The 144,179-nt window shown below is 41.2% G+C and overlaps 3 protein-coding genes and 1 pseudogene across 7 annotated transcripts; 3 read left to right on the forward strand and 1 right to left on the reverse strand.

Moving 5' to 3' along the window:
• Positions 1-4,356: 4,356 nt before the first annotated feature.
• LPXN (leupaxin) lies at positions 4,357-44,369 on the reverse strand. 2 transcript variants are annotated; one of them, XM_042906926.1, is made up of 9 exons: positions 43,580-44,369; positions 35,138-35,295; positions 29,472-29,518; positions 22,548-22,647; positions 18,942-19,109; positions 17,848-18,021; positions 17,684-17,765; positions 5,108-5,256; positions 4,357-4,796 (listed from the first exon to the last, which is right to left on the reverse strand). In XM_042906926.1, the coding sequence occupies exons 1-9, from the start codon at positions 43,593-43,595 to the stop codon at positions 4,527-4,529; spliced, it is 1,164 nt and encodes a 387-aa protein (XP_042762860.1). In that variant the 5' UTR covers positions 43,596-44,369; the 3' UTR covers positions 4,357-4,526. The 2 variants fall into 2 exon arrangements, with proteins under 2 accessions (XP_042762860.1, XP_042762859.1); XM_042906925.1 differs by lacking the exon at positions 43,580-44,369 and adding an exon at positions 40,890-41,056.
• Positions 44,370-44,412: 43 nt separating this feature from the next.
• On the forward strand, positions 44,413-91,469 carry ZFP91 (ZFP91 zinc finger protein, atypical E3 ubiquitin ligase). 3 transcript variants are annotated; one of them, XM_042906924.1, is made up of 12 exons: positions 44,413-44,926; positions 50,539-50,567; positions 78,392-78,604; positions 78,834-78,870; positions 79,493-79,597; positions 80,122-80,256; positions 81,025-81,075; positions 81,499-81,577; positions 82,924-83,038; positions 86,096-86,195; positions 86,545-86,917; positions 89,045-91,469. In XM_042906924.1, exons 1-12 carry the CDS (start codon positions 44,574-44,576, stop codon positions 89,171-89,173), a joined length of 1,719 nt encoding a protein of 572 aa, XP_042762858.1. In that variant the 5' UTR covers positions 44,413-44,573; the 3' UTR covers positions 89,174-91,469. The 3 variants fall into 3 exon arrangements, with proteins under 3 accessions (XP_042762858.1, XP_042762856.1, XP_042762857.1); XM_042906922.1 differs by lacking the exon at positions 89,045-91,469 and having other exon boundaries at positions 86,545-87,155; XM_042906923.1 differs by lacking the exon at positions 89,045-91,469 and having other exon boundaries at positions 44,414-44,926; positions 79,496-79,597; positions 86,545-87,155.
• Positions 88,973-94,028, forward strand: CNTF (ciliary neurotrophic factor). Of its 2 annotated transcripts, none has more exons than XM_042906928.1 (3): positions 88,973-89,154; positions 92,090-92,257; positions 93,476-94,028. In XM_042906928.1, exons 2-3 carry the CDS (start codon positions 92,144-92,146, stop codon positions 93,962-93,964), a joined length of 603 nt encoding a protein of 200 aa, XP_042762862.1. In that variant the 5' UTR covers positions 88,973-89,154; positions 92,090-92,143; the 3' UTR covers positions 93,965-94,028. The 2 variants fall into 2 exon arrangements, with proteins under 2 accessions (XP_042762862.1, XP_042762863.1); XM_042906929.1 differs by having other exon boundaries at positions 92,095-92,257.
• Positions 94,029-119,156: 25,128 nt separating this feature from the next.
• Positions 119,157-130,924, forward strand: LOC122201349 (annotated as a pseudogene).
• Positions 130,925-144,179: the final 13,255 nt, after the last annotated feature.

Raw genomic sequence — 144,179 nt, forward strand, 5'->3', positions numbered from 1 at the left:
GGACATAACTTAGGTTTAATTAAGTTCATTTAAGTTGATATACTTTAAGTCAAGTTCAAAGGAAGTAAAGTCCTCTTTGATTTGTTGGTCTGCTCATGCTGAGCTATAGGAATTTTCCCATCAACACTTGTGACCTGAGATATCTTCTCAGTGGAAGAAGGGTAGTTATCCCAGGCAAGAATGTTACTCCTAGAATACAGTATTTGTTGAGATTTGGTGATATCCAAAATAGGAGGGAAGAAGGATCTCTCAGCAGGGTGTCAGAAAGTGTGTGCCATTGTCCAGAATCCATGATCTGTGAACCTAAATGCAGTTAGGACATAGCTTCCCACAGGAAATGAATTTAGGTACTGTGGGTTTACCATATCCAGGAAGGAGAAACGTCTTATATAAACTGTCTCATTTCTTACAGAATAAATTTGAGACATTGCCGCCTCCCAGCAGTTATAAATTTGCAATAAGGACAACTCAAGCCCCAGCTCTTCTCTGAGATGTCTTTCTTTCTCATCCAGTGGGGCCCAGTGGATTTCCATTTCTCCTTCGAGCTCTGGGTTCTCAGCGCTCACCTGATGCCCTGATGGCAGGTTCCATCTACCAACACTGCTCCCAAGTATGTAGGCGGTAGGTGGTCACTTTTTCAGCCCCATGTGTTAGTGGCTGCCACCACCGCCCTTAGTAAGGACCAGTTCATGTCCAAGACACTTGCCCCTAAAGAAAACTGGCACTCCTTCTCATCTTTATTTCAGCTGGAAGAGCTCCCTTGATGTTGTTTTTTTAAAAATTCTTTTTTACATTTATTTATTTTTGAGAAACAGAGTGAGACAAAGCATGAGCAGGGGAGGGGCAGAGAGAGAAAGAGACACAGAATCCAAAGCAGGCTCCAGGCTCTGAGCAAGCGGTCAACACAGAGCCCGATGCGGGACTTGAACCCACGAACTGTGAGATCATAACCTGAGCCGAAGCAGGACGCTCAACCGACTGAGCCACCCAGGCGCCCCTGGAAGAGCTCTCCTTTAAGATCACCAGACTGAGGCTGCTTTGATGCTTCTTAATGCTGTGTCTGTAGGGGCCCAGTGAAAACCAATACCTCTGCCCCCTGTTCCTCATGATCCCATCATTCTTGACTCTCCTCTCCTTTGGAATTCTGTTAAGTTCTCAGACATGTTGCTTTGGGCACTAGAAATACCTGCTTGCCTCCCTTCTGTATCACTTGAAACTCAGAAATGCTTTAATATTTTTGTTTTTGAATGTATAGTCCTACAAATTTGAGATTCATCACCCCCTTCTTACCAGTACCCAGACTTTTAAAGTATTCACATCTCTTCCACACCGCCCTTGTGTTTTTAGGAACTTAGTCCTGCCCTTAGCTCTAGGAATGGTCTGGTTTGGCTTAAGCCAAGCTGCATCATCTATTCTTCCAGTAAAAATTACTGAGTAATGACCAAAACTTCTCCAAGTTAGGATGAATCTCAGGACTTTCACTCGCAAAGTCGGATAAAAGTGCTCTCACTCCCTCTACTGGTCATGACAAAGGGAGCATGTGGCTGGAGGCCATCCTACACAGATTGAAGTAACTGCCGGAACTTGTATGGAAAAATCATTGTTGTGCTCCACTTTGGAGGACTTTATTACTTATTCCAAAGAATAATTGGCCAAACGAATTGAGAAATTTCTCTTTGAGAATAGAGTTCCCAGTCACTCATTCATATGTGTGTGTGTGTGTATATATGTTTGTGTGTGTGTATGTGTGTGTGTGTGTGTGTGTGTGTGTGTATGTATATATATGTATATATGTGTATATATATATACACATATATACATATATATACATATATATATATGGAGAGAGAGAGAGCTTACTGATGGAAAAGCTCTATTCCTCAGATTCTATTTTTTCAAAGCTAGCAGTTACTCAGAACCAAGAGTAAACAGATAGGGAATCAGTTTGAGTAATAGTATTTCTCTTGTGTGTGTGTGTTTTTTTTTAAGGAAAATTTCTTGTGAATGGTTTCCTTGATGCTAAAACACTGGACCTGAAGGCAGCATCTCTTCTTGGAGCAAATATGACCACTTATATTCACGATAAGGAGGAAAAAAAGTGTCCATTTCTCTTTTTTAAATATTTATTTATTTTTGAGAGAGAGACAGAGTGTGAGCAGGGGAGGGGCAGAAAGAGAGGCAGACAGAGAATCCAAAGCAGGCTCCAGGCTCTGAGCTGTGAGTGCAGAGCCCGACTTGGGGCTCAAATGCACAAACCACAAGACCATGACCTGAGCTGAAGTTGGACACCCAACCAACTGAGCCACCCACATGCCCCAAAAATGTCCATATCATAATTGCACCTGGCAAACACTGAATTTTCTCTGACGTTGTTAAATAGCAGATTCTACTGATATCTCAAAATAGCTAATCCTTAAAAAAAAAGTGTTAGCACCTGAACATTCTTTCTTAAAGGCTAAAACCTCAAGTGCATTTTGTCAAATTGCCAAGGCAACCATGAGCACTGTCATATTGACACCTGCATGTGACATCATAGGGTGCAGACATTGTAAAGAAGATGTTTAAAAGGAGAACGAATACTTTGTTTAGTCTGGTACTCAACCAAACAGGGCAGGAGGCCCCATGGCTCCCTGCATGACCTCCCACATAGCATGAATGTGTTGAAGTTCCTATTTTATTAACCGTTACCACTTCCTTTTAATTCTCAGAAACCCCCTGATGATCCATTTCCTCAAAGGAGACAGATGTGATCACGTTTAACAAGAATCATTCTCTAAGAAGTCGTTTCCCACATTGGTCTAAAGACCCTTAAATTGGTCCTATTTTTTTTTTAAATTTTAATGTTTATTTATTTTTTGAGAGACAGAGACAGAGCATGAGCAGGGAAGGGGCAGAGAGAGAGAGGGAGACACAGAATCTGAAGCAGGCTCCAGGCTCTGAACTGTCAGCACAGAGCCAGACATGGGGCTCAAACTCACAGACCGTGAGATCATGACCTGAGGCGAAGTCGGACACTTAACAGACTGAGCCACCCAGGGGCCCATAAATTGGTCCTATTTTTAAAAATACCTCTGATAAAGGAATTTTCCTCAGTAACTTAAACTCCGGGTTGTTGTTGTTGTTATCGTTGCTGTTTTTTCAAATAATTACACAATTATTTTAAGACCATGGTAAGAAAGACATAGTACAGATCTTATCAATATCTCCTTTGAGGAAGAACTCATTCTGAAGTTTACTTGAAATAGGACATGAGAAAGTCAGATTTCTTTAATAGCTAAAAGCTTTTTCACAAATTTACTTATGATAGTTTGCAGAGGAACAAATAACTAAATGGAGATTGTCTTTGGGGCTTGGATTTCCTAATCCAAACTGGAAAATATCTAAGATCCTTCACAGCAACTTCCTTGAGAAATAAAGCAGCCATCTTGTCTTTTTGAGAGAACTGTGAAGTTGAGGAAGATGTTTCATTAAAAACAAAAAAAGCTTTATTGAGATATAATTGATATAAAAAATGGACGTATTTAATACATACAATTTTATGAGTTTGTAGCAATGCATACATAGGCAAATAAGAATTTTCAAGTGTCTAGTGGAGATCTGTTTTTTCACTTTAGGTAAACAAAGGGAGGGAGAAGCAGGCTCCAGGCTCTGAGCTGTGAGCACAGAGACCAACTTGGGGCTCGAACCCACAAACCGCAAGAACAAAGTGACAAAAACAATTTTAAGGAGATTTGCCATCTTTTAAGACGATTCAATCACCTCAATGCAAAAACTAAGATGAAATGAATGTTAAGGGCCCAGATTAAGAGAAAACTTAGTGAACAGAAATCCCTCCTTTCAATTTCTTTTGATTAACACAAAGTGCCTATTGTATGGAAGTAAACAAGAGATATGATGTGAATTTAATTGCACATAGTACCTAGTATATAACCCAGGAAGCGGAAGTTTATCTCTAAACGTGACAGCAAGACATTAAAACCAAAAGCCGTTTTATTTATCAGTGATGTTGGTACTCAAAGTAGTCCAGTTAAAACCGACATCCTCTTGAAAAAGAGAAATATACTGAAGACAGATGCAGGGAACTTGGGAGGGGCCTCAGGACTGCTGACAGCAAGGATAATGCAGCGGTCAAAGGAAAGTGAGTCCCAGAGGGAAACCAGGGAGGTGTGAAAGGGCCCAGTTATGAGGGCCACGGGAGAGAAGACATGGGCAGGGTCGTCCCCGGGGTGAAAATGGGAGAAAACCAGGGGTGAAATAAATGTGTGCATGTGTAAGACGCATCTGCAGAGGCACTAACAGCAGGACCTAGATCTAGATCCAAGTACCCGATTTAAAAAAAAAAAAAAAAGACTAGAAATCTAAAACCTAAGACTGCAAGCCTAGCCATGTAACATCTAGAAGGTTCTTTCTAGATCTATTTACTTTCTCTCTATGCCCACTGAGAAGAGCGGTAATAACAGAGTACGCTTTGCTCTCCTGGTTTAAACTTTACAGGGGATCTGGGGGGACCGTGGGGTCAGCTGAGATTACAGTGGGAAGAGTTTGTGGAAGCAGGGTTGACAGTAGGTCTTGTCATCCTGCTCCCTGAAGACGCCTTTTGACAACTGTGTCAGGCAGAAAGCACAGACAAAGTGCTCAGGATGGAACTTGTGGCCCATGGCACTGATGCAGCGGCCGGTGATGGGCTGCCCGCACCCGCGGCACAGTGTTCCTCGGCGCTGGTGGTAATGCAGCTCACAGTAGGGACGTCCGTCCAGTTCAAAGAAGGATCCAGCAGAAAAACTGCTGAAGCAGTCCTGGGGTGGGGGTGGGGGGGGCGAAGAGAAAGAAAAGGGATGCAGGTGTCAAGAAACAGAACATCAGCAAAGTGAAACCGCAGCCTTAAAATTCCTGCCAGTTAACTGGTGGATGGAGGCGAGGATATTACCCGCTTGCAAAGCACGCGAGCAAACACGCCCACGGGGGGCGCTGTGTTTTGTGCCTCCTTGAGCTTCACATCAAACCCTCACCCCGAGCTGTGAACCCTCTTACCAGCTGGCGTCCTGGCCTCTCGGAGAGGAGGACTCCCGACTTTCCCTAAATCCGACAGGTGAGTGAGTATACAGACCCCACAAACAAAGCATTCCGGGTGCCAGACGGTGTCCATGGCTGAAAGGTAGTTTTCCAACACTGGGCGGTTGCAGCCACCACACTTGGGTGAGAACATGGCTAAGAAATCCTTCCGGCAGTACGGCTTCTTGTCCTTCTCGTGAAAGCCTGGAGGGGCAAAATCAAGGTGCAGGGTGATACCTTCCGCCAAGTGGGAGGCTGAGAAGAAGCCAATGATTTCGGCTTTCCTGAACCCAGTGTCCTCATATTCAAAGCGGGGCCAATAATAGATACTGACCTCAATGGCTCATTATAAGAATACAGGAGATAATGGGGGACGAGTGCGTTAGTGCTGTGCCTGGCTTATCCCTAGTAGTTAGTATTAGTTAGTCTATTCCTCCTCCGCGCCTTTACTACCCAGGACTTGGCATCGCCCATATCACCTTATGATTCAGCAATCAGCTCAGATACCACCTTATCATAGAGGCCTCTCATCAGCCCATATCCATCACTTCATTTTTTTTAATTTTAAAAATTTTTATTTTAAATGTTTATTCATTTTTTGAGAAAGAGACAGAGCATGAGTGGGGGAGGGACAGAGAGACAGGGAGACATAGAATCTGAAGCAGGTTCCAGGCTCTGAGCTGTCAGCACAGAGCCCAATGTGGGGCTCGAACCCACCAACTGGGAGATCATGACCTGAGCTGAAGGCAGAAGCTTAACTGACTGAGCCACCCAGGCACCCTCACTTCATCTTTTTTGAAAATCATCTTTCTAGTATTTAGCACGATCTGCAACTATCTTTGTGGTCTGTCCTCCATTGTTGGAGCATTAGCTCTGAAATGAGATATCCCTGGTCTTGTCCCATTAAGTCCCTCTAGTACCTAAAACAGCCCCTGAAGAAAAGTGCCTAATATTTAAAAAGAAGGTAATATGAAATAATAACTTCCAAATGGATGTAAGGTTCTAGATGTAATAATTCCAACCATATAAAGACTTAAGCAAAAATGAGTGGGTTCGTCTTTAAACCAGGAATGAGAAAACTGTGGTAAAAATGGCTCAAATATCAAAAGTAAGTTAAACATCAATAAATTTAGCTCCATTAAAAATAACATATCAATGACTTGTGCATGACCAAAAGTACCATAAGCAAAGCCAACACAGGATAAACTGAAGAAAATATCTGCCAAATATATCTCAAAAGAATAGGGGGAGGGTGGACGAAAGCAAATAAGTTAAACAACATTGTGAGGAAGCAGCCAGTCAAATCAAGAACATTTAATAAGACATAGGTTCCAGTTTCTTAAGAAACCAATGGTATTTAAAAAAGGAAGAGAAGATCATTACAGGATTTTTATTCTGAGAGATAAAACCATCAAGTGCAATGCATACACTTTCCTTGGACCCAACTGATTCAAATAAACAAAGTAAATGACGTGTTTTAGAGATCTAACATAAAAGATCTGTACGCTGAAAACTATAGAAACCTTATGAAAGAAATTGAATAAGGCACAAAGAAATGGAAAAACATACCATGCTCATGGATTGGAAGAACAAATATTGATAAAATGTCTATACTACCCAAGGCAATCTACACGTTCAATGCAATCCCTATCAAAATAACACCAGCATTCTTCACAGAGCTAGAACAAACTATTCTAAAATGTGTAGGTAACCAAAAAGACCCCAAATAGCCAAAGTAATGTTGAAAAAGAAAACCAAAGCTAGAGGCATCACAATTCTGGACCTTAAGCTGTATTACAAAGCTGTAATCTTCAAGACAGTAAGATACTGGTACTTTTAAAAAAGACTCATAGATTAATGGAACAGAAATGGACCCACAAATGTATGGCCAACTCATCTTTGACAAAGTAGGAAAGGGTATCCAACAGAAAAAAGACAGTCTCTTCAGCCAATGGTGCTGGGAAATCTGGAACAGCAACATGCAGAAGAATTAAACTGGACCACTTTCTTACATCATACACAAAAATAAACTCAAAATGGATGAAAGACCTAAATGTGAGAAAGGAAACCATCAAAATCCTAGGGGAGAAAATGGGCAGCAACCTCTTAGACCACAGTCACGGCAACTTCTTATGAGACAAGTAACTAGAGGCAAGAGAAAGAAAAGCAAAAATGAACTATTGGGATTTCAAGATAAAATCTTCTGCACAGCAAAGGAAACAATCAACAAAACTGAAAGGCAGCGGATGGAATGAGAGAAGATATTTGGAAATAACATGTTGGATAAAGGGTTAATATCCAGAATCTATAAAGAACTTACCAAACTCAACACCTGAAAAACACATAATCCAGTGAAGAAATGGGCAGAAGACATGAATAGACACTTTTCCAAAAAAGACATCAAATGGCTAACAAACACATGAAAAGATGCTCAACATTGCTCACCATCAGGGAAATACAAATCAAAACCATAATGGGCTATTACCTCACACCTGTCAGAATGGCTAAAATTAAAAACACAAGAACAACATATGTTGGCACGGATGTGGAGAAAGGGGAACCCTCTTGCATTATTGGTGGAAATGCAAACTGGTACAGCCACTCTGGAAAATAGTGTGGAGATTCCTCAAAATATTAAAAACAGAACTATCCTACGACCCAGCACTACTGGATATTTATCCAAAGGACAAAAAATGCTGATTCAAGAGGGCACATGCACCCCCATGTTTATAGCAGCGCTATCAACAACAGCTGGATTATGGAAAGAGCCCAAATGCCCATCAACTGAGGAATGGATAAAGATGTGTTATATATATGTATATGTGTGTGTGTGTGTGTGTGTGTGTGTGTGTGTGTGTGTGTGTATATATATATATATATATATATATATATATATATATATATCCACCCACAATGGAATACTACTCAGCGATCAAAAAGAATGAAATCTTGCCATCTGCAACAACATGGACAGAACTGGAGCGTATTATGCTAAGTGAAATCCGTCAGTCAGAGAAAGACAAATATATAATTTCTCTCATATGTGGAATTTAAGGAACAAAACAGATGATCATAGGGGAAGGGAAGGAAAAATAAGACAAAAACAGAGGGAGAGGCCAACCATAAGAAACTCTTAAATACAGAGAACAAACTGAGGGTTGCTGGAGGGGAGGTGGATGGTGGGGGAGGGGAATGGGCTGAATGGGTGATGGGCATTAAGGAGGGCACTTGTTAGGATGAGCACTGGGTGTTATATATAAGTGATGATTAATCACTAGGCTCTATTCCTGAAGCCAATTCTACACTGTATATTAACTAACTTGCATTTAAATAAATTAATTTAAAAAAAGAAACCTGAGAAATTTAGATATGGGTTTTAAATGATAATGAGGAATTAATAACTTCATCAAGTGTGAAAGTAGTTATGTTAAAAAAAAAAAAAAAAGTCCTTCTGTCCTTCTCAGATGCATGCTGAAGTATTTAATGGTGAGGTGACAAGATTTCTACAATTTGCTTTTAAATATTCCAGCAAGAAAATGGGGTAGATAGGCGGGTAGAGGGTAGAGGATTTTAGTTCAGTGAAACACGGACACTTGGTGAAGCCAGGCAGCAAGCAATTTCCATAACAAAAAAATTTAATCAATTTGTTGAAATGTAAGAGCTTTCTCTTTAATACTGGACATTTTCACTGTTGGGCTCGTGCTAGAAAACCCTGGGCTTGAGTCTTATACATCCTACGTCTGGATAAAGAAGGATGAGAAACCCAAAGTGATTAATTTTTTTAAACCCCTTAAAATAAGTCCTCCTCACAAAGAGACAAATAGCACAAGAAGAAATACTTTTAGTAGTAATATATTCAACATTAGTAAGCCATGAAATTCAGAAGAAAAAAGTAAAGTTCTAATTTTTTCTAATTAGTAGTTTAGTTTCTAATTTTAGCTAAGTAGTAAAAACTGTGTTAAGTAAGTCTACCCAATACTGGAAAATACATGGAGTGAGTCACATATTTATATATTCCTGGTGAGAAAGTTAAATGTTAGTATTCTTTTGGGTAAATATTTGGTAATGTGTATCAAGAATTTAAAAAAAAGATATAGATATCTTTCTCCTGGGAATTAATCCATACAAATATTCAAAAGAAGAAAATGTTATGTTTAAAGAAATTCATAGCAGCCTTACTAATACACAAGAGGTAATCTACTATTATGAACATAGTTGTTTACAATATTTGGTACTACAAATAAAGCTTCAATAAACATCTTTAAGCACATAATCTTTTATAATTTGTTTACATAAAGCCTGAATGGAATAATTGATATTATTAAAATTTATTATTATGAAAGTATGAAACCATGTGAGGAAACGCTTAAGTGAAAAAGAAGGAATTTTAGGTACACAACTTATGTATGCATAAATATTAACAAATGAAGAAAAATATTAGTTTTTATGCTGCATGAGGTTAACAAGGTAATCGGTTATAAGTGAAGATTTCTGCACTGTCTTTTTATGTCTTTACATTAAAAAAAGAAAAATACAACAAACTAATTCATCTTCAAGTACCTATTTAAGTAATATGTTCCCTCTGCTTGGAAAATCACCTCCCCAAGATTCCCAGAGGGTTTGGGCCTTCACTTAACTGAGGGGGGGACCTGCTTAAAAGAGCAGCTGACCCAAGTACCCTATCTCAAACAGCACCCTATCACTCTCTGTCCTAACGTGTAAAGTTATAAGTGACGTATAAGTAGAGTTAGTTAATTAGTTGGCTAGTTTGATTATTGTCTGTCTCTCTCGCTAGAGCACCTGCGCCGTGAGGGCAGGAACCGTGTTTTTTGTCACTGTATCCCTAGGACCTAGAACAGTGCCTGACACACACAGGGCAGTGGCTTAATAAATGTTTATTGAATGAGCAGACGTGTGAACGATATTACACTATTGACACCATCAGCTCCAGAATATGTGTCATTTAGAGCCTCTCCAGGACTAACTAGATTATGTATAAATAGGTGGACTTTTCTGAAAGGAGCTCTCCTTACCATTTATCAGGAGAGTCTGCCTAAAACGAAGGTGACTGTTGGCAACCCTGTTTATGCAGCACCTGCTTTGTCCTGGTTCCAACCGAAGGCTCTGCCTACGGTACTAATTGAAATTAAAGTCTTCGCAGCAACCCTCCCATCTTACAAGTGAGAAAAGGGAAGCTCAGAGAAATTACATACAACGAACGAGCCAGTAGAGGACCTAAGGTGCAAATCTAGGCCTAACTTCAAAGCCTAACTTCAGTGTCGCACCCCTAGCTGCACCCTAGTCTTGACCTCTGTGTGGGGACGGATAGTATCAGCTGAGCCCAAATATCATAACCCAATAGCTTTGTAAATATGAGGGTTCTACCTGTACTTCCGCCAAAAGAACAGGTGAGCAAAGTACGCAAGGGCATTGAAAAGTGGCCCACCCATGAAACACGGTTGCTAGGAACCCATTTTGATTACTAGCAGCCAGATCCAAAAAGGCAGTAGGAGGAGCCAGGGGTTGGGACCCAAATCATGCAACTTCAGTCTTCCTGTTATCTCTGGTCACTTTTTGATATCCCTTGCTTTGTTCAGCTATGCTATCTTTGAAGTACGGACAATTGAATGGACTTCTGAGGCCTACAGATCTAAAAATCTAAACTAATAATTTTATAAGCTTTTCTATGTTCTTCTAAGGCCCTGAGACAGAGAGGAGCTTACTCCCCCCCACCCCCCACTTTGTCAAAGAATGTCTAGGTCTGATCAAGGACAATAGCATGCAGGAAGGCCTACCATTTAAGGAAAACAAACCAGCACCCGCAATCCTTGCTTTTGTGTGGCATCGTATTTGTCAAACTTCAGCATGCATCCAACACCTGGAGAGCTTGTCAATATGCAGATTTGCTTGGCCCTACCCCCCCACCCCCCCGCCAAAGTTTCTGGTTCAGCAGATCTGGGGTGGGGGCCCAAGAATTTGCAGTGATGCTCCATAAAGCAAGCGACATAAAACTGAACTTGCCTGTAAATGGGTGTTACTTGAGAAAATCGTTAAGACATGCCAACTGACCTAGGAATGACCCTCATCTAGGCATTTGCAGGGTAGCTGGTCTCCAGAATGACACAGCAGGGAAGGAACTGCCTCTGGTGAGTCTCAGGAGAGGAATCAAAAGCAATCAGCCAAAGTTGCTGTGATGCCCCTGCATTTAGTGATCCAATAAACTGAGAAAGTTTCAGCAGTCACTTTCCTGGAGGCTCTCTCTGGGGCCAATTACCTCTGGAGGACGGATGAGAAACACTAACAATTAAAAGTGTCACAGAGAGAGAGAGAGGTGTCTATACTCTGGTGAGGCTCTTAACCACAGGGGAAATTAGGGAGCACCTGCATGGCCTGGATAATGAACAATTTAAAAAGAAAGACACAGGCACTGAGGACCTGGTCCCCACGGGAGGATGCTAAGGCCTGATAGCTTAGAAAGTTGAGCCTTAAAGAGGAACTTTCTGAACTGAAACAAAAATGCAGATGAATTTAATTTCCCGGAAGGCTCGGTGGTTAAGCTGTCATTACAGAAACTCTGTATGACTATGTGACTCGAGGTGAGGCGGATGCCACCTAATTAACGGACCAACCATATGGCAGGAGACCCATTTGCAGAAAGCAAAAGATAAAAACAAAAATATAAGCTAGGAGGAGCATCTGATTAATAAATGGCCTTCTTTTGTCAGGTGTATCAATAAATGTTTTAAGTGTGGTCTGGTGAGTATGTAAGGTCATAAATGGCCCAATCCACCTCGTCTGTTAAGAGGGGGCGGGAGTCAAGAACAGTGATTATTAGCTACCCTCATGGTGCTTTCTGGTCATCCTATGGATAGGATAATTTTCTCTTGGATCTAACTTCTGTCTCTTCTTGAAATATGCCTGTGTTCTATTGTTCTGCTCTCAGGCAACCTCCATATCATAATCTTAAGGTTTTTTTTTAATGTTTATATGTATTTTTGAGACAGAGGGAGATAGAGCATGAGCAGGGGAGGGGCAGAGAGAGAGAGAGAGAGGGAGACACAGAATCCAAAGCAGGCTCCAGGCTCCGAGCTGTCAGCACGGAGCCCAATGTGGGGTTCAAATCCACAAACTGTGGGATCATGACCTGAGCCAAAGTCAGATGCTCAACCGACTGAGCCACCCAGGCGTCCCATCCATATCATAATCATCCATGGGCAGCACTCACTTGCTAACTGTTCTACTCAACTAACTCTAACACCTCTATGGCTACCAGTACAATACAAATTTACCACGACACACTTTCATATGATTCAGATTAAATCTCAATAAAAAAAAAAAAATCCTGCTTAACTAAAGTGCAATCTGGAAACGAAATACCTAATGATTTGTGAAGAGCATTGAACAAGCTTCAGTGAACAAGCAAATTACTACAAAGCACTTTGCTAGTGCATTATGTCAGTGCTACTGTATCTGGGTCTATTGTCAGATAAAGTGAACCTTGTGAGTGCCAAGAAAGTGAAGATATCCAACAGCAGAAGAAGAATCGAGTCTACGTCAAACGGCAGTTGTGATGATGTAGAAAAATCATGGAACCTGCAGAAATGGGACCTGAGTTTCAATTCCATCTCTCTGACTCTAGCTGTATAACTTTAAGAAAATTACTTTCCCTCCCGGGGCTCAGTGTTTCCATTTATAATTAGATTACGTGTAGGATAAAAATATTCTTACAAGACTGCAGTGGGGTTAAATGATTCACAGTTAGGAATATACATAATAACATGCCTGACATTTACGTGAGTCTCTATGTCAGTGAAGGGCAGGATACATGGGACTATTTTCATCCTCTCTTGAAATACCACCAACATGATAAAGAATGATTTACATTAGAAACACCCATAAGGAATAAGAGAAAAGGAGAGGAGATGCCACAGAGGAGATATCAATACAATTTTGCAAAACTTTAAGTAGGTATAAGAGTGGCAACTAGCTTGGCAGGAAACAAGAAAATGAAGCCTGCGGTTCTGCAAAGGGGAGGTACCAAGGCAATGCAAGCTGGGGTTCCACAGCATCAGAGGGGCTCAGAAAGCGAATGTACAAGATAGTTTTCAAGTCTGGAAACAAGATTGGCTGGAAGTCTGAAGAGCTGTTAGATCAGATCCCCCACCCTGCCACAAATGTAGTGATTAATTCTGGAAATATCAAACCAGAGAGTGTCAAGCCCTAAAAGACCTAAAATAATAATATTCAGGGGTTTCCCAGCAAAATGCCTACAGCATCACAGATACTCATGTGATACCTGAGTATCACACAGCTCAGTCCACCAGTCAGCAAGTTCTGCTTGTACCACAGAGCTCCCAATTAACCTTTTAGTGTCTCATTCTTAAACAGGAAATGGACAACCAAAGATCAGCAGCATTTGACAAAGACCGGTGTAACAAGATGTAAGGCACAAGCGATGTAATAGATGTCAAATTTCTTTTTCTTTTTAACAGACAGAGCACAAGTGGGGGAGGGGCAGAGAGAGAGAGACAAACACACAGACAGACAGAATCTGAAGCAGGCTCCAGGCTCTGAGCCTTCAGTACAGAGCCCGACCCTGGCTCGAACCCACAAACTGTGAGATTACGACCTGACCCAAAGTCGGATGCTTAACTGACTGAGCCACCCAGGCGCCCCAGTAATAGATGTCAGATTTCAAAGTGACATTTAGGACATCCCTCAAAGTAGAGAGCCACGGGCTGTTTACACAATTCTTGAACTCCTCACTCACACTGAGGATCTAAAACAGGTCAAGAGAAAGGAAAACTGAGAGAGGGACTTCTTTGGAAAAAAACTGTATGGGTGCTTCATCGCCACCACCACCAAGAGGGATGAGGTATGCTTCCAGGTAACCTCAAGTCAAGAGAGAGACTTCAATAGGGCCACTCAGAGAGCTGGGTATGTGTCCCCAGCCATCAATGGGATACAGTTGACAGTATTTAACTCACCCCTGGGAAATGTCCACAAGTGAATCTGGCTGAATACAGAGACACAGCTGATAACTAACTGCAAACCCACTGACTGTAAGAAAAACATGCCCGTCCCCCATGGTCTGTATACGAAAGTGTGAGTGACAGAGACACGTGCAACCACTGTGATCACTTCTAAGAGATCACCAGGAGGGAACAATGAAAACCCTACAAAAATAATCTGTGCGGAATGAGTCCTTCAAGAAATGTACCAAGCAGAAAACAGCTAGCTAAGATAAGCAAAGGGTAATCAAGAGTTTGAAATTGAACCTGTACTGAATCCACAAGAGCATCCAAGGGAAAAAAAAAAAAAGAAAAAAAAAAGAAAGTTAGTTAAACATATGCCAGATCCAGAGAGCATGATGCAAATTTATGGCAGTACTAGGAAAGTTAGTACTTTCCTCCAGGCTTATCTTCCTCCTCCACTGTTTAAACCATGGAGGGGTCAGATATCAGCAACAGGGGTGAGGGGGTGGATGCTAAAGGTAGGAAAGGACAGAGGAAGGGCTAGAACCCCCTTCCCTGGTCTCCCACAGCTTAAAGAGCCAACCAGGGACAGTAGTGGTCACTTAAAGTTGGATGCTTTAGCTATTACACAGATGGAATTACCCGAGGACTTAGTTGTATGTTTTACGGGGTTTTTTTTTTCTAATTTTTTAAAAGTTTGTTTATTTTTGAGAGAGAGAGAGAGAGAGAGCATGCAAGTGGGAAAGGAGCAGAGAGGGGGACAGAGGATCCCAAAGCAGCTCTGTGCTAACAGCAGAGAGCCCGACATGGGGCTCAAACCTAAGAACCATGAAATTATGACCTGAGCCAAAGTCCCACACTTGACTGACCGAGCCACCCAGGCACCCCAGGTGTTTTGTGTTTTAAACTGATTTTCTATTTATAACTGTTTATTAAGGGAGTGCCTGGGTGGCTTAGTAGGTTAAGCCTCCAATTCTTGCTTTGGGCTCACAGTTCAGGAGTTTGAGCCCCACATTGGGCTCCACTCTAACAGTGCAGAGCCTGCTTAGGATTCTCTCCCTCCCCTGTTTATGCACACATGTGCTCTCTAAATAAATAAATAAATAAATAAATAAATAAATAAATAAATAAATGTGATTTTTCTGATGTTTACCTATTTTTGAAAGAGAGAGAGAATGGCTGGGGAAGGGGCAGAGAGAGAGGGAGACAGAGGATCCAAAGCAAGCTTTGCGCTGACAACAGAGAGCCGGATGTGGGGCTCAAACTCACGAACTGTGAGACCATGACCTGAGCCGAAGTTGGATGCTTAACCGACTGAGCCACCAAGGTGCCCCAATAAATAAACTTAAAAAAAAAATAACTGTTCATTAAGAGTCACTGGAAATGACATGGGACTGCCCAAATTTTTATTTAGGAGACAGTTGAATTGTTTTCCTACTGAGTTAATCCTAAAAAGACAGGAAAAAAAAAACACAAACAAAAGAAAGAAGCCTTCTGATTCCATGTGTGAGTCATACTAGTTCAAAACAAACATAAAAAGAAGAAGTCAGGGGAAAAAAATCAAGATAATTCAGAAGAAAGGAGAAAAAGAAAACTTGCAAAGAGAGAAAAACAGATCACACAGTGAGTATCAGGAATAAGAACAGAAGCTTAATAAAGACATCTCAACCATGGAAGCTGGAAGACAGGGAAGCCGTGTGTTGAGAATTCGAGGGGGAAATCCTTTCACCTAGAATTCTATGTCCAGGCAACTCAAGGTAGACCACAGAATAACAGTATTTTCAGATATTCAAGGTCTCAAGACTTTTACTTCTTACTCCTCTTTTCCTAGGAGCTGTTCCACCAACGTAAAGGCAGTAAAAGACCGGGGATCCAGGAAACAGAGGATCCAACAAAAAAGGTAGTAAAGGAGTAAAAGAAATTCCCAGGATAATGACCCAGAATAAGTGCTTCACAGCAGGCCTGAGGAGGAAGCATTTCAGGCTGCGGTGGGAGGGCAGACGTCCCCAAAGCAAAATGAGTGGAACTGACTGACTACCAGATGTGGCTGACCATTTTGAGAATGATTCCACAACTCTGGCAGATAAATTAGAGCTAGGTACAATGAAAATTGAGCCAGTGAAAAAGAAATCTAAATATTAACTTCAGGGAGAAAATTAATTTATATGAAAAGGATACCGTGATAGTAAAACTAATTTTTACTGTGTCTCCAAGTGCTGGGCACTGTTCTAAACACAAAACTGCCATTGCACCTCAAAGTCCTCATAATTACCCTGTGAGGTAATTAGTACTGGGCCCATGATGAAGAAAACGAGATACAGAGTGTTAAATGACTTGAATGATATCATATAGCTAATAAATACCGCAGCCCAGATTCGAACTTGGGCAGTCTGACACTAAAATCTGTGCTCTGCTCCATGGCACCTGGGTGGCTCAGTGGGTTAAGCAGCTGACTTCAGCTCAGGGCATGATCTCAGTTTGTGAGTTCGAGCCCCACGACGAGCTCCACACCGACAGCTCAGAGCCTGGAGCCTTTTTCGGATTCTGTGTCTCCTCTCTCCGCCCCTCCTCTGTGCCCACGAGCACTCTCTCTCTCTCAAAAATAAACATTATAATATAAAAACAACAGTTTTAAAATCTGTGCTCTGCTCTAACCACAGTTTGCTACAAGGCTTAACAATGAACAATATTTCCATGGTTGTCAATGTGTGCACACTGAATACTGGTCTGACCTGTAATTATGACCTGATTTTACATTGAGAGAATGGGGGGGGGGGGGGGGGAGAGTGTGTTGAGGGTAAGTGGGATAGTAAATTCTCATCCTCCCCTGTAGAAACTTAATATGTAATGGTTAAAATTAAGGAAAAAAAAAATCAATGTATGGTAATATAAGTATATTCCTTAAAATACACAAGTACATAACAGAAGAAAAAAGCTGAAAACATTTGGAGAGGATAACTGGATCTGGGGGTGGAGAAAGGAAAAGCAAGGGATTGATCTTTTTCAGTATTACCCTTAATGTAATATTTGAGCTTTTTTTTTTTTTTTTCGAGGGGGGTGTGGGGCGCAGGTGAGCAAGGGGCAGAGAAAATCCCAGGATGGGCAGAGGCAGGGGGTGGAGAGAGAGCTAGAGAGAAAGAGAGAGAGAGAAGCGGGGCTCACCCAAAGGGGCGCTCGAGCTCACCTGATGTGTGGGACTGGAACTCACCAACCATGAGACCATGACCTAAGCTGAAGTCAGATACTTAACTAAGCCACGCAGGCGCTCCGATATTTGAGGTTTTGCATTAGTATTTCTTTGATTTAAAAAACCGATTTAGTGGCGCCTGGGTGGCTCAGTCTGTTAAGCGCCCCACTTCAGCTCCTGTCAGGATCTCAGGCTGAGTTCGAGCCCGCCTGGGGCTCTGTGCTGACAGCTCGGAACCTGGAGCCTGCTTCCGATTCAGTGTCTCTCTCTCTCTCTGCCCCTCCCGCGCTCACACTCTGTGTCTCTCTCCAAAATAAACAAACATTAAAAAAAAATTTTTAAACCAATTCGAACAAAATTTTTAAATGCTGGGGAAAGGCGGGGAAGGACGGCATAGAGTACTGAAACGGGCGCTTGCTGCCAGCGGCCGGAACCACGACGACCACAACCGACCAAGGAAGAGCGATACCTTCCGCCCCGAACACCTCTCCGCAGTGCGAGCAGAAGAAGTGCTCCGGATGCCAGGTCTGGTTCATTGCCGTCAGCACTTTCTGGAAAAGGAACACACAGAGACGTCAGAGGGCTGCAGTTCTATCACCCACGAGCCCCGGCAGGAGAAGGAGGATGACTCACGTCCAGGATGGGAGCAGCGCAGTAAGCACAGCGCGGGGAGAAAAGGTGGTGGTAGTCCTTGGGGCAGTAGGCCAAGCCACTGCGCTCGAAGAAGGGGCTGCAGCCAATCTCCTCTTTGCAGTGAGCGCAGACGAAGTGCTCCGGGTGCCACGCTTGCCCCAGAGCGTGGATCGCCTGGGGAGGAAATGAAGTTGGGCCACCGTGAGACTGCAGCCGGGTGACCTAGGGCCTACAGGTTGCACAGCTCTGAACAGCACTTGGCGCACGGTACTTCGTGTAAACGGCGCCCCCCTGGGGTTACGCAACACGGAGGCCTAGACCCAGGTCCCACCTACGGGGTCTGTTGCCCCTGCATTATGGAGAGCCAGAGGGGTGTCCAGTTTCCTGACCAATCTTGCTGATAAAAGTCTGTTAGCTGTTGGTTGCCGCTACACAGCTCCGGAGGGTGGGGGAAGCAAAATCGAGCACAGCAGTGACAGACAGGGATGACTACGGTGGCCTGGAAGGGATCCCTGGAAGCGGAAAAGGCCAGATGAGGGTTTTTGTTCCTCTGATCTGAACACCTCATCTCACGCCCCACACCAAAGCCCTTTGCTGTGGGTTTTGGTGAAGGATGACACAGCAGGAGGCTGCGGCCACGATTTGGAGCTGAGTCAGCAGAAATCATCATCAATCAACTTGAGCGGGAAGTTGGCACAGAGGGAGCAGGGGGAGACTCCCTCCCAGGACAGGCAGGACAGAAAAGTGGTTCAGAGTCACACGCGGCAGTGAGGCTCTCCTGGGCTTCAAATCTTACCTCGTCCTCTTTCTAGACCTTGGACATACATGCCAGTTAACATCCCAGAGCCCTTGTTTCCCTCATCTTTCCAAAGGAACAATAATAGAGTGTCCCTTGAAGGGCTGATGTGACCGGTAAATGAGGAAATACTTGCAAAGTGCTTAACTCAGTGTCTGGAGCACTGTAAGGGATGGGTAGTTATTAACTATTACTAAAATGTCATAGAATAGAAGGCCATAGAGCAATCTTTGGTGAGGCAGACACAGACATACACACAGACAGATGGCTGTAGGACCAACTTCTTGGCCCATCCCACCTTGCCAGCAATCGGCTTCTGACAGGAAGCACAATGGCCCTTGGGCACTGTGGCAATTCCAAGGTCCTGCAGGTCCTGCTCCAACCCCCCCAGCATTGAGTCCAGGGAGGCTTTCTGATCCTGCTTGTTTGCTAAGTGCTTCTTGCTGGCATCTGCTTTCGCTGCAACCTGGCACCCGGGAGAGAACCACGAAAACAATCAGTGTCATGTACATTTCCCTTCCTTGGCATCTTCTTCATGACCTGTAAGCTCACCTCTACTGACAGATCCTTTCTTCTGTACCTAACCTCCCTCCAAGGCACTGGAAGGGTCAACATTGTAACACCAATAAAAATGCTTTCATCTCCCTTTTATCCTAAACTCCTCAGGCCAGATGAAATAGGAGTAATCATCCTTCATTTGTAAATCTTTTCTGACCGTGGGAAATCAAGTGTACGAAGATGACACTTTTCCTCACTCCTACAATGACCATAGGTCAACAATTAATCATATCTTCTTTTTACCCATTTATTCTGCAATGTTTTTTGAGCACCTAGTTTGTGCTGGTCACAGCCCCAGGCTCTTGGCATAGAGCAATGTCCAAGGTGACCTAGATTCTGCCCACGTGGAGTTTATATTCTCTAGGTGATAGACGATAAACAATGAAATAAGTATATGATGTAACATCAGGTAGGGATAAGACATAAGTTCTACACCGACACAGAAGTAACAGAGGGTGGGACGGTGAGAGAGAATTGATTTAGATGAAGGTGATCAGAGAAGACTGTCTAAGGAAGGTGACATTTGCACAGATATTTCATGATGTACGGAAGGGCCCAGAAATATTGCTATTCATGGGAAACGCATTCCAAAAGGAAGGAAGGCCCAGAGGAGGAGAAAAGTTAGGGGAAAAGTCGGAAGGTCAGGGGAGCTGGAGTAGAGGGAGTAAGAGTAAGTGTGGCAGCAGAAGACGATGGACAGAGAGGCAAAGATCACGTTGGGCCCTCATGGTAAACTCAGGTTTTATCCCAAGGGTTATGGAGCCTCTGCAGGAGTTCAAGCATGAGAGTGAAAGAATCTGATCTACAGGATCCCCATGGTAGCTGAGTGAGGGATTAAGTGTAGACAAGCAAGAGTGGAAAGGCACCAGCTAGGAAGGAGATTATTGTTAACAGTTCAAACCAGAAAGAATGACTTGGTCCCGTGTTAGGGGAGAAGGTGGTGAGAAGCTGTCATATGAGACTTGCTGATGGATTGGATTTATTTAAGCAAAACCCCAAGGTAGTTATTATAATCCATTCAAAGGAAAAGCCTCAAATTACAAAAAAGATGCCCAGCTCGTCCTTCATCACTCCGTGTCCTGATTCTGTCTCTCTCTACTCCTTTCCGACCGAGCTACTACTACCATCTACCTAATACTTCCTGATCAGGAAACAGGTGCTCTCCCTACGGCCTCCATGGCATCAGATTTGCATGCACTAGACAGACCTTCAAAGCCTCCCATCCGCTGCCCTCACTTTACCTTTCCAATCTCATCTTTCATTAGTCACTAAAAGCCTCCATTGTCTAAGGCCAGCCAGGCTCCCTGCAGTCTCCTGAATATATACGATCTGTTACTGTCTGCCTTCGTATCCTATTTTTACTGCCAGAAATAACTTCACATTATCTCACTAATCCAAAATGCTCATTTCCCTTCAAGAAACTTATCATCTGACAGATTTCCTCCCTCCTCTATTATAGAATGTTACTTAATGTTGAAGAGATTAGTGTTCAAAAGGTTAACATCTAGAAGGCCCAAAAGGGCCATCCCTATTAAGTAGGTAAAAAAAACCACAATTGTATATGTATATACATATCCATGCATATATATCTATCCACACCCACGTCTACTTGCTTATATATTCCAGAACACTTCCGAATGAGTATGTAAGAAACAAGCAGAACTGGATGGCTGGGGACATGGCTGAGAGGGAAATAGCTCACTGCAAACTTTTCCACCTTTGATTTTTGTACAACATGAATGTATGGCCCATTCAAGAAATGAGCAGATATCTTTTATTTTTTTTATTTTTTTAATATTAAATTTATTGTCAAATTGGTTTCCATACAACACCCAGTTGAGCAGATATTTTTTAAACGTAAATAAACCATGACACATGCTAAATCAATTAGAAAACACAACATAATTAAAACTCCTAGTGTAGATTTTTTTTTTTTTTTTGTCCTAGTACTTACAGCAGTACAATGCACTGAGGAATGTACCCAGTTTTGAATGTACCCAGGCATGGAAGAAAATTTGTTTCTGATGTTCATTCATCTGTTCCTGTAATGTGTCAGGAACTGTGTGGGCATTGGGAGTCCAAAGGTGAGCCACAAAGATAAGGTTCCTGACCTCCCCAGTCACACACCTTTTTATATACTGCCTTGTCTTAGTCACTTCATGTGGGCATATCAAAGCTTCCAACCAATTTAGAGTGGCTGGATTCTCTACCTTAAGAATTCTAGATGAGGAGTGTCTGGATGGCTCAGTTGGTTAAGCGTCCAACTCCTTGATTTTGGCTCAGGTCATGATCTCTCGGTTCAGGAGTTCGAGGTCCATGTTGGGCTCTGTGCTGACAGCATGGAGCCTTCTTGGGATTCTGTCTCCTCTCTCTCTGCCCCTCCCTCCCGCTCATGCTCGCTCACTCTCTCTCTCTTTCAAAAATAAATAAGAATAAAAAGAAAGAAAGAATTCTAGATATTTCCTTTAATAAATTCTTAATTTTTTTTTAATGTTTATTTACTTTCGAGAAAGAGAGACAGAGTATGAACAGGGGAGGGGCAGAGAGAGAGAGGGAGACAGAATCCGAAGCAGGCTCTGGGCTCTGAGCTGTCAGCACAGAGCCCGACTGCAGGCCTCAGACTCACAAACTGCAAGATCATGACCTGAGCTGAAGTCTGACACTTAACCAACTGAGCCACCCGGGTGCCCCTTCCCTTAGTAAATTCTTAAAGTCCACTTCTCTGATTTCCATCCCCTGCCAGGCCACATGAGCTCACCACTCACTCTCTACAGGCCAGAAGGAGGTGGCAGATTTTATCAGAGTATGGGGCTCAGGACTCCTCCTCCTCCCTACTTTCAAAGCCACACTCTGATCTCCGTGGCTCTGCCGCAGCTTGCCCTCCGCGGTCCCACTCAGGCGGGTCTCTGAAGGTCCTGTCACATTCCATCCAGCCTCAGATGCCTGCGCCCTCATAGGCTCATGCCCAACTGGAAGGGCCTCCTCTCTCATCTGTGTCCAAACTGTTTCCATTCTTCAGAGTCCATCCCACACCCCATCCCCACCTCTGATAAAATCTCCTTGACCTCTCTACCTTCCTAACGTTTGTTGTGTATATTTTGATAACCCATCTGTGTTTTATTCTATAAATGTTGCACAGGCTTATGCTTCCCTTTACCAAGCACATTGCACACTCCTTGAGATCAGAGCCCGTATCATATTATCTTTTGTGCCCAGATAACACATCCCACAAAGTTAAATTCACGGTTGAATTAAATTTAGTCTGGGAAAATGAATGACAGCTGAGAGTTCCGAAGGGGGATGCAGAGCTGAGGTCCACAGAGATGCACCCAGGAACTATGCTCACCTGGGTCTGCATGTCACACAGATGGGCCATAAGCTCATCCAGCTGGGCAGCTGCTGAGGTTTTAGGAGGCAGCTGGGCTTTGTTTGGCTCTTGGACCTCACTGTAGGGAGAGAAAAAAAAAAAAAAAAACAAACAAATCCTAACACATCAACACTCAGATAAATGTTAAGCCACACATAAAATACCAGAAAATGCAATTTTAATTACTAACCCCTTCAGTGTGAGTAAAACTAGAGAGAGTATTTAAAAAGTAGGTAGTGGGCTAAAAATCTCAACACGGTCTCCCTGCATTTTTGTCTCCGTGTCCTCCTCTGGTCATCTCAAAAGCTGACCATTGTTCTCAAGTCCATGAAGAGATGCTCCGGACATGTAGCTGGCAGGACGTTTTCCCCCAACAGTCAGGTGCAAAGCAGCTTCTAAAAATGGCTTGAAGATAATGGCCCAATATATATTTTTTATTATCATAGCATTCTTTTTTAAATTATAAATTATTACACCTTCTCTCACTTACTGTCAGGCGAAAGACAAACACTAAATAAGAATAAAGAGCAAGCATCAGCAAACTAAGGTCCAAGGGCCAAATTTGGCCATGACTGTTCATTTGCACACTGTTGACTGCTGCTTTCTTACACAGTTGGATAGTTCCAACAGAGACCCTGTGGTCCACAAAGCCTAAAATATTTACTGTCTGCCTTTTACAGAAAAAAGATCACTGATCGAGTTTAGACAATGTACATAATATTGGTTTCACATCCATATAATTGGGAGTAAATTATTGATGAATACAATTTGGACCCACGAAACTGAATACAGTCTATTCAAATACTTGCCGAGTTGTTAGTAAAATTAACTGTGTACAAGAACACAGAATAAGGTTCAATAAATTCTAAGAAGTAAATAATACAGACCATATTCTTCTATTGCTTTAATAAAAGTACAGATTAATCATAAGAAATCTACCCACCTAAGAAAAAAATAAAACACTTCCAACAATTCTTGTGATGAAGAAAGAAAATAAACTGAATTTTCAACCTATCTAGAAATCGCAACGGAAGCACGTACACACACACACAAACACCCTTCAGAGTCAAAAGCGATATGTTATTAAAAGGAAAAAATATAGGGGCACCTGGGTGCCTCGGTTGGCTGAGCTTCCAACTTTTGATTTCCGTTCAGGTCACGATCCCAGGGTTGTGGGATTGCGCCCCATGTGTGCTCTGTGCTGAGTGTGAAGCCTGCTTGGGATTCTATCTCCCTCTCTCTGCCCCTCTCCCTCAATCCTGCACTCTCTCTCTCTACAATAAAATTTAAAATAATTAAAAGTAAAAAATAAAAGTAAAAATTAAAAAGTGCCTGGGTGGCTCAGTAGGTTGGGCGTCCGACTTCAGCTCAGGTCATGATCTCACGGTTCGTGGGTTCGAGCTCGGCTGTTGGGCTCTGTGCTGACAGCTCGGAGCCTGGAGCCCGCTTCAGATTCTGCGTCTCTCTCTCTCTCTCTCTCTTTTGTGCTCTGTCTCTTTCTGTCTCTCAAAAATAAATAAATGTAAAAAAAAAAATTTTTAAGAAATAAAAAGATATAATGGACTGAAGTGTGATATTGAAAAATAAGAAAGACTAGAAACCAATAAACAAAACACCCAACTCAAGAATCTCAAAAAAAAGAAAAAAAAAAAAAAAAAAAAGAAACCCACCAAAACTAAAATAACTAAACAGAAGGAGTAAAAGCATGAATTACTGAAAAAGAAAACAAACAAAAACTGGGTTTTTTGGAGCACTGTGTAAATTTCCAAGTTCACAGAAAAATATGGAAAATCACCAAATAAGGTCTATAAATATCACAGAAACGCAATACTAGAACCAGACGAAGAGAGAACAGTGTGCGTGTAATGTGTGTATGTGGGATGGGGTGGTGGGGGCAGCTTAATAAAGACAGCAGAAATATGTTTTAAAAACATCCTGGCTAGATAGTGTTATGCCAGTCTTTTAAGCATGGTTCAACATTAGAAAAAGGATTAATGTAATTCATTATACTAAAAAATAGAAAAAGCTTTACAAACATATTGATAGGTGCTGAACTACACAATCCACCACCATTCCTGTTGTTGAAGATGGAGGAAAAGAAGTTTTATAACCTGATAAAATATAAGAAATCTACAGTGAACCTCATATTTAATGGTCAAATACTAAACACATTTCTAATTAAGAGGAGGACAAGGATCCTACTATCACTGCTGGTCTGCAATATTATTCCAGATTGCATTACTAAATGCATTCAAAAGTAAAAATAAGAGACTTATATATTGGAAAGAAAAAGGCAAAGCCTTCTCATTCCTATTTTATTTTTTATTAAAAAAAAATTTTTTTAATGTTTATTTATTTTTGAGAGAGAAAGAGAGAGAAAGAACACGAGCAGGGGAGGGACAGAGAGAGACTCAGAATCCGAAGCAGGCTCCAGGCTCTAAGCTGTCAGCACAGAGCCTTACGTGGGGCTCAAACCCATGAATAGTGAGATCATGACCTGAGCTGAAGTTGGATGCTTAACCAACTGGGCCACCCAGGCACCCGTTTATTTTCTTTTTTAAATAGATGATATAATCACTTACCTGGAAAATGTAAGATAAATGATTGGACAACTATTAGAATGTATCGAAAATATCAGGATGGTTACTAGGTACAGGAATACAGTGAAATAATTAGTCTCTTTCCTATAGACATCAGTAGCCAATTTGAGAGTCCGTTGGGGAAAAAGCACATGTTCACAACACCACCAAAAAAACATATAAAATATTAAAGAATAACTCAGGGGCGCCTGGGTGGCTCAGTCGGTTAAGTGTCCGACTTCAGCTCAGGTCACGATCTCGCGGTCCGTGAGTTCGAGCCCCGCGTCAGGCTCTGGGCTGACGGCTCAGAGCCTGGAGCCTGCTTCCGATTCTGTGTCTCCCTCTCTCTCTGACCCTCCCCCGTTCATGCTCTGTCTCTCTCTGTCTCAAAAATAAATAAACTTAAAAAAAAAAAGAATAACTCTAACAAGAACCGTGCAAGGCTTCTGTGAAGAAAAATCAGTGGCAGACATATTAGACATGCCTAAGTAATGATGCATAATATGATGTCAGTTTCTCCCATTAAACTATAAGTTCAATGTAATTCCTAAAGAAATCTTAAGAGAATTATTCAAGTTCATTAATAAGCTGACGCTGAGATTCATGGGCCAGAACACTCAAGATCATTTTGTAAAAAGAGGTGAGGAGGGAAGATGTCTCGATAGATGTGCTGTCCTATAAAGTGACAATCAAATGTGTGTGATGTTGGAAAAGAAACAGCTCAGCCAACAAATCAGAGGACTGGAGCAGACACAGCCCAGAAACAGACTCCTGAACCATGAGAACTTTGCATATGGTAAATGTGGCATTTCAGATCCTCATAAACAAAGTAGTAGACACAAAATGCACGACAGCCTACTTGAAACAATAAATTTAGATCTTTAACAAACTTTGCACGTGAGTAAGTTTTAAATGAATTAAAGACATAAATACATTTAAACATAAAAGGAGTAAAAGAAAATGGAAGATTTTTTTTATAATTTGGGGTAATGAAGGCTTTCCTAAGAAAGGCATGAAACTTAAAGTGAAAGCAAAAAAAAAAAAAAAACCAAAACATCAACAGAGCTAATTTCAAAAAAAATTCAACATACATAAATACTTAAAACATAAATAGTATTCAAATATTAAAGTCTGCAAATCAGTAAGACAAGCTAATAGAAAAATGAGCTAAAGATTTTTTAAAAAAGCAAGTTTCAGAAAAGGAAATTTGACTGTTTATTACTGTATAAAAATATGCTGATCTAGATCTTTATCATGCAAATTCAACAGTGAGATTCCAGTTTTTATCCCTTAGCCAAAAATTTGAAAGACTAATAATGTGATTGATAACATTCCTCTCTTAAGGAAAAAAAGACTGTCTTTTGGGCACAACATGTCCCACTACTGACCTACTTCCGTTTGAGTATTTAACAATAAGAAAAATGGAGGAGGAAGTGGATGTCTCCCCCTCTGAAGAGAAAAGATTTTGTCTTTTAGGTACAACAGGGCCTCCTGCCAGAAATAATTTTTGTTTTGTTTTGTTTTTTGTTTTTTTAATTGAGGAACAAAAATGTTCAAGTAGACAAGTGCTTGATTCAATCCTTAGAGGCTTCCAAGGAAGCACAGAGAGGCTCAGCCTCAGGACACTTTGGGGTCATGACCCCTTCGTCATTGCTGCCATAGGCGTGTGTCTTGTGTGCAAAAGGCAGCCAGGCTGTCCGCACATTCTCGGCCCTGTTTCCCAGTGTAGAAGAAATGTAGTTTCTTATGTGGGTCTGTATAATCCTAAAAACCTGTCCACCTCACAGTCGGCGCACACTGGTGCTTATCCAAAACACTTCTTACTGCTTTTTAGCAAGACTTCTGGTGCCGTATGGAAAGAGAAACCCTTGGTGTGATACCTTAAGAGTAACCGGATCAACAACATAATGTTCTAAATAAGAATGGAAAGGTCAGAAGAGTCGGTGATTCCATCACTACAGGAAGTGTTCCTAAAAAGAGAGGAAGCTCCAAATGAGAGCTCCTTTGATGGGTCCCCTCACTTCCTGAAGGTGGTAAAAGTGCTTTGCTGTGTCATGGGCAACAGTTTAATTCGTGAGTTAGAGGTTTTAATAATATACAAATACAAGAGGTGTGGTGTTTGTTTTAAAATGTTTGTTTGTTTGAAGAGAGAGAGAGAGCAGGGGAAGGGGCAGAAAGAGAGAGGGGATCCCAAGCAGGCTCTGTGCTGTCAAAAGAATACAGATTCCTCACGTGAGGGGCTTCGTTCGCTGGAATCTTCCCCTATTCATTCCTCTGCGATGTTTTTATGATTGGTGTTTCTCCTTCTTCTTACCAAAATTATTTTTGTTCGTGTATACGTTTCTAAATTATCCTTCACATTGCTTTGATATATAACTACAGTAGAAATATTACTACATGGCTACACATGCCACTAGTATTGAATACAGTCTCAAGGTTGAAAGCAGTGTTTGGTTCATTTAAGCAAGCCAGAGGAAACGGTGGAAGCAGCATGCAGGCATCTAGTTTCTGAGTCTCACGCTCTGTCCACACCAGCGAGCCTTATCAGCTCTGAGTTATACCAGCCTTAGGGATGTGTTCCAGGCTATTGCTTATTTACTAGGCCACCTGGATTTCATATCAGTCTCCCATACAGATCGACACAGCAAGCGTCATTCGGTACTGGGGAAAGTGTATCAGTCAAGGCCCACTCGGGAAAATACAAGCACTCTGGGAGTAAGCCAAAGGAATTTAATCCAGAAATTTGATTACACAGGTGATGGGATAACTAAAGAGGCAAACAGATACTGAGGTAATGCAAAAGATTAGCCACAGCAGAAAGCCATTAAGCGAGGGGGTGGGGAGTTACTAAGAGCCAGAGGCCAAGGTACAAGCTGGAATGGAACCACAGTAGGCCTGTCTTGCTCCAGCTGAAGCCAGAAAGGACATGTAGCTGCTGACCCCAACACTGTGGAGAGAGATTAGGGGAGGAAATACCCTGAATTTCCCTGCCTTTCACCCTCCAGCGAAAGCCAACTGATCCTGGAGCCTGGAAAACCCAGCCTACAGGGGTCAGCGCCCCCGGAATACAGACCGGAGCAAGACAAGAGAAAGAAATAGGTCTGAGGGGAAAACGATGTGAGTCTTCTCCATTGGCATGCGATCAATTGATCGCAATGCCAGATACATAGGAAACTGGCTGTTGGTTGTGCTGGTTTTTCTGTTCTATGTTCCTGTCTTCATTAATATTTCTATCGAAGTCTTGGTTTCCTAGATTTTAAAAAGCAAACATTTACTGAAAGCCTATGTGTGCCAGGCACGGTTTCATTGTTGTTTTGCTTCTTTGGATTTTTTTTTTTTTTTTTTTTTTTTTTTTTACAAGAAGGAGGGATAGGGTGGTCTAGGCGGCAACCCACCAGGCAGTCTCCTGGAACTGGAACGAATTGACAATTACATTAATATAAATTGGCCTTACTCCCATCCAAGTAGAAAGTGTTCTCAGGTGGGAAGTTACAAAAAGACTTCATAGTAACACAGGTCCTTCCCTTATTTGGCATCATGGGTGTGCACTATTGACCGGCTGCAATTCTAGAACCAAATAAGGTATGGTGTGGTACTCTACCAAGCATGAGCCTTTGCTATCTCGTTTCCCTTTTAATTTGTGAACTTCAATTTGTTTCCCAGAAAGCTGTCTGATTTTTCAAACTGTGAAGCACTACCTGAAGAGAGAATGAGAAAAACAGCCTTTTTCATTTTCTCAGACTGTTGATTCTGCTTTGGTCAGTTGAAACGGTTTAGTAAGTGGATCTGTTTCAAAATGTAATGTTTTTAAAAGGAAATCCACCCTCCCTCCACCCCCCGCCCGCCAGCTAAATAAATCTTGAACAACTATAGAAAGAAGAAGTACAGATTCATTAGAAGTATATATTCGTCAGTCTGCTGCGGAGACCCTCTTGTCTCACGTCGACCCTAATCTTAGCTCTGGTTTTGTTGGCGTCTTGCTGAAATTTCTTTAGGTGTTTCCTCTTCCGCGAACTGGAGCGTGATATTTGGAGTAGCCCAGCCGAAACGTGTGGTGACTCGAACGATTTACACCTTTCCAGGTGGTGAAGGAAATAGTGGCGCCCACCAGCCTGGACGGCCCGTCTAGAAGGCAGGCACCCTAAGAAACTGCCAAGTGAGCTTGGCAGAACTCCACCTCTGCTGAAACACTATGGAAAGGGGAGGAGGGAAGTCGCCGGAGTTCTAATAATGAACGCATGCAAAGCAACTTGTTGTCCAGACCCAGATTGATAACAATCATCTAATATCTTTAATATTTTAAAGTAGTGAATAAAAAACATACCTGTAGATATTGGGCTCCTGGATATGGGTCGTATACACGAGCTGTACCTAAGACATATAAGTGACAGAGAAGAAAGAGCAAACAATGAGTTTCTGCTGGGAGACTGTTGTCACTCCTCTATGCCCAGAATTAGAGGATGTTGTTAGCTTCTAAATAGGACTGATAAATAGCGTATCTCTGAGATTTTCTTTCCCAAGGCAGAGCAAAACCAGCCATCCCATAACAGAAGGCCAAATTCGAAGCAGCCAGCATGTGAACAAGTAACAGCGTCCCCCGCCCTGCCCTAAAAAGCACTGAAATAGAGAAGTTGATCGTACTCAGATAGGAACCATAAAACCGACAAAAAGAATCAGAGCGATTCCTTTACCTAGACAGGATGTTGTCTAGGGGAAGACTATATCATGGCTAACTCTGACATACAAAAAAATAAAATATGTGTGTCTCTGAAGGGTAGTTGACCGGCAACTCATTTATTTATTGAACAAATATTTATTGGGTGCCTGTCATGTGCCGGGGCCAGGGATGCAGCAATGAAAACAGAAAATGAAATGAACGAACAAAAATTGTCTCCTCTGCCTCTGACATTATGGTGGTGAGAGCAGATAATGAACAAATTAATAAGAAAATAGAATAAATTCAGTAGCGTGTAAAACTAGTCAGGGGGGAGGGCATGAGAAATGGGAGAAAGATGGCAATGGAAAATATATCTGTCGATCAGGGAAGGACTCACTGAGAAGGCGCCACTTGAGTAAGGACTCACAGAAGGTGAGAGAAGTAAGGAGATTGGGGGGAACCCTGGAGCATCCATGTAACAGGAAGGCGGCCAGGGCAGCACAGTGAGCTGGCAAGACAGGGACAGGGAGTAAAAGGGGCCAGATCAAGCAAGTAGGGTGACCATATAATGGTTCAAACTGGGATGTTCTTAAAAGCGAAAGAGGGGTAGGTACCAAAAATAATTAATACTATATAACTTTAAAAATATGTATTTCTCGACCAAAAATTGGGTTTTATTATATTGATGGACCTACAAAATAATTCTCTTTTTTGTTAATGTTTATTCTTGAGAGAGAGACAGAGATGGAGTGTGAGTGGGGGAGGGGCAGAGAGAGAGGGAGACGTAGAATCTGAAGCAGGCTCCGGGCTCCAAGCTGTCATCTCAGAGCCCGACGAGGGGCTTGAACTCACGAACTGTGAGGTCATGACCCGAGCCAAAGTCCGATGCTTAACCGACTAAGCCACCCAGACGCCCCTACAAAATAATTCTTTTGAAAACTTATTTTCGAAATAAAATTGTCTAGGGGTGCCTGGGTGGCTCAGTCAGTTAAGTGTCCAACTTTTGATTTTGGCTCAGCTCCTGATCTCATGGTTCATGAGTTCAAGCCCTGCGTCAGGCCCTGCGCTCACAGCAAGGAACCTGCTCAGTATTCTCTCTCTCCTTTTTCTCTGCCTCTCTCTCAAAATAAATAAACTTAAAAAAATAAAATTCTCTAGAATGTTTTTAGATGACATAGCTATAAGCATTAATTTTTTTATGTTTATTTATTTTGAGAGAGAGCACAAATGGGGGACGGGCAGAGAGAGAGGGAGAGAGAGAATCCCAAGCAGGCTCAGCCCTGTCAGCACAGAGCCTGATGTGGGGCTCAACCTCACACACCGTGAGATCATGACTTGAGCTGAAATCAAGAGTCAGTCACTCAACTGACTGAGCCACCCAGGCATCTCTAAACAGTAAGTTAAAAAAAAAAAAAAAAGCTTGTATATTGATTATTTGAACATTTTTAAACAGCACAGTAAATAATTTTTCTTGAGATAGATTCATATACCTTAATTGTTTACCTAACCATTGTTGTCTCTAACACTGTGATGTGGAAATTTTTCTGAAAGATGTCTTTTTAAAAAATATGATCTTATTAGGACACCCAGGTGACTCAATTAAGTGTCCAACTTTTGATTTTGGCTCAGGAGGTCATGATCTCAAGGTTTGTGAGTTCAAGCCCCACATTGGGCTCTGTGCTGACAGCATGGAGCCTGCTTCAGATTCTCTCTCCCTCTCTCTCTGCTCCTCCTCTGCTCTCTCTCTCTCAAAATAAACTAATAAAAATTTTTTTTAATAAAATATGATCTTATTATTTTCATATCTTTTAGTATTGCAAACTAGTTAAGGAGCTGCATTTTATATATATGCATTTTATATATAATATATAAATATATTTTGAAGTTATTGATACTTTTAACTGATGCTTCTCTGTAGACCATAATATTGAGAATTAATTGAGAAAATATTCCCACTCTGGATGTTGACGAGCCTACAAGTTCAGGGCAAATTCTGCTAAATGGAGGATATTCTCAAATGTTTCTCATATTAAAATGTATAAATATTTCTGCCCCAGTATTTTCACAGGTGCTGTATTTCTACCTCCATCCAGAGCACCTTTCTTCAATAATATTTTTACAAGACAGAGCTCCTAAGTCATCTCTTTGTGATTCTTTTCAACATTTTGCCAAATGTAGATACTGCAAAATCATAGGCCTTCACAATTTCATCCCATTCTGGTGGAGAATATAAATTTATCCAATTAAAATTAGAAACTCCATCAAAGACAAGATTTTTTCCAAAGCACAATTTTCAAATTAGGTAATTAAACCATTTGAGCTCTCATCTGTTAAGTTGTTCAATTCCTCCCCAGCTTTTGTAGAGAGAAATTTGAGCTCCTTCCTTTTTGCAAGCTTTGTTTTACATAATTGCAACTTGCTGAAAGCTTCAAAAGCTGAATTTTCATGCTACATTCACTGAATAATTCGATTAAATATTTCTGACTGATTTTCCACATAATGCAACCTATATTTAAGTTGCTTTACAAAATGTTATTTTCAGAGGCTCAGGCATTTCTAAAATCTGATTGATGACAGGCAATACAGAGAGAAAATGCATGCAGCCATGCTGAAATGTTGTTTCCGTATTCAACATCAGCTTCTGTCACAGAAGTTTTGTGGATGAGTTAGATACATATATACTCTGATGGTGGAAATATAGATCTGTAAATTTTGACATTTGCAGTTTCTATTTTGATTGGTAGAATCCTGGAGCTTGGATGCAGTCAGGAATTTTGTGCACATCACAACCAATTCAAGCACATTTCTGCTGCATAGGTTTTTTAATATGGAACTTTTTTTTTTAACGGCAATTCTGTTCTCCATCAAAATTTGTATTCATATGATCACACACGCACAATAACCCACTTTGTCTTCAATGTTGAACTTCCCAACTAAATTTACAATGGCATTAACAATGTCAGATGTTCTGCTTTTGAGGGAAGAATGAATTTCCAAATACTGAATTTTGATCCTTTCAATTAGAGGGGAAAAAAAATCAAACCATTTTGGAATTAACAAATTTTCTGAGGTCTCTGGTGGCACGGATATAAAATTGACATTATTTGACGGTTTGCAAAGGGAGTCAACTCAATCGTCACATTTACTTCAGTTAGAAGCACAAGAAACCTTGAAGCTGATACTAAACAAAACCAGTTTAGAAGCGACACTTGATGCAGATGTAAAGGTGTGCTTCACTGTGACATGTTAGACACGCCTCCTGCAGCTGCACATGCTAAACCATCAGGCACATTCTTTTTACATGAGCAACTTATGAAGTAGATGCTGATGTTTCTTCCCTATGGCTGTGTCTTCCTGTCTTCTAAGGGGCACTAACATCTCTACTTGCCACCGGGGGTGGACAGGAAATGTTGGCAAATATTTTGTGCAAATTACACATTCATCATCAATTCCTTGAGAAAATTAAACATGTAATTCTGGATTTGGTTTTGTTGTGAGCCAAATGCTGCTAAAAGCATCTGCTGCAAAAATAAAAGCATTGCCAAATAATAAAACAAATAGCTATAGCTGTACATACACAATTAAGGACAAAGCTGCTTTAATGAGAACATTTAGAATACACTACACTCAGCGGTGAGAATGCTTGGCCTCTACTTCCTGCACGTAATTTGTATGATATTAAGCCACAGTTTCCCATATTTTTTCTGACCCTGAGGAGGGTCCATGCTTCTCATGAGCATGAGTGGTGCTATACAGAGTGACCGGCTGGGGAAAAAGCTTCCAAAGTTCCCCTGCCATCACCTGCAACCAGAGGTGTTAGCTGTCCCTGACGGTGCCTAAGCTTTTAGCTTTAACGGCCCGCACCCTGCATGTTATCCCTGAAAAGGAGCTTGCCAGTTAGGATGTGTCTGAACAGGATCAGGGAAAGAGAGATGAGTTGTCATTAGCCATCTTTAGGATTCAGCCATAATACAGTTTGAATTCTGTTCACTGAATGTATTTCACACACTACTAGATGAGGTGTTAGAAGAAGCCAGAAGAACCAAATGGAGGTCTATGAACCCACGCTGGTTTAGTGTAAATACTAATAAGAAAACGCTAATAAGAAAACTTCCTAAAATATGTAAGCCTTAGGGTAAATGCCAAAGCCAATAATAGGATGTCAAGAAAACAAGCATAAACTCAGGGCTCGTCCAAGTGAACCGAGCGTATAGTCACCCCACTAAGGTCAGCGTAAAGATGCTGGCTTTTGCTTCAAATGGAGATAGAAATTCACTGTGGGGTTCCGAGTAAAGGAATGACATCATCTGATTTAAGTTTTACGGAATCACTCTGGCTGCTACTCTGAAAATAAAATGCTGGGGGCAAGGGTAGCAGACCAGTTAGGAGCCTATGCCTATGATTTTGCATTGAGGAAAAGAGACAGTAGCTCCCTAGGAGAGAAATAAATGTTCATCCTTAAAACTGTATGTATATAGCTGGAGGGAGGAACAATTAAAGGGGGAAGGAACCACAGGCTCAGATTTCATGTCTGTGCAACCTGTGATTTCATACCAAGTGTACAAGGACGAATCAGAATATCATAGTTCAAAACACCACATGTGAAAACTACTTAATTCCTCTTCTACACTAATTCTATTCTCATCAAGCAACCTCCTAAGTACAACATAGATTCATGTAGACTTACATATAGGAAGGAAATATATATATACCTATATATGTATATAGCAAATACTGGTATCTATTATTCTATTTGATGGTTAGACTCTCTCTAACCAGACAATGATAAATTGGATTTCTGGATTTTTTTAAAAATACCATCTGAGTTTAATTTGTTTCTGTTGGTCCCCTAGAGTGGACCATCTAGAGTGTCATCATCTCTAGGTATACTAATAATTGAATTTCCTAATACATTTAACAGAAAATAAGACGTGGAAAGTTGTGGCCCTAGAAGGTCACCCTGAAAAGACTTGTCTGAGCTCCCACCTGGCCTTGCCCAGGTGATCCCTGGTCTTCTGGAGTGTTAATTCCAGTCATACTGCAACATGCATCTCTGATGCCCAGACAGCAATATCAGAATTTTCCAAGTAAATTAGGGAAGACTCTGTTACCATGCCCTCACTAGAAAAAAATTTAGTTTTCAAAGATTTATTCTTCCATGATGATTTTCTCAATTCTCCTCCTTTCCAAAAACAACCACCATTAAGTTACCATTGAGGGATTTTTCTTGGATATATGATTCTCCTCTCACATCACTCTACGTAAGATACAATTAATTTTCAGAAATACACTCAAACACTTATATTCAAGGTACTCCAATAAATGAAAGTTACCAGCAAGGGACTTGTATCATTCTGAACAGAAGGGACACCTGAAGTCTCAGCAAGGTCAGTCTCCTTTCTGGAATGCTGATCCAGGGAAAGAGGAGCTGGGCTGGAGGATTCATCACTGTCCTGGAGAGTGGAGCGTTCCAGTTCCTCCAACAAGGCATCTATATTATAAGATACAAGAGAAGCATAATACAGAATATGGAAGTCTTCTGGGATAATTTTCCTCCTTAATTATCCCCACTGTGCCTCCATTCATCTTCTTCTTTTGGGTTAGGGCTATTTTCAAATATCTTCTCTTATTCCATATTTTACTTCAAGACTGTGGTCTATTCTACCAGAAGATGTTTAATGCCTCCACATACTGTGACCTATTTCCTAGGGTTGCATTCAATTTCACAGCATCACTCAAGAATTTGACTTCTTATAATGCAGCGTGTTAATACTTATCATTCATTTTGGGTGGATGGCCTACAAAGATCCCCAATAAGAAAAAAGTAAATCCCTATATATTTTTCCTATCAGAAAAATAGAAGTAATTATATTACATTTTTTCTAAATATACCAAGACAGTGGGGAACCTGGGTGATGCAGTTGGTTAAGTGTCCAACTCTTAGTCTTGGCTTAGGTCATGATCTCACAGTTGGTGAGTTCGAGCCCCACATAGGGCTCTGTGCTGATGGCGTGGAGCCTGCTTGGGATTCTGTCTCTCCTTCTCTCTGCTCCTCCCCCATTTATGCTCTCTCTCTCTCTCTCTCTCTCAAAAAATAAACTTAAAAAATAAATAAATATACCAAGACAGTAACACTTATTCTTAACTCTGATTATTTTTTTTCTTACATACCAAGCACATGATAAAACTGTCAAAACCAAGTAGAAGTATTCTGTCTTTTAGAGTATAGGGGGGAAAAAGGGATCATGGAGAAAACAGCTATTGCAAAATCAAGCAAGATGTTGCAATCCAAATACTTGAGACTTGTTTCCCTTGTAGTTTTCTTCAGAAAAACCAATGCACTTTACAAGTAGCACACTACCACTTTTCTGTTATGATGAAATTAACAATAATTAATAAAAATCAACACATTACAGGCACTATGCTCAGGAACTTATATATTTCATTTAGTCATCCTAATGCTTTAAGGCAGGTGATATTATCATCCTTACTTTGTAAATCAGCTACTACTGATGCAGCCTTGTCTGACTGATCCTGGACTATCTGATCCCAGACCCTGCACTAACTTCAAGTCAAAAATTCCAGTCCCCATCCTCACGTGGATTCTCGGGGCCATCCTGGCATGACTTCTCTGAAGTCACTTCCTCATCCCCATAATCAAGTCATTTTATTACAAGTTTTCTCAAATTGTGGGTTGAGATCCATTAGTGGATCTGTGGTGGATTTCTTACCACAGGTCATGTTTTCTTTAAGTTAGCAAAACAGTGGATTATATTATTTCTAAGGATCTGCCTAGGTCTGAAGTCCTCAGATGAGGAAAATGAACTTTACACAGGTCATTATAAAAACAGATTTTCATTTATTTTAGATATCAGGGGGGATGGGTATTTATTAACGGCATAAGAAAAGATTTAGTCATTTCTGCCCAAAAGTCCACCAACTGATGAACAGATAAAGAAGATGTGGTGTATGTATATACAATGTAATATTATTCAGCCATAAAAAAAGAATGAAATCTTGCCATTTTCAAAGATGTGGATGGAGCTAGAGAGTATCACGCTAAGTGAAATAAGTCAGAGAAAGACAAATACCATATGATTTCACTCATATGTGGAATTTAAGAAACAAAATAGATGATCGTGGCGGGGGGTGGGGGATGGGAGGGAAAGAGAGAGGAAAACCAAGAACCAGACTCTTAACTCTACAGAACAAACTGATGGTTATCAGAGAGGAGGTGGGTGGGGTATGAGTGAAATAGGTGAAGAGGAGTAAGGAGCGCACTTGTTGTGATGAGCCCCAGGTGATATATGTAAGTGTCGAATCACTATATGGGACGCCTGAAACTAATATTACACTGCATATTAACTAGCTGGAATTTTTTTAAAAATCTAGTAATTTCTTGCAAGTGAAATTTTCTACAGATCTTTCTTAGTCACCCATCTCATAAAAATATTGAAGTTTATGCATCATTTTAGAGATGAGCAAGCTGAGCTAAACTCTTCAAGGCAAACTACCCTTCAAAAACTAACAGCAGTGGAAAAAAAGAGATGAAGGGGAAACTGAGATTAAAAGAGATTTAAGAAACACAACTAATTTCAATGTGTGAACTTCAATGAAAAGAAAACAATGAGGAATATTGAACACTGAATATTCAATACTTTAAATAAGCACTGTTAACTTATATTAGATGTAAAAAGACATTTGATAATATTAAGTAATGTCTGTTAACATTTTACGTGTTTCATGATATTAAAGAACGATTATGAATTTTGTTCGTGATAATGCTATTATGGTTATTTGTATATGTATATATTTATTTTAGAGATTAATACTGAATTATTTACCAATGACATGAATGTAATATCCGATTATCACTTTAACATAATCCAAGAGTGGGGCACCTGGGTGGCTCAGTCGGACAAGCGTTGGACTTTGGCTCAGGTCATGATCTCACCGTTCACGTTGGGCACATGGGGCTTTGAGCTCACAGCTGACAGCAAGGATCCTGCTTCAGATTCTCTCCTCCCTTTCCCTCTGCCCCTCCCCACCACGTGCATGCTTTCTCTCTCTCTCTCTCTCTCTCTCTCTCTCTCTCTCTCTCTCTCTCTCTCAAAAATAAATAAACATTAGGGGCACCTGGGTAGCTCAGTTGGTTGGGCGTCTGACTTCAGCTCAGGTCATGATCTCACAGCTTGTGAGTTCAAGCCCTGTATCGGGCTCTGTGCTGACAGCCCAGAGCCTGGAGCCTACTTCAGATTCTGTGTCTTCCTCTCTCTCTCTGCCCCTCCCCCACTCACACTCTGTCTCTCTCTCTCCTTCAAAAATAAACATTAAAAAAATAAAATAAAATAAAATAATCCAGGAGTGAAAGGAATGGATGGGTGTATTAATGAAATAAGATTGGCCAAGAGCTGATGATTGTTTATGCTGGTTGATAGGTATACTAGATTTCATTAAACTATTTTCTTTACTTGCGTATATTTTTAAATTCCTGATAATAAAAGATTTTTTTAAATGAACAAAAAAGAAAAGGAAAACTAAAGTAGAAAGAGAAAGTAAAACTTTTTTCTAATAACCTTACTAGCCAGAATGAATGCCAAACTGAGTTCCAAAGTTTTATTCGGTGCCCCTCCCTTAAGATGTAGCCCCCCCCTTTTCTTTTCTATTTTCTAAGCTTCACTCCAACCAGAAGTCATACATCTCCTTGGATTCAAAATAAAAAAGCATTTACAATAAAGATTAGGGGAGAGAGGAGACCCTCCATGAGGCACACACAATATCTCTAGGAGTAGGTTACACACCAAAGTTAGTGAAACTCTCCCCTCTGGGTCATGAGTTAACAGGCCTCCGTCTTCCCATTTCCTATGAATGCACATAATACCAACACCCGAGATTATCTTGCTTTCTGCCAGATTCCGTAATTTGAAGATGACTAACTTCAGTATGACAAATGCGGGGTTACAAGGGGTGGGGGGTGGTAGTACACTGGAAACTCCACAGTCCTTCTCTGTGGTGCTTCATCTGTGGAAATCCAATCATGTCAACATTAACATGAAACGAGTAAAGTGAGGTCTCTTGGGGGATCTCACTGGATTGTAAAGCTTTCATTCAGAGCCAGAGGCTGCTCCTGGTTCCCCATTAGCTGGCCTCCCTGAGTAATGAAGCTTCAGGTAAAAGCTGGTGGCTGCAAACTACCGACCTTGGAGGAGATACTGCAAAAAGAAAATATCTGCCTGCCTTTGCTGACCTGTCACCTGTTAGGAGGTTTGGTACTTTCCCCCTTTCTCCATTTCTGGACCAGGTTTCTCTACCATTTCATCCTGCTCAACTAGGGCAAAACTGTACAAATCTAATTTGTAATTTTTTAAGTATCTGGGTTGTTCTACTGGCTGGAACACACTTCTAAAACAGGAGAGGGGTGCCTGGGTGGCTCAGTTGTTTGAGTGTCTGATTCTTGATTTTGGCTCAGGTCATGATCTCACAGTTGGTTGAGTTTGAGCCCTGCATCAGGCTCTGTGCCGACAGCGTGGAGTCTGCTTGGGATTCTCTCTCCCTCACTCTCTGCCCTTCCCTGGCTCGTTCTCTCTCTCTCTCTCTCTCTCTCTCTCTCTCTCTCTCCCTCTGTCTCAATAAATAAACAAATAAACATTAAAAAAAAAACAATAGAAGAACACCTTGTAGATTAATCAGTTTTGGTGTTAGGGGTTCCTGAGAGCAATACTGAACAAATTTATTATTTTTCTTAGTTTTCTCATTGGAAATAAAAAGTGGATACTACCTATTTCAGAGAGTTGCTTCAGACACTAACATGATTAATATCTGTAAAAACGTCAGGTTTTAGCTTAACTCGCTGAATACTTATTAGTTCCCTTTTGGATTACCTGCGTGAAAGCCATTAGGTGTTGCTAAAATACGAAAGAAGGGCTAGATTCTAGTGAGCTGGACTTTGAACTTAGAAACGTGAACTTCCCCAATTCTCACACAGAATAAGAATGTGGATTCTAGTCCAAGTCCAAAACATGTTCTACCCCAAGGAGCAAAAGAGAGACTTCACCTTCAAAACAGTTTTGTGTCTATTAAATACCACCTTTCCCTCTTCATTGACATCTCTTTCCTCCTATAATTTGCCTTTCTTCCTTTCTCTGCTCCTCTCGCTCTCAAATTACACTCCCAATAACTAACACTCCCAATAATTAACAACAGCAACAAAAGACAATATGCGAGATACGTTTTGTTGTTGTTGTTGTTGTTGTTCACACTTTTGACATACCCCAGACATACAAAAACCCGTAACACTATGGAATTAATACAGCTTGGAAAGCGAGTAAAGGTTAGTGACTCAGTGTTAGGAAGGATGCCAGCAACGAAGTTCAGCCGAGGATAAAGAATGAATCCCAAGAATGACAAAGCTTCCATTACTCCAAAGATTTGAAGTCAGGGATCTCTCTGAGCCATGTGGCCAATTGTTTCACTGCTGGTTTTAATTGTTTGAAGTGGAAAGAGTATCATATTTGCAGTCCGTAGTAATCTGTTCCTTGAGAATTCCTCCAAATAAAGAGCTTAGCAACAGAATTGGTGGAGTTATTGTGCTAATTCTCCTTGGTTTAATACTAAACCATGGAACAAATGAAACCACCCTGGCCTTTCTCCAACCTTTACAAATGTCTCATTCTTGCTCTTCCATTTCTTCTCCTCACCAACACCATCTATCCCTCTCCCTTTTTTTTTTTCTTCCTAAATCATATCTCTGCAGGTGCCAACTGTGTGACCACCCTGTGACCTCCAATAGTCGCCAAGGGGCAAATACTCATAATAAACAATTCAGTCCAAAAGTATTTGTGCATGGTTTACTCCGCTAAGCACCAAACTCTGCCTGTTTGTGCCACTAAAAGAGTGCACCCGGAGTTCCCCAAAACAATCCTAGTTCCTCACGCTTCACTCTTGGTTGGGCTGAAGTCAAGAGAGAAGTGGAAACAAAATCTTCCAGCAGCACCCTCCCCCTGGCTAGAAGTACATCCCACCACACAGAGATGGTAGCCAAGTCTTCATTCCTTCAGTTTCCCCTCCAGGAAGGTCCTCACTCACCTAACTCTTCCATTGTCACGCACCCCAAGATGCGCTGGTCCCACAGGTTGTGAGGAACTGTTTTAGCATGTGCTGAAGAGGACTGCAAAGGAACTGAACGAAACAGCATGAAGCAGCCTCTATAACCCTTTTTGGTTCCTGTATTTGCATAGCACTTCCTCTCTTTTGATTTGGTGAGTTGTTTTTTTTTTCTTTTCTTTTTGAAAAGTTAGGGTTCTAAAAATGGGACATAGAAAGATGGGTAGTAGGATTTGAGTTCTGTTAGTGCATTGGACAGGGTGATAAAGATTCAAAATTAACTTTGAAAAAAACTGAACTCCTACTATGTGCCAGGATTCATCTTGAATTCATGGGAGTGGCAGATTTGCACTTGTTTCCTCCAGTGTGGCTAGAGCATCAGAAAACCTGCTGTGTGTGAGTGTATGTGAGTATGCGTATGCGTGTGTGTGCACATAAAGCTGGGGACCACAAAAGCAGTTTCCTTCATAAAATTTCCATCAGTTAACCAGCACCCAATTCGTTTTGCTGTCTTCATTCACTTAATTATCTGAAATTATGCTTCCCTGCTTTCCTGAATAGACTGTAAATCCATTAAAAGCAGGGCAGAGTAGTAGTCACATTTAGATTTTCAGGGCCTGGCTACGTCTGTGGTCCAAAACACAACCAACTATAGCAGTCATGAAGAATGAAAATGGGAAGACAAGACACAAGGCGTTAAGCTGCAGATGTCTCAGTGAAGCACAATTTCTGCTTAGCTATGTTGCTTTCTAGCAATTTCTCAGAAAAAGGACACTGAGATTAACTTTCATCTTTTACCACTCTGATTTTACTCACCTTGAATGAAATAAAACATTTACAAAAGGACTCCTATGAGAAGGCAGTGTGTGAAGAACTATAATTATGGCCCTGTGAAACAGATATTATTATCTCCACCTCTACCAGTAGTGAAATAAATTCAAGGAATGGTAACTTGAGGAAATTAAGAGAATTATAGGTAGCTTTACTATTTACTATAATCCAGAGAGAGAGAATCTAAAGCAGGCTTCTCACTGTCAGTGCAAAACCCGACGTAGGACTCAAACCCACCAACCCAGGAACTGTGAGATTGCAACCCATGAATTGTGAGATCGTGACCTGAGCTGAAGTCAGATGCTCAACCAACCGAGTCACCCAGGCGCCCCAATCCAGATTTAGTTTCAATGCCTGTGATCTTTCCTCTGCAATCCAGTGGTCTTTTTTTTTTTTTTTTTTTTTTTTGGTTGATCTAAAGGAATTATTGATTCTTTCATTCCCTCCTGACACAAAGAGTTTTTTTTTTTTTAATCAAAAGATTCCCACTCTGCATTACTTTGAGCAGCCATTGGATGTCAGTGCTGTTCCAAAAGTCCAGATGGGTTTGAAAAAATTCCCATCCACACTAATCTGTAGTTTTTACAACTGAAATGTCACTAGTCCTATGAAAGTGCAGAACACTCGATAGCAAATATGCCATTTGCCTCAGCTGAACTGGTAACTAAGCCAAGACACCGAGGAAAAATGCACTTCAGCACTTGGCTTGCAAATATTAGACTCCATCTGCAGTTTAACTTAATGATTTATGTGAAATTTAGAATTGGATCCCCAGATCTTGTTTCCAACTGCTTTCTCTGGGGGGTTTTAAACCTGGATGTTTTATTTTCTAGGGGTAAGAACCATTCTCTCACATCGCTTCCTGGGTACAGTTCATGAAAAGCAGTAAGGAAGGAATGCAGGAGTCACTGACTGCAACTTGGAAAACAAATGGAAACTCCCATTTGACGCATTAGGATAATATAGTTGCATACGCTAGTGAACAGACAGGTAATTTCTGACAAAGCTGCTGTTCTGACCGTGCTTCCTGTGCAGCAGAAACATTCAAAACCACAGAAGCCAAGTGGCTTTGAGGGAGGGAGCATGAAAGAGGCCTTGGGTTTCTCTGAGTAGGTCACAGAATCACGATAACAACCCTTCACCCTACCCCCTTCCCTGCAGCCCAGGGACCACAGCCAAGTTAGGCAGCTGACGCCAGCTCCTTGGCACCAGCATCTGGTAAAACAGCAACTCTAGAATCCTTTCCGCAAACTTTTATTAAAAAAAAAAAAATTTTTTTTAACTTTTATTTTTAACAGACACAGAGAGACAGAGTGCGAGTGGGGTAGAGACAGAGAGAGAGGAAGACACAGAATCCAAAGCAGGGTCCAGGCTCTGAGCTGTCAGCACAGAGCCCCACGTGGGGCTGGAACCCACCAGCTGTGAGATCATGACCTGAGCTGAAGTCCCAGGCTTAATGGACTGAGCCAACCAGGCGCCCCTCCACAGACTTTCATTAAGAACCAAATTAGTGGTGGGTTTGTGCTATGCGACAAGCACCCAACGGATCCAGATTCAGTGCCTGACCTCTAGGAGCTCACGGGTCACACATAAGATGACGAGGCGTATACTGCAAACATGAACGCTAGGAGGTGCAAAGTAACCAACCCAGGCCACTGTGAACGTGGCCACCCAAGAAATGTTTCGCCAACACCGATTCCAAAGTCGGGAAAACAGTCCTAAGCTATCCCAACCAGCAACTGCCCGACAACCCAGCTGGGATCTGTGCAAGTTTCACGGCCTAACCCGGAAATACTACCGCCTTGAAAGAACAAACGCCCACTGCAGAACGAGTAAACTACCTTTCCCATCGTGCATCACTCAAAACCTCCCAGCATTCTCTACGCCTCCGGGTGCCTGTCGTCTTTTCCTAAAGCTCAGGATATTCAGGACTTCATCTCCCAGGATGCCTTTTGACAAGTTGACCCTGCGCATGCGCCAAGAGGCGGGCCCTCCTTGCCCTCACGACCCCGCCTCTGTTCTACCGCCGCCATTTTTTCAGAGACTTTCATCCGGCAGCCGACGGCGTTTTTTTTCTTAAAGGAGAAGCGACAACTCAAAAAAATTTCCCCTTCTTTCCGCAAGACCTGGCGGCGCTGGGGACAGAAAGGCCACAGACAGGAAAGTGGGGTCGGGGTGGAGGCAGAAGAACGCCAAGGCTACTTCCGCGGCTTAAGGAAGAAGGATAGAAAGAGCCCTGTGGCATTAGCGGCTCCTTAGGGAGGCAGGTGCGCGCGCAGCCAGTCCAGGGTGCGCGCGAGGCGGGGAAAAAGGTGCGTTTTCCTCCCACCAATCTCCTCGCGGGACCTGCTCCTCCCACTGCCCCTAGCGCGCGTTGAGCTCGTGGGGCGGGGGAGGGGGGAGGAAGGTCACTTTAGGATTGTCGCGAGACGCAGCCGTTTAACGGTGAGAACGGGTGCGCGGGGAAGGAAACCTCGCGCGCTCCCTTAGAGCCGTTTCCTGATTGGTTGAAGGAAGGGGTGGGGGAGGGAACCTGGTACGTCGCTGCGTGAGAGGCCGCGAGGGGCAGGGCGAAGAAGCCGTCCCTCCTCTCCGATTGGTCCGCTGCACGTCTGTGGCGGGCGCGCGCGCCGCCAGCGGTAGCGGGCCTTGAGTGGCAGGGGGTGGGGGGGGCGCCCTCGGAGCCGGGCGGAGGGGAGGGGGGAAAGAGGAGCGCTGAGTGAGATTGAGCCGGACGCTCCGGGAGGCGAAGGGGGCGGGGGGAGCAGCGCCGCGGCCGCCGCCGCCTCCGCCTCCGCCGCCTGGGACGAGGGGGTGGGGGACGGACGAGCCCCGATGCCGGGGGAGACGGAAGAGCCGAGACCCCCGGAGCAGCAGGACCAGGAAGGGGGAGAGGCGGCGGCGGCCAAGGCGGCTCCGGAGGAGCCCCAACAACAGCCCCCTGAGGCGGCGGCGGCGGCGGCGGCGCCTGCAGGGACCACTAGCAGCCGCGTGCTGAGGGGAGGTCGGGACCGGGGCCGGGCCGCTGCGGCCGCCGCCGCCGCCGCTGTGTCTCGCCGGAGGAAGGCCGAGTATCCCCGCCGGCGGAGGAGCAGCCCCAGCGCCAGGCCTCCCGACGCCCCAGGGCAGCAGTCCCAGGCCGCGAAGCCCCCGTCTCCAGCTCAGGGCAAGAAGAGTCCGCGACTCCTGTGAGTAACGCAGTCTTTCAGGCGGTGGGAAAGACCCCCCTCTGTCCGCACGCAACCCTCTCGGCTCCCGTAGCACCCACTCCACGTGACATCCTGCCTGCTCTGCCCCCTGCCGGCTCGCGCGCCAGATGTCACACCGCCTCCCTGCTAGCTGTCCCGTCGCTCCTCTCTGGCCCTCCCCCGTGCCCTCCGTCCGCGGGGCCACTTCCCCTCTCCCCGAGGTCGTCCTTTGTGGGATACACCTTTCCTGCGCCTTGAGCGGCCCTCCTCTTCCCCGCCGCCGCAGGCTTCGCCCGCACTCTGGCATCTGCACTCCCTTTGTCAGCCTGTCCCTTCCCCTCGTAAGGCGGCTCTCCAGTATTACATCACATCCCCATTAGGAAATCAACAGCACGGTCTTGGCTCCTGAAGTGCGTGGCCCCCACCCCCCCTTCCCATTAATTAGCTCGAGAGCCAGTTGTATGAGCAGCTTTATGTAGTTTGTTCCACTCTGCTGAATTTTCACATCACGTTTCACTTGTTTTAGGAATCTGGTGCTTAGGGTGAAACGTGGCTCTGCCAATTTTAAGTGTAGTCTTTCACACAGCAGAATCAGATGGGTATCTTTTAGTGGTTTTCCTTTTATTTTATTTTATTTATTTATTTATCTATCTATTTTTAGTTTTCGCTTCTCTGCCTGTGCTTATGCTCCAACGTAGGAACTTCATCCTTGAAAGACAATTCTTCAAGGAATTCTGTTATCATCTAGTGATAATGGAGGGACCAGGAACATAAATATTTAAAGATGTTTCTATGTCGGAAATACTGATTACGTGTGTTTGTAAATTGTAGAAATTAATCATATTAGCCATTGAATTCGTCGCTGAAAATATCATTTTTATCTTTCGACTTTCAAGTGAAAAAAATGGGTAAAAGGGAAAATTGGAGTGGGGGAATTACAGTTTTAAGTGCCCCCTCCCAAAGATAGTGTGGCAAGATTTGGCTTATCCCAAATTTAAAACTTGAAAACACCTCTTCCAAAATTAAGACTTACGTCTGTGACTTGCATGCTTGTCTTAGAAGCCCCTCAGAAAGAGATAAAATTCAGAGGTGTTAGATGTACTTCAAATTTTTGAATGTTATTTAAGTTAACATAATCCAGAGAATTTGTTGTGTAAACTGCAATTCTGCGAACAAAGATCTGTGCATACAAATCATTTGGCTGCGATTGGGATTCTAATTCCTGTAGATTAATTCCAGTCACAAAAACTTTTAAGATTGTGTATTTAATCTCACCAGTTTGAAAAGAGCTATCATTACCCTAACTTGGATTAAGTTCCTTGGACAAATTTCTTCAACTGCATGTGCTTTAGTTTCATTGTTTATAGGAGCTAATGTTAATCCTTATGAGATGAATTAGAATTAAGTACAGCACGTGAAGCACTTAACACAAAGCCTAGTGCGTACTACATGCAGTCTTTGCTAAAAGTTAGTTTTGAGTGGTGGTAGCATACTAGAGACATAAGTGGTGCGTGGTGGTTTTATGGAAGCTCTGCAAAGTTGGGACTTTTTTTCCATTTCCTTCTTTTGCCACACCTGGGAAAGTTAATAACCTCATAATACATTTTTAAATGCCCTTCCATTCTCACCTACCCATCTGAGTAAAATATACCTAAACTTCCTTGCTCATTTCCCTCCCACTTTCCTACCAGTTTTACTTACAGAAATGATGTCTCAACCTGATGACACCTAGTGCAATAGTTTTTTTCCATTTCTTTGGTTTTTTTCCCCTAACTCTTGGCAAAAAAAAGTAGTTACGAGTCTTTTTACTTTAAAACAGTTGAACTTGGATGAAGATGGCTTAATTAAATCCCTTCAGTTTTTTTTCTCCATATGATTCCCTGGGGGGAGAAAGATAGAGCCTTAATTCTTAGTGTCCTTTCCTCTTGTCCAGTATTGTAAAAGATAGTAGTGTTCTTTTACCTTCTCTTAGCCTCAGAACTGTCTCTTAATTTAAAGTTACACAATTTTGATCAGATTGTTAAAATAAACTTTCCTAGTAATAATTTACTGCATGCCCTAGAAATCAAAGGAGTTCTAAAGCATTTCAGTTAACTAAACCATGATTGAGCAGTAACTGGGCCCGGTACCCTGTTGGGCGAGGCTTTATAAAGGTAAATGAGACATTGTCCTGGTCTTGAAGGACTTTGCAGTCTGAAGGGAAGATGCAGTGATTAGTGAAGGTTTGAGAAACATGTATGCATGGTTTACGGATTTTCAGAGTGCTAAGGTAACTTTAATCAGTTAAAATTATTTAACCCTTCAAGATATTTCAAAAGGTTTTTTTCTTTCTTTTTTTTTAATGTTTGTTTATTTTGAGAGAGAGGAGGGGTCAGGAGGGAGGGACAGAGTGAGGGAGAGAGATAATCTCCTGCAGGCTCAATGGTGTCAGTGCAGAGCCTGACACAGGGTTCAGTCTTGGGGCTCAGTCTCGCAAAGCATGGGATCATGACCTGAGCTTAAATCAAGAGTTGGATGCTTAACCACATTACCCACTGAGCCACCCAGGCACTTCTCGTGAGGTTTTGAGTATCAGTTTACTGAACCCTGGTCAAGTATTCTCTGACCTTCTTCTCTATTTTCCTAACAACATTTGGCAATTTTTTAAAAAGAAGGAAGAGATTTAATCTCTGTCTTAATTACTTGTTCTTTTCAGGTTCTTTTACATATTCCAACGTTTCCTCCTATAAATTCTCAGTAATAGCTGTTTCACCTACATTTGTTTCTCTTGATTGAAGAGACAGCAAAGTGTACAGTAGTTTAAAAGGTTAATAACTACAGGGATTTGGATTGTTTGAAACCTCTTTTTTTGTTAGAAGGCAAAGTAATGAAGTAGAAAACGATTGGACTAGATAGTTTCTGCTCCCAGCTTTCTACCACTCACTAAGTGACCTTGGGCAAGTTACTTAAGCTCTTTAAATTAGTGTCTTCATCAATAACTGACAATTTATGATTTGTGAAGTTAGCTTTATAATTAAGTGATAACTAGGTTACAGTTTTTAATATACATTTATGCTTGTAACAATGTTTTCGTTTACATTGAAACATTCAAAAGTTAATGAACAGGAAATCCTTATGGAAGGAAATGATTTTTCAGTGAATTTGCTCAAAAGAAAGGCATAAAGTTAAATGCTAGAAACATTTTAAAATAAAACTTTAAGGCTAATTATAAGAAAAGATAAACCAAATATGAAGAAAGGTTTTTATATCAGTACTATTGAAGAATTTGGTTCATTTGCTGTATTTTGGCCAATAAGCTTAAGAGTTCAGATTCTTATATTTTAATTGCAGATGTTTATATATATGCATGTCTAATTTTTATTTTATTAATAACATTTTTTAAATGTTTATTTTTGAGAGAGATAGACACAGTGTGAGCAAAGGATGGGGCAGAGAGAGAGAGGGAGACACAGAATCTGAAGCAGGCTCCAGACTCTGAGCTGTCAGCACAGAGCCTGATGTGGGGCTCAGACCCACAAACCGTGAGATCATGACCTGAGCCAAAGTTGGACGCTTAATCGACCGAGTCACCCAGGCACCCCTAATCCACGTCTCATTTTAAAGTATATGTACATTTCTCGGGGCGCCTGGGTGGTTCAGTTGGTTAAGTGTCTGACTTCTGCTCAGGTCATGATCTCATGGTTTGTGAGTTCTAGCCATGCATGGGGCTCACTGGTGTCAGTGCAGATCCCACTTCAGATCCTCTGTTCCCTTCTCTCTCTGCCTCTCCCCGCCACTCTCCCATGCGCGCTCTCTCTCTCTCTCTCTCTCTCTCTCTCTCAAAAATATTTTTTAAAAAAACTATATGTACATTTCTACCATTTTTTTTTTCTGAATTCATCAAGTTAAAACATCTGCTTTTTACTAATACGGAAACTAATTCTTAAACTAAGAGTAGGTTAGATTGCAAAAAAGTCTTCTTTTTGTTCTACCATGATCATAAGGCCTGTGTTTAGCCAATGCACTTCGTGTAAAACTTCAATAAGTACTTTTTTAAACTTCTAGGTATTGAGTAACCCTATTGGCTAAAATGGAGTATTCTTAGAGGGACTACTACTACAGGTTTCGGGGGAGGTTACAAATGAAGGAAACAAATATTGCTCTATTTTCTGGTACATGGCATTCCATTTTTGGTGTATTTTCTTGTTTAAAGTAAAATGGTAGTAAACCTTTGGGTGACACTTTCTTGCTATTTCCTTTTGTAAGGTGTCATGATAATGGGAATGAAAAGGCAGTAATATTCTGAATTGAAACAGCTTTTGAGACTCTTTGGAGAAAGCTCCAGTTGTAGAAGTTTAAAATTCTGAGCTTTCCTCTTATGGTGATCAATATGGTAATAGAAACATGTTAGCATTCCAAACGGTTTTTGGAAAGTTTATTGCGTAGTTTCAAAATTTAGCAATTAAATCTGTACTTCTCCTTTAGAGTTAGGATGATTAGCAGTTATCTTATGTTAATTATTAACTGGGATGTTGATAATATAATTTAAAATAAAATTATAATACCAAGCTTTAAAAAAAAAAGTGGGATGAGAAAATGATAGCTGTTCTTTCTAAGGAGAACAGATTTTGTATTATGCTATGGCTTCTGTATTTGGACATTCTTTTATTACATAAGATTTTCATTTATATCAGGGTTACTTTCAAAAAATAGAAAAAAACCAAACCAACTTTGTACTGCTTCAGAAATACTGTGTGACATCTTTACAATACAGATCCAAGACCTGAGGACTTTTGAATTTGGGTAATGACTCCAGGGGCAGGGGTTCATTTTACCACACTCAACAGTTATGAATGATAGAAATGTTAACAAATTTAAGACAAGATAGTAACATTTTTAAAAATCCATTTATAACACATAAAACTCTTTGCTGTTGCTATCTAATTTGTAAAGTACAAATTATATTTATTTCTAAGGTCCAGTCTTTTGCCTTTGTAGAAATAGATTTTGACTTGGGTATAACAAATGAATAATTTGGGGTTTTCTGTTAGGTTCATTAAATTTTTCTTGTGAAAATTGTCAAGTATACACAAAATAGAGAAAAAAGTGCAGTGAAATCTCCATAGTTGTCAAGATTTTGCTCATTACCTCTATCTCCCTTCTCCTCCCCGCTTTTTTTGACAGACATACCTTAGAGAAAATCTCAAACGTTTTATTTCACCCCTAGTTACTGCATTTAGTAAAATAAGGACATTTTCTTACATAACCACTTAATATAATAAAATCAGCACTATTTCCTTTGTATTAATCTTTTTATAGTTAGAAACTGTCTTGAAGAATACTGTAACTATGTGCTGTCAGATATGATAGCTGTTTAAATTTACATTAATCAAAATTAAAAATTCATTTCCTCAATTACATAAGCTCTTCCAAGCACTCAGTAGCCACATGTGACTATCATATTGGAAAGTGCAGATATATAATATTTTCATCATTGCAGAAAGTTCTATTGACCACACTACTCTAGGTGCTTTCTGTATCACTCTGGAGATGAACCTGAAAGAGATAAATATCTGTGTTTTAAGAATGCGTGCAAGATTGTTCTTTTAATAGTTGATTCTCATTTCTTTCAGATGCGTGGACAAAGTAACAACTGACAAAGGTAAGACTTGATCATTCTTATCTGTCATGTACATTACACTGCTTGTTTTATAATCTGATAGAAAATAGGATAAACTGCAGCCTAATGATTCAGATTGTTCTCATTTAAAAGTGATTTTTATTTAGTAAAAAATTATTGGTGTGATTAGAACCTATTTAGATGCTAGGTTTGGGCAAGTGGAACATTTTGGCATTATTTGGAAACCTAATCAGTGGGAAATCAGATTATCTCATTTTAGTTTATTGCAATTTGTTTTTAGCTATATGGTTTTTTAGTAAAGTAACAGAAATGATACACAATATACAGAGTAAAGTATAGACAAAATCTTGGTGCCTGTAGAGACTCAAATTATAAATGCAGTTTGAAGAATGTGAGAAGAAAAGTGTTCTAAGATTTCATTCAGCCTGATGAATCATTAAATGGGATCATTAGACTGTTTCTCTTTAAAAGAGTTTTACCAAACCAAATATAGGTATTAAATGTAGTCTTCTGCTTATCTGGATTATGAAAGAAAGCTAATGTCCACCTTTTTAAAAACAAAAAACAACTTTTTTTTAAAAAAGACTTTATTCTGGCTTTGCAGATTGGATTATTAAAATGGCCCCTAACATGCTGGGCCAGTTGCTCAGTCATTATATGTATATATTTTTTCTAGTTATTGCCTGCATTTCTTGATGCTAAATCAAATATGCAGCATCCGTTTTAAGACTGGAACAAGTGTACTTTTAAGTGCATTTCATTTATTGTGTCTGACAAATCTAACTGAGGCTTGGCCAATTATGTATGTACATGTGTTTATGTATGTATGTGTTTATATACGTACATATGTTCGTATATATTAAGATTTTTCTCTTCATAAAGAATGCTTTGAGAAAATGTAACATGTATAAGGCAAGTTTAAAACCTGGATTTTAATGCCATGTAGAAGAATGACAGTGTGATTAGGAACCAGTGACTTAAATTGGTGGCTGCTTTGTAAATAATTAGATACCAGTTACCAGGTTTTTTTTCCCTCTGAATTTTAGAACCTGAGGCTAGTATTTCATATCAGGCAGAAATATTTATTCTAGGCAAGTTTTTTTGTGTAGAAAACTTTGCATGACCAGTTTGCTGCTCTTACTTGGAAAATAGAGTCTGCCAAGAATGGAAGGTCTAACGTTCCTTATTCAGAGATCATTTTGAAATGTTACGTTGTGAAGAAAACGTAGACAGGTGGCAATCAAGTACCAGAGCAGTTTTTATTAAAACAAAAGGCAAAATCCTCAGCTTGCCTTTATTAGAGCTAAGGTTGTTTGATGTGTCTAAAGAGTATGTATAAAGAAATTATTTTGGGTTGCCTTGAGCAGAACTTGGAGGATGTGGTGGTAATTTTGAATCTCTGTTGGAGATAAATTAATTGCTCTTTGCATAGATGTCTTAAACCAGAAATTGGCTTGTTACATAGCTGTGCAGCTGTGGAGAGATTAAACTGCATTCTGGGTAGCTCAGTCTCCATCAGTTCACTCAATTCACTAGTTAAATGCTCCGAATCTCTAGTTAGAGCTCAGCACTTGAATTCAAGTCCTGCCTTTTATTGCAAATAATATCAGTACTTCAAAATCCAGTGAACATTCAGTAAAAGGTAACTGTAAAATTTTGAAGAAATAGATACTCTCCAGCTCTCATTTTCATCTCTTCATTGCGGCTGTTCAACTCTGAACAGTATATAGGAACGTAAGAAAACTGTATCTTACGTACATTTAAACAACTAGACCAGGGAATACAGAAGTGGAGGCTATCTATGGTGGTCACTTTTCCCTATGCTTTTAAATTCACCTCGATTCTTACCCTTTTTCTTGTCATTTAACTTCTCAGAAAGTTGTTCTGTTACTCTGGAATAGTTTTCATGTTCAGTTGGCTGCATTTTAACTGAAGTAACTCAACTCATTCCAAAGTTATTCAAAATTTTGAGCAGGTTTTTGATATTTTTCTAGAGGTACTACTAATTCTGTTCCTTAATATTGACAAGATGTTTTCAGGATTGTTTTTAACTCTTATTTACTCCAAACAGCATGAAACTATATCCTTTCCTTCAGTCAAAGATAAGAACCTTGGACATGTTTGAACAAATAATGTTGCATACACACAAAAAACAACTTGTTGTTTTAAAATTATGAAGTTGCAAAGTGCCATGTTGATTGTTTTACACTTGAAATAGTAAAGAAACATATTTGTATTGGTTCCTGTTCTTGTATTTATTTAACCCAGATAGGTATATGTAAAACAAATGGAAAATATATAAAAACAAATGGAGATTTGCAAAGATAGTGTTTATTAATTCATTGAACAAGTAGTTGTTGAGCATCGCATTATGTGTCCAGCAGCATTCTAGGTACTAGGTTGTGCTGGTAATCAAATCAGTGCAGTGAAACATTTGATTAAAATAATGTGGTTCAGAGTTTGATGAAGTTACGATGTCATGGGAAGACCCCTTTTGAGAAGGTGACTTTGTAACTGAGACCTGAGTGTGCATGTAGATAGCTGAAGAGCATTCCACACAGAAGAAGCAAAAAGGGAAAAACTTGAAACATGAAAGTTTAGTTTACCATTGCCAGCTTCCAAGAGTGTTAGAAATTTTGAGGGATGGAGCCTAGCAGGTTCCTTTTTAACTTTGCTCTCTGTTTTCATTCTGTTCTCTGTTTTCAACTAATGTTATTCTTATGGTAATAAGTATAGTGATAGTTTGCCACAATGCAATGTAGTTTATTAGTAATTCCAGTGTTACTTTATCCACTAATTTTAATTTCTTTACTTTCAAACCTCCAACTAAAACTGCCCAAGATGAAACCTTATTAAAAAAAAAAAAAAGGAGACTATAATATCTTAATGTTTACTAAAGTGAGTTTCAAGTGTTTCGTGGAATAATAAGTATTTACAGAGTCAAATGTGCTAGGTGTTTGAGTCATCAGTGTGTTAGTTTTTTTTTTTTATTGCAGGGCCTCTCAGATTTTGTTTGTTGAGTAGTGAGCAATAAAAATACCAAAATGTGCAGTAACTCCCTAACTTAATTGACTATAAGACCCCCCCCTACCCCCCCCCCCCCCCCCCCCCGCTTTTTTAAGGGATAGCTCGTAAAATTAGAATTTGTGGAAAACACTTCGGAGCACTGAGTGCTTAAAAATTTGATTGTATTAAACTCTGGGTTTCACCTTTTATTCAGAATTCTTTTACTATTTTCAGTTACTCTTCTTGTTACAGGGTAGTAACGTTTAGAAAACATTACCTAGACAGAGTCATCAAATAAGTTCATTATAGATCTGGGAATTAAATTGTTAAGAGCTTTGATTATTTGCCTTATCTAATTTATAATCAACATAATATCTGGAATTATTACTAAAATATTAGCTTGTTTTGTTATTTCTTTTCCTGGATCACATCCTCCATTTTTGTGTTCATTGATCTAATTTATATGTTATAGCTCTGTATTCCTTTCTTTTAAAAATTGGAATTTATTTTTAGCAATTTTTATAGTTTTAATTTCATCAGACTATTTCATTTTTCCTATGTTGGAATATCTTAGATTATTTCTTATCCTGTCATTTCCAGTACCCTTAAACAATATTTGTGTTATTCTTAACTATATAGAACAGGCTTCCCACCTGTTTTACCTACTCCCATTGAGAAAAATCTAACTTTAATTTTTCCATTTGAGTTTTTGTACAAAGGATGATGTGAGAAGTTACTTAGGACATTGTCTTCACAATTCTTATTTTGAGTCTCCTGGCTGATAACCTGGTGTCCCTAGTTAAAATCTTACTGGTTTTGAATAGGAAAGAGCTCTGAAAGGAGAATCACTAGGCAAAAAAAAAGGGGGGGGGGGCATATACTTAGTTTCAGTCTTAACTCTCAAATATATGATCACTTTTAACGGAAGCATTCTTCACAAATTCAATAATACTCTTCTAAAGTTGGCTTAAATATAAGTTTAAAAAAGAGCCTTGCTTTCCTTGATTTCTCTTCATACTGCTGACGCTGGTATATTTCAAAATGGACTTTACTAATTATTTATGAGAAACAAAGAGCTAATTATAGAAATATACAGAGTAGTCTGATCAGGTTTCAGAAACTCAAGTTTCTGACTGTTACGATAATGTTCATGTCTCAAATGGCTGACAGTACATAGCATTTTATCTGTCCTATTTTGTTCCTAGCTCTTTATCTTAAGGTAACCGGAGCTATATTATTTCTCTCAGTAGGAGAATGATCTACTCAGACATCCAGTTCCTCATTGGGAATGCCCCATATCCTTTAAACTATTTTTCTTGTTCAAATACCTAGACCTCCTGTGGTTCTTGCTCTCTGTTCTAGTTTTCTAGAAGTGCAGACATACCTCGTGTGGGGATTGTGACATGGGCTCAGAAAGCCCATGGGCTTATCAACTCATTTCAGTTGTGGGATGTTTTGTCAGATAAACGAGTCTTTCCCTTACATACAAAGAAATAACTTTGTAACAGTTTGTCCATTATGATTCAACTTACATAGAAACCATCTCTAACAACACTTATAAGTTAATTTTGTAATGTAGAGTAATTATTTTGTGTTGAGATCCAATTCCTGCCACAACCACTTGAGAGATGCAGCAGAATGCCCTGGTGGAAGCAAACTGAAGCATGAGTGGACAAGAACCTCTGACAAAAAGGAGTTAGCTATGATTTCATGCCTCCTGACCTTTTAAGTCCAAGAAGGATCAAGCTCCTCTGAATTAAAACTAGCCAGATTGATCTAACTACATCAAGGCAAAGCCCCCTTTAGCTTCAGTGCAAGTAATTCTCTTAGAGGTAACTGTGGTTCTGTCCTCTGCCTGCCTACCTCATTGCTGTTTTGATCCCAGTTAATCTCCCAACTTGTATCCTAGCTTCTTTGTAATTTTGCCTCTTTTGAGAATTTCTAAACCCTATTTTCTTTACTGTGACTCTTCCTAAACTCTTGTATCACTTATCTATTGCCATGTAACCTTCCAAAAGTTCAATAGTTTAAAATACAGAAACTTGTTTTTCAGTTGGGCTGTTCCCTCTTCTCTTTGGTCTTTCAGTCTAGACATTTTCGGGTCGTGGTGGCCTCAGAGCAGTTTGCAAAAAGATTGAAGGCAAAATCTGCAAGGCATCTTGATGCTGCCTCACATAATACAAGATCAACATACAAAAATCAGTTGTATTCCTGTATGTTAGTAACAAAAATGTTGAAATTATAAAATTATACCATTTACAGGAGCATCAAAAAATAGGTGTTAGGGATAAATGTTACAAGACATGAAAGACTTAAACATTGGAAAGTGCAAAACACTTGAATGAAATTAATGACTTAAATAAATGGAATGAATGATGTACCTTGTTCATGGGTTTGAAGGCTCAGTATTGTTAAGATGTCATTTCTCTCCATACTGATCTACAAATGAAATGTAATCCAAATTCCAATACAGGTTGTTTTGGAGAGTTTCAACCTTGTAAACCTCTTGAGAAGGTCTTGGTAACCTTTAGGAATTCACAGACTACTTAGGAAGCCTTTAGCTTACACTGATCAGGAATCCCACCATGTGTCTAAGAGTGGGATCGAGTCTTTCAGGAAAGAGGAGGCAAATAGATGCTTGGTGGGCATCCAACCATGGCTACTACACATGTATATTCTGTAATTTATTTAACCCTTACCTGATTGAAGGACACTTGATATTTCTGTTCTTTTTTCCTAGGATTACAGGTGATCTTTTTGAAAGTCGGTTAAGATATGCCATACATATGCACAAGCTCACTTACCATAAATGTATGGCTTTGTGAATATTCACAAGGCAAGCCCAGTCATGTGGTCATTACCCAGGTCAAGTAATAGAACCTGATCCCTACCCCTAAGTGTAACCACCATTCTGACTTTGAACAGCGCAAATTTGTTTTGCCATTTTTTGGATTCTGTGTAAGTGGAGTAATATAGCATGTACTCTTGTGTAGGGCTTCTTTGCTTTCCATTATGTAAGGTTTCTCTAGGTTGTGTGTGTTATAGATTGTTCATTTTCATTGTCATACAGTGTTCCCCCGTGAGAGTGTATCATGGTTTATTCATTTTACTGTTGATTGGCATTTGGGTAGCTTTTAGTTACTGGCCTTTATGTCTAGTGCTGTGATGCATATTTTATTAATAAGATTTTACTGAGACACAACTTATATATCATAAAATACACCTATTTCAAGTGTATAATTCTGTCTACATAGGTTTTCCTTTTCTGGGCACTTTATAAACAGACTTGTGTATAGAATATGTGTTTTTGCGTTTGGCTTCTTTCACTGCATAATTTTGAGGTTAATCCATATTATAGCATGTATCGATATTTTCATTCCTTTGTGTAGTACTTCTTTGTTTGGAAATATTCTATTTGATTTATCCATTTATCAGTTGATCCACTTTTTTGCTATCATGAGTAATGATACTCTGAATATTGATGGGCAAGTTTTTGAATGGATGAATGTTTTTATTTCTTTTAGGTCGATATCTAGGAGTAGAATTTTTAGATTGTAACTGATAAATGTATGTTTAAGGGCCTGGCAAAGAGTTTTCCATAGTGGCTATGACATTTATGTTCTCTAGTGATAGATGAGGATTTCTTTTGCTCCACAACCTCACCGGTGTTTGTTACTTTCATTCCACTCTTCTGTTAAGTCAGATGCTTTAGGATTGTGGGGCACATGGTAAGGGCAGTGAATTCCATGAGCCATAGGTCCATTGCTGCATTTCATTTGCTGAGAAGTGAGTTCCTTGTTCAGAAGAAATGCTGTGTGGAAAACCATGACTGGGATAAGACATTATGTAAGTCCACAAATGGTATTTTTCAAAGAAGCACTGTATGCAGGGAAGGCAAATCCTTAACCAGATGTCGATTCCACAAAGAACAAAACATTGCCACTTCCATGGTGTGGGTGGTCCATTATAATGAACCTGTCATTAAGTAGCTGGGTGATAACCCTGGGGAATGGTGCCATATCAGGGACTCAGTGTTGGTCTCTGCTGCTAGCAGTGGTACTCAGAAGTATCTATACCCATTTGGCCTTGGTGAGACTCTGGGTTTGGTTTCCAGCAATCTCAGCTCTGTAGCTGTAGGAGATCGGGATTTCTTTCAGCGCAGGCATAGAAACTTTCAGGTCATTTATATGGTACTTGAGCTAGGAATTTAAATCCCTAAGCACATCCCTATCTTTCCCAACTTCGTCTAGTGTCATTAGAAGCAACTAGCCAATTTTCTGCTCATTTAACTTGAAATATTCTAAGGTATTGACTACATAATAGCCAGAACCTTGTCTGTTATTAAAGAAATATTTGATCAGGAGTATCCATTGGTGATTTTTTGCCATAGACTTTCAGTGTTCTCTTTACTACCAAAAATAGAGTCATTAGGGCCTTTAAATCAATTAAAGAAACGATTCCAGAAACCACAGAACTAATTCAGAAAGCTCATCCTTAAGATTCTGTTCTTCTAGGAAGTTTATAGCAATATAGGCCTTCCTCAAGAAGCAAGAAAAATGTCAAACAACCTAACCTTACACCTAAAGGAGATAGAAAAATAAGAACAACAAAACCCAAACGCAGTAGTAGGAAGGAAATAATAAAGATTAGAGCAGAAATAAGCAAAATAGAAACTTAAAAAAAAAAAGAAGATCAATAAAACCAGGAGCTATTTCTTTGAGAAATCAACAAAATTGATAAACCTTTAGCCAGACTCATTAAAGAGAGAGAACTCAAGCAAAATCAGAAATGAAAGAGGAGAAATAAAAACCAACACCACGAAATACAAAGGATTATAAGAGAATATTATGAAAAGTTATATGTCAAAAAATTGGACAACCTGTAAGAAATAGATAAATTCCTAGAAACATATAACCCCCTAAAACTGAATCAGAAGAAATAGAAAATGTTTACGGACTGATGATGAGTAATGAAATTGAATCAGTAATCAAAAAACTCCCAACAAACAGAAGTCTAGGACCAAATGGCCTCACAAATGAATTCTACCAAACATTTAAAGAAGAGTTAATACCTATTCTTAAACTATTCCAAAAACTAAAAAAGGAGGGAAAGCTTCCAAATTCATTCTGTGAAGCCAGCATTACCTTGATACCAACACCAGATAAAGACATCACAAAAAAAGCACTACAGGCTGGTATATCTGGTGAACATGGATGCAAAAATCCTCAACAAAATGTTAGCAAACTAAATCCAGCAATACATTTGAAAAATCGTTCGTGATCAAGTGGAATTTTTTTCCTGGGACAGGAGGGTGGTTCAGGATTCACAAATCAATCAGCATGATAGGTCATATCAATAAGAGAAAGGATAAAAACCATATGATCATTTCAATAGATGCAGGAAAAGCATGTGACTAAGTACAGCATCTATTCATGAGGAGAACCGTCAACAAAGTAAGTTTAGAGGGAACGCACTTCAACAGAATAAAAGCCATACATGAAAAACGCACAGCTAACGTCATACTCAATTGTGAAAAACCAAGCACTTTTCCCCCCTAAGATCAGGAAAAAGATAAGGGTGCCTACTCTCACCACTTTTATTCAACATAGTCCTGGAAATCCTAGCCACAGCACTGAGACATGGAAAAGAAAAGGCATCTAAACTGGTAAGAAAGAATTGAAACTTTGACTGTTTGCCAGTGACGTAATACTATGTGCAGGAAACCCTAGGGGCACCTGGGTGGCTCAGTCGGTTAAGTGGCCAGCTTTGACTCAGGTCATGATCTCCTGGTTCATGATTTCGAGCCCTGCATTCAAGTTCGGGCTCCATGCTGACAGCTCAGAGCCTGGAGCCTGCTTCAGATTCTGTGCCTCCCTCCTTCTCTCTGCCACTTCCCCATTTGCACACTGTATCTCTCTCTCAAAAATAAAAAAATAAAAAAATAATTAAATAATAAAATGAATCTTTAAAAAATACATAAGAAAGAAAAACCTGATGGTTAACAGAGGGGAGGTGGATGCAGGGATGAGTAAAATAGGTGAAAAGATTAAGAGTATACTTACTGTGGTGAGCACTGAATAATGTATAGAATTGTTGAATCACTATATTGAAAAAACATTCTCTTCCTCTAGAACCCCTTTCCATACCAGAGTCTGTATTATGGCTCCTCGAGTGAAGCAGAACCAATAGAATATATATATATAGAGAGAGATTTATTTTAAGGAATTAGCTTAAATTCCTTAAGCTTAAGTGATTGTGGCTATCAAGTTCAAAATCCACAGGGCAAAACAGCAGACTAGAAATTCAGATAAGAGGTGGTGTTGTAATCTTGAAGCCAAACTCCATGAAATCAGTCTTTGCTCTGAGGCTTTCAACTGATTGGATGAGGCCCACCCACATTATGGAGGGTAGTTTACTCAGAATCTACTGATTTACATGTTAATCATATCTCAAAAGGACCTTCACAGCGACATTTAGGCTGTTTGACCAAACAACTAGGCACTATAGTGGGGGTGGGGAGAAGAGGGTTTCCCGCACAGCAACCAAGCAATTCTCAGATACCAGCAGGATATTCCAAGGATTCAACTCAATTCTGTTACTGTCTATAGGGAAATAGCATCAAATTCTGTAGGTAAGGGCTCAGTCCTACAAGACTATTCCCTCACACCTCCATTCACATGCCAGTAGTAGGTCCAGGTTGTTACCTGTTCTGAACTATAAATCACAAGTTCCCATGACCTCCTCCTTGTATTCAGTTAATTTGTTAGAGCAGCTCACAGAACTCAGAAACATTTTACTTACTAGATCACTGGTGTATTATAACTCAGAAACAGCTAGGTGAAAGTGATCTATAGGGCAAGATGTGAAGGAAGGGGTGAGAAGCTTCTGCAACCGAATCAACATGAGTTTATTCCTTGGTGAGTCACAGATAGAAACTACACCACATTAAGTTGTTGCGCAAAGGAAACTTTATTTGCAACAAATAAGGTGATCACAGGGAATAACTTCCAAAGCCGTGACTCTCCAAAATGCGTTCCTTTTATTTAGGGTTAGGATGAATATTTAGATAGAGAAGCCTTGTCATATGTAGAGACGGGTATAAGGTCACATATATGCCTTAAGGAAACATGTCTGTACATACATTGTATGTTACGTAAATGAGGCTTGGCTTCTCCTTGGGTGGAGATTTTAGTTTTATAATTAGGTAACAATAGTTGCTGGTCATTCTTGAGGTTACTCCATGGTCCATGTGCGCAGGTGCTAGTCTGTTACAAGAGGAAGTTACACTCAAATGGCTTGGGTGGTCTGGGCTGGTTGGAGGTCTATCAGGGCACTTACTATTGCTTGAGGGGTGGTTTCAGTTTCCATTTGAGTTAGGAGATAAGCTAGAAAGGAGAGCTTAAGGAAAAAATGCTAGACAGAGGTCAAAGAGTAGGAGCCAGTGGGCAGGTCTTAGGGTCTATCTGGTGACACTTCCCTTCCCTCCCCTCTCAGAGCATGCCATTCTCCCCAGATCCCCACGTGTTCACCAACCCAGAAGCTCTTTGGACCCTGCCTTGGGTTTTTATAGAGCCTTCATAATTCCTGCAATTGATTAAATCATCATCCATTGGTGTTCCATTCGGCTTCCAGAAGTGGGGAGGGAGACTAAAAGTTCAACCTTCTGGCAGCCAGCCCCCTTCCTTAGGTAGGATCCAAAAGTCACGTTATTAACATAACCAGAAACACTTTTAACACTTAGGAATTTTGAAGGGTTTAGGCAACTCTGAGTTAGGAGCTTGTGGATGAAGACCATACATATTTTTCTTATAGATCACAACATCACACTAACCTAGTTGATAAATGAAATTAACGCATAAATGATGTTAAATTAAGTTACAATGCATCTCTTCAATTTGTAGCAGATTTTATGTTCTTATTTCTTTAACTGTTGCTTTTGCTTTCTCTGTTTAATTTGTTCTTTTTTCCCTCTTCTTAACCCTTTCTACTTTTGTTTTATTTTCTCAGCTTAATACCTTTTCTTAAAGGTTTTAATTCTTGCTATCATAGTTTTGATTTTCCAAGAGCTTTTTTTTTCATGTATTACTATTCTTTAATGACATACTCGCTTCCTATCAATATACAGGTATGTTTCTGTGTATATGTATTTTTTTCTGTTCCCTGAATTGTCATTTCTTTCAATGTTTTTCCCATTTGTTTATTTAGCCTCTCAAGAGATTTTTGTCAAGTTTTTGGTGTTCCCTAACTTTATTTTGATTTTTAGAGTAAAGTCTGTGATCGGGAAGTCTGTGTGCACAGATTAGACTTCCTGTCCCCTGTAAAGAGATGATGTGGGCATAGTCTTTCTATGGGCCATTTCATTTTCATCAGAGAGAAGTTCTGTATCTCTGGTTATAGCGTTGGGTGGGAGGTCAGTGAGGAGGGTCCTCAACATTTATTGTTTTTGGTTCCACTTAATTACCACTGTTCTCTAATAATACTTCAACTCTGCCCTTACCTGAAACTGTTGATGCCAGGGCCTGTCTAGTTCACCTTTTCCTAAATAGTAAACCTATGCTCAGAGGGGTGGTTGATGGCAGCAAATGATAAAAGGGACCACGTGTTGAAACTAACTTTTAAAACCTTCCAGCTGCTCTCTTTTCAGTCTTACTCAGCATCCCCTCTTTCAGAGGCACCTTGTGACACTGATTCCTATTTCTTTCTGAAGTGGCTAAGTGTGTGTGTGTTAACTTATGATTTGTTTCCCAGCCTTCTAGTGTAAGTTTAAACTCTATTTGATGTGAAAGTCTTTATCACTATCCTGGTTCAGGTCTTCTAAAATTTTGTTGAAATGAAATCATAGGGCTGTTGTCTCCTTTTGTGTTCCTTTAACTTTGTGATTCTTAGTCATTTTTAGTTCTTCTCTGTCATTTTAGTGACATTTTAGAAGGGAGCAGACCAAAAAAATATATTCAATCTGCTGTTTAACTAGAAGTCCCCTGCACACTATTTAAAACTTAAAACTGTAGTTAATTCTAATATTCCTTTTATTCCGTCTCTATGTTAATTACATTCATCCCACTAAATCTGTTTCTGTTGTTTTGTTTCTTGCATCCTCAAATGTGAAGAGTGAAAGAGTGAACTCTTATGTTTATGTTGGAGACGATCTTAGGGATCATCTCTAATCCTTCATTTTATAGATGAGAAAATGGAGACTCATAGTTATGTCTTTTGCTTTAGAACACATTGCCCCGAATTGGTGTCTTAAAGAATAGTTTATTATCCCGTGTTGTTTTCCAGTTGGCCGGATGCTTCTGCTGTTCTCCTGGGCTAGTCGGGCAGCTGCGGTCAGAGAACAGCTGAAAGGGCCTGATGAGGCAAGATGGCCACACTGGCGTGTGAAGCAGTCAGTGCTGGCTGTGGGCCAGCAGCATGGTTTTCCTCCTCATGGTCTCTCATCCTCCACTGGGCAAGTTCTTAATAATATGGCAGCCTCTGGGCAGCTTTACAGAAGGGCAGACCTCACTTGCAAAAGTGCCTGTCAGACCTCTGCTTGTGTCAAATTTGCATCTTCTATATCATCACCAAAACTCTCTTTATATTCAGTTGTTTTGGACCTTTCTGTATCACTAAAAATCTTGCACTGTGCCATAAGACCAAGTGATTACAAAATTGCTTGGTGGACATAGTATTAAAAAAGAGATTCTGTGAGAAGGAGAATTATATGATGCCAGCATTTCCTTGAAAATGTTACTTGATAGCTCATGCATCCTTTCCTATAGGTGTAGGCAAAACCATGGTGTTTAACCACTGTATTTGTTTTCAAACAAATTATGACAAGTTGAGAGCAACACCCATTTATCATCTCTTAGTTTCTCTCTGTCAGGAGTCTGGACAGAGCTTAGCTATGTCCTCTACTCAGTGTCTCACAAGTCTTGAAATTAAAGAGGAGGTGACCAATAGGTAGTTGGTTATAAAAGTCTTAACTTTTAGATACTAATTGAACTCTGGGAATGGATGAGATTGTGTAGGTGTTTTCAGTGAGAAGAGAAGCAGGCCAGTAAACACCACCATTTCAAGTAAGGTATGGAGAGCCCAGATGAGACTGAGAAGGATGAAAAGTCCAAGAAGGAAAAAAAGTGGTGGAAGTGAAGAAAAGACAAAGAGTTTTAACTTTTAGAAGGGGGTAGGGGCGCCTGGGTAGCTCAGGCAGTTAAGGGTCTGCCTCTTTGACTTCGATCTCAGGGTCTTGAGATCAGGCCCTTCTTTCAGCTCTGCACTGAGCATGGAGCCTACTTGGGATTCTCTCGCTCTCCCTCTCTCTCTGCCCCTCCCCGACTTGTGTGGTCTCTCTCTCTCTCTCTCTCTCTCTCTCTCTCTGTCTCTCTGTCTCTCTGTCTCTCTGTCTCTCTCTCTCAAAATAAAAAGCATTAAAAAACTCATTTAGAAGAAGGTAGCTGGAAGGGTAGTGGCAAGTGCTACTGAAAGATTGCCCATGATTAAAAACAAAGTATCCATTAGCTTTAGCTTGAGGGGTCTGTGGATTAGCTATATTCCATTACAGTTTTCTTTGTAAGCCTTCTTTTAAAATCCTATTTTATTTTATACACTTAAAACCAATAATCCCGAGGCATATATGTTTTACCACATCCCCAGAGGAGTCCATGGCACACAAAGGTAAGAGCCCCTCTCAGCATTGTTGGCCTTGGCAAAAGCAATTTTAAAGGAACGGTAACATCACAACCAAAGTGATATTATATAGAGGTGTATATTACTTATTATACAAAGACGATGATGCATAGTGCGATGATAAAGTGCGTGCAGAGGACAGAAGTGAGTTCAGGGTTTCTTTAGTGTAAGAGCATCATGGCTGAAGAGCACAGTCTTCAAAATCAGACAACCTGAACTTGAACTCTGCTTTGTTGGGAATTTACCATGTGACTTTGGGGAGTTTTCTTAACTTTTCCATGTCTCCGTTTCCTTGTCTGGAAAATTAAGAAAGTATGTAAGAAGTACTTAATGGAGTATTTTGAGAATTCATTGTGAGATGATATACATGAACTACTTAGAACAGTGGCAGCCACATGATAATATTCCTTATTATTGGTCATTAATTAGATTGGCCCAAGTGCTAGATCCATTTTTAGGTGACTTTGTGTAGTGCTGCATTTTCATTGTGTATTGATTTGTAGTTTAATTATTAAAAGGCAACCCTTCTATTGTGCATGGACAGTGCCTCCCTGTTAAAGCACCACCATCGGCTCTCATTCACTATACTGAGTACATATTAAAACCCCGAGGGGGGGTGCCTGGGTGGCTCAGTCCGTTGAGCGCCTGACTTTGGCTCAGGTCATGATCTCGCAGTCCGTGAGTTCGCACTCCATATCGGGCTCGGTGCTGACAGCTCGGAGCCTGGAGCCTGCTTCTGATTCTGTGTCTTCCTCTCTCTCTGCCCCTCCCCCACTCATGCTCTGTCTCTCTCTCTCTCAAAAATGAATAAATGTTAAAAAAAAAAATTTTTTTTTAAACCCAAGGAAGGTGACTACTTACGATGGATACAGGCAAGAGTAGATTACAGAGAATGAATGTAGAATAAGGTGAGATGCTAGGATTAAGCTGTGGCATTTAAATCTAAAGGACAGTTGGAGGAGGAGGAGAAGCTACCAGGAAAGACTGGGGACAGGAAACTAGGAAAGTAGGAAAAAGACCAAGAAAGTGTGATACCATGAAAACCAACTGTCAGAAGATAAGATGGGAACTGAAAAATGTCAATTAGACTTAACTACATGGAAGACATTGGAAACCGTAACAATAGCAGTTTCAGTAGAATAACAGGGGCAGATGCCGAATAATCCATGATGCCTTTCTTCCTTAACCTCTACATCTTACCCTGCTCAAGGTCTGCTCATTTTGTGCCTCCCCCTACCCCATTCCCACTTCAACCTATCAACCTTTTTCCATTAGCATTTTTAATTAAAGTCCTTATTAAAATTAAATATACAATTGCATCCCAGCCGATCTCCTTAAATTGCAACTCTCAAACCACGTTTCTTTATGAATCCGTTGTGTGCCAGATTGGTCTCCATTCAGGTCATGTAGCCTTAACTCTGTAACCTTCAGAGATTCTCTATTACCTGTCTAACTACAGATTTCTTAGGCTTGGATCCAGAGCCTCTACAATGTAGATGAATTATACTTTCTCAGCTTTATTGCTCACAGTGTTCCTTAGGTGGAGCAAATTTCTCCCTGTAATATTTCTGTGCCCCCATAACTCTGAACTTTTCTGTTTCTGCAGCACTGTTGTGCTTTTTTCCTTTTCTTATCCTCAGCGTCAATGTTACACCCATACTTTAGTATAACTTTCTTTACATGCCCCAGATACTCTGCTGCACTACATTTTACCATCAAAATATGAAAGAGTACTTAGGAGAGAATGGATTGAAAGACTGAACAAAGCAAAATCGTTCTATGGTTAATTTTTTTAAATAGATTTTACCATATGAAACTACTTCTGGAACAGAGAAACCAGTGAATAAGCCAAATGTTGGGAATAGCTAAAAATAACATTTTCTAAAAGTTGAAAATGATCATTTTATGTGGACCTTGCTAAATCTGGATCATAGCACTGTAATCAACCATGGTAATGGCAATTCCCAGTTGTAGGTAAGTAGCCCAGACTCCTTCCTCTGAACTTTGGGCTCACTGATTTTTTTCACTTTGCGGACATTTCAAATTTAATTTATCCAAAATGGAACATATATTCTCCCTACTGTCTCCTCAAAACAGTAAAAGACACCTGATCTTTTTCTGTGAATACTTTCACCATCTATTCAGTTGTCCAGGTCATAAATCTAGAAACTAAATCCATGATACCTCTCTCTATCCCCGTCTATCCTTAGAGGCCTGTCTCCTCTAAGTGTTTTTGCAGATCTCCAATTCTTTCCATCTCCAATGCTATTACTCTTTTTCAAGCTATTATTTGTTGCCTAGTGTATTGCAGTAGACTTTTAGCTAGGTCTCCTGGAATTCACTCTTAGCCCAGCATAAGTCGTTCTCTAGCTTGCAACCAGAATGAACACAAAAACTACAAATCTCATCATGCCACATTCCAACTTAAAATCTTCCACTGCCTTTCTGTGGCTATTAGGATAAAATCCAAATCCTCCAAGGTCCTTTTTTTTATTACTATTATTTTTTATTTTACAGAGAGAGCATGTGAGTAGGGGAGAGGGGCAGAGGGAGAGAGAGAGAATCCCAAGCAGCCTCCACACTGAGCATGGACATCTCATGACATATCACTGAGCATCTCATGACATTTGCACGTGCTCCTCCTTCCCACTTCCCCTCTATCACGTAGCTAGCACTTACTCATCCTTTAGAGTCCAGGCAGATCTATTCAGACTTAAATGTTAAATTTTGAGCTATGGAGACTGTCCAGTTAATGAACACTAGTTTTCAGAGCTACAGTTTCAAGGAGAATGTATCCTTTCACTTTCTCAAACCTCTGTCTAAGCAAAGTTTCTTAATATTTTTAAGAGGCAGAACTAACTCACCTGATGACTGTACTTTGAAAATTAATAGCTTAGTTTGGGATTCTAGCATTTTTGACCTAATTTTTGTTTGTTTGTTTGTTTGTTTGTTTGTTTTTTTAAGAGATAGCACAAGCTAGGGAGAGGGCCAGGGGAAGAGAGAGGAGAATCTTAAGCAGGTTCCACTCTCAGCACAAAGCCTGACATGGGGCTCCATCCCACGACCTGGGGATCATGACCTAAGCAGAAATAAAGAGTCGGATGCTGAAGTGACTGAGCCATCCAGGCGCCCCCTAAAATTTTAAGATCTGTATAAATTTTATAAATGCTCATTAGTATTTTTTATCCTTTATTTTCTTTCTCTCAGTGCTGCATGGGCTGATAACTGCCCTGGAATAGGTAAAAAAATAAAACCATAGATGTAATAAGCAGTGAAGAACATGACTAGAACAAGAAAGTAAAATCTAATTTAAGGGGCATCTGGGTGGCTCAGTTGGTTGAGCATCCAACTCTTGATTTCAGCTCAGGTCATGATCTCATGGTTTGTGGGATCGAGCCCTCCATGGGGCTATGCGCTGACAGCACAGAGCCTGCTTGGGATTTTCTCTTTTTCTCTCTGCCCTTCCCCCACTCAAAATAAATAAACGTTTGGGTTTTTTGTTTGTTTGGTTGTTTGTTTGTTTTAAAGAAAAATCTAACTATTAACACATATATACACACAAACATTTGCATTGATTTAAATGAGTGAACCAGGGGTGCCTGGGTGACTCAGTCGGTTAAGTGTCTGACTTCAGTTCAGGTCATGATCTCATAGTTCTTGAATTCAAGCCCCACATTGGGCTCTGTGCTGACAGCTCAGAACCTGGTAGCCTGCTTCGGATTCTGAGTCTCCCTCTCTCTCTATCCCTCCCCCATTTGCGCTCGCTCGCTCTCAAAAATAAGTAAACATTAAAAGAAGAAATATACTAATCATTTAATTTCTTAATTGAAGCTTGAAAATCTTTCAGCTTTGTTCTGGTATTTAATCAAACAATTCCCTCTATTCCTCTATTTTGAAACAAATGCCATGTGCAGTTTTAGATTAAAAATTCACTTTCATGGAATAATTCAGTAGAAAGAGTATAGACTTTGGACTTAGATGTACCTGAGTTCAAATTCCAGCTCCACAGCTTAATTTTTGAGTCTGGGAAAATTAGTTACTTGCTTTCCCCATCTATAAAAACAAGAATAAAAATTACTTGGCAGAGTATAAGGTTAAATTTGAAAAAATTATACTGTCAGGTATGCTTGTCAAATATTTAACTTTGTTAGTTTTCCAGGAAAAAAAAAAAAAAGTAAATATTTAAAAAGAAATGAGAAGACCTTGATTGTGCTTTCTTCCCAGCTTACCAACCAACCATTCCCTGTTTCACCCCCCAATCAGTATTAGCTTTGTAATCTTGAACAAGTCAAGATTTAATTCTCTAAGCTTCAGTTAAAAAAATAGGGCAACCTGAAGGAGAACCAGATCATATTGGGATAGCCCTTCTGACTAGAAGTGTTTTATCATGATGAAGTGGCTATCATCTTTTGGAATTTGATGAGTTAGTTTACTTGAAAGAATTATCTGTTGCTATAGGATTGAGATAAATCACTGTTACATTTCATCTTTTGCTACTTAGAAGAATTAGAAGAAACATTCCTGCCAGTAGTATGATTTCGTCTCAGTTCATAGTATCAACCATTTTTCTTTTGTCCTTTCTTCCTCTTTCAAGAATGTGGTTGTATCTTAGGCTACTGTGGGTTTTTTTCCTTCTTTCTTATTATATGTCAAGAAGCCTCTTCAAAGTCAACTGCTATTGTAAGAAACAGCTAGAAATTATCTTTGAAGTACTACACAAAAGAAACTTGGTTCTTTTCTATCTGGTCATGATTGTTCATCCATATGTGTGGGTTATCCTTTGGTTGTCAGTTTCTACTCTGGAAACCTGACAATGCCTTTTGTTTAGGGGTTTTTTGAGGTTAAATTCACCCAAGAAAATTAACCATTTTAAAGCACACAGTTTAGTGACATTTAATACATTATAATGTTGTGCAACGTCATCTCTATCAAATTCCAGATATTTTCATCCCTACCAAACAAGACCCCATACCCATTAAAAATAGTCAATCCCCAGGGAGCCTGGGCGGCTCAGTGGGTTAAGCATCGCCTTCAGCTCAGGTCATGATTTCAGAGTTAGTGAGTTTGAGCCCCACATTGGGCTCTGTGCTGACAGCTCAGAGTCTGGAGCCTGCTTCGGATTCTTTGTTTCCCTCTCTCTCTGCCCCTCCTGTGCTCACACTCTGTCTCTCCCTTTCTCTCAAAAATAAATAAACGTTAAAAAATTTTTAAAAATAATAGTCATTCCCCAACACCCCTCTCCCTAGCCTCTTACAAAGATTAATCTGCTTTTACCTCACTACCTTAAAACATTAATCTGAATTTACCTATTCTGAATATTTCGTGTAAGTGGAATCATACAATATTCGACTTTCATGTCTCCTGTTGTACAGCATAATATTTTCATTGTTCATCCGTGTTGTAGCAGGTGTTAGTATGTGTTAGTATTCCAAGAGTAATATGTAATATTAATATGTAATATGTAATATACTTCCTTTTCTTTATCCATTCAGTCAGTGTTTGATGGTCATTTCAATTGCTTCCGCATTTTGGCTGTTTTGAATTGTACGGAAATGAACATTCATGTACAAGTATTTGTTTGGTTTTCAATTTGGGGGGACTGTACCTAGGAGTGGCATTGCTGGGTCATATGGTAGTTTTGTTTGTTTTTGAGGAACTGCCACCTGCTTTCCACAGTGGCTGCACCATTTTGCATTCCCCCCAACAATGTACAAGAGTTGCAGTCTCTCCACATCCCTCCAACATCTGTTTTTTCTGGGAGCTTTTTGTTGTTGTTTTGTTTTTAATTTTTTTTAATGTTTGTTTTTTGAGAGGGAGAGAGGGAGACACAGAATCCAAAGCAGGCTTCAGGCTCTGAGCTGTCAGTACAGAGCCCAGCATGGGGCTCGGACCCACAAACCGTGAGATCATGACTTGAGCTGAAGTCGGACGCTTACCTGACTGAGCCACCCAGGTGCCCCTGGGTTGTTTTCTTTTTAAGTTATTATTAAAGCTATCCTAGTGAATGTGAAGTGGTAATATAATATCACTGTGGTTTTTATTTGCATCTCATAAATGACCTATATTGAAGATCTGTGTGTGTGTGTGTGTGTGTGTGTGTGTGTGTGTGTGTGTTGCCATTTGTATATTTTCTTTGGAGAAATGTCTATTAAAGTCCTTTGCCCATTTTTTTAGTTGGTGGTTTGTCTTTTTGTTCAAGTGAAAGATCTTCCTATATTCTGAATACTAGGCTCTTATCAGAATTAATACCTGTACATACTTTTCTCCCATTCTATAGGTTTTCTTCTAAGATTTTTTAGTGTTAGCTCTTATATTTAGGTCTTTGATCCATTTTGAGTTAATTTTTATATATGGTATAAGGTAAGGGTTCAACTTCATTCTTTGCATGTGGATATCTAGTTGTCTCAGCTCTCTTTGTTGATGAGACTGCTCTTTCCCCATTACTGGTCTCAGCAAACTTGAAAATCAGTTGACCATAGATGTATGGGTTCATATTGAGACTCTCAAGTTAGTTTCATTGGTCATTCTGTCTGTCCTTTTGCCAGTGCCACACAGTGGCACTGATGGATTACTGCAGCTTTGTAATAAGTTATAAGACTGGGAGGAACAAAGTGAGTCCTGTAACTCTGTTCTTTTTCAAGATTGTTTTGGATAATCTAGATCCCCTACATTTTCATACGAATTTTAGGATCAAGTTGTCAGTTTCTACAAAAAAGGAAGCTGGGATTTTGATAGGGATTATATTTAATCCATAGATCAATTTGGGGACTATTAACATCTTAGCTATATTTATGTTCAAGTATTTTATTGTTTTTAATTGGATTGTAAGTGGAATTGTTTCCTTATTCCCCTTTTTGGATTACTCATTGCTGGTATATTTAAAACAAGTAATTGTTGTGTGTTGATGTGTATTCTACAACTTGGCTAAATTTGTTACCTGTAGTAGTTGTTTTGCAGAATCTATAGAATTTTCTTCAGAAATAAGGTCATTTCATCCACAAATAGAGATAGTTTTACTTCTTTCTTCGCAGTTTGGTGCCTTTTTCCCCCACCTTGGCTAACCACTCTGGCTAGAACTGTCCGTACAACTTAGAAAATAAATGGAGAAAGAGGGCATCCTTATCTTGTTCTGATCTTAGGGAGAGTTTTAGTCTTTTGCATTGAGTATGTTAGCTCTGGGGCTTTGATAAATGCCCTCTATCAGGTTGAAGTTTCATTCTGTTTCTAGTTTGCTGTGTGTTCTTACCATGAAAGTGCTGAATTTTGTCAAATGCTTTTCTACATCATTTGAGATGATTGTGTGGGGTTTTTTTCCCCTTCATTCTCTTTAATGTGGTATAGTACACTAATTGATTTTCATATATTGAACCACCCTCATAATCCTGGGATACATACCATTTGATCTTAGTGTTAACATGCTTCATAGTCTTAATGTGCTGCTGCTGACTTTGGTTTGCAAGGGATATTGGTCTATAATTTTCCTATGGTGTCTTTGTCTTTGGTGTCAGAGTAATGATGGCCTTACAGAATGAATTGAGAAGTGTTCCCTCCTCTTTTACTCTTTTGGAATAGTTTGAGAAGGATAGTGTTAATTCTTTAAATGATTAGTAGAATCCATCAGTGAAACCATCTGCTCCTGGCCTTTTTTTTTTTTTTTTCCATTGGGAAGTTTTTGATTACTAACTTTTTGTCTTCACTTGTGTGTTAAGATTTTCTGTTTCTTCTTGAGTGAGTTTTAGTATATGTGTATCTAGATGTTTGTTTATTTCATGTAGTTTATCTAATTTGTTTATATGTAGTTATTAATTGTGTTCTCATAATCCTTTTTATTTCTGTAAGGTCAGAAATAATGTCCACTTTAATTTCCAATTTTAGTAATATGAGTCTTTTTTTCTTAGTCTAACTAAAGGTTTGTCAATTTCTTTGATCTTTTCAAAGAACCAACTTCTAGTTCCATTGGTTTTTCTCTGTCGGTTTCTATTTTCTTATTTATCTCTGCTCTAATCTTTATTTCCTTCCTTCTGCTAGCTTTAGCTTCTTTTTTCCCCTTTTCCTTTAAGGTGTAGTTAGATTATTGATTAGACATGTGGGGTTTTTTTTCTATTTTAATGTAGACATTTATATCTAAATTTCCCTCCATGCACTGCTTTTGCTGCAGCCCGTAAGTTACACTATGTTGTGTTTTCATTTTCACTCTTTAAGTATTTTCTAATTTCCTTTGTGATTTCTTCTTTAACCTTTTTGTTGTTTGAAGAGTGTGTTGTTTCCACATATGTCTTAGTTTTCTAGTTTTTTTCCTGATACTGATTTCTAGTTTCATTCCATTGTGATCAGAAAACATTCTTTCTATGATGTCAGTCTTTTAAAATTTCTTGAGACTTGTTTTTGGACTAACATATGGTCTACCCTGGAAAATCTTCTGTGTGTACTTGAGAAGGCTGTATATTCTGTTTTTGTGTGAAGGATTTTTTATATGTCTGTTAGGTCTAATTATTTTTTTTATAGTGTTGCTTAAGTCCTCTGTTTCCTAATTGAACTTCTGACTACTCTATCCATTACTGAAAGTAAGGTATTGAAGTCTCTATCTTATTTTAGTACTGGCTAGTTCTCCCTTTAATTCTGTCATTTTTTACTTCATATGTTGGGTGTGTATAGGTTTATAATCATTATATCTTCTTGATTGACCCTTTTATTAATACACAGTGGGTATTCTTTGTCTCGTAACGGTTTTTGACTTGAAGTCTAGTTTGTCTCCTATTAGTAGAGCCACTTGCTATGGGTTGAATTGTTTCCTCCCAAAAGATGTTGAGTACCTGTGAATGTAATGTATTTGGAAATAGGATCTTTGCAGATAAATAGGTCTTTTGTGGTAATTTGTTATGGGAGCCCTAGAAAACAAATAACAGAGTTTGATACTGGAAGTGTGGGGTGTTGCTGTAGCAGAATATCTTAAAATGTAGACGTGGTTTTGGTTAATGGGTAGTAGCTGGGGAAATTCTGAGGCAGTTAATCAAAAAAGCAGCCTGTATTGCCTTAAAGAAGTTGGGAGAAATAGAGAAGTTAAAGGCAATCTGAGGAAGCCTTAGAAAAAAATGAACATATTAATGGGCAGTGGGAGAGAAGTGATCCTTGTTATAAAGTGGCAGATAATTTAGCTGAATTATGTTCTGTTGGGTAGAATGTAGAACTTCTAAGTGAGGAACTTGTATATTTAGCTGAGAAGATTTCCAAGCAAAGTGTGGAAAGTGCAGTCTGGTTTCTTCTTACTGCTCCATACTAAAAAGTGAGAGGAAAGAGATAAATTAAGGAATGAACTATTAAGCAAAAAGAAACCAGTACTTGGAATCTTTCTATGTTGTGTGCCTATTAACACAGGTTTTTAATTATTGTTTTATACACTTTTAAGTAGGGGGAAAATGAAGAGTTATAAACCAAAAATATAATAATACTGTTTTATATTTATTTATGTAATTACGGTGTTTTTATTTCCTCATATGGCTGTGAATTATTTCCTAGTGTCCTTTCATTTCAGCCTGGAAGACACCCTATGTAGCATTCTTGTAGGGCACGTCTATTAGCTACAAACTTCGCTTTTGTTTATATGAGAACATCTCCATTTTGAAAGGATAGTTTGCCACATATAGAATTCTTGCTTGACATTATCACTTTAAATATGGTATCTCTCTGCCTTCTGGTCTCCATGGTTTCTGGTGAGAAATAGGCTATTAATGTTATTGAGCATTTCTTATACCTGATGAGTCACTCCTCTTAACACTGTTTTGTTTTCGGGAGTCTCTCTTTGTCTTTTGGCTTTTGACAGTTTGATTGTAATGTGTCTTGGCGTGGATCTCTTGAGTTGTTGACCTTAAAAGTAAAACAGCCAAGGGGTGCCTGGGTGGCCCAGTTAGTTAAGCGTCTGACTCTTGGTGTTTGGCTCAGGTCATGATCTCACAGTTCATGAGTTCAAGCCCCGCATCAGGCTCCGTGCTGATAGTGCAGAGCCTGTCAGAGAGATTCTCTCTCTCCCCCTCTCTCTAAATAAATAAACTTAAAAAAAAAAAAAAAAAAACTATAACACCCAACTGTTTTACCAGGAAAATGGGTTTACTCAGGAATAGCAGAGGATTTACAATTCTGGACAAGCAAGCAATAATAAGTGATAGGCAAGTCCTTCAAACAAAGGAGAGGAACTTCTGGGCAGGGGTGGAGGTGGGGGCTGGGGGGCCAGAGTCCAATGGAGTAAACTGGGAGTTTGAAGTACAATAGCTTTTCATTGGCTGAGTTGTGACTGTCTCATTGGCTGGGCTGTTGCCAGGCAAGGAAAAATCTTCCTCCTGCTAGGTAGTAGACTAGGCTTCTTTCTGTTGGGAATGCTTGGTACATCTCTTTCTCTTGGGTCTGCAAAGGGTTGCAACAGAGTGGTATGGCTTGGGTCAGCCAGCTCCACTGTAAATGTTTCCTTTATTCAGTTCCACAGAATTTGTCCTACTTGGAGTTCATGGAATGTCTGTTTGTGTACATTCATGTTTTACTAATTTTGAGAAACTGATGGCTTTTATTTCTTCAAATATTCTTTCTGCTCCACTCTCTTCTCTCTTTCTAGGACTCTCGTGTGTATGCTTAAGTCAGTATGCTTAATGGTCCCATGGGTATCTTAGGAGGCTCTGTTTACTTTTCTTTCTGTTCTTTGAATTGGATACTCTTATTTGACCTTACAGTTTGCTGATTCATCTTTCCTCAGATCCGTTTAATGAAATCCCCTAGTGAGTTTTTCATTTCAGTTGTTACACTTTCAGCTACAGAATTTGATTTTTTTTTAGAATTACTACTTCTTTATCGGCATTCTTTATTTGTTGACATATTATTCTCCTGATTGTTGTTAGTTATTTGTCAATGGTTTAAACCCTTTAGCTTTTTGACCATATTTTTAAACACTGTATTCTTTGTCTTGTCATCTCTAAAGGCTGTTTCCTTTAGCTTATGTTCAATAAGTAATTTGATCAAGATTTCCTTAAATGTCTTGTATAACTCATCTGTTTTTGTTTTTTGTTTTTTGTTTTTAATTTAGTGTTCACGTGTTTGCTGTAATATGTTTGAGTATTTTCCAGAGTTTGTACAAAGTTGATTCTGGCAGTGTGTGTGTGTTTCTGATGAGGTACATTTTTGCTAACAGTACTCTGATAATGTTTCTTTTCTTTCTTAAAGACTAGAGTTTAGGGGGAATGGGGTGGTATTCCACAAACCAGGCTATTATGCTTTATTTATAAGAATAAGCAATTCTCTGGTGGATAAGAGGAATAGCATGAGAAGATGTGGCCATACAATCCTTCATACTGAAGAAAAAAAGCTTTACAGAAGTGGAATGGGTTTAAAGTCCAAGTTAGTGTCATTGGGTTGAGTAAATATATATATATTTATTTACTTTTTTTTTTTTTTTTTTTTTTTTTTTGAGAAAGAACAGGTGCATGAGCAAGTAGGGGAGGGTCAGAGAGAGAGGGAGAGAGAGAATCCCAAGCAGGCTTTACACTCAGCACAGAGCCCAACACAGCACTCAAACTGTGAGATCATGACCTGAGCCAACATCGAGAGTCAGACATTTAACCAAATGAGCCACCCAGGCACCCCTCCATTATTCTCATAATACTTTATGGAGGATGTTGAATTGTTTTCTTTGAAGAAATTGATGTATCTTAAAAGCACTCATGACCTAGATGGAGAAGTCTCGAGACATGATTTTTATATCTGGGTCTGCTTATCTAGCTTTGTGATTTTAAACAAGTTGTCTTTGACCTTCCAGTTACTTATGGATAAAACTCATTGGATTGTAGATAGTTGAAGATATTTTAAAATCTAACCCTTTTTTATTATTTCATATTTTGATACTTAAAATAGTTCAGATATGAGAAGAGTGAGAAAGGCAATAATGAGTGGGAAGGAAAACTGAAAGGAAATGCATTTCTGATATAAAAATTATGTCAGGTTTTTAGGAGTTCCCACTGCTATTCTCTACAATTCAAACTAATTTTACTCCATTTCCTCAATATATTCTCATAAAATTTTCAGAGTATGTTAAAGCTGAAATAGCCTCCAGTCACCACCTTGTTCCACAGTGGAGGAAATTATATTTTTCATATCTTAAAAAACATGTTAGATATAGTTTTGTGTCTTACATTTTGCTTAATTTCTATTTAACAGTATTTTTACCAATAATTCCATGTCATTCTTTACAGATACCTCTATATAATATCCCATCTTAGTAATAAACCATAGTTCATTTGAATATTCTCTTACTCAGTATGGGTCATCATCTTGAAGGGATGGGTCATTTCCATTCTTTAGCTGTTATAAATATGCTACAGTGAATGTCCGCTGCCAGTTTATTTTCCTAGGTAGATACTTAGAATTACTGGACATATTTTTGTACCTTCTCTGGAAGTGACCAGTATTTACCAATTTCTTGTATGTCCTTCCAGAAGTGCTATTATCATATATAAGATACATATCTTGCATGTATATTTATTTCTATATAAAAAACAAATGTATACCTATATAATACTTGGATATTACATGAATGTGGGGTTTTTTTGCATAATGAAGTGTCATGGCAGTATTTCCATGCAGTTGCCTACCGACTAGATGTATCATAATTCATATAACCAAGCCCCTCCTGCTGTTTTCTACTCTTTTACTACTAAAAACAGTGCTTTGATGACTATACACAAGTCATTTCATAAATGTGATTGCAATTCTGTAGGATAAATTCCTAGTTGAAATTAATGTGAAAGGATGTGCATTTATAATTTCAGTAGATCCTGCCAAAGTGTCCTTCATAGAGATTTGCCAGTGCACATGCTGTCATCTGTGTTACTGTCTCCTGCAGCCTTGCCAATACTCTGTTGTCAAACATTTGGATCATTGCCAGTATGACGGGAACAATGGTACCACACTAATTGTTTTCATTTGAGTTTCTCCTGAGAGGATTGACCTGTTTGTGTGAAAGCCACATGTTTTTGCTGGCTTTTTTCTGTTGGGCTGTTAGACTTTGCTTTTAGTGGAATTTGCCATGCAGAAAATTTTTATGTTTACATAGTCCTAGGTATAACTGTTACTAAAATTTTGTGTTGTTCTTAGAAAGGCCTTTTCTATTATAAAGAATAGTCAAAATGTGCTCACTTTTAATATGCTAACATGGTAATAAGCTACTCTAGGGATGAAAGCCAGTTTCTAATACTAAGCTTTTTATTTGTTTTTTTTTTATTGCTCAGGAGGGAATGGTCCTACATCACCTCATTCACCTTTAAAGCATGAAGAAAATCTAGGGTAACAGTAACATTGTGTGTATACCTGTACACAGCATCTCAGGAAAACCGAAGCAGAGCAACACTGGAGCTGGACTTTGTCATGATAGGCCCTGTAGATTTTTTTTTTTTAATATTTGTTTATTTTTGTGAGAGAGAGCAAGTGTACATGGAGGACAGGGGCAGAGAGAGAGGGAGACAGAGAATCCCAAGCAGGCTCTGCACTGTCAGTGTAGATCCCGATGGAGGGCTCGAACTCATGAACTATGAGATCATGACCTGAGCTGAAATCAAGAGTCAGACACTTAACCAACTGAGCCACCCAGGTGCCCCATTGATGCTATAGATTAATTGAAATTCATGGTTTGGTTCTAAGAACTATTGAAAAGAGTCAGGGGACAGCATTTTTCTTATGGAATTTCTCTTCAGCAATTTCTTCCATCATTGTTTGGTTGTTAACACATCTAGACCTGTGATTCTTTCTTGTGCTTCTGTAGGAAGTTCCAGCCATCTTTCTGGGACCACTCACTTAATTTAGTTTCTTTTATCTTGGATGTAAAGGCTAGAATTCTAGTTGAATTACTTTGGTATATTTTGCATACTTGTCTTAGTGTTCCATTTTTTTCTAGATATGATATAAGACTACTACTTTATGACATGAATTTTTTTTTTCTTTTTAGAGTGATGACAATAAGGAGAAGTTTCATCTAATTTTCCTCTCGTGTTTCTCTTATTTCAGCAAAGATCTGAGGGGCTTTTCTCCTGAAAAAAAAAAAAAAAATTACTTTCTTTTTTATTAACTGTATTTACAATAGTAGATATACTGAGATGGTTATTAGTTAACCATAAGTAATGGTATATATTCTCATCTAGATCCTAAGGAAGAGAAAGAGGAAGAAGGAGATTCTGCTCTCCCTCAAGAAGTTTCCGTTGCTGCAACTAGGCCTAGCCGGGGCTGGCGCAGTAGTAGCAGGACATCAGTTTCTCGGCATCATGACACAGAGAACACCCGAAGCTCTAGGTCGAAGACTGGTTCATTGCAGCTCATCTGCAAGTCAGAACCAAATACAGATCAACTTGACTATGGTACAGTACAAGTAGAGTGTGCTGATCTAATAACCAGTTGCCTATTGATTTTAAATGTAATGTTGAACAACTGTCAAGGGTAGGTCTGATGATATAGGGCTCCTTTTAGACAATTTGCAGATACTCTCCTTTTGTATAGTTCTTCCAGGCAGTAATTTGGTTTGAGTCTCTTGGCTGCAGAGACAAAATATCAATATCCGTAAAGTTCTGTTTTGCTTGCTTTTTCCAGATGGTGCAGAAGAACACCAGTCTCCAGGTGGCATTAGGTAAGAAATTTCATATGTCGTATTTAAACCCTTGGGGACATATAGCACACACAGAAGTTGTTTTCTACTTGAAAGAATGTGGAACTGTTAAAAAAAAATTGACTTCAGTTTTGGTATTTAGATGCCACTTTGTTCTTAATTAAAGCTTTAACCATGTAATCTTTACTTATCCAGTTTGGAAAGCATGTCTTGAGTACCTTCTGTATTCTGGCTTATTTTATGCTAGCCACTAATGGGAAATGTAGATGTTTTGACTAACTAGGGTTTTTGAAATTTATATTCCATGATAAAGTCATGTGAATTATTTTTTTTTGGTTGATCTCCTTTGATAGAGCAGATCGTCAGATGACTACACACAGTATGATAAAGTCAGTTGTTCTTTAACTCTTAGTGCCGTTGAGCAGTCATCACTTTACCTTGATTTAATGAAGTAATGTATTTTTAGTTCTAATTATTATTGTGAGGATAAAGTAGCTAGATTGCATCCAGTTAGACCGTAAGGATGAAAATTCTAAATAACTTACTGTGACTTTCTGGTACCTCTAAATAAATTAGCAAATAAAATCCAGTCAGATATAATCCTTACAACTAGAATTTCTAATCTCTTTTTGCTTCTTTTTAGTAGTGATGAGGAAGAGGAGGAAGAAGAAGAAATGCTAATCAGTGAAGAGGAAATACCATTCAAAGACGACCCAAGAGACGAGACCTACAAACCCCACTTAGAAAGGCACGTCTCGGATTTTACTCCAGACATGTCAATGAAAAATAAGTTAGGAAAGCACTATTGTGTGCTTTTATTTTGCCTTGTTACTAAACTAATGGGTATGGACTTCATTTTAAATGAGCAATTATGTACTTTTGCAAATTGAACATGATCTTCGAACTCCTTCACACAGCCCTCTCTTCTATTTATATAGAACTTTATTTTGATCATATCCAAATTATTGGATGTCTGCATGTTTATCTTAACAAGATACCATAATTGTCTGAATACTTACAATTTTTTACTTTTGTATTTCTGTTTATAACTATAGTGAATTTTGATTCTAGGGTATTGTTAGTCTAAGCGACTTTAAGTATGTATCATTACCATGCATGTGAGGAACAATTGACTGCAAATCGTATTTCATGAGCTTAGGATCATAATTTATAGTAAATCAATGATAATCACAGATTTTACCCCGTTGTCACAGGTCCCCTTGAAAAGATCATTTGCTGGATACCAGTGTTGAAATGCATTTGTGTTTTCAGGGAAACCCCAAAACCACGGAGAAAATCTGGGAAGGTGAAAGAAGAAAAAGAGAAGAAAGAAATTAAAGTGGAAGTGGAGGTAGAGGTGAAAGAAGAAGAGAATGAAATTAGAGAGGATGAGGAACCTCCTAGGAAGTGAGTAGGCAATTACTACTAAAAATGGAAACCTAACAGATTTTGAAGCCACTAGTGGAAAAAAAGGGTGGGAGTGTGAGGAGGGTTATTGACAGGTACATATTGCTGCCTCAAGCAGCTGACAGTTTCATTCGAGAGACTCAAAAGCTTGAAAAGTTTAAATTTAATTCAAATCAATACTTAAAGAGATCTAAATGAGTGGGTAAGACGGGAGCTATTGGGAGGCAGGGTAAGAGCAAAAAAAGTATGGCAAATGTGGAGCCTCAAAAGAAGGGCAAACTAAGTAAGGCAAATGATTTAAGAATCTTGACTTCCTGTCCAGCCATCATTGCCTGTTGCAGAAATAAGATTTTGTTTTTTTAAGTGTTTAGGCTTTTGGTTCTGTATAAGGAGAGTAGAGTTTATATTCTCAGGGGTTTTAGCTAATGGACTCTTTCGATTCTACTTTTTAAATTGATTAAATTTAGGTGATAGACATTTTACTGAAACAACTCTTCAAGTAGTAACCTTGAGGTTTATCCAAATCTTCCATGGTAATGTATAGTTTTAGAAAAGTATGTATTTAACTTGTGCAGGTTTATTTAAGTGAAATTATTTTAGAATGACCTATTTGTTTGGCTTGTCAGATATGTCTTTGGTTCTGTCTATTATGGGGTACCCTTTGTTTCTGCCACCTTCTTTTTGGTCTTGAGTACATGTCTTCAGCCATCCTTCACTCCAAGCTTCAATCTGGAATATGTGGATAGTTACTCTGTTCTTTAATTACAGGAGAGGAAGAAGGCGAAAAGATGACAAAAGTCCACGATTACCCAAACGGAGGTAAGTAATTTATACCCTTACTGTGTTCCTTATTCCTGATGGTAAGCACTTTACTCACATAATTACTCACAATTACCTTGCAGGAATGGCTGTTTGAAAATTTCTCAAACGCAACTTTATTAATGTCCTTGATGCAAAGTTACTGTGTTTTTATTTCCATTGCAGGGTCTTAAAAAATCTTAATGCTTCTTTACCTTTTGGGGAGTTCTAATTTATTTTGTCCATTTTTTTTTAAACTCTTTATCAAACATTTGGCCGTTTCTGGTTGTTTCTAACATAAATTCTGTGCAAGCTGTATACTAGTAAAGAGATTTTAATTCTTTGTGCTGTAAAATTGCTGTCCCCTATAGTGCACTGAATTAAGTCACTGTGCAGAGTGCCTCTTTTCTGTTTGCTAACATATCTCCTACATACTGATCATAGGAAAAAGCCTCCAATCCAGTATGTCCGTTGTGAGATGGAAGGATGTGGAACCGTTCTTGCTCACCCTCGCTATTTGCAGGTCAGTAAGTTGTTACATAAGGCAGCCTTTCAGGTTAGGTTCCATTACTAGTTCTCATATTTCATGAGATATTATAATTTGTGAACTTGTGCAGGCTTTATCATTGACATACAATGTCAAGAAAAGTGTCTAGGGGCGCCTGGATGACTCAGTTGGTTAAACGTCTGGCTTTAGCTCAGGTCGTGATCTCCTGGTTCGTGGGCTCAGACCCCATCGAGCCCTCTGCTGTCAGCACAGAGTGCACTTCGGGTCCTCCCCCTCCCCCACTCATGCATGCTCTCGTTCTCTCAAAAATAAATAAACATTTAAAAAAAAAAATGTCTAAAAACATAGCACAAAAAAAGGATTTCCTTGAAATAGTCCGGTGTTTCCTATTATGGTGTAAATACTTCTGATAGGTGATTTTACCAACACACCAGAGACACAGATGAACAGACTTTATTTTAATGTGTATTTTTAAAAATAAAATTAGCAACTCAAATCAGTGATTTCTTAAAATAAAATCTATTAATTAAAATAAATTTTTAGGGTTGTTTTTTTTTTTTTTTTAGTAGAGTTTTAAAAATGAATTAAAGATTCAGCTTATATTTAGGTCTAGCAGAGGACATGAAAGTGAAATGTTTATTACTAAACCTTAAGAAATGCCTCTTTGGGGGCACCTGGGTAGTTCAGTCGGTTGAGTGTTCATCTCTTGATTTCGGCTCAGGTCATGATCTCACGGTTTGTGGGATCCAGTCCCATGTCGGGCTCTGCGCTGACAGTGCCAGCACGGAACCTGCTTGAGATTTCTCTCTCCTGCTCTCTCTGCCCCCTCCTGCTTGTGCATGTGTGCTCACACTCACTCTCACTCTGTCTCTCAAATAAATAAACATTGTAAAAAAAGGACAAATGGCCTGTTTGATTTTTAGTTTAGCAGCAAATATAATGCAAGAGAGACTAAGCCCTCACTTTCTGATTCTGGTTCTGTTATAGTAATGTTTGGTACTATTCTTTTGCTATAGGCCAGTTACTGCATTCAGCGTTATATAATACATGATCTCTATATTCTCATGATAATGCAATTGGTACTGTTAGGGCAGTAATTGTCTCCATTTTGCCAATGAGAACTGTAGCTTACAGTATTTAAGTACACTTCCTAAGGTCACACTGCTCATGAATGATGGACCCAGATTGGAATCCAGATCTGTTTCCATAGCCTATGTTCTTAACTATTTTATTACACTGCTCCCTACCCCCATCCATATGCAGAGTATTTGGTTTTTCTTTAGCACTTTTGACTTAGCAAAGGAACAAGCTTTCAAGAAGCCTTAATTTTTATCCCTCTTTCTATTCTCTTACTGTTTTAGCACCACATTAAGTATCAGCATTTGCTGAAGAAGAAATATGTATGTCCTCATCCCTCCTGTGGGCGACTCTTCAGGCTCCAGAAGCAACTTCTACGACATGCCAAACATCATACAGGTACTTTTTTAAATAAAATGTTTTATCAAGTGTTAAGTGCATTCTACTTTTAAGTATGTAGATTGGTAATGATACTTTTTTCTAATGTAAATCTTAAAAAGTCTACAGTCAAGTGCGAGAGAAAGGTATGAAAATAAAATGTAATAAAACATAAATTTTATAAGAGATGAACAAACTAGGGCTTTTTCGCTTTTATCCTTTGACTTTTTTAAGAACTTTTATGACCAGGACAGTTTTTTTATTGAGCACATATTCTATATCACCTGTGGACTAGAAACTTTACATATGTTATTATCATCATTCAACATCACCAAGTTTGCTTATATTATCCTTGTTTTACAGCTGAGAAACCAGAGGCTTTGCACATTAACTTGGCCTTGGTGACATCACTAGTTTTTAACAGAACCAAGATTTTCTAACTCCCTTTCTGGTAGATACTTTGTAGTAGCTCTTATGGACTAGAAATGAGTATGAAGAGAAAGCCTGGATGGTAAAGAGGCTTGCCTCTGGTTTATGCTAACTACTCACTAGCTCCTGGCAATTCTGGTGCTGTTGAAATTGTGAAGGCTAGCTATTACATTCCCATGAAATCTCCTGTAGGAGCTTTTCTTTTAAAAAGAGAAACCAAATGCCTTCGTAATACATAATATAGAATGGATTCAAATTCCACTCATTTTTAGCCACTGACAGTCTCAAAGCCATTCAGTTAATAGGAACAAATTAGGCTGGGTATTAGAGTTAATTGAGCAGGTGCCAGGCACTGGGTTATTACCTACTATCTTTTCAGTAGTTGTGGAGGGTACAACTAGGAATTCTAGTTGTCTCCTACAGTTATACAGTATACAGTATATACAGTATACTGTTATACTGATATATGTACCCTTTCCATCTTTTACTGTATGTGTGACTTAGACAAGTTGCTTAACTTCTCGCCTTTCCTCATCTGAAAAATAGTGATAATAATGTCACAGATATCATGGAATTATTATAAGGATGAAATAAGATCACATCCATAGTGCTGTTTACTGCACAGGGCCTGGCACACAGACTTCTCAGAGCCCCAGGGTTTGAGCTCAGGTCTGACTCACTGCAAAGTCTGCAGTCTTCCCATGATACCATGCTGCTTCAGGGAGAATGTTGTCTCCACTCTATTCCTTGCTAGCTGCCATATCTCTGCTCCTTCTCCCTGTTAATACGGTTTTATTCTCTACAAAAGTAGTTTCTGACAACCAGTTTAGGGTATTAGCTGTAAGTATCAAGTAACTACTATGACAAACCGACTCCTTTAGAAATTCACTCCATTCCAATTATTTGTATTTGGTTAATAAAATTTTATGATGTCATTGCAGTTTTTCTTTTTCCAAATTTGTATGTACAGACTCCCTTTGAAAATGTAATTTATTTGGGGCACCTGGATGGCTCAGTCGGTTAAGTGTTTGACTCTTGATTTCGGCTCAGGTCATGATCTTACGGTTTGTGGGATTGAGCTGTATGTGGGGCTTGTGCTGATGGTGTGGAGCCTGCTTGGAATTCTCTTAACCATCTCTCTCTGCCCCTCCCCCACTCGTACATTTTCTCAATCTCTCTCTCTCTCTCTCTCTCTCTCTCTCTCTCTCTCTCTCTCTCTCTCTCTTAAAATAAACATTGTTTAAAAATGTAATTTATTTAAGCAAGTGGATGCCCCACCCAGGTTTGCATGTTACAATGAAACTAGAAAGGTAGACAAGACCTGGGAGACAAACTGAAGAGTTGTCTCTGGGTTAAAAGTGCATTTTTAGACCTTGCCTATTCATCATGTAGAAAATAGCCCAACAGGAATCGATGTCACTTGAGCGAGTTACTTACAGAATCTCAGACCCGCTCAACTAGCATCTGCATTTACTAACATCCCTAGATGATTCCCAAATATATTCAAGCTTGAGAAAAACCTGGCTCTTCTCCCACACTTGGCTTTAGAACTGTTTGGGATGGGGCATAGAATTAAATTGGATATTGTTTGCCTTTTAACTTATCCTTGTGTTTTCACTGTGACTATGTGTAGCAATTTTAAGAGAAAGGCCCAGAAAACATAGTGGATTTATTCAAGAGATACAGAGCATCTCCTTGTCCACTTCTCTCCAAAACCAAGTGATAAAGAAATAATTAAGTGCAGTGCTCCTTTGACCCATGATTTTACACCATGTTACCAAATTCATCAAAAATCCTGTGAAATTTGGGGGGATTGTGAAATGACAGAGGCGGGGGTTGAATGGTGCAGAAGATGTGGGGTAGGAGAATAAGGTAAAGAATACAGGTACTGTTTGCACATATATGATGACAGCAACTTGAACCTTTTTGAGAGAAATTTAAATTGTTTATCTTGGGTAACATTTTTTAAACCTGAAACAGAAGACATGATTACCACTTTAATTGTGGATCACTTTTCTTCTAGGAGATGCCAAATTCTGTTGTTATTGTTGATTTTGGTGTTTGAGTGCCAAATTTTTCATATGTAAGCATTCAGCTTCCACAGTCTGGAAAAACTGTTTTAAAGAATAAAATCCAGGGAAAATGTAGTTGTTTACTTACTAAGCAATTTATCCAAGATCTGGATTATTGGTAAGATTGAGATTAGGGTTCCAATTCTCCTATTTCCATTAGGTTGTTTTTGTTTTGCTTTGTTTAGTTTTCTAAAACAAGTCCTGGGTGCCTGGGTGGCTCAGTCGGTTAAGCCTCTGACTTGCTCAGGTCATGATCTCATGGTCCGTGAGTTCAAGCCCCATGTCCAGCCTGCAGCCTGCTTTGGATTCTGTGTCTCCCTCTGTCTCTGCCCCTCCCATGCTCACAGTCTTGTCTGTCTGTCTCTCTCTCAGTCTCTCTCTCTTCCTCTCAAAAACAAACATGAAAAAAGAAAATGGTATATATCTTTTTAAAATTTTGTTTATCCAAAGTGTATTTTATACATTGAAAACAATATTGCTCTTACTAACTGATCATCTGCTTGCTTACTGTAAACTGGGAAAAAATACTTAAGAGGGATTCGAAGTGGAACACTAACCACATTATTTTTCTTCTTAGATCAAAGGGATTATATCTGTGAATATTGTGCCAGGGCCTTCAAGAGCTCTCACAATCTGGCAGTGCACCGGATGATTCACACTGGCGAGAAGCCGTTACAGTGAGTGTTTATTTACTGGTGAACATCTGGGGGAGAAGCGCATACATGCCCTGCTCGCGGGTTAGCCCCTGTACAGACATTTCAGTTGCCACTGCTGTTTACTTTTACCAAATCAGAGGATTGATTGGGGATGCAAGTTACTTAGTGAACTTTTCCTTGTTTCCTCTGGTTTTTAAACAAAAGAAAAAAACAGATTAGTTTTCCATCTAGTTAACTTTTCCTAATTTTTCACAAGTATATGTTAGTGTCTATTGCTTGTATATTGACCTCTAAGTTCTTGCCCTGACCCTGAGTAAGAGCCCTTTTCATTTCTCTGTTTGATCAGCCATTTCCTCTTCCGCTCTCTTAGATGCGAGATCTGTGGATTTACTTGTCGGCAAAAGGCATCCCTTAATTGGCACATGAAGAAGCATGATGCAGATTCCTTCTACCAGTTCTCTTGCAATATCTGTGGCAAAAAATTTGAGAAGAAGGACAGCGTAGTGGCACACAAAGCAAAAAGCCACCCCGAGGTGCTGATTGCCGAAGCTCTGGCTGCCAATGCAGGCGCCCTCATCACCAGCACAGATATCTTGGGCACTAACCCAGAGTCCCTGACACAACCTGCAGATGGGCAGGGTCTTCCTCTTCTTCCTGAGCCATTGGGAAACTCCACCTCTGGAGAGTGCCTCCTGCTAGAAGCCGAAGGGATGTCAAAGTCATACTGTAGTGGGACAGAGCGGGTGAGCCTGATGGCTGATGGGAAGATCTTTGTGGGAAGTGGCAGCAGTGGGGGCACTGAAGGGCTGGTCATGAACTCGGATATACTCGGTGCTACCACAGAGGTTCTGATTGAAGATTCAGACTCTACTGGACCTTAGTGGAAGGGAAGACTTTGGGCACTGGGACAGCTCAGACTTTGTATTTAAAAGATAAAAAGGACAAAAAAAAATTTAAAGCATTTAAAATCTAGTAAAATAACTGAAGGGCCTGCTCTTTCCATTGTGGATCACAGCACACACATCTACACCCACCTTCTTCTCCCTCTATTGTCCCCTTTATAAAATTGATGTTGCCTTTACCAAAAAGGTAGGCAAAAAAGAAGAAGCTCTTAAAGTGAGGGTTATCCTCCTACTCCGTTCCAGCCAGGCAGACTTCGTGCTCACCGGCAGATCCCTTCTTAAACCTGTAACTCTGATGTGCTCTGGATCAGCTTTTAACTCTTGATAGTATATTACTGTCCTCTAAGCCCCTTCTCCTTCACTGCTGCCCTATGGTTCTGGCTTCTACCCACTGCGGCACACTTACCCCCAAAGCATCATACAGTTCTAATCTCTGGAGGCTGGCAGCTTGACTTGGCACTTTAGGCCCCCTGGCAGGGTGAGCTGTTAAAACAGCCCACCTCTCTCACTCACCCCCTTCTCCTCCATTCCCTGCTGGGTTTAGGAAAGGAAGGATTCATGGGGACCACCTCCCTCCTCTGTGACCCCAGCACTTCAGTCCCCTCCCAACACCTCCATCTGGTTCTCAGTGGTGCTCACTAGCTTGGAAGCAGGCTCCCAACAGGGAGGGGGGCTGCCCTCTACATGGTTTCTCTGACCATAAGACAGGGCTCTGTATCAGTGAGAAAAGTCCCAGACTAATGGCAGAAATTTGCACTTTGAACATGTGTGTTTTTGTGTTGTGGAACCTGAGATTCCTTATTTATTAATGGAAAGTCTGATTTTCTTCTTTTTTTTTTTTTTTTTTTTTTTTTTGGATCTTTGTTGCTATATTTTGTGGGGCTGGGAGAGATTAGATTGTTCTGACATGGGGTCCTTTCCATAAGAAGTACTTTTGAAGGCAAGATATAGGGTTGAAGAAGCACAGCCAGCCTCTAAATCATAGCTCTCCAGTGGCCTTTAAAGAAAGCTGGTCCTCAGCACTAACAAAATCACTACAGTAGCATACAGTAGCCTAATGCTTTTTCAGAAGCCTATTTAGGGAAGGTTGTTAGGTTTTCAGTATTTAGTGCTCTTTGAGTTTTTAGAGCATTGAAATTTAGGAATTTTGAGAGGATGAGAAGGATTGTTCAGGGTCTGAATTACAGATACAAGATTTTCTCTTATGCATTTATTTTCTTTTTTTGTCCCCTTCATTTCTTCCTGCACACCTTCCTGTTGGCCCAACTGTGGCCCCTTGCTTTGTTTTGGTTTTTGCTTTATCATTGGTTCATTCCAGCTCCCAATTAGTGAAGGACACTGCCATCAGTGAAGAGGTCTATGACTCGTACAGTTTTAAGTCAAGGAAAATTGCTCTGTTTTGTTTTCCTTCTAAGAACACTTCAGAAGAGGAAAGACTTCCATAGATGAAGTTAATAATTTGTATAATAATCACCTTGGCTTTCACCTAAAATTCTGAGAATTACCACTTCCATTGAGATACAATGGGGTAGACTGCTTATTACTGTCCATGGGAGAGGCAGGTGGTGTTTTTTTTTTTTTACAAGTTTATAACTCCCAGAAGACTAAAAACCTATTAGGGGATTTTTAGAGAATTAGAAGGGCAGTTTCTATCCTTCTGTGTACCTCACAAGCCAGAGTTAAAGGCTTGTCCTATTCATTGTTTGTCAGAAATGTGTGATGGCTATTGGAAAGGATGAAGTTTTGCTGGGAGCAAAATAAGGAATGGCTTGTTTTTCACAAACACTAAAACGACAAAGTTTATTAATTTTCTCTTTGATTTATTTTTTTCCAAAAAGAGGGGTAACAAAATGTCATCTCTGAAAGAGGCTTACTTTACACCCACTAGTGTCAGTGGTTGGGATGCCAGGGATAGGGAGTCAGACACCTACAGTGAACAGACTTAAATGCACCATTGTTTCTTTTCAGAGTGTTGCAGATTTGCCGTCCCTCCAGTGTGGGGGTAGAAAATGGAATAAGGATAGAAGGGATGTAGAATATGCTTTCCTGCCCACAGTAAGGATTTGGAATGGACTCTGGTATGTTGAGTACATTTGAAAATATTATCAGATTGATTGGGTGCGTTTACAACAAAGTCGTTCCACTTCCCTTATAAGTCCTTTTTATACTGTTTTACTGGCTCGCATCTGGACTCCACGCTTAACTTCTGTCGTCGTCACATTTATCTTCTTTGTCCCTGTAAGTTGTGCTTGCAGTGGTTAGTCATCAGATATTTTAACCACCTACACAAAAGCAAACTGCATAAAAAACTTGATGAGAGAAAGGGAAAATATGTTTTTCCCTATATCACACTCCTCCCCATCAAAAGCAACAAGTTCTAATAATTAGGAACTTTCTGTTTCTCCTTTTGTTTCTTGACCTCTTTATAGGTACCATTTGCCAACAGTTTGCTTCAATAAGTTATTATCAGTATGCAATCAATTTTAAAATATTCTCCAGGGACTTTATCTTTTTTCCTTTTGAGAAAGGGATACTAGCACAATAAAAAGTGGTGCAAGTAAGCTGGCTTCTACTAGGCCCTCTTCCCTTTCCCTGTCTGCTTCTCACGCTGTTTACTTCTATGTCCTTCCAAGGAGCTCTCCTAACCTTAAAATTCCACGTTGCCTACTCATAGTCAAATTGTGTTACCTTGTTAATAACTCTTCCCATTGCATATTCTCCATCTTGAATTGGCGATTCTAAATTCTGAAAATGTAACTCAGATACAAGTATTCTTTCTGGGAGATGCGCTTCCCCCTAATCTCTGGTTGCCTGTGGTTATTCTGCATAATTGAGACTTACTGTGCTTCAGAGAGTTTGGATACACACTGGCCAGGATTACTGGGAGTTAAAAAAAAGAGAAATCAGGTATGGAAAAGCATCTACATAGAGCACTTGAACCTCCTTTGTACCTGTTGGAAAAAAATCTAAAAAGTGTACTAAAGCCAGCTAAGGTTATCACGGTCTGGTTGTTTGAAGTACCATTTTTCCCTCCTTCTTTTTCCCACTTTCCAATGTACTCAAGAAATTTGAAAAATTGTAATGGATCAATTTAAAATATTTTATTTCCTGAAAGCCTTTTTTGCCTGTTGTAATGTGCAGGACCCTTCTCCTTTGATGGGAGAGACAGGTAGTTACCTGAATCTAGGTTGAAAAGGTTATGTAAAAAGAAATTATAATAAAAGGGATACTCTGCTTTTCAAATCCTTGTTTTCTCTTAATCTAGTTAAGACATATCCAAAATAAATATGTAAAGAAGAACAATAAAAGTTGTCTTCTTGGAAGCAACTTGTCTTCCTTGATTGTAATGATTACAGTTATCCAAAGGATGAAGACCATTGATGCCGTTCAGTGAGAAACAAGTGCCCTCAGAGCAGGTTTTATGTGGCAGATGCTGTTTGCTCTCATTGAGAATCAGACAGTTAGCATCTGACTCATTTTAGTTCTTGATTTCTAATGCTGAGTTGCCATAAGATTCTGTGATCATCTGGCAAACTTGGAAATCCCTCCCATGTTTTGGCAGACTTGTAGAAAAGATGGCCTTATTAGTCTAGTAGAGCGTTAAGGATGCTGTGAAGTTTATGTTAGTCTGATAAGTGACAAAACCTTGGTGGCATTTAATATCGGTGCTTTTTCAGAAAACTCCGTGTCCACGCAAGTACTAACTTAAAAAAAAGAACTAGAATCCTCCTACATTCTTAAAAGGCCTACTATTACAGCACCCACTTCTCACTTTTCTCCCTTCTTACTCTCGCTTATTGTTTACTTATGGAAGTTTGCACCTGAGGTGTGGGTTTCAGTGTAGAGGCAACGTCTATGCTATGAAACAGTGGGAGCTAATTGATTGATTCAGGGATGACACTTGCAGCTCTTGGGTCAGTAAGTATCATCCTCTAACCTACGGAGTTAAATGCAATAGAAGAACAACTCTGCACATGCTGTTAAACTCTTTTGCCCTCATTTCAAAGCCCAGCTCATTCTCTTATCTTGTTGAGAAGCAGTGTGGTGTGACTGGGCTAAGGAAGAAAAAGAAAAGCATGTTGTCACTTGAGACTGCCTTAGAAATGTTACCCGGTCAGGGTTGGGTGTTTCCTGTCCTTTGGAAGAAAACAGGCCTAAACAGTACCTTCCTCATCCTGTAGCTATGAGGAAGGCACCATGATCGAGGTTAGAGATGCTTACTTTGCTGATTTTTTAGTGTAAATTAAACTAACTTTAGATACGTAATGAAGTGATACAAATGAAAAGATGCTGTATTTTTAAGGGACCTGTTTCACATAAACTTTATTTCTTAACAAATGTGAAAAACCTAAAGAATGAAATTGGGAAGTCAATGAGAGAAACAGCTGTAAAATCAGAGACCTATATTGAAATTTTGTGCCTGCTTTCTGGGTTTTGTGTACATTATTTACTTTCTTTAAGCCTCAATTTCGTATGTAAAATGGGGAAATTAATATCTCATAGAATTATTCTATAGGTCGAATAAAGGCTTTAAAGCCTTTAGCACAGTGTCTGGTCCAGAGTAGCTGCTTAATCAGTGGTGGTTGTATTTATAGTAATAACTTAATATTCTTGAACACTTTACCAGGCCAAAAAAAGGAAAGAAAGAGGAGGACATGGGGAATACAAAGGAGGGTAATAATAAAATTAAATGATTATATGTATATAATACAGATCACATTAGGCAGGGGTGTCATGAGGATTAGTGTGATAGTGACCTTGTTGCTAAGTGCAAAAGCAAAACAATGACATAAAAACAAGTAGGCTAGGCACTGAGTGGAGGAGAGAGATGGAGGCAGACACTGCAGGAAAAAAAGCTGATTAAAAAGGGGCCTTTGATTCCACAGGCACAAAAATCCACAGCCAGGAATTTGCTGCCACCTCTGAGTCAGGGTGGGGGTGGGGTGCACAATCCCATTAGTACAGAATGCCCAGTGGATTTAGTCTGAGAGTCACATTTCTTATTTGGACCAGTGTAGACAGAAGCAAACCCAGCTCACTTGTTTCCTGGGACATTTGAGTTAGGGGATGGCTTTCGCAGAGCACTCATCGCTGACCCCTCACCGCCGGGACCTCTGTAGCCGCTCTATCTGGCTAGCAAGGAAGATTCGTTCAGATCTGACTGCTCTTATGGAATCTTATGTAAGTTGCCTATTTTGCTGTTGTCTGTTTTCACTTCATCTCCTCTGATGAAGCCCGTTACCACCATGTCTGTCCCAGCCCCCATTGCCAATCGTGAAGGCCCTCCTCATATAGTCATTCATAGATTGGGCCCGTCATTTGACATGGTTCTTCATGGTTCCTTCCCTTAAGGAAACTCCTGTGACCTTATTTTCTTCTCTAGGCTATTTAGGAGACATGCTCTTTGAATAAGAAAATATACATGGGGTTCTGGGTAGGATTGGCTATATGTCTTGGAGGCTGTTCCTAATTTGATCGCCTACAGTCTGAATTCTACCAGAATAGATTAGCCGTGGGCCCTCTAAGTGTGGGTTCTTCGTATACATTGTTCTGAATTTTTGCACTGTGTAAAGAGTGAGGTGTATAGGATTGAGAGAAGAGCAGCACAGATCCAAAGAATTTCTCCTAGCCACCCACTTTTTCATAATTTATACCAAGTCTCCCTGTGTCTAAATAGAATAGTCACCTACACTGTCAAAAGGATCCCCTAGAAAATTCACTGGGAGTTCCAGACCGGTTTTCTGATAGAAGGAGATCCCCATCGGTGTCCATCTAAGGCCTATAGGAACACTGAAGGCCCTGTGAGAGTTCTGAATATAGATTCGTACAGCCTCACCAGTTAGAAATCAGACTCTTTGAGATACCAAAGAGTCTGATTTTTTTTTTTTTTTTAAACGAATTCCCACTGAATTCTCTTAAAGGATTGTCCTCACCATTGAGAGTGGACAACAGAAGAGACAGGGGGTTAGAAGAATTCTGCAGTGGGTTAATTCTAGGGCTTCATAGATGTACCCAGTGTTTTTAAGTATGTTTAAGTTACTCAAATCTGCAATATGATTTAAAATACTCCAGTTTCCAGGAGGCAGTTTGAAGTGGGAAGGAAGCATTCTAGACCAGTGGTTTTCAACCTTTAGAACCCAATGAAAACTGCAGATTCTCCCACAAAAACTGAACAGGTAGTCAAAACAGTATGTATAATTTCAGAGACAATAAGGTCTTCCTAAAGTCCCATCATTGGATCTCAAATAAAGAGTTCCTTTTGTAGATTTGTTATTTTCTTTACAATCTGGATCCTTTTTGACCAGGAAGATGAAAAAGATTTTACATGAGATTTAGGGATGAAATAAAAATGTTGGGATAATTACAGAAGATACGATGTTTTTATGTATCCTTGGCCAGATGAAGCATCAGGGCCTGAACGAGAACATAAACCTGGACTCTGTGGATGGTGTGCCAGTGGCAAGCACTGATCGATGGAGTGAGCTGACTGAGGCAGAACGACTCCAAGACAACCTCCAAGCTTATCGAGCCTTCCATGTTATGTTGGCCAGGCTTTTAGAAGACCAACAGGTACATTTTACTCCAGCTGAAGGGGACTTCCATCAAGCAATACATACCCTTCTACTCCAAGTTGCTGCCTTTGCTTACCAACTGGAGGAATTAATGATGCTCCTGGAACACAAGATCCCCCCCAATGAGGCCGATGGGATGCCTACCGTTGTTGGAGATGGTGGTCTCTTTGAGAAGAAGCTGTGGGGCCTGAAGGTGTTGCGAGAGCTTTCACAGTGGACAGTTAGATCCATTCGTGACCTTCGAGTCATTTCTTCTCATCAGACTGGGATTCCGGCACACGGGAGCCATTATATTACTAATGACAAGAAAATATAGCAGTTTTCCCTCTTCTCTCCCCCTTCCTTTTCTAGTGGAATATACACAGTTCCCTGAGGCCTCACTTTCCCATTCTTAAGTTTTGAAAGTTTTCTAACCTTTTAAGACCACAGGCATTTTCATCAAGTATGGTTGTAGACATGGACAAATGGGCATAAGGTTTATTGTGGAGAGAGAGAGAGAGAGAGAGAGTGTGTGTGTGTGTGTGTGTGTGTGTGTGTGTTTTGGACCATAAGGGAGTGGGGACAAGGGCAACATCCTTCCACTTTAGTGCTCTAACCTTTTCTACCCACTAAGTTAACCTTACAAGTATTTAACAGTCTCACAGGATAAATGTATGTTTAACTTTAGTCCTAGATGACTTTTCTGAGAAGACTGGAACAGTGAATGAAAAATCATGGACTCTACTAGCCAATTCAAACTCACAGATAATAAAAATAGTAACTAACGTTTATGGAGTATGTACTGTATTGTAGCAGTACGCCAGGGGCTCTGTGTGTAATATCCACAACTCTTTTGAGGGAGGTAGTGTTCTCCCCTCTTGGCAGATGAGAAAACAGGGTCACAGAAATTACAACTTGTTCAAGGTTACCCACCTAGCAAATGGCACGCTTCAGTTTGAACTCAGATCTTTCTCACTCTAAAGCCTATGTGCCCTTCACTTTAGAGGCCTAATTATGAACTTCTTTCACTGCACCTCTGTGTCACAGAGGGTTGGAAAATTGACCCATGTAGTCTATCCCTAGCACTGGAAAAACAATCCCCATTATGTGTCCTGATATGTTACTAGAACAAAATTTGCATGAAGGGCAGTATTTGTTGCCCATGCCTAGCTAAGAAGAGAGCACTGGAGATGTTAAGATTCGGTTTGGGGAAAAGATTAGGCCCACCAGACTTGTGAAATTCGGAAGCTCCAGGCTGCTTTAGAGTGCCCACAAATGTTTTTGAGTTTTGGATTGGGCACAACTCGTACTAGGTTACCTCACATTTATTGTAATCAGCAATGTGGCGACATAGGCACTGTAAGCCAAGCATTCATGCACAGTGGTTGGAATACTACTCAGGTTAAAATGTCACAAAACTCCTTTTACCACACATTCTCTGGACTTAGTCATGAGGAGAGGGTGAGGCCCACTCTGTTCCAAGTGGGAATGCCAGCGATACTGAAGCAATATACAGCAAAGCCTCCATGCTTCACAAGAAAGGGGCAGGGCATTGTGTTCAATGTTCTTGAGAGAAACACTATATGAAAGACCCCAACTAGTAAATGTGGGCATTAATGGAAAAGGTCATTTGCGGTCAGGCATACGAACCAGTGCTGCAGTGTAAACCCAGAAGTTCTCAGGTGTGACGTTATTTTATGCTACCAGTTAAAGTCACCATCGTGGATGGGGGACCCAAATCAGTTTAGTTTACTTGCTGTGCTCTTAAGTGAACCATGAGTCAGAGAGGGCTAACCACATAGGTTGCATGAGATTGGGATGGGGTGACTTAGCTTTCATCTTTTTCCCACAAGGGTTTGTGTCCACAACTCCACGAGGTCAGTGTTATGAGGACTCTGGGAGAGGCACTGTGGCAATACAGGGCAAGGAAGGCCCTGCTCTGCAATATACATCTGTGGAAATGGCCTTGTATGTGTAGAAGACATCAGTTCTGGTTGGAATTGTGAGGCACGAGGTTAGGGTTAGGGAGTTCTAGGGAGGAGCTCAACGAGGGCCAGAAATCATTTTCTGGAGGAGGGAGGAGTTCGGTTGTATCTCAGAGGGTGGCTGGGTACCAAATAAAGAGAAATCATGAGAAGAGGAAGAGTTGGCTGGTTAGAAGAAAGTGAGGCAGTAATAAACATTTGGGTCCGGCTGCCACTCGAGGTTAATGTTTGCTTTTATTTCATTTGTAATTTTGGTGTATAGGTAGATATTGTCTCAGTAAAAGCAGAGAGGCTTACTTCATTTAAGCTTTCTCTGATTTAAACTTTTTCTTTTGCTTAAGAGCAGTATTTCTAATGGATAAAGTACCTGTTTATTAATGTGAAGCTCGTAGATTTACCTATGAAGTATTTTAGGCTCTTTCTGTTTAATGGATAAAGATGGGAATACAGTTTCTTACTGGGGAGTAACTGAACACAAACCTGAATCTGAAAGAAGTGGCTCCCAAGGGTTTTGTTTTTATATTCAGCAGATGAGGCAGAGCAGACGTTGGCAGAAGTTTTGGAAATCAAGGGAGCATGACTTAAGCTTTGTTGAGTTACATGTGTAGAAATGTTTATCTGTAAGAGGCACATTCGAAGTGGCAGAGGGTCCAGAAAAGGTACAAGTACTAACTACTGAATGGGAGAAAAATAGGAAGCTGTGTGAGTCTTGATTAGTAAGCAACCAAGTCCCCCTGAGTGTACGCCCAGCGTTGTGGTAAGAGTTCTGTATCAGTTTCTTCAAAAAAAACTTGCAGCATGCCTCAAAAGAATTATGGGGAGGGGCGCCTGGGTGGCTCAGTTGGTTGAGCGATCGACTTCGGCTCAGGTCATGATCTCACAGTTTGTGAGTTCGAGTCCTGCGTCAGGCTCTGTGCTGACAGCTCGGAGCCTGGAGCCGGCTTCGGATTCTCTGTCTCCCCTCTCTCTGCCCCTTCCCTGCTCATGCTCTCGCTCTCTCTCTCTCTCTCTCTCTCAATAATAAATAAATGTTAAAAAAAAAAATTTTGTTTTTTAAAAAGAAAGAAGTATGGGGAAAATCCCTAGAAAAATGTAGATAGAATAAGGGAGAAATGAGCACTCAGCTCTAATAACAAAGTCGCAAAAGTGTGTGGCTCTGAACGTGTCAACTGTGCATCTTGCTTCTCTGAAATGGACGCGACATTGAAGAAGGGACTGACAACAGGCCCGTGTTCTAGGGGTGTGTCTCAAAATACAGATAGGAATGATGGCAACACTGTGGAAGTATGGTTTTTTTAAGAGTCCAGAACCCAAAAGAGATTTTTGGCCTTTAGGTTTTAGTTCCCTTGTTTCTTAGATCTATATATGGATAGGATCTCTGGGGAATCATATTTTTATAGACATATAAACTATCTATAGTTACATAATATGCAACTATAAGATTTATATAAAATGTATAATGTAATTATATATATATATATGTAAAGGCATTTATGTGTGTGTGTGTATATATATATGTGTGTGTGTGTGTGTGTGTATATATATATATATTTTTTTTTTTTTTTTTTTTTTTTTTTTTTAAAGCATGAGTTTAGTTCCTAACCCCTAACTCATATTTTGTAAAGAGGAGTCCTTCTATCCCACAGCCTCTAGAAAAGTCCTTTGTTAGGAGAGAGATTCTGTTTTTCTGAATCGGTAAGGAATTACATGTATGAGAACTGGTAAACTTTGCCTTGGTTTAAGAAGGTGATTTGGAAAACACTTGCAAATTGGCACAAACTCACAGGCCAACCATCAAATAAAATTAGCTTTGAAATGATCAGGTTTGAGGGAAGTGAAGGTTTTAATAAAGTCATCGCCTTGGTATTGCTGTTATTTCAGGCTCATGTGGATTAAAGCCCAATGGATGACTCATTCTTGTGACCACTGGTCAAACAGGCAGAGGACAAGTAAATATTTCAGGGAGACCTACATAGTTCCAAAGTGGTTTAGAATGACTATGAATCCTCAGCTCTTCATAAAGTGGCTGAACACCTACTCTCTTAATACTAAGGAGTAACACAGAAATGCAGGAAGCAAAGGGGCTTCCACCAGGGCGATAAAGTGATTGGTGAAGAGGAAAAATAAGTCCAATTTGGGTATCAACTTCAGTCGATTTATGGTATGTGCGCGAGTGTTAGTTACTAGGCAGTGTTTAGGCCAGGGCATTGAAGAAGAATGGTGTGGCCTCCTGCCTCAGCCCACCCAAGAACAAACCTCCCGGATGTCGGGGACACTGAAAAAGTGAAAGTGGTAAAAATGTCCTCTTTCCACTCAGAAGCTTCTGTAGAGCCCTGAAGTCTACAGAAAAACACAGTAAAAAATACAATTCGATCTTTTGATGAAATGTGCGGGGTGTGTGGTAACATCCATGTGCATGTGATTCTCCTGTTACTTGGATCCATCTATTTTTGGCAGATAGAAAGTAAAAGATGCAAGAGCGGCTAACAATAAAGATCTCGCCTCAGCAGGACCACGAGTTGCTTCTTTTATTTCTGTATCTTTGGATGAGCAAGAGGAATTTCAAGTGGTTTCAACACTGGATGAAATTTAATCCTCCCAGCAAGGGCCAGGCTCCGTCGAGCGTGCCGGGTAAATCTCCGTGATGCCAGGCCACCGGGAAAAACTCCCGAGGCCAGTCAGCCTAGAAAAGGCAGATTGCCCCACACCTATCAGCTAGCCTGCAGACGGGGAAGATTTCCTTTCGAATGGTTTAATTTCAACTCTGAACCCCAGTCAAAACCTTTGAAGGACAGAGAAGAACCCTGATTGGCCTGTTTCTAGTCCAGTTTGAAGGTAGACACTTAAGCTGGGAAAAAATCGCATAGGGGAGAATATGAGACTTAACTAAGAGATGCTGCATTTTTATCTACATGTTCAAGGCAGTGTGAATACTGCCTCATTTACTCGTGCCAGGCAGTTAATCCTCTGAGATATCATCTCACAAATGAAGGAAATGAGAATGAGCATTAACCTGCCCAGGTCCCTCCCCTAGTACCTGACCGGTGTGGAGTTTTAGTTCTGGCTCCAAGACTCACTCCCCTATCACTGCCGTGGCCACCTAACAATCGAGGCCATTTTATGTTGAAATCCTCCTCCATATCTGGATTTCAGATAAAGCCAGCACAAACCTGTGCCAAACCCTGGTAAGTTTCCAAACTTTGAGACAAGTCACTTTTTCTGAGTTTTCTCATTTAAGAAACGGAAGTGGCCACTAACTTCACAGCTTGGTAAATGGTTTAGACAAATGAGTGTCTGAAAGTACTTGTGAATGACATACACACATCAAGTATATTTCATGTCTCCCATAGCTTGGATTCGTGTGAGACCTTCAGCTGAGGAGAGAGGTCTGTTAAGCATCTCGGAGAAACACCAGTTGCTCCCCAGGATCCCATCTGGTCACAGCCTACATGTCCCCCTGTTGTGCCTGTGAGCCTTCGGCCAGTAGAGGCTGACCCGGCAGCCAGGAATCCCAAACCTACCTCCCTGAGAGCCCAGACTGGCTGTTCTCCACACCCAGAAGGTGGCTTTCAGAGGAGACAGGGTCAGGCAAGCTCCAGAGCAGCCAGGCAGACACTGCCAAGGATGCATTAAAGCATGCATTTAGACAGAGTCGCCTGCTACATGCCAGCACCTCCTCTTAACACGGAAAGGAACTCAAAACTTCTCCACCGGACAGCACCACAGGGCCAGAGGTTCAGTAACGCGCCCCGGTGTCGCAGGCGGAAAGCGGAAGAATTAGAGCTACGGCCGAGTGGAGGATTTCCCACCGCCCCGTCATGCTTCTGCACCAGACCAACCTCATCTTGGGAGGCATCTGGTGCCTCTCCGTCCTTCTCTTGCATCCAGCACTCTGGCAACCCTTCCTCTCACAAGCCTTCGGAAACTCTGGGAACAGCAACTCCTAGCCCGGACTTCTCTTGTGACCCTATATGCCATCCCTCCCCTGACAAGGAAAGTGGGACCCGTTCTGAGGTAGTGGTTAAGTATGTTATTCCTTCCAGGATGAGCATCGTCTGAACAAGGGACCCAGGGAGGCTTTTTCAAAATAAATTCCCAGGGCACCTGGGTGGCTCCATCAGTTAAGCATCGGACTCTTGGTTTCGTCTCATGTTGTGATCTCACGGTTTGTGAGTCTGAGCCCCGCATCAGGCTCTATGCTGACAGCTCGGAGTCTGGAGCCTGCGTCGGATTCTGTGTCCCTCTCTCCCGGCCCCTCCCCTGCTTGCTCTCTTTCTCTCTCTCAAAATAAATAAAAATAAACTTTTTTTAAGAGTGTTTTTTAAATAAATACATTTCTGAGGCAGATGTCTTTAGGTCAGACCAACCTGATGCCACACCACTAGGTAAAAGGTTTAAGATGACTTCCTCTTCTCTTGCTTAATTATCCCTGGCTCCTTATCCCCAAAGCTTGGGGTGGGGAGAGAGTTGGAAGTTACACAGACAACTCAGTAGGTCGCTAAAAAAATTACCAACCTGGTTCTAAGCTCCAAAGCTCAGTCTTCTAGCAGTTTCCTGTCCCACTCCCACGAAATGCCTATTGATGCCTACTTTGGACCAGTAATAAGGATACAGAAAGAAATGTTAGTGGTGGTAGCAGACATGTATTCAGTATTTATTTACTCTGTGCCAGTCATCATTCTAACTGCTTTACGTGCAGTAACTCATTTATCCCTCACAAAAAGTCTTTGAGCAGGCCACCCCAAAATGTGCCACTTTGGCATACTGGTTATTTTAAAGTTACTTAAACAGCCTGTGCAAGGACATTCTGACCCTCTTTTGTCTCCAGAAAGCAGAAAATAAATCTGGGAAAGGAAGGACTCTCCCTGTACCAGGAGAGAGAGAATATGCTCATCACCAGAGAGAGGGAATTGAGGGCTGAGAAGTCTGTATACGCAAACCATGTTACTTCTTCACTAATTTACTACCCCAAGCCCAAACCCCTTGATCTTGTCAATCCTTCACAAGTTTGTCTAAAAGGTATAAAAGCTGCCTGCTCTGGTCACTTCTTTAAGTCTCATATTTTTATATGTGTATGTACGAAATTAAGTTTGTCTTTCTCCCATGAATCCGTCTTTTGTCAATTATTAGACCAGCCAACGAATCTAGAGGGAAGAAGTTTTCTTCCTCTACGGTACAAAGATTTTTATTTTACAACCACAGGAACAGGCACAGACAGCAGATGGTTCCCTGCCTTGCAGACACTCATGATGTCCTAAGAAAGCAGGCAGCCAATGGGCACAGAAGTCAAGGTGTGGTTAGTAGCACCCTGAGTATAAAAGAAGAGTGGTAGGAGGCCCGAGGAAGGAAGGAATGTAGAGAACTGCTCCAAAAATGGTGTTTTGGGAGCTAGGCTTTGAAAAATGACTAGGATTTTGGCCTCAGGAAAAAGTAAGGAGAAGTAGGTAAGAACATTCTGGAGAGAAGGGAGGAGCACTAGTCAAGGCTTAGCTGCTGGAAGGTATGTAGCATGTTTGGAAATGTTCACCAGGACTGAGCTCAGGGTTCTCCAAGAACCACAGTAGGAGATGAGACCGGACGAATGAGGTGCTGGCACCTTCAGGAGAGATTCTCTGGAAGGTTCTTCAAGAGGGATGGTGCTAGCATCTACCCTTTGTTTTAGAAAAACAATTCAGAGGGCTCTGTGAGAGCTGTCCTGGGTGTGGAAGTGGCCTGGGGCAGAGGGATCCATTAAGAAGATGCTGTTGTTCTCAAGGTAAGATATGTTTTTGGTTATTCGTGGAAATGTTAAAGGCACCAGGGTACAGAGGTGAACACAACACAACCCCTGATCTTTTAAAATTTGCACTCTGGTTGAGGAAGAGAGGCAACGGCTAATATAATTTAGAAAGGAATGAGAATTATATAGGAAATCAAAAAGTGGTATAAAATTAGAGAGGAGGCCATGACAGAACTTCCCAAGGAGTTATTTTCCTGGAAATCTGAATGATAACAGCCAACCACCAAGCGACCTGAGAGGAAGTACCAGGGTCACAGGGAACTACTGAGTGCAAAGCCCCTAGGCAGGAATGAGCTTCCCATTTTCTTGGAACTGAAAGGAGGCCAATGTGGCTGAAACCAGGAGGGCAAGGGAGCAATGCCAGTGTGCAGGCCCTCAGCCAAAGACCAGGAGAAACAAACCTGTGGTTACACGGGTGGCTTTATTACCTGTAACAGCGAGGAAGAATGGACACCATGGGAAACTATGGGGTATCTCGGTAAGACGGTGTTAGCTCTTATGGTAGGATTTAGGCTTTGGTTGTGTGATTGAAAGAAGGGCCTGAGAAAGCAGAGAGGTTGGCTCTAGCTTAGATGCTATCAGAAAGTGAGGGCAATTCTGTGATTGGGTATTTTGTGGGTGGCAGCTTGATTTTGTCTGTGATTAGACAAAAGTATGAAGTGGCTTTGTTTCCCTTATCACGGTCCCCGGGAGCTTTGTGCAAAGTTATTCTTCTATGAGTTTGTTTCAATCAGTTACGTTCACTGGCTGTGAGCCTCAGACCAGCCTGTGATACACTGAGATCCAGCTGTGAATGTCAGATCAATGCTGTGCATCAGGGGCTACGAGTTTTCTCTCTCACTAGCAGTGAGAGTAAGTGTGAAAAGGGATTTGGAACACAGCAGGTGTATAACCAACTCTGACAGAAGTCAGTGTGTGGTTAGTATTTCCACATAGACAACAGACAGCATCTCCTCCTAGATAAAAATGACCCCAATCATAGAATTACCCTTGCTTTCTGACAGCACCCAATTCAGAGCAAAACTACATTTTACCCTTTCCCAAACTAACTAACCTGGGTCTGAAGCCTATCACAAATCCTTGCTAACATTCCCTTATTGAGGTGTCCCAAAGTCCCCCATGATGTGTTGTCTCCCTCATTGCAACAAGCCAATAAACCCAACTTTGACTACAGGTGTTGTCCTAGGGGTCTTTGGCTAAAGGGTATTGACACTACAGAGAGAAACCATTGGAAATTTTCAAGCAGAAAAGTGACTTGATAGGATTTATATGAGTACTCAAGAGTCCCTGTGAGCAGGTGAGTTTATAGGGGCAAGAGTGCAAGCAAAAAATAAATAAATAAATCCACAAATGATGGAGAACCTGAATTAAAAGTGACAGTTGATGGACACCAGTCAGAGTGGCTAAAATTAACAACTCAGGCAAACACAGATGTTCATGAGGATGTGGAGAAAGAGGATCTCCTTTGCACAGCTGGTGGGAATGCAAACTGGTACAGCCACTCTGGAAAACAGTATGGAAGTGCCTCAAAAAATTAAAAATAGAGCTACCCTATGACCCAGCAATTGCCCTACTAGATATTTACTGAAAGGATACAGGTATGCTATATCAAAGGGGCACATGCATCCCAATGTTTATAGCAGCACTATTGACAATAGCCAAAGTATGGAAAAAGCCCAAATGTCCATCGATGGATGAATGGATAAAGATTATGTGTGTGTGTGTATGTATATATATATATATATATATATATATATATATATATATATATACACACATATACAATGGAGTATTACTCAGCAATCAAAAAGAATGACATCTTGCCATTTGCAACTACGTGGATGGAACTAGAGGGTATTATGCTAAGGGAAATTAGTTGGAGAAAGACAAATACATGACTTCACTCATATGAAGAATTTAAGATACTAAACAGATGAACATAAGGGAAGGGAAGCAAAATAATACAAAAACAAGGAGAGGGACAAAACATAAGAGACCCTTAAATACAGAGAATAAACTGAGGGTTGCTGGAGACGTTAGGGGTCAGGGGAGGGGCATTAAGGAAGACACTTATTGGGATAAGCACTGGCTGTTATATATAGGGGATGAATCACTGGAATCTACTCTTGGAATCATTATTGCACTATATGCTAACTAACTTGGATATAAATTTAAGATAAATAAATAAATGTAAAAAAAAGTGACAGTGGATGGAGAAAAGGGGACAACTCTGATGATCATGGCAGAGAAGTTAGCATGGGAAGCTGGAGAGAAGGACTCTGAGCTTTAGGAAGAGGAAAGAAGCAAAGAATACCCCCTGCAACCAAGAGGAGAGTGAATAGGCAAGAAACACAGACAGGGGGACAGGTATTGGAGGTAGCATAGGAGAACACAGTCTGGTTTTTAAATATGTTGAGTTGAATGTGGAGCATAGCAATCATGGAAGAAGGAGTGGGGAGGTGAGCACCTGGGAATGAAGTGGATAGGAAGGTTAGGGCTCAACCATAAGGCCCTTGAACATCATGCTAAGGTATTTAGATTTATCCCATAGGCAATGAGGAACCATTCAAGGTTTTATATCAGTGATCCTCAAAGTCAGCATAACAGAAGACCCAAGACCCGAAGGAAGGAAAGATAAGGAAAACCCACCAGGAGATAGGTCAGTTCTTCTGCCTTAGTTCTATAGGGAACTGACAGGGTCCCCTTGTCCAAATCCAAATGCAGAGCAAGCCCCCCCCCCAACCCTCCTGTGACTCTGACAGTCCCCAGAGCTTTTGTCGTTCTAAGACATATAAAGAAATCGCTCTGCTTTCCAAAACCTCCCAACTTGGGCAAATTTGCATCTCCCAAGAAGGTTTTCATTATAGCCAGGTTGGAACTAAGATTGAATTTAGCGAAAAAAAAAAAAAATGTATAGAAAAGGCCAAAATTTGGTTTTAAGCTATCTAAAAGTCAAAATAAGGACAGAGACCTCTTTGTTTTACATGACCTGAAGTGTCCTTAAGATAGCAACAACCTAGGGGCTCCTGGGTGGCTCAGTCAGGTGGGCGTCCGACTTCGGCTCAGGGCATGATCTCACAGTTCGTGGGTTCAAGCACCGCATCGGGCTCTGTGCTGACAGCTCAGAGCCCGGAGCCTGCTTCAGATTCTGTGTCTCCCTCTCTCTCTGCCCTGCCCCCTCTGGCTCTGGCTCTGTCTCTCAAAAATGAATAAACATTAAAAAAAAAAAAAAAAAAAAAAGGTAGCAACAACCCAGTTGTCCAAGAGGAGCCTGCTCCAGGAGAAAACATTGTACAGTGTCCAAGGAACAACTTCCTAACAGTCGCCTAGCCGTCTCCATTCTGTCATGGGCTGGGATGGGACCGTGGCAGCCTCTCCACTGTTACCCAGAGTCCCAAAAGGGCCTCGGACGCCAAGTGGTTGCACCAGGTTGCCACCTCCCCTGCACCCATTCCTTTTAGTTTTATTTTTTGCCTACATGCCTAGGATATTTTGAGACAGTGAAATGTGAGCTTTATTCATGTTTGATCCCATGCCCATTGTTATTCAAACACTTATAATGGTCAAAAAGGGGCTTAAAACTGCTTTGTTAATGAAATAATACATTTAAGAATCTAAGAGGGGCAGGCAACTTAAAAGGATTTGATGGGTGGCTCTTATCACTTGGGGCCTCACAGGACCACTTCTCGTTTTCTTTCATTCAGCAAATTTGTAGAGTACCTACCTGGGTGTCCTGGCTGATGCTGAGCTCTGGAAGTAACTACAGTGAGCACACTCTCCATCCCCCCATCCAAAGAGCTCATAGTCGGTTTGGATAAAGAACTCGTGCAAAGTGACAAACTCACAGTAACATGCTGCTAAAGAGGTTAAGCAGAGTAAGAGATGATTCCTCCTGGGAGATTGAAGGAGTGTGTGAGGTACGGGAGGAAGGGACAAACAGAAGTGTATTGTCAGGGGAGGTGACATTTGAACGCAGTCTTGATGGATGAGTACGAATTCATCAGGCAAAGGCACAGCCAGGAATTAACATGAGGTGGGGATCAATGTGTGTAGCAGTGGGTGTATAACATGGGGAAAGGCTAGCTGGACATCAGGGTGACAAGATAGGTCAGGGTCTAATGGCAAACCGTCACCTGTAAAAGTGGAATGACATATGTTTAAGTAAACATGCCCCGTGTAATTACTTAATAGCACCTCCTCTGAGCCTCAACAAGAATCCAGATTTGGATGATGAATTGTATGGTCACCCTACACACAGGGTGGTCTATTCTGCCCCCCTTCTTTTTTCTCTCAGGCCCAAAACTTCCATTATGCCCTGATTCCCCAGCTCATACCTCACTGTGGAGAGGCTCACTTTGGGAGCTCAGTGGGGGGTGGGGAGGCCTATTCGAGGAAATGGATTGAGAACATCAGAAAGGAGCGTTCAGTTGCCGTTGAATCCTCCCAGGCCCACGGAACTGAACACATGTGAAAATGTGCCTGGCTGAGACCAAGAGTCCTGTCTCATCCCAGGAGCCTTGCCAGCCCCCTCCCACTTAGAATTTGTGTCCCTCTTTCACTTTCCCATGATGTTTTGTTGGAAGCTCTATGACATTTCCACAATGAGTAATTTCGGTTGTGTGGGTGTCTGTTCCACTCAGCTGTGAGCCCTGGTGATAGTGTGTGTCCAGTTCACCCCTGCTCACCTCCGCACATCACCATCAGAATTATCTGCATGTTGTGTGACAGCTCAGGGTGACATGCCAGGGTGACTGTACTAAGGGATTTCCTTGCATTATCTTGTTTAATCTGTATAACAATTTATGATATCAGTTTCAGAATGATCCCCATTTTATAGATAGGATTAGTTCTCAGAGAGGTGAGACAATTTGGCCACGGTCACGAGCAGGAGCAGTGGGACTTGAACTCATGTCTGTCTGATTTGGTTCTGGGGCTCCACTTTTAAAGCGGTGGCAAATCAGACCCCATAGTGTTCGTGCCATAGATTGATTGATTGATTGACTGATTTGTTTGTTTTGAGAGAGCATGTGCATGTGCATGAGTGGGGGAGGGGCAGAGAGAGAGAGAGAGAGAGAGAGAGAGAGAGAGAATCCCAAGCAGGTTCCTTGCTGTCAGCACAGAGCCCAATGGAGGGCTCCAACTCACGAACTGTGGGACCATGACCTGAGCCAAAATCAAGAGTCAGACACTTAACTGAGCCACCCAGGTGCCCCAGTGTCATAGATTTAAATTTAGAAAGCCTGGGCTATTCCATAATGCTTTGTATTCACTAGCTCATTTAGACTTTTCAAGTAACATGGGAATTTAATGTGCTAACTCCATTTTATGGAGGACCAAACTGAGGCACAGAGGAATTACTAGGAGCTGATATTTGAACCAGACCAAGCCCGTAGCTTTCCTGCTATACTCAGCTGCAGTGTCCTATAAAATCTACTTAACTTCTCTGAGCCTCAGTTTCCTCTCCAGTAAAATAGGGATATTCCCAGTGCTTACCTAAAATCATTTTTCAAGGAATTAAATGAAATAGCCGTTACAAAGGGTAAAGTCTAAATACTCAGTAGGTACAGGGCATTAGCATTTGAGGTATTGGAGTCACAGGACTTTGGGCAAGTCACTTAACCTCTCTGAGTCCCAGTCTCCTCATATGAGAATTACTTACGACCTTAGGGTTTGTGAAGATAAAGTGAAATGCTATTAGAAAGGTACTTTTCACATAGAGAAAATCTCTAAAAATGGTAGTGATCACAAGTCCAGAGAAGGCACAGGAGAGGCAAGAGTAAGTCAGTCCTTAGCTGTCACCTCCAATGTGCACACACCAGGCCAACAGGAGAGATGATCTTAAAATCCCCAGTGTTATTTGGATTTTAGTTGATTCTTCCTCTTAGGATTTGGGGTCTACACCAATACTATCTCATCAGTATCCGGATAGCTTTCCATTTGTAGCTTGAGCAGTTGAAATACCAAGAAGTAAAATGACTCTCTTAGGGTTACCCAAGTCAGGGAAGTGGGGTCTTGCCAACCGGGTGAGGCCATACTTCCCAACTACCAGCACCGGGAGTCTCTCCATGTGCCTTCAGAATTGGCTCTAAAAATTCACATCCCAAGGAGCCATTTGAACTAGATTTCTGCATGCCCTGTGGTTCTAAGGTTGTGGGTTTAATGGGACACCCTCAGTTTGTTCTTGTGACAACCAGAGACTCATTGTGATAAGGCCTGTGGTCCAAGAACATTATAAAATTGAACTGCATCCCTAAGAGATTGCTGTGGGTTACAGAGATTGGGTTACAGAACGGCAATTTTCTCTGGCATACCTGAGCTAAACAGGAACTCCGAAGGGAAGGCTGTCCATTAGGGATGGTTGGGAGTGAGATAGATTTGGGGGATACATGTAAGTTTTCCAAAGCTAAGCTCCACGGAACAAGCATTAAAAACAGTGGCTTTCAACTCTTTTGACTGTGCTCACAGTTTGAAATGTCTTTTACATTGTGACCCTGTATACTGATATGCATATTTTGGTTTATTTTTTATTTTTGTAATTTTTTTTTACCGTTTACTCATTTTTGAGAGGGAGAGAGAGAGACAGAGTGTGAGTGGGGGGCGGCAGGGAGAGGAGCAGAGAGGGAGATACAGAATCCAAAACAGGCTCCAGGCTCTGAACTGTCAGCACAGAGCTCAATGTGGGGCTCAAACTCACGAACTGTGAGATCATGACCTGAGCCAAAGTCAGACATTTAACTGACTGAGCCACCTGGGCGCCCCCACATATTTTAGTTTAAATACTAAAAAACTGCCTTTTTTTTTGTGAGTCAAAAATGATTGGATATGGGCAATTTTCAACTTCGTAACTAAAACAAAATTTCCCAAAAGCAACTCCTGTATTTATTTCATGGAAGGCACTGTATTTTTTATTCTATTTCATCTTTTAAAATGCTGATCATAACCTAATTTATTTCATGATCCACAAATAGGTCAGGCCCTATTTGGAAAAAAACAAAACAACCTTTTAGATGAAGCATGAGAGAGAACTTTTGGGTCCTTGGGTACAAGACAATGTTTCTGGGAAAACAGATTGAATTTTATAACAATTAGGGAAAAAATTCCAACCTCAATTATATTGTATGTCCTAGGGTCAAGACCAATTCTACCTTCCCTGTTGATTCCTTCCTACCAAAGTCTATCAGGAACACACCTGTATTTGAACAAAGTTGGGCTTATTGGCTCCTTGCAAAAGAGAGGCTGGGCAACATGTGAACCTGCCCCACAGAAGGGTGGGGCTTCTCAGCAGGAGGGTATCAGGGCAAGGGATTGACAGGTCTTGAGTCTATGTTGGGTAATTTGGAGGAGGGTCTGAGGAAGCATGGTTTACTTCTACACTGGTACCTTCTGAAAGTGCAGCCAATTCTATGTTTGGGTAACTTTTTGTCTAGGTGGTAGAAGGAAGAGAGGGGGCTAAAGCCTTAATTAGTAATGAGTCAGCAGTCCTGTTCGGTTATCTTTAAGTTTGGACAGAATTCTTGTCATCATCTATGTATTCAGACTGAGCTGGGCTCTACAGTCGCTCGGGTGACCCCATAGGCCCTCTGTTCCTGTCAGGATGCCTCCCCACAGTCTCCTGTAGCCCCCTTTCTCGAAGCAACTGAAGCCATAGCTTCTGCCCAGAGCAAGAGCCACCATAGCCACAATGGTGCCCACCCAGGAGCCGGGCCAGCTCAAGAGCTTGACCGGCAGGGATGGGTCACTGATGCTGGCCTGTTACTGGTTTTGCAGCCTCACCCTGATTGCTGACCACTGGACTCAACCAGGACAGACAGCCTGTGGGTGTTGCTGCTGTCATGCAAGGGGGGCCTGGGAAGAAATGGGGGGATCCGCACAGCTGTCCGCTGCTGGCCCAAGAGGGGCCCAGTCCTGAGGCAGTAGAGGATTGGCAGTCATGGCTGAGGCAACCCCCAAGTTCGCCATACCCTGTGAGGCACTTCACGGGGTGGTCCGTGGGCTGTCCTGGTAGAGCATCTCCCTCAGGGGCCCAGGGCTCTGGTCCCTCACAAGGCCCACCAAGGGGTGTCCCGCATAGCAGCTGAAGACACCCCCAAAGGAGACAGCTCTGAGCCGCTGCTGACCACCTTGAGGTCACCAAAGAGCGCCCGTGGGTGGAAGTAGCAGGTGCAGGCCTTGGCCCTGGTGAGCCGGTTTGGGTTCAGGACTGCAGAGGTCTCCGAAGAGGATGTCTGAAGTGGCGGGCAGGGAGGCCTGCAAGGCACAACGGGGACGAAGGGGGTATGGCCAGGCACCCCAGGCTGTGCTGCTGGTGGCGGGGCGCAGGCCCGACAGCCCGGGAAGAGCCAGCACTCAGGGGGGCGGGGGGTGGGGGGGACGGGCCCGTCTTCAGCTCGCTGGGCCGGGTTGGCCGGGGCAAGAGGTGTCGCGGGGGAGCGGGTTCGGGGTGCGTCCCCGCCCCCCTGCATGCGGCCTCGCCCTCCTGGAAGTCGCCCCCAGGCGTCAGTTGGCTCGGCGGCCACCCCGCGCCTCAAGCAGCCAGGGAGCGCGTGGCCCGCGTGGTGGCCGCGAGTGGCACGGGGGGGGGGGGGGGGGGGGGCGGAGAAGCGCGGGCAGGTGCAGGCCCGACCGGCCCAAGCCGCGCCTCCCGGAGGCCGCGGTGCTCGCGCAGGTGTCGGCTCTGCGCCTGCCCCGACCGCGTGGGCAAACGCGGCAGAGGCGGCGCATGTGACGTCGCTCTACCCGCGGGCCGCGCGGCCGCGCGGCTTCTGCCTCTCGGCGTCCTCGGGGGTGAGTACGCGCGCGCGCGGGCCTCGGCACGGCGTCCCTGTCAGAGGCTTGTCCTCTCGGCCTCGGTCACCTGCGCGCGCAGGGTCAGCAGGTGCTGCGGGATGGCGGGCTGGAAGAAGGGGGACGGGCTCGGAGCCCTCCCCGAGTAGGTGCGCCACACGCTCCTGGGCCCAGGCTGTACCACTCGACGTCCCGGCAGCGGACGGAGAACGCGCCGTGGAGTCTGGGGAGGAAGGAGAGCGGGATATTGACGGTGGCTGCCCAGATGTCAGGTGTCGGTGCAGCCGAGCCCAGCCCGTGAGCAGTGAGCTCGGACACATGTCTCCCGCCGCCCTCCCGCTACGCCCCACGTGCATGTGGTCTGGGGTGAGGTTCTCGCTGCTTCCGTGGTGCAGAGGCCCCAGGCTCCAGGTTGCGCAAGTTCCCACCCCCCACCCCACAGAGCTCCAGGCAAGCCCAAGGCCAGAGCCTGCTTGCGGCCCTGTGCTCCGGGCCGCCATTCCCCACCCCCTCCCGCCTCAAAAGCAGGGCCTGAGGCAGGGGCAGAGGCTGGAGAGCTTTACCTTGGCAGCCTGCAGCCCTTCAGCAAACTACATGGCCCCGGGAGCCGAAGTATGTCCAATCACGGGACAGTGACTCAGCAAGACTCAGGCCCCTCCCCAGTGAGTAGTCCCCTCTCAGGCTGCCCCCCTTGACCTGTTCAGAGGAAAGCATGTTCCTGATCAGAAGCACCAAGGGGAGTGAAACTCGGCAGATTCTAGGCTTTGCGCTAGGCCCAGGGACAGGTGGACCAGGATGGTGGAGAGCAGGCTGCCCCAGGCGCTCCCAGTTGACCTCTGTGAAGCAAATCAAATCTATTGAGCACCCACTATTTTAGTCTCTCACTGGCTTCTGGCCACGGGGTGCAGGTAGGATCCTGCTACTGCTACTGCACTGAATGAGGAAGTGGGTTAGGGGCAAAGCCTGGAAAATTGGGTCTTTTGCCCATTGACCAGGCAGCTCGTGTGTGAGGCACTGTGGCTGGGAGGTCACATTTACTGCAGGCTGATTTCCTTGTGGGCCTTTGGCAGATATTCCAGAAAGGAGCTCCTTTCTGGCTGGGGCAGGCTCTCAGTAGCTCTAAGAAGTGAGGGGGGGTGGGGGGTGCGGGGCACTGCATCATTGCCTCAGAGCCCTGGTGTATGGACAGGACTGAACTTCTAAAGGCTGCTTCTGAATAGTCTAGGGTCCAAGAACTTTCATCCTTCTTTTCCAGTTTGGAGGTCTCCATCTCCTCTCCCTAAGATCAGCAGCTCTTCTAAATGTGACTCTGGCCGAGATGTTGTATAATCCTAGTTTAACCTGTCACCAGTTGCCTTTTACATTTGAAGAATCTGAGGCCCAGAGAAGTCAGGTAAAGTACCAGGGTTACAGTTCAGTATGCAGTGGAGCCAACATAGAAATCTAGGTGCATCGAATGCCAAAGCACAGTTTCCATCCACTGATCTGTGCCTGCCTTCCTATTCAAAGTCAGGGTCTGGATTTGGGGAGCGCTTAACCCAGTGGTAGTACTCCTGGTTAGACTTGGTTTCCACAGTGTGCTTGGAGCACATTTACCCCCCCTGCCCCACCTCCTGCATCATGTGTGGGAGAGGGGGCACCAGCCAGAGGAATGGCTGCTGGCCTTGACTTCCCGATATGAGTTGGAATCTGGGCCCTAGCAATTTCATCAGCTGAGCCCTCCCACATTGTGGCTTTCTTCCCAGAGTCCCACTTCTCTCATTTGTTACACGTTGAGAACAATACAAACCTCTTCAGGCTTGAGCTGTTAGTGTAAAATGCCCAGCAGAGTGCCTGGCACAAAATAAGGTGTCCATTTAGTAAAGTGGGTTAAGTGACTTGGTCAGGGTTTGGATTTGCACCCAGGTTGGTCTGAGTCCAAAGTCTAGTGCTCTTTCTACCTACATGTGGTTCCTTCCACTCTCTATTTTGGCATTCTGTTATTAAAAAGTGTAATTGATTTCTCATAAGGTAATTTGGGGTGGATTATTTGCTAGAGAGAAGACTGTTATCTTGGGGAGACAGTAATGCCTTGTTCCCCTGTTGGTGTGTCTTCCTATGACAAGGACAAGTAATCATGCTGCTTTCCCACATCCCACTCAGTCCTTTGGGCGTGTGACTTAAGAACAAACACCTCGTGTCATTGTAAATCCAAAAGAGTTTGGAAATTCATCATGTTTGGTGATAGCTCTTTCCCAGGACCTGGGGAAGGTTTGGGTATTTTATAGCAGTGGACACAAGAGAAGATAAACGCTGGGCTGTGGATAAGCATTTGCTATGGGGGTCAGATGCAGGCAGGAGGAGGGCAAGGAAGACTTTGCAGATGTTTTGTTACCAGCCCTGGGCAGCATTTGCTGAGGCCCAGGGATTAGGGGGTCAGATGGTGCCCAGAACTCACATCCCTTAATTGTTTAGAGGCAGCATACAGAACATATAGGCAGGACAGCCTTGGGTTAGATGCCAAGGCCCTGTGACCTCGGATAAGAAGTGTGATTTCCTGCGAAACAGGAACAAATAGGACTTTCTTTGCTATTAACTTCAAAAATTACAACAAATGGCTGTGCCTGGGTGGCTCAGTTGGTTAAGTGGGTTAAGCATCTGACTTCAGCTCAGGTCATGATCTCACGGTTCACAAGTTCGAGCCCTGCGTCAGGCTCAGTGCTGACAGCTTGGAACTTGCCTCAGATCTCTCTCTCTCTCTCTCTCTCTCTGTCCCTCCCCTGCTCACACTCTGTCTCTCTTTCAAAAATAAATAAACATTTAAAAAATTACAACAAATGCTTGTTATGAAAAATTAAACGAGTAAAAAGATTAAAGTTAAAAAGATCTTCTTCAGCCAGTTCTCCTCCCCAGAGATTCCCACTGTGAACTGGTGGGTGTATCTCCTTTCACACATGTTTCTGTGTGTGCACCAGGCACATTTACACACAGTTTTTTCTTTTACAAAAATGGTGCAGGCCTTACACACTTTCACTTTACCCACAGAGAAACTGATTCCCAGAGAAAGTGGTGTGCACAAGGTCACACAAAAGGTAGATTGTAGCAGGGCTGCATCTAAGTCCCTGCCTTTTGACTCCAGGTCCCAGGCTCAGGCCACGCCCAGCCCTGCCTCACAGCCTCAGGGCCCAGCATATTCCAGTAGAGCACTCTAGGGGACACCCATACAGTTACCCTTGTGGATAAGCAGAGGAAATAGTCCAAATATTTAACACCCTGCATGATGCAGTCCCAGCCCATGAGAACCCACACTGGCTGCAAATGGCCTTCCTGAGTTTACTGGCTGGATATTGGCCCTGCATGTAGGGGTCTAATTTCACACTGTACCTGTGTCTCAATGCATAGTTGGGAAGGGGATACAGGAATGGAGGGAGGGAGAGAAGGAGAGAGGAAGGTGGGGAGAAAGGAAGAAAGATGCAAAATGCTCTTAAATAACACCACAGAGGAAGAAAGAAAATGCTAGGAATTTGTCCATTTCTTCCAGGTTGTCCAGTTTGTTGGCATATAATTTTTCATAGTATTCTCTGATAATTGTTTGTATTTCTGAGGGATCTGTTGTGATAAGTCCATTTTCATTTGTGATTTTATCTATTTGGGTTCTCTCTCTTTTCTTTTTGAGAAGTCTGGCTAGGGGGTTATCAATTTTGTTTATTTTTTTCAAAAAACCAGCTCTTAGTTTCATTGATCTATTTTACTGTTTTTTTTTTCTATATTATTTATTTCTGCTCTGATCTTTATTATTTCTCTTCTTCTGCTGGCCTTGGGGTTTCTTTGCTGTTCTGCTTCTAGTTTCTTCAGGTGTGCTGTTAGATTTTGTATTTATGATTTTTCTTGTTTCTTGAGATAGGCCTGGATTGCAGTGTATTTTCCTCTTAGGACTGCCTTTGCTGCATCCCAAGGGGTTTGGACTGCCGTGTTTTCATTTTCATTTGTTTCCATGTATTTTTTAATTTCTTCTTTAACGTTCTGATTAACTCATTCATTCTTTATTAGGCTGTTTTTTAACCTCCATGCATTTGGAGGTTTTCCAGACTTTTTCCTGTGGTTGATTTCAAGTTTCATAGCATTGTGACCTGAAAATGTGCATGGTATGATCTCAATTCTTTTCTATTTATCGAGGGCTGTTTTGTGACCCAGTATGTGATCTATCTTGGAGAATGTTCCATGTGCGCTCGAGAAGAATGTGTATTCTGCTGCTTTAGGATGAAAAGTTCTGAATATATCGGTCAAGTCCATCTGGTTCAGTGTATCATTCAAGGCTATTGTTTCTTTATGATTTTCTGCCTAGATGACCTGTCCCTTGCTGTAAGTAATGTATTAAAGTCCCCTGCAATTACCACATTCTTATCAATAAGATTGCTTATGTTTGTGATAAATTGTTTTATATATTTGGGTGCTTCGAGTTGGGTGCATAAACATTTATAATTGTTAGCGCTTCCTGATGGATAGACCCTGCAATTACTATAGAATGCCCTTCTTTATCTCTTGTTACAGCCTTTAGTTTAAAGTCTAGTTTGTCTGCTATAAGTATGGCTACTCCAGCTTTCTTTTGACTTCCAGTAGCATGATAAATAGTTCTCCATCCCCTCACTCTCAATCTGAAGGTGTCCTCAGGTCTAAAATGAGTCTCTTGTAGACGGCAAATAGATGGGTCTTGTTTTTTTTATCCATTCTGATACCCTATGTCTTTTGGTTGGCGCATTTAGTCCATTTACATTCAGTGTTATTATTGAAAGATATGGATTTAGAGTCATTGTGATGTCCGTAGGTTTCATCCTTGTAGTGATGTCTCTGGTCCTTTGTAGCCTTTGCAACATTCCACTCACAGAGTCCCCCCTTAGGATCTCTTTTAGGGCTGGTTTAGTGGTGATGAACTCCTTCAGTTTTTGTTTGTCTAAGAAAACCTTTATCTCTCCTTCTATTCTGAATGACAGGCTTGCTGGATAAAGGATTCTTGGCTGCATATTTTTCCTATTCAGCACATTGAAGATTTCCTGCCACTCCCTTCTGGCCTGCCAAGTTTCAATAGATAGATCTGCTACTACCGTTATGTGTCTACCCTTGTAGGTTAAGACCCGTTTGTCCCTAGCTGCTTTCAGAATTCCCTCTTTATCTTTGTAGTTTGCCAGTTGCACTATGATATATCATGCAGAAGATCGATTCCTGTTATATCTGAAGGGAGTTCTCTGTGCCTCCTGGATTTCAATGTCTGTTTCCTTCCCCAGATTGAGGAAGTTCTCAGCTATGATTTTTTTCAGGTACACCTTCTACCCCTTTCTCTCTCTTCTTCTTCTGGAACTCCTATGATACAGATATTATTACATTTCATCGAATCACTTAGTTCTTTAATTCTCCCTTCGTGGTCTAGAATTTTTTTTCTCTCTTTTTCTTAGCTTCATCTTTTCCCATAATTTTATCTTCTATTTCACTTATTCTCCCCTCTGCCTCTTCAGTCCTCACTGTCACTGCCTCTAGTTTATTTTGCATCTCATTTACGACGTTTTTTAAATTCATAATGACTATTTTTTAGTTCCTTGATCTCTGCAGCAGTAGATTCTCTGCTGTCTTCTATGCTTTTTTTGAGCCCAGCGATTAATCTTATGACTATTATTCTAAATTCTTGATCAGTTTTATTGTTTATATCTGTTTTTATCAATTCTTTAGCTGGCATTTCTTCCTGGAATTTCTTTTGAGGAGAATTCTTCTGTTTCATCATTTTGACTAGTTTTCTGTGCCTTATGTGTTTTAAAAGCTTGTTATGTGTCCTGCACCTGTGAGCACTACTATGTTAAAGAGGGCTCATACACTATCCACGGCCTGGCCCTTCAGGAGGTGTTTTTTGGAGTGTGTTACTTGCTCTCTGTTGTTGTAATTCTGGGTGCTTTATCTCCCTACTCTTAATGATGTTTTGGATCCTCCATCAGATGTGCTTTGATTTGTTCGTTGAAGTAGCCCTGGAAAATAAAACAAACAAACAAAAAACCCACAAAAAACAAACACCCCCACCCCCAACACCAACACCAACACCAACAACAAAACACCAGCAACAAAAAAACAATGAGATGGGGATGGTGTTAATGGAAGAGGCCTTATCCCATACAAAGAGAGAAATGACAGGGGTGGGGAAAAAGAAAAGAAAAGAAAATTGACCAGGCAGAGAAACTATATGGTTTGGTCCAGAGAGAGAGAGAGAGAGGAAAATAACGAAGGCGATATAGAACAGGTATAGAGAGAATAGATTAAATGTCTGCTTAAACAAACCAACAACCAGAATAACCAGACTAGAGGAGGGAAGAAATAAGGAGAAAAGGAAGAAAAAGAAATATATACATATAATAAGAATTATTCAAGAATTAAATCAGGAAATGCAAAACTGGTAGGAAGCGGTGGCAGCGCTGGGCTGGAGGAGGGGCTGTCTGGTTGGTCAGCGTCAGTCCCTCTCTGGCTCTGGCAGATCCGCAGTTACCAGGTGTGGAGGGGCGTGGCTTGGTGTGGGCGGGGCCCGCCTCCACTGTGGGCCCGCTGACCTTTCCCTGAGGCCCCACCTTGTTGGTGATGGGGAGAAGAATGGCGACACCCCAGTCTCTCCTCCACCTACCGGGTGTCCCAAACCGGTCTGTCCCACTCCATCGACTCCCGCTCCTCCCTGGCGCTCGGCTGGGATTTAAACCCCGATGTCTTAAAGGGTCCCACAACGTGCGCCCAGGTTTCGGGGAAGCGCTGCTGTGTGCAGCCGTTATATGACCTCTGGCTGGTGGGCGCAGACGGTCTTTGTCCTTTGAACGGTTATATACCTTCTTCCCACAGCACTTCAGGGAGTGGATCACTTTCTCCCATTGCGGACTGTGCTTCTGAGCTAGTTACTGAGCCATGGGCTGGCTCCCCTCCTCCCCAGGTATGAGAACTGGGAAGTCAGCCCCAGTCCAGAGAAAGCCCCGCAGTTAGAGATTGGATCTTTCTCCATCCTGGTCCGTGGTTTTTCTCTTGTCCAGATTCAGTCCTGCATTTTTACAGCTTCTCTTTCTCTTCCCTATGTCTCTCTGCAGAAGGGGATCCCTCCCCTCTGTGCCTACTCGACTTGGCTTATCTCTCCCAGTTCGCCATCACGCACCTATGGCCCAGCAGGTTGTCCCGGTGGGTCCCTGGAGACGTCTCTGTCACTCTGCAGCCCGGACTCTTGGAATTCAAAGTCCTTTGGCTTCAACACGGCTGTGTTTGAGGGACAAGGGAACTTTGGGCCCCCCTACTTCTCTGCCATGTTGGATCTCCTCGCTGTCTGTTTTTAAAAATAAGAACAAGGGAGATCATGTTGCTTGAGAAAAGCATGCTGCTTGTGAGAGAGGAAGAGGCAATAATGAAAAAGGAAATAAATAGGAAGAGTTTGCCAGAACTGCATTTGGGATATAGGTTTGCACTCAGTGGCTCTGTGACCTTGGGCAAGTGACTTAATCTCCTTGAACTTCCTTTCTGTAAACATCTATGAATGTGACAGGGAGGAAAGGAACAAAGTAATTTAACCAAGATTACATCAGCTAAGTGTCAGATAGGCTGAGAGGTCTGGGGGACTTTCAGTCTGGGGGGCTCATATGTAGTTCAGTCAGGGGTGGTCCAGGGGGCCCAAATTCCAGATAGGGGTCTTAAGGCTTTTCTCACCCTGAATTAAAGCTGATGGTGATTCTGGGTTGAACCCCTAAATAAGTTTCATTCCTTATAACATTTCTTAAAAGTTTATTTATTTTGTTTTTTATTAAAAAAAAAATTTTTTAACGTCTTATTTATTTTTGAGACAGAGAGAGACAGAGCATGAACGGGGGAGGGGCAGAGAGAGAGGGAGACACAGAATCGGAAGCAGGCTCCAGGCTCTGAGCCATCAGCCCAGAGCCCGACGCGGGGCTCGAACCCACGGACCGCGAGATCGTGACCCGAGCTGAAGTCGGACACTTAACCGACTGAGCAACCCAGGCGCCCCAAAAGTTTATTTATTTTGAAAGAGAGAGAGAGAGAGCCAGCATGAGCAGGGAAAGGCTGGGGGGTGGGGAGAGAGAGAGAGAGAGAGAGAGAGAATGAGAGAGAGAATCCCAAGCAGGCTCCTCACTGTCAGTGCAGACCCAGATGCAGGGCTCAAACTCACAAACTGAGCCAAAATGCAAAGTTGGGCACCTAACCAACTGAGCCACCGAGGCGCCCCAGTAAGTTTCATTTTTAAAGTCCTATGGTTTGTGTGGTAGAGGCTGGGATGACTGTTGAGGGATATGGAGGCATAATCACAGGGGCAAGTATAAGAGGAAAAAGTGAAGAGTGGGGTGGCTTTCAACCTTTTCAGTTTATGGGGCAAGATTTTGCCTGAGTTTTTACACCATGAGCATACTTTTTGCCTGCTTTAAAAGCCACGAGTGACAATAAAATAAAAGACTTGTGGAGCGGTGAGGGTTCAATTTTGTTATAGAAGTCCGGATTTTCCTCACCGCATCAGCTTCACTGACCAGCAGAGGGCAGTACAGACAGTGACATCACTGCCGGTGGTTTGGTGTGATGGAGCGACTTTTTAAAATTTGTTATCCGAATTGTGGTAAAAACGCATAACATAAAATTTACCGTTGTAACCACTTCTAATTGTATAGTTCCTTAGTTCCTTAGTGTTAAGTATCTTCACATTGTTGTGCAGTCCCCAGAACTTTTTTATCTTACAAAACTGAAGGCCATAGACCGGGACCAGGACAACTCCCCATTTTCTCCTCTGTGTACCCCCTGGCAAGCCACCGTTCTACTTTCTGTTTCTGGCAATTTGACTGCTCTAGAAAGCTCAGATAAGTGAAATCATCCAGAGCTTGTCTGTGTTTGGCTGGCTTCTCTTAACATAATGTCTTTCAAGGTGCATCCATGCTGTGGTATGCGTTGGACTTTAACTTCCCTCTTGAAATGATTAGTTTTGCCTTTTGCACAACATGCAGATGGCGCAAATCTCCTCTTCCTCGATTTGCACACTTCTTGGTACGTCATGTATTTGGAAGTGGGGGCATCAGTGTCTTCCTTCAACTTCTGCCTGTGTGAGCCACATCCATGCATTCACTGGACATGTGGGGTTAACTGAAGGATGGGAAAGGAACAGGAAATCAGCACACCCATTCAGCAGGCAGCCCCTGCGAAGGGCGTCTTGGCTGTATGCATAAGACAGGATGTTGTTCATATGCCCCTTGTAACTCGGTGTTTCCACATCTGGGAATCCGATTAAAAGAAATGACTCAAGGAAGAAAAAAGAATTCACATTCAAAACATTGAGAGTGGCATCCGTGGTGAGGTGCAGCTCACATCTCCCTGCAAGAGGGAATGTGCTGTGAGGCTGGTGGTGAGCTCACAGCCTCCAGCTGCTGCCCATTTGGGATCTGCCCACATTTGGGCCAAGTCTATACTCTTGTAGGCAATTGGAAGAGACATCCCTTAGCAGGTGGGCTTTAAGCTAAACCCTGAAGGATGAACAGAATTTACTCAAACAGCAGATAGAAGGGTGTTCTAGCAGAAAAGTTATTCATTAGTCAGCCTAGTAGCAGAATTTCACCCCTCCACCTTGGTTGCCACGGTTTGTGCTCCCATTGGACCCATCTTGTTCTCACAATGGCCCTGAACATGCCCTCATCTTGAATCTGCAAATGCTGCTTCCAGTGAATGATTCCTGGCCAGCCAGGGATCTCTTGTAAAACCCCTGGATCTTTAAAATAGACTTGCTAAGTGTTGGTGTAGTGATCAAGGTCATATGTCATCTCCTAGGTGAGTTAGAAACAGAAAAGGAAGTAGAATGGACTTTGGGACACTGGGGGAATCTATGCAAACACATAATGTGTTCATTTCAGCTCTGGTGTAAATATCATAGAGGAATAAGCTCAGATTCCAATAAAAGAACAGCCACTCCTGCAATCCCTATCAAAATAACACCAGCATTCTTCACAGAGCTAGAACAAACAATCCTAAAATTTGTATGGAACCAGAAAAGACCCTGAATAGCCAAAGCAATCCTGAAAAAGAAAACCAAAGCTGGAGACGTCACAATTCTGGACTTCAAGCTATATTACAAAGCTGTAATCATCAAGACAGTATGGTACTGGCACAAAAACAGACACTCAGATCAATGGAACAGAATAGAGAACCCAGAAATGGACCCACAAACATATGGCCAACTAATCTTTGACAAAGCAGGAAAGAATAACCAATGGAAAAAAGTCTGTTCAGAAAGTGGTGCTGGGAAAACTGGACTGTGACATGCAGAAAAATGAAGCTGGACCACTTTCTTACACCATACACAAAAATAAACTCAAAATGGATGAAAGACCTAAACGTAAGACAGGAAGCCATCAAAATCCTAGAGGAGAAAGCAGGCAACAACCTCTTTGACCTTGGCTGCAGCAACTTCTTACTGACATGTCTCCAGAGGCAAGGGAAACAAAAGCAAAAATGAACTATTGGGATATTATCAAAATAAAAATCTTCTGCACAGCAAAGGAAATCAGCAAAACTAAAAGACAGTAGACAGAATGGGAGAAGATATTTGCAAATGACATATCAGATAAAGGGTAAGTATCCAAAATCTATAAAGAACTTATCAAACTCAACGCCCAAAAAACAAAGAATCCAGTGAAGAAATGGGCAAAAGACATGAATAGACACTTCTCCAAAGAAGACATCCAGATGACTAACAAACACACGAAAAAATGCTCAACATCACTCATCATCAAGGAAATACATATCAAAACCACAATGAGATGCCACCTCACACCAGTCAGAATGGCTAAAATTAACATAACATTAACAAATCAGGCAACAACAGATGTTAGCAAGGATGAGGAGAAAGGGGAACTTTTGCACTGCTGGTGGGAATGCAAACTGATGCAGCCACTCTGGAAAACAGTATGAAGGTGCCTCAGAAAATTAAAAAAAAAAAAAAACTTACCCCACAACCAGCAATTACACTACTAGGTATTTACCCAAAGGATATAGAAATGCTGATCCAAAAGGCACATGCACCCCAATGTTTATAGCAGCACTATAAACAATAGCCAAAGTATGGAAAGAGCCCAAATGTCCATCAACTGATGAGTGGATAAAGAAGATGTGGTATGTATACTCAATGGAATATTACTCAGGGATCAAAAAGAGTAAAATCTTACCATTTGCAACAAGGTGGATGGAACTATGCTAAACTAAGCAAAATAAGTCAGAGAAAGACAAATATCATATGATTTCATTCATATGTGGAATTTAAGATACAAAACAGATGAACGTAAGGGAAAGGAAGGAAAAATAAGATAAAAACAGAGAGGGAGACAAACCATAAGAGACTCTTAAATACAGAGAACAAACCGAGGGCTGCTGGAGGGGAGGTTGGTGGGGGGATGGGCTAAACAGGTGATGGGCATTAAGGAGGACACTTGTGAGGATGAGCACTGGGTGTTATATGTAAGTGATGAACCACTAAATTCTATTCTTGAAAAAAATATATTTACATATATTTATTAATAAATTAATAAAATGTCAGAAGTAAAAAGACAAAAAAACAAAAAGACCCCCAGCCATTCCTGCCTGCTCTTGTGGGCAGAGGATGACTGTGTTAACTTAGGCCACCCATCCGCCAGCACCTGAAGCTCCAGTGACCTCCTCTGGTTTACATGGAAGATTGCAGCATAAACCTGTAGCAGCCCAAATAAAGGGGAGACTCCAGACATGGGAGCATGTGAATAAATCTTGAAATAAATTCATACCAGGGCTGCCAAGGTTGGGCTGTGTGGACAGCATCTTTACCACTGCAACCTTTTCCACTTGGCAAGGCTGGCACACTGCCTCCGGAGTCCAGCTTCTGGTGTGTCCTTCTGGAGGAGTACGATGGGAAGGCAGGAAGGCAAGTGTGGATATAAAGTTAACATAGGAGCTTGGCTTGTCCCCCATGTGATGTGTCTTTCTCTCTCAGGCCTAAATTGCCCAGTATAGGAGCTGAAGGCTTGGAAAACTGCAAACAAGGTGTTGCACCCAAACATTCCTGCATTTGCAAAGAAACTCCAGGAGTGAGGGTGGCTCAGCAGTGCCACACCTTTGAGCATCCACCTTTGCCTCTGTCAATGTGGGGAAACCTGCCAGGACATGTTGGAAATGGGGTGGGATAAATAAAAGAAAAGCCACATGTCTGGCCCCAGTACATGCTCCGGGACAGACATGTTCCAGGCCTGTCTCTAGGAAGCCTGATTCCATGTGGTTCCCTATCACAGGCGGGCTGGGAGCTTGTAGCTCTGCTCCAAGGCACCCCTCCTGGTCAGTGACATTGTAGTTCATCCGTTTTTGCCTGGAATCCAGTGACTGGATGAGCACTGGGCAGCATGAGTTGTTAGCAAAAGGGCTGTAAGCATCTCCTTCCCAACTGACCAAATGTGCAATGGGCAGGGGACTTGGGGAGTGTGTGCTCATGCCCCTTTGTTTCCTGGAACAGGGGTTCTTTGATAACACATTTTGAAATAGGCTGGGAACTTTGGTGTAAGACATCTGTTTCAGAGACAGGAGGGGTTTAAGGAGGAGCCTCTTCCCTACTCTCTCTCTCTTCCTTTCTCTTTCTGTCTCATTTTAAACCACTTTTATAATGTGAACGCTCTACTGTTTACTTCTCCTTATACTCATATTCTGGCAACTGTTATAGAGGCCAAACACAAAAAGGGCTAAAACAAAACAAAACAAAACAAAACAACCCATCAACCAAGAGAACAGAAAATAGTCATGCCAAGTTAGGGCAGGCTTAATGTTAGAAATTGATATAAAATAGCAAAGAATAAATTAAAAAGATGGTATTAAAACAAAAATCTAAGCATCCAAAAACAGGAAGAGAGAACATTTTTAGTGAGAGCAAAATTTAAATAAAATTCATCAATAATAAGATTAAATAAAGGAAAATAATATTTATTCATAACAATAGCTATCAATAGCCAAAAACGTTTCTGTAGTTGTACATGAGGCACTGTCTAAGCACTTCACGGGTCTCACACGCTCCTCACAAGAACTATCCAAGAATAACAGTAGTTATTCCCACTGAAAAGATAATCACCCGGAGGCCTGACAGATAAAACAACTTTTTCGGGGTCAGTTAGGGAGCGGCAAAGATGGGATTCCAACCTAGGAAGTCTGATTGCAAAGCCTACACTCAAAATTGGATGAAAAGCTTCAGCTGTTTTCATTCATATTACTACTTTTGTTTTTTCTTTTGAGAGAGAGAGCATGAGTAGGGGAGAGAGGCAGAGGAAGAAAGAGAGAATTCCAAGCAGACTCCACACTCAGCATGGAACTGGATACAGGGCCTTGAACCCATGACCCTGGGATTGTGACCTGAGCAGAAATCAAAGAGTAGGAAGCTCAACCAACTGAACCACCTAGAAGCCCCCTATTCACATTACTTCTGACATCAAATGAGAGTGCTTTTCTTTTCCTCCTAACACCAACTACATAGTGTCTTTTCCAACACCACTTCTTGGATTCTCTGATGCCAACTGGATGTCCAGCAATTCTGTCACTACCCAGAGTTGGCACAGATGCACAGGTTAAGGACTCAGTTCCACAGGACGGTCCCCACTTCAGATGTCCGTCTTAAGTCCTGGGCACCTGTACTCCTGGCAGATCGGCTCTACATCCGATCTTCCCATGACCCCCTCCTCAGCCTTGATAATTTGCCAGTTGGCTCACAGAACTCAGGAAGGCACTCTGTTTACGTTTACTGATTTATTAGGAAGGATACAAATCAACAGCCAGATGAAGGCATATACAGAGTGTTCCAGAAACATCTGTGCAGAAGCTCCAGTCCCTGTGGTGTTGGGACGAGTCATGTGAATATGCTCACCAAACAGGAAATTCTCCAAGTCCTATCATTTACGGGGTTTTTTTTTAATGTTTATTTTTGAGAGAGTGAGTGGGGGAGGGGCAGAGAGAGGGAGGAGACAGAGGATACAAAGCAGGCTCTGCACTGATAGCAGAGAACCCCATGTAGGGCTCGAAGTCATGAACCATGAGATCATGACCTGAGCCAAAGCCAATGCTCGACTGACTGAGCCACCCAGGAGCCCCTCATTTAAGGATTTTTATGGAGGTTCCAATACATAGGCATGACTGATTAAATCATTGACCATTGGTAACTAAACAAAAGATTCTCCTGTTATCCCATTGCTTAAGAAATTCCAAGGGCTTTAGGAGCTCAGTGCCAGGAACTGGGGACAGACCAAATATATACATTTCTTCTTATATCACAAAGCAAAGCAAAATTAAGAGAAGGATTGTGTCATCGGTTCCCAAAACCACTCTCAGGTTCAGTGATTTGTTGCACAGACTTCCAGAGCTCAGAAAAACTTTTCTTCATGGTTGATTTATTACAGTAAAAGGATACAGATTAAAATCAGCAAAGAGAAAAAGGCATAGAGGGTAGAGTCCAGGTGAAAGCAGGCATGACCTTCTAGCTGTTCTCTCCCAATGGAGTTGTACAGACAGTGATGTACTACCAGTGATGTGTGACGGCATGTACAACGGCCAACCTGGGAAACTCACCTGAGTCTTGGTGTCAGAGTTTTTTTTTTGGATTCAGTCATATAGGCATGGAGGCCAGCCCCAGAGGTCAGACTGAGACAGTGTGGCTCAAGACTCCAGGGTGAATGAAAAGAAGGGTTAATCATAAATCACATTGTTAGCAGAAATTATCTAGCAGAGGCCACTGTCTCAGATATACAAAGACATCCTTATCAGGCTGGATAGTCCAAGGGCTCAGAGGTTATCTGCCAGGAGCTGCTGGTTTGGGAATGTGCAGGGTACTAGCAAGCCAAGCCTGTTGAGTTAATCCTCACTGCTCAGTTATGTTTAAGATAAAAGTAAAAAATACACAATAAAAGGAAACGATGTAAAGCAACTGAGGGTTAACAGCATCCAAAAAATGGTTTAGAAAAAGAAAGAAAAATGAAATTAGATATTAGACTTGAGGTCTATAAGAAGTTTTCTGAGAAATCCCTCAGAAAAAGATCTCTTGGGGTGCCTTCCTGGCTCAGTTGGAGGAGCATGTGACTCTTGATCTCAGGGTTGGGAGTTTGAACCCCACATTGGGTGTAGAGATTACTTAAAAATAAAATCTTAAAAAAAAAAAAAAAGAAAAGAAAAGGAAGGGCACCTGGGTGGCTCAGTTGGTTGAGCATCTGACTTCAGGGCACCTGGGTGGCTCAGTTGGTTGAGCATCTGACTTCAGGGCACCTGGGTGGCTCAGTTGGTTGAGCATCTGACTTCAGGGCACCTGGGTGGCTCAGTTGGTTGAGCATCTGACTTCAGGGCACCTGGGTGGCTCAGTTGGTTGAGCATCTGACTTCAGGGCACCTGGGTGGCTCAGTTGGTTGAGCATCTGACTTCAGCTCAGGTCATGATCTCATTGTTTGTGAGTTGGAGGTCCACATCGGGCTCTGTGCTGACAGCTGGGAGCCTGGAGCCTGCTTCAGATTCTGTGTCTCCCATTCTCTCTCTGCCCCTCCCCCTCCCCTCAAAAATAAATAAACATTTAAAAAAAATTTTTAAAAAGGAAAAAAAAAAAGATTTCTTGCTGAGCCCCAGGCTCTTTCTTCCTGAGGTATAGCTTGGTGGAGAGCCTTGACCTACCCTCTTGGCTGCCTGCATCTTGTGTTCTGATTACATGTCCTTTACTGTGGATGGGGTGGAGATAGCGGGGCTAAGAGCCACTCGTCCCAGCAGCATCTCTGAGCTGGTCCCAGCAAATGTACAGTGAGGCTGCCTGGGTCCTTGCAGAGGAGAATCTCCATGTTTCTGAACCAAGTCACTGCAGATGGGAGTTGAACAAAACCAAACTGCTGACAGCTGAACCATGCAGAGAAAAATTACTGCAACTGACTTTAAAGCACAGCAGTTTATTATATGGCTTTAGCATGATATACCCCGAGGATAAAAATAAATAGAATTGCAATAACAGTTTATAAAATTTTCAGTGATAACGTTATTAGTAATGCTATCAACATTGTTGTTCTGAAGTTGCTATATACATATACACACACTTATACATGATTAGGCAGTTAAGTAAACAATTATGTTAGCAATCTAAATAATTATACTAATGTCATTAGGATCCAAGATTGTCACTGTAAGAGGGAAGAATTACAGATAAAAGCAAAGACATTAAATAAAAACCATGTAATCTGAAATTTGCATTGGAAAAGATCAGTGTGAACTCATGATGAATTTTACCCTTAGGAAAAATAAAGTGCAAATGCATGTTTTCAGATCACACATATTTTTCATGTCCAGACTGGAAAAAACCCAGAAACAATGACTAACCCAGGTTATGATCTCTTAAGCTAATTTCCCAGTGGAAGAAACCATTGCCCTTGAAGAAATGGTTGATTGCAGGTCTGAGAAAGGGAATTAACAAGATAAACCTGGAAGACCTTTTTGAAGCTGAAGGAAAGGAAGTTGTCAAAGAATAGTGGAATCGTGTCAAAGGGCTCAGAAGCTAACATGAAGGGAGTCCCACTGACCAAGAACTCAATGGACAGAAACTTTTCGAAGATGACAAAACCCAAGGGTTCATAATGATACCACAAATATAAAGATCTTTGCTAACCAACTCATTGTTCTGAAAGCTGCTAAGTAAAGGGAAAGAGTTAAGAATTGATTCTGCTTTTCCTGCCCTAATTAATGCTGTCTCACCAAATAAGTATTATGGGACAGTTCTCTAGAGGAGAATTCTAGCTGGTGAATGCAGAAGGAATAACAGAATTAGAATATCACACACATTGGTTTGTGTTCTATGGCTGTTGGACGGCACCTCTCTGGAGCATGGTTTTGAAGGAAACAGCATGGATGGTCCAGCTTACCATGAGGCCAGAAGGTGCTGCTGACAGTGGACACAGACTTTGATTTGGAGCAGTGCTTTGCAAAGCTTGGTCCCTCAGATAGCATCATCGGCATTACCTGGGAATTCTTAGACTCCCAAGAATACTCTAAAAAATAAAGCCTATCAATCTAAACAAAACAAAACACCAATTGTTAATGCACTCCAGCAAATGTCATCAGTGGCTCCTAAAACTGATAGGTGAATAGCCAGCGGGGAACTTTGTAATGGTTGGAAAAGTCTGATGAAAAGTCAGGACCCACGGATCAGTACTGACCATCACAAAAATAGAGATGGTCACACTTTATGTGTACCCTAATGAGATGCACTAGGAAGTTCACAACCACAGTCAGGCAGTGTTCTTGCTATAGAATTAAACCCGATCCTGATTAAGATTCTCCATCTAATTGCAAGTTTGCAGGAAATACAAATTGCAGAAAAACAGGTTAAACAACACATAGGCTTCAGAAAAACAGGTTACACAAATCCAGAATGTGGGAACGTCTATTGGACAATTTTTTTCAACAAATAATTTGAATGAAGATAACAACACGAGTGAGAAATCTTGTTTGAATTTTGATTCAAACAAATCAACCGTAAAGAGGTGCTTACAGGCAGATTAAACCCTGACAGGATGTTCTGTAACAGCAAGAGATTATTAATTATTTTATCCATGTTAATTGCATTGGGTATATTTTCAAAAGTCATCTTTTACAGATACATAATGAAGTATCTGCAGGTACTATGATACGGTATCTGGAATTTGTTTCAAAATAATCCATACTTGATGGTATGTATTGCGGGAAGGTTTACTCTCTTTTGTGTTTGCCATTCTATCATGGATACTCAAAATTTAAAAGCCTTTTAAAAAATATTTGGAGCATGTTCCCACTCTCCAAGGCAAAGCCAGTCTCCCAATATTGAAGGTGTTGAAAAAGCTGACTACAGGGGCTCCCAGCCTCATTTATAGCTAGGACACAGGCACCAGACACAGACTCTACCAATTATATGCGCTGTTCCTTGACTTTGGATAAGCAGCCTGGTGGCCAGGGACTTGGGAGTATCAGCAAGCAGTTCTAGTGGCAACACTTAATATTCTTGATCAGAGGCGTCTGGGCACAATGTAACAATGGGGCTTCCACAGGGCACCTGCAACACGATTAGGGAGATGATTGCATACTAAATAGCATTTAGGCTATATCCTAAGAGACATTCCAGCCCAACTAGAGGGAGATTCAGGTTTTTCACCCATTTTCTATTCGTTTCCTGCTTAAAGAGAACTTCCATGAATTACCACAAGATGGCGGTCTAACACCCCACCATCTGCCGCACATCCTCTTCCAAGCTACCCATTAATGCAAGTGAACCTTACTTCCTTTCTGCTAAAGCCACCCCCACTTGCCTTCTCAAGAATATCACTTTAGCCATTTCCCCCTTTTCCCAGAATCATTGATTTTTCATGCTCTTATTGGGTCATTACCTCCAGCATACAAGACTGTGATTTTTCCTGTCGTAAAAGAAATAACTTCTCGAGTCATTTACACTTCATTCCTTTGCTCCTATTTGTCTGTATTTGGTGTCTCCGTTTCCTCTTTTACAGTTGTCTCTTTAAACAGCTCCAGTCAGGCTTCAGTCCCCCTCAGTTTACGGAGGGGCATCATCAGAGTTTACCGGTAACTTCCACCTTCATACACCCAATGGTCAACAATCAGTTCTCATTTTATTGGACCCATCAGTAGGATTTGTATATTTCTCTTTCCTTGATGGACACACTTGTCTTCAAGGGTTCCCTGAATTCTCCTATTCTAGTGAAAGAAGAAGTGCGAGGGGGAAAAAGGAAAGGGGAAGGGAAAGCAGATGTTGAGTGTTCACTAAAATTCAGACACTGCTCACTACTTTATATATAAATTACCTCATTTAGTATTTATAGCAACTGAGTGAGATATGTGCTATTTCTTCAGATTCTGCAGATGACAATGTGCTCCACAGAGATTAATCTCTAGGTGGCTCCATAGAGATTATGGTCTCTAAAACCATTTTCACACTGAAAAACTTGTTGGAAAAATAGCTGATTTCACATTTGGATAAGGCAGATTTTTATAAGACCAACTTTTTTTTTTTGTAAGTTCTAGGAAGTTTTTCATTCTACAATGCAAGAAAATGTCTTAAAATTAATGAGGTCATGTCAAATGAACACAGCAGCTGACCTAAAAGGGAAACCACTGACCAAAGTTGTCACAATTTGAGCTCAGAAAGGAGAGTAATGATTGTAGAATGTAGGAGGGTGTTCAATCTGAGTCTACCATGATCCACAGAAAGTTACAGAAAGAAAACATGAATGAGTCTAAAAAAAGTTGATGAGTATTGTTGGTTCATTTATTTCATTTTTAAAAATCAGAAAATTTCTAATGCTAAATAGCTTTTTTGTTGTTGTTACGATTGTATGTTTGAAGAATTTCAGACCTAATGAAGTCCATGAGTTGTAAATTGAACAGCCTGGTACTCTTCATTTGGATTCAAAACCATCAACATTTGGCACATTTTTAGGCGTCATGCTCCTTTAGCCCTTCACTAGTGTATAAATACAGTGATATTTTCTTATATAACCGCAAAACAGTTGGCTTTAATCAGAAAACTTGGCTTTAATACAATATAATTAAAATATTATTAATGCATAGTCCATATTAAAATTTTTCTAATTTATCTCAATAATGCCCTTTATAGCAATTTATTTTTCTGGCAGCTTCTTATCTGTTGACACACTTTGCACTTAACTGCAATCACTTTAGCCCTCTCTAACCTGAGACTGTTTTTCACATTTTCATTTTCATTCATGATGTTGATGTTTTTGAAAAGTGTAGGCCAGTGTTTTTCAGAATACCCCCAATTTGGGTTTGAATGTTCACTCATTAATCGATTCAAGTTATGCGGGACGTACTTGATGTACAAACTCAAGACTGTGTTTTTCTCAATGCATCGCATCAAAGCACAGGATGTTGGTGACTTTGATGGCTTGGCTAGTGGTGTCCACCTCACGAGATTGTGTTTTCTGACGCAAGGAGAGGTGGCGGTAGAATGACACTGATAAAGCCATGTGAAATGTCCAAAATTCTGTTCATTTTAAATATCCTCAGTAGTTGTATGCTCCTAAGACTGGGAGAGAATGAAACATTAGCTACAGAGAGAGGTCTTCTATATTTGCATTTCTTAAGAATCCATCCATTTCGTGCACAATCCCGGCAGCTGGCTCTAGAGCCCAGGGCTTGCCATCACGTGCTTTCTTTCCTTCTTTTCCCCTCCTGGGGTCCCGGGGTCATGCACACCACGCTGAGTGGCCAGTTGTGGGAAGGGGTGAGTAGGCTGCGTGAATGTGGAGGACAAGGCACGTGGACTGGAGAGAGGCACCCAGCACGGCAGGAAACTGAGCGCCCCATGGGACCCTTGAGACAGAACTGGACCTGGTGGAGCACACTCTTCGGAAGCAGTTCCCCCACTGACTGCCCCGGAGGCCCAGTGACATTTATGTCAACATGAAGACTGACTTAAGGCCCAGCTGGCCCGCTGCCAGAAGCTACTGGAGGTACTTGGGGCCAGAACTGGTCCAGTGAGGTCTGCATTCACCCTTGAGCCTGGCCATCAACCCTGCCATCAACTTTGCCCTACCACTGCAGGTGGACAGCCTCCAGTCCTTGCAGGTGGCTGCCAGTATGCCCCCTGGGGAGCTTGTAGAGGAGCTGGAACGAGTGTTTCACAAGAACCCCTGACCCAGATCTACAACTCGGCCATCCATCTCCTGTCTTCAGGGTCACACCAAGTAACTGAAAGTAGGCTGGCCATCTTTATACAGCCAGCCCCACACAGCCAGGCCCAGATGTGGCCCCACTTGTACGGAGTTCTGTCACGGACCTCCTACCAGAGCCGTGTAAGAAAAAAAAAAACCAGTCCCCTTCACAGCTCAGGGGACTCTGAATTGAGAGGGGGAGCAGTGGGTCTTCCTGTGTCTTCCTCTCCCTACTCCGTTACCCAATAAACTCTTTTCAAATGCTTATTTTTTAATGTTTATTTATTTTTGAGAGAGTGTGCGAGAACACATGTGGGGAAGGGGCAGAGAGAGAGGGAGACACAGAATCTGAAGTAGGTTCCAGGTTCTGAGCTGTCAGCACAGAGCTCTACACAGGGCTCAAACTCATGAACCGTGAGATCATGAGCTGAGCTGAAGTTGGTCGCTTCACTGACTGAGCCATCCAGGCGCCCCTAAACAATCATGTGGGGACTGATCGTATGGTTGCTGAGGAAAGGCAGGCTATCCCTCCTGAAAATAGTACAGAATTAAGTGGACTAGTCTTTTCCAATATTTATCTAGTTTAGAATGCAAAATATTGCAATCCAGTTTGATGGAGCGATTATCCATTGTGACATGGGCCTGTGGGTGAACAGATCATACCCATAGATGATGGGATATAATGGGACATTATCAGCAATACACCAAGTGAAATACTGAGATGTGCAACAGCACTGATGTGTCTCACAGGCATTTTGGTGAATGGAAACTCAGGCATAAAATGGTACCCAGTATGTGGTGCTAATTTTATGAAGTTCAAGAACTTGAAAAATGAATCACTAAGGAAATCTTAACCATGGTTGTGTCTAGTAGGGCTGTGAATTGACTGGCAAGGGGGCATAAAAGAACTTTCAGAGGTGATAGAATTGTTCTATTTTTTGGAAGGGATGCGGGTTTCAAGAGTGTAAGCTTGTTTCAACTCTCTGAACTATAACCTACGATCTGTGTGTTTGTCAATTATACCTCATTTTAAAAGACTCTCTGTGTTAAGCTTTCCAAGTTACTGTATGTGCAAAAATTATTTTAATCTGTCCTTCTAATTAAGTGTTGTTTTGCCTGTCTTTATGACTGTAGTTGGCCTTAAATTAAACCTTATAATTAGAGCTGAACCTTTCCTGAGAACTTAAATGTTATCACTTCTCTGGTAAGTATCTGGGGCTGCTCATGAGGACCCTGAAGTCAGTGTGATTGTTATTCTTCTGAACATAACCAGCCTGTTCCCTCTTTCTGGAGGCTTATCATATCTTGTCAGCATCATTGATGCTGGAAATTTCATAGTAATATATCTAATGAGTTCTTTTCACACTCAGCTTTTAAGTGAGTTCTTTCAATCTGAAGGCATTCTTCATTTTTTGAAAATCTGCTGCTTCCGCTACCTCTTTCCTCTTTTTCCCTTTAAATTGTTTATATCACCCCATTTGCTCTGTTCTCATTTTTTGGAATTCCATTTGGATGGATGTTAAGACTTGTCAGCGTTGTTCGCTTCTCTTTTCTTTCGTGTTTTCCATCGCGTCTTCATTTTCAGGTTGTGTTCTGAGAGAATCTTCTAGATCTTCCAGCTTTGTGATTGTCAACTCTATCCACTTTGCCACTTTGCTGTTCACTCCCTCTATTGAGATTTTTTATTCAGAGTTCCAGTATTTCATTTCCAAAATCTATACGTGGTTCTTTTTTACACACGTAACAAATAGCACAGTTATGCTTATTTGAGGTCTTCTAATTGCTCTGTTTCTCTCTTAGCAGGTGTGACTTCATCTACAGGTGAGTTTCATTCCTCTCTCTGGTTGTCATGTCTTTAGTTATTCCTGGTTTTCTTTTCATCTTTGAGTTTGAGAGTTCCTCTTCACACTTTTATTTATTTATTTATTTATTTATTTATTTATTTATTTATTTATTATTTTTATTTTTTTCCCCAATATATGAAATTTATTGTCAAATTGGTTTCCATACAACACCCAGTGCTCATCCCAAAAGGTGCCCTCCTCAATACCCATCCCCCACCCTCCCCTCCCTCCCACCCCCCATCAACCCTCAGTTTGTTCTCAGTTTTTAACAGTCTCTTATGCTTTGGCTCTCTCCCACTCTAACCTCTTTTTTTTTTTTCCTTCCCCTCCCCCATGGGTTTCTGTTAAGTTTCTCAGGATCCACATAAGAGTGAAACCATATGGTATCTGTCTTTCTCTGTATGGCTTATTTCACTTAGCATCACACTCTCCAGTTCCATCCACGTTGCTACAAAGGGCCATATTTCGTTCTTTCTCATGGCCATGTAGTACTCCATTGTGTATATAAACCACAATTTCTTTATCCATTCATCAGTTGATGGACATTTAGGCTCTTTCCATCATTTGGCTATTGTGGAGAGTGCTGCTTTAAACATTGGGGTACAAGTGCCCCTATGCATCAATACTCCTATATCCCTTGGATAAATTCCTAGCAGTGCTATTGCTGGGTCATAGGGTAGGTCTATTTTTAATTTTCTGAGGAACCTCCACACTGCTTTCCAGAGCGGCTGCACCAATTTGCATTCTCACCAACAGTGCAAGAGGGTTCCCGTTTCTCCACATCCTCTCCAGCATCTATAGTCTCCTGATTTGTTCATTTTGGCCACTCTGACTGGCGTGAGGTGGTATCTGAGTGTGGTTTTGATTTGTATTTCCCTGATAAGGAGCGACGTTGAACATCTTTTCATGTGCCTGTTGGCCATCCGGATGTCTTCTTTAGAGAAGTGTCTATTCATGTTTTCTGCCCATTTCTTCACTGGGTTATTTGTTTTTCGGGTGTGGAGTTTGGTGAGCTCTTTATAGATTTTGGATACTAGCCCTTTGTCCGATATGTCATTTGCAAATATCTTTTCCCATTCCGTTGGTTGCCTTTTAGTTTTGTTGGTTGTTTCCTTTGCTGTGCAGAAGCTTTTTATCTTCATAAGGTCCCAGTAATTCACTTTTGCTTTTAATTCCCTTGCCTTTGGGGATGTGTCGAGTAAGAGATTGTTACGGCTGAGGTCAGAGAGGTCTTTTCCTGCTTTCTCCTCTAGGGTTTTGATGGTTTCCTGTCTCACATTCAGGTCCTTTATCCATTTTGAGTTTATTTTTGTGAATGGTGTGAGAAAGTGGTCTAGTTTCAACCTTCTGCATGTTGCTGTCCAGTTCTCCCAGCACCATTTGTTAAAGAGACTGTCTTTTTTCCATTGGATGTTCTTTCCTGCTTTGTCAAAGATGAGTTGGCCATACATTTGTGGGTCTAGTTCTGGGGTTTCTATTCTATTCCATTGGTCTATGTGTCTGTTTTTGTGCCAATACCATGCTGTCTTGATGATGACAGCTTTGTAGTAGAGGCTAAAGTCTGGGATTGTGATGCCTCCTGCTTTGGTCTTCTTCTTCAAAATTACTTTGGCTATTCGGGGCCTTTTGTGGTTCCATATAAATTTTAGGATTGCTTGTTCTAGTTTTGAGAAGAATGCTGGTGCAATTTTGATTGGGATTGCATTGAATGTGTAGATAGCTTTGGGTAGTATTGACATTTTGACAATATTTATTCTTCCAATCCATGAGCAGGGAATGTCTTTCCATTTCTTTATATCTTCTTCAATTACCTTCATAAGCTTTCTATAGTTTTCAGCATACAGATCTTTTACATCTTTGGTTAGATTTATCCCTAGGTATTTTATGCTTCTTGGTGCAATTGTGAATGGGATCAGTTTCTTTATTTGTCTTTCTGTTGCTTCATTGTTAGTGTATAAGAATGCAACTGATTTCTGTATATTGATTTTGTATCCTGCAACTTTGCTGAATTCATGTATCAGTTCTAGCAGACTTTTGGTGGAGTCTATCGGATTTTCCATGTATAATATCATGTCATCTGCAAAAAGCGAAAGCTTGACTTCATCTTTGCCAATTTTGATGCCTTTGATTTCCTTTTGTTGTCTGATTGCTGATGCTAGAACTTCCAGCACTATGTTAAACAACAGCGGTGAGAGTGGGCATCCCTGTCGTGTTCCTGATCTCAGGGAAAAAGCTCTCAGTTTTTCCCCACTGAGGATGATGTTAGCTGTGGGCTTTTCATAAATGGCTTTTATGATCTTTAAGTATGTTCCTTCTATCCCGACTTTCTCAAGGGTTTTTATTAAGAAAGGGTGCTGGATTTTGTCAAAGGCCTTTCTGCATCGATTGATAGGCTCATATGGTTCTTCTCTTTTTTTTTATTAATGTCATGTATCATGTTGATTGATTTGCAAATGTTGAACCAGCCCTGCATCCCAAGAATGAATCCCACTTGATCATGGTGAATAATTCTTTTTATATGCTGTTGAATTCGATTTGCTAGTATCTTATTGAGAATTTTTGCATCCATATTCATCAGGGATATTGGCCTGTAGTTCTCTTTTTTTACTGGGTCTCTGTCTGGTTTAGGAACCAAAGTAATACTGGCTTCATAGAATGAGTCTGGAAGTTTTCCTTCCCTTTCTATTTTTTGGAATAGCTTGAGAAGGATAGGTATTATCTCTGCTTTAAACGTCTGGTAGAACTCCCCTGGGAAGCCATCTGGTCCTGGACTCTTATTTGTTGGGAGATTTTTGATGACTGATTCAATTTCTTCGCTGGTTATGGGTCTGTTCAAGCTTTCTATTTCCTCCAGTTTGAGTTTTGGAAGGTGTGGGTGTTTAGGAATTTGTCCATTTCTTCCAGGTTGTCCAATTTGTTGGCATATAATTTTTCATAGTATTCCCTGATAATTGTTTGTATCTCTGAGGGATTGGTTGTAATAATTCCATTTTCATTCATGATTTTATCTATTTGGGTCATCTCCCTTTTCTTTTTGAGAAGCCTGGCTAGAGGTTTGTCAATTTTGTTTATTTTTTCAAAAAACCAACTCTTGGTTTCGTTGATCTGCTCTACAGTTTTTTTAGATTCTATATTGTTTATTTCTGCTCTGATCTTTATGATTGCTCTTCTTATTCTGGGTTTAGGCTGCCTTTGCTGTTGTGCTTCTATTTCCTTTAGGTGTGCTGTTAGATTTTGTATTTGGGATTTTTCTTGTTTCTTGAGATAGGCCTGGATTGCAATGTATTTTCCTCTCAGGACTGCCTTCGCTGCGTCCCAAAGCATTTGGATTGTTGTATTTTCATTTTCATTTGTTTCCATATATTTTTTAATTTCTTCTCTAATTGCCTGGTTGACCCACTCATTCTTTAGTAGGGTGTTCTTTAACCTCCATGCCTTTGGAGGTTTTCCAGACTTTTTCCTGTGGTTGATTTCAAGCTTCATAGCATTGTGGTCTGAAAGTATGCATGGTATAATTTCAATTCTTGTAAACTTATGAAGGGCTGTTTTGTGACCCAGTATATGATCTATCTTGGAGAATGTTCCATGTGCACTCGAGAAGAAAGTATATTCTGTTGCTTTGGGATGCAGAGTTCTAAATATATCTGTCAAGTCCATCTGATCCAATGTATCATTCAGGGCCCTTGTTTCTTTATTGACCGTGTGTCTAGATGATCTATCCATTTCTGTAAGTGGGGTGTTAAAGTCCCCTGCAATTACCACATTCTTATCAATAAGGTTGCTTATGTTTATGACTAATTGTTTTATATATTTGGGGGCTCCGGTATTCGGCGCATAGACATTTATAATTGTTAGCTCTTCCTGATGGATAGACCTTGTAATTATTATATAATGCCCTTGTTCATCTCTTGTTACAGGCTTTAATTTAAAGTCTAGTTTGTCTGATATAAGTATGGCTACTCCAGCTTTCTTTTGGCTTCCAGTAGCATGATAAATAGTTCTCCATCCCCTCACTCTCAATCTGAAGGTGTCCTCAGGTCTAAAATGAGTCTCTTGTAGACAGCAAATAGATGGGTCTTGGTTTTTTATCCATTCTGATACCCTATGTCTTTTGGTTGGCGCATTTAATCCATTTACATTCAGTGTTATTATAGAAAGATACGGGTTTAGAGTCATTGTGACGTCTGTATGTTTTATGCTTGTAGTGATGTCTCTGGTACTTTGTCTCACAGGATCCCCCTTAGGATCTCTTGTAGGGCTGGTTTAGTGGTGACAAATTCCTTCAGTTTTTGTTTGTTTGGGAAGACCTTTATCTCTCCTTCTATTCTAAATGACAGACTTCCTGGATAAAGGATTCTCGGCTGCATATTTTTTCTGTTTAGCACACTGAAGATATCGTGCCAGGCTTTTCTGGCCTTCCAAGTTTCAAAAGGGAGATCAGTCACGAGTCTTATAGGTCTCCCTTTGTATGTGAGGGCACGTTTATCCCTTGCTGCTTTCAGAATTTTCTGTTTATCCTTGTATTTTGCCAGTTTCACTATGATATGTCATGCAGAAGATCGATTCAAGTTACGTCTGAAGGGAGTTCTCTGTGCCTCTTGGATTTCAATGCCTTTTTCCTTCCCCAGTTCAGGGAAGTTCTCAGCTATAATTTCTTCAAGTACCCCTTCAGCACCTTTCCCTCTCTCTTCCTCCTCTGGGATACCAATTATGCGTATATTATTTCTTTTTAGTGTATCACTTAGTTCTCTAATTTTCCCCTCATCCTCCTGGATTTTTTTATCTCTCTTTTTCTCAGCTTCCTCTTTTTCCATAACTTTATCTTCTAGTTCACCTATTCTCTCCTCTGCCTCTTCAAGCCGAGCCATCGTGGTTTCCATTTTGTTTTGCATTTCGTTTAAAGCGTTTTTCAGCTCCTTGTGACTGTTCCTTAGTCCCTTGATCTCTGTAGCAAGAGATTCTCTGCTGTCCTCTATACTGTTTTCAAGCCCAGCGATTAATTTTATGACTATTATTCTAAATTCACTTTCTGTTATATTATTTAAATCCTTTTTGATCAGTTCATTAGCTGTTATTTCCTGGAGATTCTTCTGAGGGGAATTCTTCTGTTTGGTCATTTTAGATAGTCCCTGGAGTGGTGAGGACCTGCAGGGCACTTCCCCTGTGCTGTGGTGTAGAACTGGAGTTGGTGGGCGGGGCCGCAGTCGGACCTGATGTCTGCCCCCAGCCCACCGCTGGGGCCACAGTCAGGCTGGTGTGTGCCTTCTCTTCCCCTCTCCTAGGGGCAGGATTCACTGTGGGGTGGCGTGGCCCATCTGGGCTACTTGCACACTGCCAGGCTTGTGGTGCTGGGGATCTGGCGTATCAGCTGGGGTGGGTAGGCAAGGTGCACGGGGGCAGGAGGGGCAGGCTTAGCTCGCTTCTCCTTAGGTGATCCACTTCAGGAGGGGCCCTGTGGCAGCGGGAGGGAGTCAGATCCGCTGCCGGAGGTTTGGCTCTGCAGAAGCACAGAGTTGGGTGTTTGCGCGGAGGAGAGAGCAAGTTCCCTGGCAGGGACTGGTTCCCTTTGGGATTTTGGCTGGGGGATGGGCGGGGAAGATAGCGCTGGCGAGCGCCTTTGTTCCCCACCAAACTGAGCTCTGTTGTCCGGGGGGCTCAGCAGCTTTCCCTCCCATTGTCCTCCAGCCTTCCCGCTTTCCGAGCAGAGCTGTTAACTTATGACCTCCCAGACGCTAAGTCGCGCTTGCTGTCAGAACACACTCCGTCCGGCCCCTCCGCTTTTGCCAGCCAGACTCCGGGGCTCTGCTTGGCTGGTGAGCCGCCCCTCCGCCCTGGCTCCCTCCCGCCAGTCCGTGGAGCGCGCACAGCCTCGCCGCCCTTCCTACCCTCTTCCGTGGGCCTCTCGTCTGCACTTGGCTCCGGAGACTCCGTTCTGCTAGTCTTCTGGTGGTTTTCTGTTTTTTTTTTTTTTTTTTTTAATATATGAAATTTATTGTCAAATTGGTTTCCATACAACACCCAGTGCTCATCCCGAAAGGTGCCCTCCTCAGTACCCATCACCCACCCTCCTCTCCCTCCCACCCCCCATCAACCCTCAGTTTGTTCTCAGTTTTTAACAGTCTCTTATGCTTTGGCTCTCTCCCACTCTAACCTCTTTTTTTTTTCCTTCCCCTCCCCCATGGGTTTCTGTTAAGTTTCTCAGGATCCACATAAGAGTGAAACCATATGGTATCTGTCTTTCTCTGTATGGCTTATTTCACTTAGCATCACACTCTCCAGTTCCATCCATGTTGCTACACAAGGCCATATTTCATTCTTTCTCATTGCCACGTAGTATTCCATTGTGTATATAAACCACAATTTCTTTATCCATTCATCAGTTGATGGACATTTAGGCTCTTTCCATAATTTGGTTATTGTTGAGAGTGCTGCTATAAACATTGGGGTACAAGTGCCCCTATGCATCAGTACTCCTGTATCCCTTGGATAAATTCCTAGCAGTGCTATTGCTGGGTCATAGGGTAGGTCTATTTTTAATTTTCTGAGGAACCTCCACACTGCTTTCCAGAGCGGCTGCAACCATCAAAACCTTAGAGGAGAAAGCAGGAAAAGACCTCTCTGACCTCAGCCGTAGCAATCTCTTACTCGACACATCCCCAAAGGCAAGGGAATTAAAAGCAAAAGTCAATTACTGGGACCTTATGAAGATAAAAGGCTTCTGCACAGCAAAGGAAACAACCAACAAAACTAAAAGGCAACCAACGGAATGGGAAAAGATATTTGCAAATGACATATCGGACAAAGGGCTAGTATCCAAAATCTATAAAGAGCTCACCAAATGCCACACCCGAAAAACAAATAACCCAGTGAAGAAATGGGCAGAAAACATGAATAGACACTTCTCTAAAGAAGACATCCGGATGGCCAACAGGCACATGAAAAGATGTTCAACGTCGCTCCTTATCAGGGAAATACAAATCAAAACCACACTCAGATATCACCTCACGCCAGTCAGAGTGGCCAAAATGAACAAATCAGGAGACTATAGATGCTGGAGAGGATGTGGAGAAACGGGAACCCTCTTGCACTGTTGGTGGGAATGCAAATTGGTGCAGCCGCTCTGGAAAGCAGTGTGGAGGTTCTTCTGGGTTATTTAGGCAGGTGTAGGTGGAATCTAAGTGATCAGCAGGACGCGCGGTGAGCCCAGCGTCCTCCTACGCCGCCATCTTCCAATATCTGTCCTCCTCTTCACACTTTTAAAAAGGACATTACTGTTGCCTGTCCTGGCATTGGCGGGGGGGGGGGGGGGTGGGGTGGGATGGGACATGTTACAAAATGTGACTACAGTTTGCCATCTTTGTGTGAGGCCCTCTGCTCTTCCAAGAGTCAGCTACGGTTGCTCTCAGTCCCCAGTACCCTTCCTAACTGCCTCGTGTTGCAGTAGTCTTCACACTGGCAATACGCTTAGCAAAAAATCAGTATAGAATCAAGGGTCAACCAGCAAAGCATTTCATCATCTAGCTCTGATAAATAATAGCCCTGAGCTGTGTTTGCTAAAACCTGTATGCCTATTGACTCTGGACTGAATGTGCCTCTTATGCTTTCCTTCCTTCCTTCCTTCCTTCCTTCCTTCCTTCCTTCCTTCCTCCCTCCCTCCCTCCCTCCCTCCCTCTCTTTCTTTCTTTCTTTCTTTCTTTCTTTCTTTCTTTCTTTCTTTCTTATTTATTTTTGAGAGAGAGAGGGATGGAGGGGCAGAGAAAGGGAGACAGATGATCTGAAGCAGGCTCTGCACTGACAGCAGGGAGCCTGATATGGGGCTTGAACCCATGGGCCATGAGATCATGACCTGAGCCGAAGTTGGATGCTCAACTGACTGAGCCATCCAGGTGCTCAGAACCAAGACCTCTTGACTGAGTGATTGATCCTATGTTTACCTGTATAGAAATGCGAAGTACATTGAGCCATTTTATGTGTCAGAAAGCAAGAAAGCTTTCAAACATTAATGAGGCCATGTCCAAAGAATTAGGAATTAAAGTCCAGACGAACAGGATGTTCTACAGGCTGAAGCTGTAATAATGGAGAGTTATGACTGAGGTTCAAATACACTGAATCTGAAAATTATGAGTCTGTGTCACACACAAAAAGATACTCAGGGAAAACTGACAAAGTCTCAAAAAGTGTGATATTATTTACCTATTGAATCATTGAAAAATGTGAAAATTAATCTTAACTACAGCAGACAGTATTTTCTTTTCTTTTTTTTCCGAGTTTTTATTTAAGTTCTAGTTAGTTCAGATATGATGTAATATTGGTTTCAGGTGTAGAATTTAGTGACTCATCACATACATATAACACCCAGTGCTCATCACAAGTGCCCTCTTTAATCCTCATCACCTATTCAACCCATCCCCCATGCACCTCCCTCCATCAACCCTAATTTGTTCCCTATCATTAAAAGTCAGTTTGGTTTGCTTACCTGTTTTTCCCTTCCCCTATGTTTATCTGTTTTGTTTCTTAAATTCCACACATGAGTGAGATCATATAATATTTGTCTTTCTCTGACTTATTTCACTTAGCATAATACACTCTAGTTCCATCCATATGGTTGCAAATGTTAAGATTTCATTCTTTTTGTCATTGAGTAGTATTCCATTGTGTGTGTGTGTGTATACCACCTTCTTTTTTAAAAATTTTTTAACATTTTATTTTTGAGAGACAGAGAGAGAGAGAGAGAGCGCGCGCGCATGATCGGGGGAGGGGCAGAGAGAGAAGGAAACATAGATTCCAAATAGGCTCCAGGCTCTGAGTTGTCAGCTCTGTGCTGACACACACAAATCAGGGCTTGAACCCACAAACTGTGAGATCATGACCTGAGCCCAAGTCGGACACTTAACCGACTGAGCCACCCAGGCACCCCTTTAACACCACTTCTTTATCCATTCATCGCTTGATGGACATTTGGGCTCTTTCTGTAGTTTAGCTATTGTTGATAATGTCCTATAAACTTTGGGGTGCACCTGGCCCTTTGAATTTCTAGTTTTGTGTCCTTTGGGTAAATATCTAGTAGTGCAATTGCTGGATCTCAAGGTAGTTCTAATTTTAAGGAGATATTTTAAGTTCTATTTTAAGTTTTTGAGGAAGCTCTATACTGTTCTCTAGAGTAGCTGCACCAGTTTGCATTCCTACCAACAGTGCACTAGGGTTTCCCTTTCTCCACATCCTCCCTAACATCTATTGTTTCCTGAGTTGTTAATTTTAGTCATTCTGGCAGGTGTGAGGTGATATGTCATGGTGGTTTTGATTTGTATTTCCCTGATGATGAGTGATGTTGAACATCTTTTCATGTGTCTATTAGCCACCTGTATGTCTTCTTTGGAAAAATGTCTGTTCATGTCTTCTGCTCATTTCTTAACTGGATTATTTATTTTTGGGTGTTAAGTCTGATAAGTTCTTTATAGACTTTGGATACTAATCCTTGATCAGATATGTCATTTGAAAATATCTTCTCCAATTCCATAAGCTGTCTTTCAGTTTTGTTGATTGTTTCCTTCGATATGTAGAAGCTCTTTATCTTGATGAGGTCCCAATGGTTCATTTTTGCTTTTGTTTCCCTTTCCTCAGGAGACATATCTAGAGAGAAGTTGCTATGGCTGATGTCAAAGAGGTTGCTGCCTGTGTTCTCCTGTGGGATTTTGACGGTTTCCCGTCTCACATTTAGGTCTTACGTCCATTTTGAATGGTCTTTATTTTTGTGTAGGTAATAAAGTTGTCCAGTTTCATTCTTCTGCATGTTGTTGTCCAGTTTTCTTAGCACCATTTGTTGAAGGGATTGTCTTTTTTCTATTGGATATTATTTCCTGCTTTGTTGAAAATTAGTTGACCATAGAGTTGTGGGTCCATTTCTGGGTTTTCTACTCTGTTCCTTTGATCTTTATGTCTGTTTTTATGCCAGTAGCATACTGTATTGATGACTATAGTTTTGTAATATCGCTTGAAATCTGGAATTGTGATACCTTCAGTTTTGTTTTTCTTTTTCAGTATTGCTTTGGCTATTTAGGGTCTTTTGTGGTTCCATACAAATTTGAGGGTTATTTGTTCTAGCTCTGTGAAAAATGCTGTTGGTATTTTGGTAAGGATTGCATTAAATGTGTAGATTGCTTTAAACTGTATAGACATTTTAACAATTGTTCTTCCAGTCCATTAGCATGGAATATATTTCTATTTCTTTGAGTCTTATTCAGTTTCCTTCATCAGTGTTTTATAGTTTTCAGAGTACAGATCTTTCGCATCTTTGGTTAGGTTTATTCCTAAGTATCTTACGGTTTTGGTACAATTATAAATGGGATTGATTCCTCGATTTCTCTTTCTGATGCTTCATCATTCGTATGTAGAAATACAACAGATATCTGTACATTGATTTTATATCCTGGGACTTTGCTGAATTCATTTATCAGTTATAGTAATTTTTTGTTTTGGGTTTTTAAAAAAGTTTTTTTATTTTGAGAGAGAGAGAGAGAGAGCATGAGCAGGGGAGGGGCAGAGAGAGAGAGAGAGAGAGAGAGAGAGAGAGAGAGAGAGAGAAATTATAGGCTGGCTCCATATTGTCAGCATAGGTCTTGATCCCACAAACTGTGAAATCATGACCTGAGCTGAAACCAGGAGTCGGATGCCTAACTGACTGAGCCACTCACACACCCCATTTCTAGCATTGTTTGGTGGAGTATTTTGGGTTTTCTATGTAAAGTATGTCATCTGAAAATAGTGAAAGTTTGACTTCTTTGCCAATTTGGATGCCTTTTATTTCTTTTTGTTGTCTGTTTGCTGAGCCCAGGACTTCCAGTACTATGTTAAATAACAATGGTGAGGGTGAACATTCCTGTCTTTTTCCTGACTGTAGAGGTGAAGCTACCAGTTTGCTCCATTGAGGATGATATTAGCTGTAGGTCTTTCATATATGGCCTTTATGATGTTGAGGCATGTTCCGTCTATCCCTACTCTGTTGAGGGTTTTTATCAAGAATGGATGCTGCGTTTTGTTAAATGCTTTTTCTGCATCTATTGACAGAATTATATGGTTCTTTAATTAATGTGGTGTATCACCTTGATTGATTTGTGGATATTGAGCCACCCCTGCAGGCCAGGAATAAATCCCACTTGACCATGGTGAATCATTCTTTTCATGTACTGTTGGATTCAATTTGCTAGTATCTTGTTGAGAATTTTTGCATCCATATTCATCAGGGATATTGGCCTATAATTCTCCTTTTTAGTGAGGTCTTTGGTTTTGGAATGAAAGTAATTCTGGCCTCATAGAATGAATTTGGAAGTTTTCCTTCCATTTCTATTTTTTTGAACAGTTTGAGAGGAATAGATATCAACTCTTTAAATGTCTGGTAGAATTCTGCTGGGAAGCCATCTGGCCCTGGACTTTTGTTTCTTGGGAGATATTTGAT

This window comes from Panthera leo, chromosome D1 (assembly GCF_018350215.1).
Source record: "Panthera leo isolate Ple1 chromosome D1, P.leo_Ple1_pat1.1, whole genome shotgun sequence".
Lineage (NCBI taxonomy): Eukaryota > Metazoa > Chordata > Mammalia > Carnivora > Felidae > Panthera > Panthera leo.

Bases quoted from the DNA above. Each gene is read 5' to 3' on its own strand.
- CNTF (XM_042906928.1), top strand. From the start codon at position 92,144: ATGGCTTTCGCAGAGCACTCATCGCTGACCCCTCACCGCCGGGACCTC. The intron at 92,258-93,475 runs GTAAGTTGCCTA...ATCCTTGGCCAG, and splicing joins CTGCTCTTATGGAATCTTAT to ATGAAGCATCAGGGCCTGAA.
- LPXN (XM_042906925.1), bottom strand. From the start codon at position 40,998: ATGCTGTTTCGTTCAGTTCCTTTGCAGTCCTCTTCAGCACATGCTAAA. The intron at 29,519-35,137 runs GTAACTTTCATT...TATATGTCTTAG, and splicing joins ATGATACAAGTCCCTTGCTG to GTACAGCTCGTGTATACGAC. The intron at 18,022-18,941 runs GTGGGATGGGCC...TTTCCTCCCCAG, and splicing joins AGAAGCCGATTGCTGGCAAG to GCGATCCACGCTCTGGGGCA.
- ZFP91 (XM_042906922.1), top strand. From the start codon at position 44,574: ATGCCGGGGGAGACGGAAGAGCCGAGACCCCCGGAGCAGCAGGACCAG. The intron at 79,598-80,121 runs GCACGTCTCGGA...TTGTGTTTTCAG, and splicing joins TACAAACCCCACTTAGAAAG to GGAAACCCCAAAACCACGGA. The intron at 81,076-81,498 runs GTAAGTAATTTA...TACTGATCATAG, and splicing joins CCACGATTACCCAAACGGAG to GAAAAAGCCTCCAATCCAGT.